The sequence below is a fragment of the Geotrypetes seraphini genome, chromosome 6 (assembly GCF_902459505.1).
Source record: "Geotrypetes seraphini chromosome 6, aGeoSer1.1, whole genome shotgun sequence".
Taxonomy (NCBI): Eukaryota; Metazoa; Chordata; class Amphibia; order Gymnophiona; family Dermophiidae; genus Geotrypetes; species Geotrypetes seraphini.
The window spans coordinates 43186242-43330420 of NC_047089.1; the positions used below are offsets into that span (position 1 = coordinate 43186242).

The window sequence follows — 144179 nt, forward strand, 5'->3', positions numbered from 1 at the left end:
GAGATGGCAGGACGTGGGATGAGGAGATCGGGTGGGGAGCTGGACCGTGCGATCCTTGCTGGCTTCACTGCGGTGATGAGACCATTCACCGCTCCACAGGGCGGTGAATGGCCTTGTCCCCGTCCCCGCAGCGACCACTAATTTTCTCTTCCCATTTTGGCGGGTTACCCGCGGCTACTCGCGACTAGCCGTGGGTAACAACCACCGTGTCATTCTCTAATGTGGAGCCATGAAACTTACAAGTTATTCCACACTTTTCTTGACACTTTTCATTTCATTTCTCCTGACTCATCAATTTGCGAAACAAGGACCCTTGTCGAGAAGAAACACAGGAGACTTCTTGATGCGGTTGTTTGGATTAAGTAGTGTGTGAACTATACTCGGGAGGGCACCATTGTGGATTGCAATTATTGACATATATGACACAACAAAGGAAAAAGTTTCACTTCTGACACTTCTGAAATGACGGGGGCTTGGATGAAGGTGAAGGAGGACAGACTCAGAAGTAACCTCTGAAAATACTTTTTCATGGAAAGGGTGGTGAATTTGTGGGACGGCCTTGCGGTGAAGGTGGTAGAGATGAAAACTATATTTGATTTTATAAAAAAGCTTATGAGAAGTGCATTGGATCTTGATGGGATAGTAGATGGCATAGTTAGGCAGACTAGATAGTCCATATGGTCTTTACCTGCCTTATTTTTCTCTGTTTTTTTGTCAACTACTTTAAAAGTTGCTAAGGTTCTACTTTAGCAATTGCAATGCACAAAGCATTAAAAAGCAGGCATAGTGCTCATTCTCTAAAAATGATAGCCTGTAATGGCAGCCAAAAGCAGAACCTTAACCAGATCCAGTCTCTGTCTGTCAGCTAGCCCTACCACTGTTAAGTCCACTTGCCAGCTACAGTAAATCTGACATGTCTGCTATCATGTCTCGGCGCGAGACGAGTAGCTTCTTTATCTTGATAAGTGCTGCCAAAATGAGAGTGACATTTTCCTCAAAATTAATACTTTGCTTTGCATTTCCTCGACTTTGTCCACTAATGAGTATTTTCTTGTTTTCAGAGGTTTTTCAGACTGACTTAGATCTGCAAACTGTCTGGTCCTAATCAGTCAGATTCAAGCATTCTGCTGCCTGCTGTGGGAAGCAGAATCTGAGGAGGTAAAACTGCTCACTGAGGCAATCTTTCCTCTCTAAGTTGTCTAGGAGTCCATCGCCTGCCAATGGGGCTGGTGCTTCAGTATTGTGTTTTCAATTGCAAGGGGCAAACAGGTCCTTGACTACTCCCAGACGATTTACATGCCCCTTGCAGATGAAAACACAATAATGAAGTACCATCTTCACTGGTAGCGTGGGTGGAGGTCTTCCATGCAGTATAGTGTGAATGTTGTACTGAAACCCCTCTGAGACTTAGAAGATAAGCTATGGATGATTGAGATTCAGCCAATGAATATTTCTTTGTACAGATCTGTGGCTGTCCATCATGGAGCCAAGTACATATATGCAAAATGTCTTTTCAAGTAGTCTCTGTTCTTTTTGGCATGCTGGTGTGACATCCTTCGGACTAACTTCTCTAGAATGCCTGGGACCACCTTGTGGTGTGTGTATGCTGAGAGGCCAGAAAAACATGGCAAACACAGTTATATCATGTGGCTGGCATATAGCAACTGGGGATTTGAGAATGGAGGTTAATAACAGGTCTCTGGTGATGGAATTCAAAGACTAGCTGAAAAGCTGACTTATGAAGCTCTAGGAAGAGATAACTCAGTTTAAGAGAGACTTGCTGAACATTGTTTCTGAGTTCTGAAATTATATTCTCTTCCAGTCCCTGCATATTCCATTGTGCTCTCTCCATCCATTCATTACATACGGTCAGAGAACTACTACTACTACTTTTTATCATTTCTATAGCACTGAAAGGGGTATGCAGTGCTGTTCATTTAACATTTAATAGAATGACCCTGCTCTAATTCGGACAGACAGGACATCTCAGGGTTAGGGAGATTCTGATAGAAGGAATGATAGAATAGGTATGGTGAGCAGTTTCCTTTTCCGTGACTTCAGAAAAGGAGGGAGAGGTGGTAGGGGTTGTTGATGGGAGCTGGTAGGGGTGGTGGGGGAGGGGACATGGTTGAGATTTCAAGGTAGATCTTGTGAATCTTGTCTTGGAAGAATGCCATTGTCTGGGAGGAAAGTGAGGAGGGGATAGGAGGTGGGGGTACTTTGAGTAGAGAGTTGAGTGTGGCACAGAGACGGCAAGGGTTGGCACTCATGCAACATGTTATTTCTGAAGTGCAGAAAGATCAACCTACAAAATGCATTCAAAGCTATTTTATTGTTAGCTGGGCCAAATTCTATATATGGCACCAAAAAACTGGTGCTGAAAAAATGGCTGCTAAATGATATTCTATAAATGATGCTCTGAGTTTGGCGCTGTTTATAGAATAGCTCTTAGCGCTGGTATCTACATCTAATTTTTAGGTGCGAGCATTTGCACCAGTTGAAAACCCCTTGCCTAAAGAAGATGTTTCTCTTTTATGAAGTGGGTGAGGGGTTAAAAAGTGGACCAATGAGGCTGCAAGGGTGTCAGGAAATGAAATGAAAAGTGTGGAACTACTTGTAAGTTTCATGGCTCCATATCATTCTCTTCTTGGTTGGGCTGAGAACTTTTCAGTGGCCCCTCGAACACTTAGGGCTCCTTTTAAGAAGCCACGTTAGCGGTTTTAGCGCACGCAGCTTTTTAGCACGCACTACACGGCTCAATGCTGGCGTTAGTGTCTAGCGCGGCTGGCAGTTTAGCGCGCGCTATTACGCGCATTAAACCGCCAACGCGGCTTCGTAAAAGGAGCCCTTAGGTTAGATTTCCTTAGTCAGAGTGTATTTTGCACCTTCTCTAAATTTCTACATAATAAGTTTTGCTTTAACTCTACAACATTTTGTAGAAGTATGTTTCGTTGAAACCTATAAATAAAAAAATAAATGGGAAGAATGTGAAGTATTTTATAACAGAAATTACTATGTATTAATGTTCCTGTTCTTAAAAATGCATCTGCTGTTAAGCTATTAAAAAGATGTAAGCTGGATGTACTTTTGATTTCTAAAGAACTATTGTCACCTTTTTAAATAGTCTTATTTTTACTACTGGTAGTAACTAGATCAAGAACATCAAGAGCAATAGAAAATGAAAATAAGGCTCAGAAAATGAAGAAATAATGTTTGGGCAAGATGACCTTCATTTTTAGCTGTATGCTGGAAGCAGATAGCAATCGGGTCCATACATTGATCCTGCAGTTCTGTGAAGCTCATCCTGTTTCTCTGATCTCTGAGTAAGGCTCCCGAAGGTGAGAATAATATGGATTCAGTAGTACTGGATTTAGTCCTTTCAAAAAGCAATTTTCAAAATTGAGGCAAAGATGGCACATACTTTTTACTCACAAATCTTCTAATAGTTCTGAGGTTGAGGGGTGGTAGATTCAAAGGTAATGTTAGGAAATTCTACTTTACAGAGAGGGTAGTGGATGCCTGGAATGCGGTCCCGAGAGAGGTGGTGGAGAGTAAAACTGTGACTGAGTTCAAAGAAGTGTGGGATGAACACAGAGGATCTAGAATCAGAAAATAATATTAAATATTGAACTAAGGCCAGTACTGGGCAGACTTGCACGGTCAGTGTCTGTGTCTGGCCGTTTGGTGGGGGATGGGCTGGGGAGGGCTTCAGTGGCTGGGAGGGTGTAGATGGGCTGGAGTAGGTTTTAACGGAGATTTCGGCAGTTGGAACCCAAGCACAGTACCGGGTAGAGCTTTGGATTCTTGCCCAGAAATAGCTAAGAAAAAAAATTAAAAAATTTAAATTGAATCAGGTTGAGCAGACTGGATGGACCATTTGGGTCTTTATCTGCTGTCATCTACTATGTTACTATGAAAGCAAAAATTTGTGTATACTTTGGTTCTGAAAATTGCTGTGGGTATAACGTATGCATGGTCACTTGTGCCTCCTATTTCTGAATATGAACACTTGGGGCTCCTTTTATGAAGGTGTGCTAGCGTTTTTAGTGCACGCACTGGATTAGTGCGCGCTAGCCGAAAAACTACCACCTGCTCAAGAGGAGGCGGTAGCGGCTAGTGCACGTGGCATTTTAGCACGCGCTATTCCGCGCTTTAAGGCCCTAACGCACCTTCGTAAAAGGAGCCCTTGAATATGCAGTCTACAAGAATGTTTTGTTACTCCAGCACAAACTTATCTCTGGGAACACCTTATTTCAATGTGACTAAAAGTGTACATGCACAAAGGATGGGGAAATCGGAACCATTTGCCACATTTAAATATGTTTTCATCCCAAGAAAGCTATTTTTATTGTATTTCATCCTCAGTTAAGTTCTTAAGACAGTTTTCAAATGGGTACTGAAACAAATCCTAAGGAAACAAAATAAATTGATTTATTTCAATTCTTAATCACCTCTACGGAAAGCTAAACAACACCAAAAATACAAGGGGCTGCTGAAAAATTCTCAGCCCAACCAACAACGTTGGGGCAGTCTTCATCAAGGGCTATACACGTGGAGGGGCATAAGCGAAAGGAACGTTTAAGTCCGTTTTCGTCCAAGTCGCAAGTCATCCAAAGTAAAAAAACAGCTTAGGACACATTTTCGAAAAATACGTCCAAATTATTTTCCATTTTGAAAATCGTCTAACTATATGTCCTGCCGATCTGATCGTCCAAGCTGCTAAATTGTCCATTTTATACCACATTTTTGTCCAACTTTTCATCCAAGTCAAAAACACCTAGAAACAGACCTTTTGGATGTCTACAAAGTGATGGACTAGACAACTGGACATGGCACCTAAATAGTGGGGTACCTTACAGGGCACTGCTGTGAACTTCACAAAAAGGGTGCCATGTCTTCATCTCACTATAGCTCCCTTATAGATAATGGTGAGCCCCCAAAATCACCTCCAAAATCCCCTAGACCCACCTATCTACCATCCCCAATAGCCCTTATGGCTGCAGAAGCCACTTATAGGGCAGTCCAAAAGGGTTTGGGGTTTTTTTATAGGGGAGTGCACATGTTTAACCAGCAATGCAGTGATTACAGTGGCTTATGGGCATGGGTCCCTAACCCATCCCCAAGATAACTTAAGCTGCCTCTGTGCAGGTCGACTAGGCTTTCCTATGCCAGGCTGGCAGGTGATGATGGTCTGTGGGCTGAATTTTAAAGGTGCGATTATGATTTTTATGGGGTTGTGGGGGGGGGTCGGTGATCACTGGGATAGTGTGTGTGGGTCTGTAGTTTGTGTCTGCAGTGCTTATCTGATGATTTTAGGTGGGGTTTTGTGACTTAGACCATGTTTCTAAATGGTCTAAGTCACAACGTCCAAGTTCCGTCTCTGCTATGCTGTATAACTTTCGGATATACATGCAGTACGACTAAGTCTAAGCCTGCCCATGTCCTGCCCAAATCCCGCCCTTCGACACTCCTCCTGAAACGCCCCATTTAACTATGGTCGTTCAGCATCCCTGTGAAGGCCTAGGTTGTTTTTAAATACGTCCAAAACCCAGTTTTATTATCGGCACTTTGACGTTTTTGACAGATGATCGTCCAAGTGCCGATTTAGGCCGGTTTTTGGACGTTTTTCTCTCTCGATTATGAGCCACTTAGTCCTGTGATTTCCCACTTTTTTAATTCCATTGGAAAAATACAGAATGAAAAAAAGGAAAATCGCTGGACTAAATCTATAGCCCTTGATGGAGACTGGCCCATCTTTCTTGGTTGGGCTGAGAACTTTTCAGCAGCCCTTCGTATATCCCAACAACTCCTTACCCATAATAAACAGCCAAATTTACAACACTCAAATATCAAATTCTGAATGAAATCTAATAGATGTTATGTTCTTATCTAATACATCAAACATTCTTTCCCATTGAGTGTGTCCTTCAGCCTTTGGCAAATACTGCCTTCCTAGCCCAGACTCTCTACCTTTTTGCAGAAAGGCAAGTAATTCTTTTCTTGTGGCATTACCTGAAGAACATAAGCACTACCATACTGGGATTGACGCAATATCCTGTGGCCAATAGTGGCCAATCCAAGTCACACATACCTGGCAAGATCCCAAAGGAGTAAAGCAGATTTTTATGCTACTTATCTTAGAAAAAGACAGTGGATTTTCCCAAGTCCATCTTTATAATAGCTTATGAACTTTTCTTTTAGGAAATTCTCCAAACATTTTTTAAACCCTGCTAAGTTAACTGCTTTTACTATATTCTCTGGCAACAAATTCCAAAGTTTTGCTACATGTTGAGTGAAGAAATACTTTCTCTAGTTTGTTTTAAATGTACTACTTAGTAGTTTCTTTGTATGACCCCCTAACCCTAGTATTTTTGGAAAGGATAAACAAGCGATTCCCATTCCCATAACCCTAATCCATTCCACTCCACTCCATATTTTGTAGACCTCTATCATATCTTTCCTCAACCATTTCTTATCCAAGCTGAAGAGTCCTTGCCATTTTAGCCTTTTCTCAAGGGGAGGTCCTCAAGGGGCAGTTGTCCCATTCCCTTTATCATTTTCTTTACCCTTCTCTGTACTTTTTCTAATTATACTATATATTATAACATTATCATTTTTATTTTTTTTATTCCTTTCATAATAAGCCCTAATATTCTATTTGTTTTCTTTGCTGCCACTGCCCACTGAACAGAGGGTTTCAATGTATCATCAATGATGGCATCTAGATCCTTTTCCTGGGCAGTGACTCCTAATATGAAACTTTGCAACTTGCATGACAGGAGCAACAATCAAAACTGCTCATATCTTTGCAAATGACAAACTAATATCCTTGAACGAGAGTTCAACCAAAAGAACTCTTGGATGGGACTGCAAAGAATGAGATGGAAAATAAGAAACAAACAGACCCTCCAAATAATGGCAGGCCAAACTATTCCAAGGCTTGAACAGTACCATTTTAAATGTCCCTTGGTATACTACATCAAGTCTGCAATGCAGAAAGATCATGGAGGGAGCATGGAGGAAGCATCTGTCATCTCTTGCTCATTACAATGCCAGTTAACAATATCATGGTGAAATTTGACTGCTCTGAGAAAGCCTATTATCCTTCACTTAGCATTAAAGCTTTTAACCTTCCGAAGAAGTTATTATCAGTAATAATAATAATTTTATTTCTTATATACCATCCAACCAGAAGATCTGGGCGGTTCACAGCAAGAGAACTGAGGCATATCAGTGAAGATGCAAGATACAGTAGAAATCGGTAGGATTCAATGCTATACAATACAATAAAATACAACATGATACAATGTAGAGTGAAGGAAAGCGAAGTCATTGCATAAATTTACCAAACAGATAGGTTTTCAGTGATTTTCTAAACTCAAAGTAGGATTGGGAGTGGGCAATCAGAGAACACATCCAAGAGTTCATTCTCCCCGCTTGAAAGGCTAGAGTTTTGTCTAAAAATGAACTTACCTCATTTAACTTGATCTAATTCTGAGACCCTGGTTCCCTCTGCTGGTGATTTAGTCAGCTTCTTTAATTGCAAGATACATGGCCTACACGCAATCTCTGCCTCCTTCTTTAGAGCTTTCCTCTGATCACGAATCATCTCTGGATCCTGCCCATTCCTGGTCCTCATTTAATTTAGCAAACAAATAGAGAGTACTTGCCTTGTGAAAGACAAACAAACCAAAACAAAGAAAAAGGCAAGAGAGATGTCTTATTCAACCAGAATGCAACCTTTATTATAAATAAAGTCCCAACAAGGATTCAAGTTTCGGCATCAGAAATGCTTTCATCAGGGGACACTGTATAGTTGTGACACATGAAAATGTGATGTGCATAAAACCAGGTTTGGCAGCTAGAAACACCAGCAAAAGTTCCAGTTAAACTGAAAGTTTGATGCCGAAACTTGGATCCTTGTTGGGACTTTATTTATAATAAAGGTTGCATTCTTGATGAATAGGACATGCCTTGTTTAATTTAGCCACACTTCCTTCATACAATGTATTAATTGTATTAGGGCAACTACTTTCCAGCTTGATCCAATTCTCTCCTGTTGGTACAAAACCCTGCAATATGGCCTGATGCCTCTAGCCATGCTGCTTATTCATTCTAGTCTGAACTTCTTACACATTTCCTATACCTTGGAAACACATCATTGTATGGCAAATCTTGAAAAGAACAAGTGCTGACACTTCTGAAGTGAGCAATTATTGTCCAGTTTTCAATCTCTGCTTTATATCCAAGTTGACAGTAAGGCTGCTTTTCCACCAACTACTTCAACAAGCTGATAATCCCAATATCTTGCATCCATGTCAAGCCAGCTTCTGGCAGGGACACAGAGCAGAAACCATAATAGTTGCCCTCCTAAATGATTGGATTTTCTGGATGCAGAGCATTTGTACATATGAGTTAGATGAAAGATCCACAAGGTGCAGTGTTTCACATATGCGGGCATGGTCCTTTAGGTGTAACCCTATCCCCAAAAAAGTAGAGAACCCAAGATCTAGAGCTATGTGTCATTCAGGTATTAGCGTAATCTAAGAAGTGTTAGTGGCAACAAAACAGAAAGAAAAGCGCTGGGGTTTTTTAACAGTAGTTCTGGGAAACCTTCCATAAAAAAAGAAAAGAAATTAATAATAAAACAAAATATTCTCCTACACTTTGATTTCTCTGTTTTCATAATGATTCTGATTTAAACATCTTTCTGCATATGTTACCATGTATCCAGTATAGCTATCAGCCTGCCTTGAAAGTTACAATTCTCACAAGTATCTATGCAAATATTATGTACAACAGTAGAATTGTTATCCATCATCAAAAAAACCCTAGCAAACAACAAACAAACAAACAAACAAAAAAAAAAAAAATCAGCAGCCAAAATAAAGGATATGCCAAGGTAAGGAATCAATTAAGAGTTCTGACATGTAAGACATCTCATTATTCTCTTGGCTCTCAGCCCATTTCCTTCTGGTCCTCCCTCTCTCCAGTTGCCTTGTTAAATCTTACATGGGTGCTTGGAAATGTATTTGGTCTAATGGAGCTCTGTTCTTGCTGGCAGATGATGAGGTGGGTAAGTTTCCAGAGATGGACACTGCCACATCATGCTAAGGAAAGGTACACCATACCCATGTGGGTGGGGGTATCCCTTTATAGTTCTGTATTCAGCAAAGTTCTTGAAAAGATCTCAGATTTCAGTTCTCTTGTTCCACTCCTCCCTTCTTGGTCTTTTAAAAAACAATTTATGCCCTTTATAATTAGATCTTGAAAAGAGCTGTGATTTGAACCTTTTGAGGATTTACAATGTTAACTTTATTGAGACTCTTGAAAAGATGCAGGATCTGTGTCCTTATTGTGTCCCTCCCCTGTACAGGAGTAATATGCCTCAGTTTTAGGACACTAAATCAATATTTTTATTTTAACCATTTCCATAATACTACTGAAATGTGTAAAAGAATTAGGAATGAGGAAGGGGTAGAGGTGTAAGGCTCAGATGTCTTAAAACTCTATAATAGGGGCACACTGATGCCATGCATTGAGCATCAATTCTGTAATGGCATTTGGGTATCAAGATGTCATTACAGAATACTAGAATACACCGAACTGGTGCTTCTAAATGTAGGTATGATTATTTATGTCAGGTCAATGGCAGGCATAGATGGGCACACATAAGAATTACACTGGCTACCTATAGAAGGGAGAATACTTTATAAATTCTATTGTATATTATTTAAAACTAGTTTTTTAGCCTGTTACATTAACGGGTACTAGAACAGATGTGTAGACTTAGGCATTTCTTTCTTTCTGTCTATCTGTCTTTCTTTCTCTCTCCCTGCCCGCTGTCTGTCTTTCTTTCTTTTTGTCTCTCCCCCTGTCCAGTAGCACCCCTTCGCTGCTCCCCCTGTCCAGCAGTAACCCTTCTCCCTTCCTTTTACCTCCCTCCTGTCCAGCAGCACCTCTTCTCCCTTCCTTTTAACTCCCCCTGTACAGCAGCACCCCTTCCCTGCACCCCCTGTCCAGTAGTAGCCCTTCTCCCTTCCTTTTACTTCCCCCCTGTCCAGCAGCACCCCTTCCCTGCTCCCCCTGTCCAGCAGTAGCCTTTCTCTCTTTCTTTTACCTCCCCGTCCAGCAGCACCCCTTCATGCTCATCCTGTCCAGCAGTAGCCCTTCTCCCTTCCTTTTACCTTCCCCCATCCAGCAGTACCCCTTCACTGCTCCCCCTGTCCAGCAGTAGCCCTTCTCCCTTACTTTTACCTCCCCCTTTCTAGTGGTACCCCCTTCTCCCTTCCCTACTCCTCCTGTCCAGCATCTGCTAAGCTGGGCAGCCTTGGGGCTTTTGCTAGGCCAACTCAGATCGCATTATCTAAGTGGGCCGGCCTAGCAAATGCCCTGTGGCTGTTGTTGTTGAAACCGTGGCTGCTGGTCTGGGGGTGAGAAGAAAAGGCGTCCCCGCAGCGGCAGCTAGTCATAAGGCAGGAAGTGAACTGGCGTCGGAGATCAGGGCAGGAAATCAGCTGAGGCCGGCATCAGAGATCGGGGCAGGAAATCAGCTAGGGCAGGCACTGTGCATGCATGGGCATGGGCAACGGATTAAGGACCCACCACGTTTGAATTGCGCATGCGCGCTAAGGGTTTTATTATAGCGGATATGTTTTGGTGAAACTCCTGGATATATTTATTTATTTATTTATTTTGATTTCTATCCTACTTCACACAGAGAGTGGTTGACATCTGGAATACTCTCCCAGGGGAGATTATTGCAGAATCGACAGTCCTAGGCTTCAAGGGCAAACTAGATGCATATCTCCTTGAGAGAGGCATATAGAGATATGGTTGGCTATAGGGTAAGCCAGGTGTATACCTGGCAGGGCCTCCGCGTGTGCGGATCACCGGACTAGATGGACCGAAGGTCTGATCCGGAGATGGCGCTTCTTATGTTCTTATGTTCTTATCCTGTTCTCCCAGAAGCTCAGAACGGGTTACAAATAGACATTCACAATCGTTTGAAAACAGACTAGTCATGACAACCAATAGGTTACAGTAGACAATAACAGAGCTTATTCTAGAGACCAGACCGGTCATAGCGAAGAGTACTAGGAGAAATATATTGAGGAGGCAGTTTTAATGGCCCGATTGGCGGAAGAGGAAGGTCTTTACTGCTCTGCGGAAGGTGATTAGCGAGTCTAGCGACCTGATCTGTGTGATCTATGCCCCAGCTCTTTAATTTTTCTAATAAACCATCTTTGAACCTAAGAAATAATGACACTTTTCGGTATCCAGTCATTAAGAGCATAAGATACAATAGAACTTTTAACTCCACATAGACATATCAAACAGCAAAACTTTGGAAAACATTACCAACTAATATTAACCAGCAATTTAATTTTAAGTATTTAAAAAAAGACCTAAAAACCTATCTATGTCAAGAATTTGTTATTATTAATTCCTAAATTTATAATACTACCTAATACTTTGTATCACCAAAATTATTTTTGTAAACCGCTGTGAACTTCATGGAGGTAACTTAGAAACATAGAAACATAGAAGATGACGGCAGAAAAGGGCTACAGCCCATCAAATCTGCCCACTCTGTTTACCCACCCCCTGTCTATGCCCTAATGACCCAGTTTTCTTATCTTGACCCTCGTAGGGATCCCACAGGTACTGGCGGTATATAAATAAAGATTGTATTGCATTGTGACTAGTAGTCTATAAATTGTGTGCATATGTTAGAGACACACTCACAACCTGTGTGTACACCTCCTTGCAGTTAAATGCCATGTCATTTATGAGCTATCTTATAGATTAATATGTAGTGTATATATGTGCAGAAGTAGCACTGTTCTGTGCACTTACATGTGCATGGCACAAGTAACTGCATGTACCCAGTTATAGAATCCTTCGTGTGATCATGCTGTCCTTTTGGTTATTAACATGCACCTACTTAACCTCACCTACTCAAACACACTGCAATCAGTCATTCACCGCCCAGGCAGGCTCACCATTGTTGCAAAGGTACTTTCATATATCCGTATGCAAGTTCAATACTGTTATTTTTAATCTATTTGTTGATAAATAAAAGCATTTACTTCCATACAGATATGTATAATTCTGAATTTTTGATGCACAGTTTTAAAATTTTTGGTGCATAATTCCCTGGGGATGTAGAAGATCAAGATTTGTTTATAAATGCTCCTTTTACTAAGCTGTGGTAAGTGCTAGTGCATGCTTACCATATCTTAAACAGGCTTACAGTGGGATGTGCTTAGGCATCTTATGATAAGTTCTTAATCTGCACGCACAAACCGTGTAAAAATTATTTTTAATTTTTCTGCGAAGTCTGGGAGTGAAGAGAGAGCGTTTCTCTGCTAATTAGTTAGGGCAGCTACATTACTGCAAGCTAACGTTGGGTTTTACTAAACCGCGGAGGAGCTTCTTACTGCGGGCTGGCAAGGTAAATGAAATTGAATTGAATGAGTGTCGGAGCATTTGCCAGCCTGCGGTAAGAAGCTTTTCTGCGGTTTAGCAAAAGGAGCCCTAACTGATTGGTGCAGGATTAGCTCATGAGCCCTTACGCCTAAAAGATAGAAGTAAGTGCTTACGCACGATTTTCTTTAATGGCTGTGTGCTAATGTCAACAGCGCATGGCCAATAATAGGAAAAATGGAATATCAGTCAGTTTACTACAAAAATGGCCTTAGCATGTGGAAAACCCCCACACAAATGCGTGTTAAGGCTGTTTTCTACCACATCTTGTTAAAAGGACTCCAAAGAGACAAAAGCCCTGAAGGTAGGAGTGGAATTGAAACCGAGAAAATTGCAAACACATAATAACTTTAAAAAAAAGTATAAACGCTGGCTTTTTCAAAGCTGCAGTAGAGATCTCTATAGCAGGCCGGCGAGGTAAATGCTCCGAGGCTCATAAAATTCCTATGAGTGTTGAAGCATTTATCCCGCCAGCCTGTGGTAGAAACCTCTACCGTGGCTTTGTAAAAGGAGTCCCAAATCTTTACATTACAAATGCAAAAGAAAATGCATTATCATTTCTGAGACTACAGATAAAATCTCAAGAGAGAGCTGGAATTTCTTTATTTCTGCTTTTATGAAGCTGCATTAGGCTTTTTTTTTTATCGCCCGCGGTGGCAGTATTAGAGCTCTGACGCTCATAGGAATTCTATGAGCATCCAAGCTAATACTACCATGACCGGTGATTAAAAAAAAAAGCCCAACACAGCATGCGCAGATGCCCTCCCAATGTGGTCCTGAGCTGGAAGCTTTTCAAAACCCGGACAAAGTGCCGGGTTTTGAAAAGCCGTCTGGACGCCCAGACATGTCCTCTAAAAAGAGGACATGTCCAGGTAAATCCAGACATTTGGTAACCTTATCCACAGCCCCTAGGGCCACATTTGCTGTGCTTTCAACTAAAAATCTCAAAGATCACATGCTGAGCAGGAAATCAGTGAACCCAAAGACATACATTCATATCAACTCACTGTGTGCCAGCCCACTTGCTTAGTAGTCATAGGCTAAATGATTGGCTTGAGGAACTGAGTTAGCACTGATTCTAATGCTTTCTGCAAAACTGGAAACTGGCACTTCATTTGGTGGTAACAGTTTTGGCACAATGACCCCTCCTTTATTAGTGGTGATTCCAGAACAACACGCCTCTTCTCTTTGCTTTTACTAAACACCCCCTTCTGCCTCCTTCATTCTCTGTCCAGCAACATTATCCCCTCACTCCCCTCTTTCCCTGACCCACTTTATGGAGAAGGATGAGGGGGTGACATCCCACTATAGCAGTACTCCCTCATCCATGGTGCCCTGCACAAGAACACAGATCACATACCCCCAAACTAGCCTGAGTAGAGAGTGAGAATGGAAAGCCAGGACTTAGTAGCTCAGCCAAGAGGAAAACCAAACTATGGACCTTTAGCCCTCTTCCAAACTCCACCCATCTCTTCCTGCTGCTGTCAATTCTGCAATGTTATTTCTTTGGGACCAAACAGGATCATGGGTCCAATACCACTGTCTCCCAAGATGTAACAAGGAAATGTGAAAAATGGAAGATGGTGTTCTATTCCCCTTTCAATTTGAGACTCAATCATAGGTCTCTGCTTTTCATAGCTGCCAAAGAGAAGCAATTTTAAAAAGATTTTTATTTTTATTTTTTTTGCAAGACTATGACATTAAATACTGACACAATCCTCTCCTGCTCCCCCGTGTTTTGTTTATTAAAATTTGATATCCTGCAGAAGCTTACAACAATTCTCACCGGCTAACAATTAAAATCAACTCCATAAAATATAGGAAAGACCTATTCAATCACACAAAAAGAAAATAAAAAGGTGCCTTTGTGCCTCTATTTAGGAAATATCTTGTTAGTATATATGGTCATTTTGAGGAATGTCAGAACCGAAGGCGAAATGGAAAAAGAATGTTTTAACAGGGTCTTAAAAGTTTTAAAATTCAATTAAGAAGTATATAATTTGGAAGTTTATTCCAAAGACTAGGTGCTAAATTTTTTTTTTTTAAAGTTTTGGGTCAAGTAACTTCTCCGTTTGTTTTATTAGCTGCCAGTAGTACCAATCTATTGTCCTTCCAGTAAAATAACATATTAACGCTAGCAGCCTGGATAGGACATATGCCTCCCTCTTTTAGAAAGGTGCGCTACGCTTTTTAACATGGGCTAAATATTATTGCGTGTTAAACGCTAACACGTGCATGTTATCCTATGGACGCGTTAGCGGTTAGCGTACACATTGATTCAGCACGCACTAAATCCGCGCTAAAACACTTAGCGCGCCTTTGTAAAAGGCTTAATTTTCTCTGTTTCTAGGTATTATCAGATGGTAAGCCCTACAGAAACAGGAAAATACCTACTTGTAGGTGAACATGAGTTACAGTACATTCCTATAAGTGTCGGAGCATTTACCTCACCAGCCCTCCTGCAGCTTTGTAAAAGGAGCCCTAATTCTGGTGACTACCGGACTGGAGCTTACCCTTGATCCAGCCCAGTTGGCACAGAAATCTTTATTAAAAACTTAAAACAAATTTTCAACCTTTCTGTCTATAGTTTAAATTCAATCTTCTGTCTCTGATTCATCTTGGTTTTCTCTTCGTCCTCCTTTTAAGGATTTTCTTCCAGGCATCATCATTTTTTTCTACAGCTTCTCTCGTCTCATTTTCTTCTAGTCTTACTCCCTCCTCCACTTCTCACACTTTTTACACCACCTTGAGTCCCTCCCCCCCTTTCCCTCAGGCTTCTCTTTTCCCAGTCCCACACAGCCCCTCTCCATCTCTTTCTGTCTGCAGCTTGAGTTCCTTCTTCCTCTTTCACAGATCATGTCTCCATCTGCAATCAACCTTCCCCCACACAACCCATGCTGCCTTCCTGAATTCCTCTCACACCCTGTTTCTACTCCTCTCCCACAGTCCCTGTCCCCATCACCCAGCATTTCTTCCCTTTACAGCTCTTTTCTGCCTAGCAAAGCAGCACTGTCTCTCCTAACCAGTATCACCTTTCCATTCCTTTACCCCTTCCTTGCTCCCTTTATTCTTCTCCCAGTACTTCTCTTTCTTTAACTTAACAGCTATAGGTATTACTTTGGCAATATATGTAAAATTGTCATGCCCATAAAGTTACCTGAATCTGTCTAGTCCTTTTGTCAGTGTCAATCTGCTGCACTTGCTTTTCCCATTGGAAGCTGCTAGGCTACAACTCCTTTCTCCCCTGCAGTCTTTTGGACATCCAGAAGCTAACAGTCTGCAGGGAAGGCAGGAGCAGTAGCTAAGATACAGAAGTACTTTCTTCCTGTGGGTTGTTTTTGGGGTTTGTTTGTTTTTTTGTATCTCAGAAGCATGGAGCTTTCAGCCCCAGATCTGCAGACATGCAAGACAAATTATTGGGAGTGCTCAGGCACCCACAGAGTTGGCGTCAAACACTCTGTGCATTAAATATTGGTTTTCTTGTTCTTGAGGGAGCATGTCAAGAGAGGAGAGTGGGCATTCCTGTGTGCTAAATAGTGCATCTACAATAATTGGTTATAACATGGATAATGTGGGAACCCTTACCACCGACAAAATAGGTAACTGCTCTGCAGTAAGGGGTCCTTTTACTAAGGCATGCTAACTGATTTAACGCGTGCTAAATGCTAAGGCGCCCATGGAATATAATGGATGCCTTAGCATTTAGCGCGCGCTAAATCGGTTAGCGTGCCTTAGTAAAAGGACCCCTAATTTTAAAGAAAATGGCAGCACACTAGACGGCAACGTTAGTTCTAGAACACCAAACGCAAAAACAAGAACTGCAGAAGCGACGTACAAAGCGCGGGAATTTTATTGGAGTCAATAAAATCTTGATGTCCAAAAGAGGGTTCTCATTGATAAGAAGGCAGGACCCGACAAGGTCCGTGTTCCGAAAAACACTCCTTCCTCAGCAGCAGTAGCAGCAGCAGCAGTATAGGAGTTTTACGTTGCATGCTTCCTTCGACCGTTGTTCAACATTATATGGTTCTCCATAAGTGAGACATTGAGCATTCCGGACCCCTGAGGAAGGAGTGTTTTTCGAAACACGGACCGTGTCGGGCCTTGTCTTCTTATCAATGAGAACCATCTTTTTGGACATCAAGATTTTATTGACGTCAATAAAGTTCCTGCGCTTTGTACTTCTGCAGTTCTTGTTTTTGTGTTTGGCGTTCTTCTTGTACTGCAGACCAGCTGGATTCTTTCTTGTTTTATCATTAGTCCTAGGCCATTAATGTAAATAATAGAAAACCTGGGTTTTTGCAGCACTGGTAAAAATGGCATCAGAAAGGCACATTAAGACCACATTTTTACATGCAACTTAATAGGATTCCTTTATAATTTATTTTGGCCACAGAGGTTTACACTTGTGAGAAGCTTTCATGTTAAAAATTAGAGGTCTTTTGACTGCATTGCAGTACGTACCACATGTTCAACAGGCTTACTGTGGGATGGGCACTGCTGTCCTGTGGTAAACTTGCTTATCTGCACGCATAAACTGTGCGCTAAAATAATTTTTCTGATTTTTCTCTACGGGGGTGTGTTTGGGGTGGAGAATTGGCGTGACAATCAAGTAGAGAAGGCTTCATCGAAGGCAAGACAAATGATGGGTTGTATCCGTAGAAGTTTTGTCAGCCGGAAGCCCGAAGTCATAATGCCATTGTACAGATCCATGGTGAGACCCCATCTGGAATATTGTGTTCAATTCTGGAGACCACATTATCAAAAAGATGTGCTGAGAGTTGAGTCGGTGCAACGAATGGCCACCAGGATGGTATCGGGACTCAAAGATCTCCCGTATGAGGAAAGGCTGAATAAATTGCAGCTATACTCGCTCGAGGAACGTAGAGAGAGAGAGGTGACATGATAGAGACGTTTAAATATATCACGGGCCGTATCGAGGTGGAAGATGATATCTTCTTTCTTAAAGGGCCCTCGGCCACAAGAGGGCATCCACTGAAAATCAAGGGTGGGAAATTTAATGGCGACACCAGGAAGTATTTCTTCACCGAAAGGGTGGTTGATCATTGGAATGAACTTCCACTTCAGGTGATTGAGGCCAGCAGTGTGCCGGATTTTAAAAAGAAATGGGATACACACGTGGGTTCTCTAAAGAGGTAAAATCAAGGGGGGTGGGTCAGTAGAGTGGGCAGACTTGTTGGGCTATGGCCCTTTTCTGCCGTCATCTTCTATGTTTCTATGTTTCTATGACAGTTACTGCTTGAGGCTTTGCAACATGCTAATTGATTACATTAGCATGTGGGGCCCTTACTGCCTATAAAATAGACGTCCATAATTTTGTTTAATGGCCGTGCACCAATGGCGAAATTAGCGCGTGGCCATTAATTAGGAAAATGGGAAAGTCGGCCATTTTCCGGCCATGGTACAAGTGGCCATGGCTTTAATAAAAGGACAGCCTCTGTGTTTAGTTGCATCCTGTTATTTGGTTACGAGCCCTATGCCTGATTGCAGTATCTGCGATTGTACACTTTTTAAACAAAACTACAAAACTTGAATCTTACTACTAATCATTTCTACAGTGACACTAGACATACGCAGCGCTGTACATAAAAACATAGAAGAGACAGTCCCTGCTCAAAAGAGCTTATAATTGTAGTCAAGACACAAAAACTGGACAAAACAAATCTTACCTTACTGAGGTGTTTATACATTTCTGACCATTAAATCTACTTCATCTAAGTATAATTTTTTATTTTTTTCTCTAGTTGCTTAGGTTTTTTGGATTAATATTTCAATATAGAAACATAGAAACATAGAAACATAGAAAGATGACGGCAGAAAAGGGCTATAGCCCATCAAGTCTGCCCACTCTACTGACCCACCCCGATAAGTCTAGATGCTAGTGATTCGTCCTACGTAGGGATCCCACGTACATGTCCCATTTACTTTTAAAGTCAAGCACGCCGGTGGCCTCGACCACCTGCACCGGAAGCTTATTCCAGTGATCTACCACCCTTTCCGTGAAAAAATACTTCCTGGTGTCACTACTAAATTTCCCTCCTCTGAGCTTAAGCGGATGCCCTCTTGTGGCCGAGGGTCCTTTGGGGAAGAGGATGTCATCTTCCACCTCGACACGTCCTGTGATGTATTTAAATGTCTCAATCATGTCCCCTCTCTCCCTGCGTTCCTCTAGAGTGTAGAGCCACAGTCTGCTCAGTCTCTCTTCGTATGAGAGACCCTTGAACCCCAAGATCATCCTAGTGGCCATCCGCTGAACCGACTCGATTCTAATCACATCTTTACGGTAATGTGGCCTCCAGAACTGCACACAGTATTCCAGATGAGGTCTCACCATGGTTCTGTACAGCGGCATTATGACTTCTGGTTTCCGACTGACGAAACTTCTATTGATACATCCCATCATTTGCCTTGCCTTGGATGTGGCCTTCTCTACCTGCTTGGCAGCCTTCATGTCTGCACTGATGATTACTCCCAAATCTCGTTCTGCTGAGGTCGTGGCTAATGTTTCTCCATTTAGGGTGTAAGTTCTGTACGGTTTTCTGCTACCGAGGTGCATGACCTTACATTTCATAGCATTGAAGCCTAGCTGCCATGTCGAGGACCAGTTTTCCAGCGTACGAAGGTCCTGTGTCATACTATCCTGTAAAAAGCTTTCACTTACTATGTTGCACAGTTTTGCATCGTCGGCGAATAACGTTACTTTACCCTGTAGCCCTCGTGTCAAGTCCCTTATGAATATGTTAAAAAGGAGAGGACCCAGGACCGAGCCCTGCGGCACTCCACTGGTCACTTCTGATGTTTCAGAAAGGGTACCATTGACCATCACCCTCTGAAGTCTACCACTCAGCCAATCATTGACCCATGCAGTTATCGTCTCACCCAACCCCATTGATTTCATCTTATTTAGTAGCCTGCGGTGTGGGACGCTGTCAAAAGCTTTGCTGAAATCCAAGTATACTATGTCCAGAGACTCTCCTGAGTCCAACTTTCCTGTTACCCAATCAAAGAAGCTGATGAGGTTGGATTGACACGACCTACCCTTAGTGAATCCATGTTGACTAGGATCCCTAAGATTCCCCTCATCCAAGATCGTGTCCAACTTACGTTTAATTAGTGTTTCCATGATTTTACATACTATCGATGTGAGACTCACTGGTCGGTAATTCGCAGCCTCTGCCCTGCAACCCTTTTTATGCAGAGGAACAACATTCGCTGTTTTCCAATCCAGGGGGACTCTCCCCTTCTTTAGGGAGAGATTGAAGAGCATGGCTAATGGTTCCGCCAGGACCTCGCACAGCTCTCTGAGCACTCTTGGGTGCAATTCGTCTGGACCCATGGCTTTGCTCACCTGGAGTCTTGACAATTCGCTGTAGACATCAGCTGGTGTGAACTCAAAATTCTGAAATGGGTCTTCCGCGCTTGACATTGCTTCCAGATGTGGCCCTTTCCCTGGTGCCTTGCAGGTAAAAACCGAGCAGAAGTATTCATTCAGTAGTTTGGCTTTATCGGAATCTGTTTCCGCGTAATTCCCGTCCGGTGTTCTGAGGCGTGTTATCCCATTTGTGTTTTTTTTCCTGTCGCTAATGTACCTGAAGAAGGATTTGTCCCCTTTCTTAATGTTCTTTGCTAGAGTTTCTTCCACTGCAAGCTTGGCCTCCCTGACTGCTGTTTTGACTGCTGCAGACCTGGCCCTATATTCAATGTTAGCTTCACCTGTTCCTGTACGTTTGTATGAAAGAAATGCTCTTTTTTTCTCCTTGACGAGGTACGAGACCTCTTCAGTGAACCATTGGGGTTTTTTGTTTCTTTGTTGTTTATGTACCAATTTTATGTAGCGGATAGTTGCCTCGTGTAGGGTCAATTTCAGGTTTGACCACATGGCTTCCACATTATCAGTTGCTTCTTGATCCTGCAGCGTCTGCTGGACGAAATCTCCCATACGTGCGAAATCAGTGCCCCGGAAATTGAGTACCCTCGTTTTAGTTTGTGATTTAGGGAAACCTTTCCTGAGGTTGAACCATACCATGTTATGGTCACTGGTAGCTAGCGTTTCTCCCACTGAGACCTCCGAGACACTCTCGCCGTTTGTAAGTACGAGGTCTAGGATGGCCTCGGCCCTAGTGGGCTCTAGTACCATTTGTTTGAGCTGTACTCCCATCATGGACGTCAAAATCCTCCTGCTACCACAAGTTGTCGCTGAGAGTGTGTTCCAGTCTACATCGGGCATGTTGAAGTCCCCTAGCAGAACAGTGTCCCCCCCGTAGAGTAATATTTTCAATGTCTTCAATCAATTTGTTATCCTTGTCCTCTGTTTGTCTTGGAGGTCTGTATACCACACCAAGGTACAAGCACTTTTCTCCACCTCTGGCCAGGTTGACCCAGATGGATTCCCCGGTGTACTTAACATCTGTGATCCTGGTTATCTTGATGTTCTCTTTGATGTAAATTGCTACCCCTCCTCCTAGCTTACCCTTCCTATCTTGTCGAAGCAGGTTGTATCCTGATATAGTTGTATCCCACCCATGGGAGTCCGTGAACCATGTTTCTGATATTGCCACCACGTCTAGGTCGGCATTCACAATTTCTGTTTCCAGTTCTAGAAATTTATTCCCTAAACTATGTGCGTTGACATACATAGCTCTCCACTCTGTGCGTTTGTTAAACCCCTGTACAGAGATTCCTATCTGACTCAAAGTGTTTCCTAGTGAACCTTTAGCAGTGAGGGTACTTACCTCGGACTTAGAAGCGCAGTTTTGGATCACCACATCAGGATTGTTTCTTACTGCACTGGTATATAAGTGGGTACCCTCCTCCCGACTTACCTAGTTTAAAGCCCTCCGAAGTAAGCGGGCTAAACGGTGTCCGAAGACGTTCTTACCTCTGCTGGTCAGGTGAAGTCCGTCTGGTCCCTGGAGTCCCTGTAGTGCCTCTCCATGATTTAGGAATCCGAAGTTCAATTCTCGGCACCATCGTTGTAGCCATTCGTTTGTCTTCAGGATGCGTTCGTCTCTGTCCCTACCCTTGCCCCTAACAGGAAGAATAGAAGAGAATACTACCTGTGCTCCTATCTGCTTCAGCTTTTCTCCCAGAGCTCCGAAGTCTCTGGCTATGTCCTCCGGCACGTTCCTGGCAGTGTCATTAGTTCCGATGTGGATGAGCAGCATGGGAAAGTGGTCCTGGGGGCTGAGAAGTCTATCAAGTCTGGCGGTCACGTCCCGTATTCTGGCTCCTGGCAGGCATCAGACCTCCCTCGATTGCATATCCGGTCTGCATATTGGTCCCTCGGTGCCTCTCAGCATGGAATCCCCGATGACTATTACTCTGCGCTTCTTTTGGGGGGGTCGATCTGTTGTGGCCGTAGATGAGGTCATTTGTTGAACATCGGTAGGCTCTTCCTGCTTCACGTCGATAGTTCCTTCTTGCAAGACCTGGAATCTGTTCTTCAGGTTGAGTTGTGGAGTCGAAGTGGAGCTACCCTGGTAAGAGAAAGAATAAGAAGGTGAAGAAATTGTAGATGGGGGGGGGGGGGGGAGTGTTCTCCTACGTTTACCTGTGGAGGAGGTCACTAACTGCCAGGAGTCAGTGTCTCCAGCCATCTCCTGGATTCCGACAGTTGGACTCGGCGTCGACGGCCCTGGTGTCTCAGTGAGGGACCTGTCACGGGTCTTTTCGGTGATGTGGGACAGCTCCTGCACTAGTCCATCGATGTAGGCCTCGTCATCTCTAATGTCTCTCAGGCGTTTCACCTCCTCCCTGAGGCTCTGTAATTCCTGCATGATGACGTCTTCCTGTTGGACGACCTCCTCTGTTTGTGTAGAGGCCGTATTGAACTGCCGCGGGATGGCCTCTGTCTGCACGGAGACCTCCTTCCCCGGTGTTACGTTCTCCTCCGTCTGGTGTAGGCTGAGGTCACCTCCCAGATCACCTCTGTGTAGGGAATGCCAATCTTGCTTGTAGTCTTCACACTTCTTGTGCGCCCTGCCATACTTAGGTAATTTGTGTGATCTGCCTGCAAATGAGTAAATGAGAAAGATTGATTAATGTCAATGAGTATGTGAGAGAGAACAAGTGAAAGATAGTAGATGAGAGAGAGTAAGTGAGAGATAGAGATAGTATGTTAGGGTAGGGCGTCTGATGGATATAGTGAAATTTAGGATGTCAGAGAGGTCTAAGCAGTAGAGTGCTTAGGGTGAATGAGTTGGAGGAACGGTTATAGGGTAAAAGATGTGTGGTGTAAGATTGTGGTGCTTGTAGGATGTAAGATGTAAGATTGGGGTTAGGGTGCCTGGAGGACCGCTAATGTCCTATTGTCCTAGAAATATATGCATGATTTCGACCTCGTTTTCTTATGCTCATGGAGGTGCGAACAATGGCCGCTGTAACATTAGGTGGCAGCAGGACTAGCCCTGAAGCAGGGGTCTCAATCTCAAAGTCCCTCCTTGAGGGCCCCAATCCAGTCAGGTTTTCAGGATTTCCGCAATGAATATGCATGAGATCTATGTGCATGCACTGCTTTCAATGCATATTCATTGGGGAAATCCTGAAAACCCGACTGGATTGGGGCCCTCGAGGAGGGACTTTGAGATCCCTGCGAAGGTATTTGTTTTGGAACAGTAACTGTACCTTATATGCGGCGCAGCGGAAGACCGCACATCGGGTGCTGGGCCGGCGCTAGGACCCAGAGAGATCCCGGCAGCGACGCTCAGCACTACCTTAAACCCAGCCCAATAGCCTGCTCCTGCGCCACTCTGCGTGCTGGATGGAGAGCTTCAGTGAAGAGCCGCAGCTCGGGGCTAGAGTACAACATTTCACAGGGAACTCCGCGCGAGCAGCACCTGTCTCGAGCCAGCCAGGAGGACAAGCACTTTGCACGCTCTCCCCCTGCTTGTCGTTTGCCACTAGCCCTGACCCAATGGACGCCTACTGACTCTCCTAAGAAATCTGGATCATAGATTTGGACGTCAAAAGTTTTTTTTTTTTTTTCCTCTCTCTCTCTCTCTCTCCCCGGGATTTTCCTCAGCCAACAACGTGAGATCTTCTTCCCCCGTCCAAGGATTCATGCTGATGTGTGCAGTCTGTTATAGAGTAAAAACAGCGCATGCCTTTCTGGAGTCAGAATCCATAAATTCTGACGTAGCCTGTGCATCTTAAAACCAAATCTGTTACGCCTAGGTATTTTAAGTTGCTATGATCATTCTGATCTTAAACCAAATGGAGAAAAACCGGATTTTTTTACCTTATTATAGTTGGATGGGCTGAAGACCGTATTGCCTGCTGAGAGCTGGGGATAGATGTGTTTCTAAATATGTCAGTGTCTGAATATAAAGTGGTGGTTTCTTAGACTAACAGTGGTTTGACCTTGAACCTGTACCAGTCAAAACAGAATATTACTTTTATTTATCTATTTAATGGATTGAAATAAAAAGGACATTTTTTCCCCCTAACTACAGTAGGGAGGGAGAGGAAATATTTAATCAAATATCTCCTGGGTTTGACACCATCATATTGTTTTTTTTTTTTTTTTTTTGTTCTCTAAAAAGCAGAAATCAGCTGATGGCTCCCTTAGGTGAAGTTGGGAACTATTTCGGCGTGCAGGATGCAGTACCTTTTGGGAACGTGCCCGTTTTACCGGTGGACGCCCCGGTTTTGTTAAGTGAGCACCTTGGCCAGTCTGAAGCAGGGGGACTGCCCAGGGGGCCTGCAGTCACGGACTTGGATCATTTAAAAGGGATCCTCCGACGGAGGCAGCTCTACTGCAGGACTGGATTTCATTTAGAAATCTTCCCTAATCGTACTATCCAGGGAACAAGACAAGATCACAACAGATTTGGTAGGTATTTCATTAACCCTTCAGTACTCAAACGGTGAATTACCAACAAGTACTATAATAATCAAAAACATGAGGGGGGGGGGGAAATCTGTGCGGGGGAAGTGCATTTGGTGCGGTTAATCCTAAGGCTTGCAGGTAGTCTGTAACACACACAGCTGTAATACTTAAAATAGAAGCACTTACAATAGCCACACGAGATGTAATAAGGGAATTAGCTAGCCAGCAGTGTAAAGGTTAGCTGCGGGAAGGCTGGCTCAGGAAGTTTTCACCTGAATAGGCAGATTCGATGTTTTTAATCGTTAACTGTTAAAACACTTAAAAATGCATTCTTCTGCTCCTTGAAGGGGGACTAGGAATAACCACATCGTTCTAGGTCCAAATCTAGAAGCCTTTCTAATCACACGGGAGTGTAACCTGCAAACTGAGCTCATTGGTACCATGTGGTCTGTGAGTGAAATCGTGTCATTTTTGCTTACAGTTTTCCTATAACCTATTGATTTAGACTTGGGAGCTCAAATAGGTTTGGAGGCTAGATCTGCGGTGGGCAACACCTCTGGATCCCTTTGCTGAAAAGGTACCAAAGGGCCACATTCTGTTCCAAAATCTGGAACTTTCTGCTCTGAATGAATGTAAGAGCTGGCAGCTAATTTTAAAGCGCATTCCACCAATTTCCTTTCTATAGGACGCTATTTGTGACTCAGTACCGGGGAGCTGGAGATTGGAGGGTTTACGATTTCATGTGCGTCTAGTGGAGCTTCTTTAAAGTCGAATTGCATGGAGATGGGGGGGGGGGGAGAGGGGGGGATGCAGTCTTAAATACTAGGCATGGTATGTGAAAGCAACTGAGTCATGGTAAATGTGACAATATTTTGCTTTCAGATACTGCTAGTTTCAGGCAAGTCTCCAGCGAGGAGTTAACTTCTGACTGAACCCACCTGACACTGGATCGTAAAAACAAGTTGGGTGGGGATATTTTTTTTTTTTTTTTAATTTTATGCTAGATATCAGATGTTGAATACGAAGACCGATGCAATGTGTGATGGGTTTATTGTACTGGACCCAAGCCTGCACACTGAGGTACCAGATCTACTCTGATTTTTCATTATAATGAAACAAATCCTTCTGGACACGTTTTTTAACTTGAAAACCCCCCCCCCCCAAAAAAATAAAAAAACCCCAACCCAACCAAATCTATATTTTCCTTAAAGACCTAGAACTGTCATTTTCACTAGCACAAAAAATAAAGTAAGAATTAGAAAGAAATGTCACTTTAAGGAACACAAACCAATCTGAACAATACATATCTTATAAAGGGCAAAAAAACCCCGGAGATGCACGATCTGTTTGAATATACTGTAATGTGCTATATCTGGAGCGGTGTGCTGGGCAGAAAGTTGCAGGGTTTTTTTTTTTCTTTCTTCTTTTTCTTCTTCACGTTTTTTTGGGTCAAAGAATCTCTGGGTTCCAATTCACCATGGGGACAGGGGGAGGCAAGTCTTCCTAGCAGCAGAGAATCAGGGGTAAGCAGGGATCTCTTTCCAGGAGATGAAACGCCTCCCCCCACTCGCCCACGCCTCTTGGTTCACTCCTTCCGCAGGTAGCCGAGGCTCCGGCTACGGCGGCTGGGCTGCGCCACGCCGGTGTCGGGACGACGCCCGGGCATCTGCGCGGTCCTAGACCCTGCACGATCAGGAGGTGCTCCCGCCCCTGCACCTGCTCTGTTGTGGCCCAGAGCAGCCGCCCACGGGCTCAGAAGCACGGCTAAGCGGTTTGCCCAAACAAACTTGCATCCAGGCAAGAAGGCGAAAACGCCTTTATTGTGAGCTGCCAGTTCGGTCGTTTTCTACCGGTCTGCAGATAACATTAACTTTTTTATGGCGCTGCTGTAGCTTTGCCAATTATATGTTGGTTTGCACGTGTTAGATCATTTTTAAACTGGGGTGGTTTTTTTTACCCTTAAGCTGAATTATGTCTATATTTACCTGCATGAGTATCTGGGGCTTTGAGAGGGAGTTTACATCTTTTCATGTTGGTACTATAAATGGATTATTTTTGAGGCTGGTGAAGGTTGTATGGGCGTAGCCCCTATACATCAGACTTAGAAAGATGGCAGAAGGGGTGTGAGCAAAATGTGTCACAGATGTCAAAATCTATTGTAGGCTTTTCTAGCTCTATTCCGTGGAATACAGGAATATTACAATCCTACACATTCTGTCTTTTTGGCCCTTAGCTACCATAATAAAAAAAATTCTGAGTTCTTATATGCAGCTGTTTGTCAAAGCAAAAATTAAGTGGTTTAGTAATAATTTTTGGAGTGACAAAATGTGGGTACTTTATTCTTACTGTCTAGTCAAAGCTTTATTGTACAGTGGCTTTATTCATTTTTATATACAGCAATTTAACCTAGGGTATACTATTATAGGCAGTAGAGTTGTTGTAGCTTCAGTAACTGTTCACTGGAGGTGTGTCTCTTGCATCAGCAAAACTACTGCAGGCACAGCATTATAAAACACAGGAGCATGCAGAAAAAAAATCAGCCAAGGCAGGAGGTGACCTCTGCAGCCTGGAGAGATGGCAGGGAAAATGATGTATAATTTGCAGTCTCTTATTCAGATAGAATCAGAAAACAAGATTCTTAACTGATATATATATATATATTTTTTTTAGCAAAGTCACAAAGGCTTCATGCAGCTTTCACTTCAGGGACTGAATATACATTGGTGTTAATTTTCCAGAACACAAATTGGTGCAGTAGGCTGCATTTGTGAGTTCTGTAAGTGTATTGTGCCATGATTGAGCATCTTATCTCTCAAGTCTAGCAAAAGGCCTGGTTGCCTCTGCTAATTATGTTTCCAACCAGTTAGATGAATATTAAGTTGGGTTATAGGACTTCTGAGAGCTTTATCAAATAAATCTTAGTTATGTACAGTGGCCTAGTAAGGAAAGATGGTACCTGCCCCCCCCATCCAACTTCTCCTTTGTATTTCCCTGTCTTCCTCTGTGTCCTTATTTCCCATTCCCCTCCCCTGAGTGCCCTAGCATCTTTCATCTTTAGTCTTTATTTCTGAAATTTCCACCAATGCACCACTTCTGGCTCTCTTCCAAATCCTCCTGTCCCCTGCAGCAGATCCCTTCTTTTAAGTTCCCTACAGCCTCACCAGCCCTTTACCTGCTCCAACCACTGGATCATAGATACAGCAGTGATGGTAATCATGGGAAAGGGAATGGGACTTTTATACCACTTTTTTTGTGGTTACACATTCAAATGGTTCACATACATACAGGTACTTATTTTGTACCTAGGGCAAAGGAAGATTAATTGACTTGCCAGAAGGCAGTGGAACCTCCCAGCTGCATGCTGATGACTCTGCAGTGTCCTCCCGTCTTTCACAGAAACAGGAAGCTTGTGCCTTAGGGGGTGGCATACTGCAGAGTTGCCAGTGTGCAGTGGCTGGGAGGCCCTGCTCTGCCTTCCGATGCCTGCAGGTCCCTTAGAGGCTGGATGCATGCTGCAGCAGCAGTTGAGAGTGGAGGGAGCACACATTGCATCTACTGGTCATAATTAAAACTGGCACTTATAATGATAGCTGGTTTTCTATTCCGGGGGGAGGGGGACGGGGGGACGGGACGACGACTTAGGGAGCAGTACTGGAAGCAGCAGCACGCTGCCATACAAATCTCTTACTTGGCTTGGGGAAATGTCTGGTGTTGTCCAATCTGAACTGATCCTGTTAAGTCAGCATTTCTAGATACATAATTGTCTTTAAATCAGTGGTTCCCAAACCTGTCCTGGGGGACCCCCAGCCAGTCAGGTTTTCAAGATATCCCTAATGAATATGCATGAGAGAGATTTGCATATAATGGAAGTGACAGGTATGCAAATCTCTCTCATGCATATTCATTAGGGATATCTTGAAAACCTGACTGGCTGGGGGTCCCCCAGGACAGGTTTGGGAACCACTGCTTTAAATGAACACCTGTGCAATATGCTACCTCAGTTAGCAAGTGTCCATATGAACAATTTTGTTAACAGCAATTAGAGAGAAAACTAGTGGCTGTCTCTGAAATGTGAAAACAGTTAAAATTGGGTAGCTTGAATGTTTTGAGCAGAGGGAATATTTTTATACATTTGTAGAAATTATTAGGACCATTAGCTTAAATCTTGAGGTTTAATTGCAAGAAACATCAGGAATGGAAGGAAAATAACGTATTTGGGGTTAAAAAACCCCCTTCCTCCTCTGACCTCTGCAGAGATTAATCTTCTATCTAGAATCCCTACCCTTTTGTCTATGATTATGGCAGGCACTAGGGCCTTAGCAGACTGGGACTGTCATCACCTTTAGCCAAGGATGATGAGGTGAAAATCTATACTTCAGTCAAATAGACAGCTTGGTACTTTCTCTTTTGAAACTGATTTCTGCCTCAACAATGGAGTCATTTTCAGTGAAAATGTGAAACAGAGGATAATGAAACAAGGCAAAGAATTCATCTGTAGACTAGTAAGTGACTTGTTTAGCCATCTATTGATGATCATGTGAAAAAAAAATGAAAATGTGGTTTTCAGAAATAAGCTGTGTAAAGTTGCTTTCAGATGGGTTTTGTGGATACAGTTCAGATTCTCAGACAAATCCGCAATGTATGCTGCTTCAAAGAAGTGGCTTTCTTTATTCAAATGCTTACTAAATTAAGAATTGATCCCCTGATTATTTTTTTAGCATCGGTTTGCTCATATCTCCATTTGAATGTTAGAAGGCTTGAGCATTAGGTTTCATTGGTATTGGAATCACTCTGATTAGGAGATTTTTTAACCGAGTCTGAGCAAAGACTGTATTGAAATGGCAAGTAGAAAACATTCCACTAGCTTGATGCAGTTTGATCATATATTTTAGCAGCAGTGGGCAGCTGTACTTCATTCAGTTCACTTAAATGCATGACTGATCAGAGAATATATCTGCTAAAAAAAAGTACATGCACCCTGCATTAATGCCTATAGCCTGACTGCCCTGGGTAGGCCTACTCTTGCTATTGAAAGCTAAGCAGGGTCAGGCCTGGCTAATATCTGGATGGGGAACCACTGGAGAATGCCATGGTGCTGGAGGCCTTAGGGACCTTTGTTGGGCAGCTGGGAGAAGGCAATAGCAAACCACTCTTGTACTCTGCCTTGAAACATCACAGGGAGGATTCCTCACTGTGCTTGCAGCCATAGGTCAGTGGTTAACTCAAAGGCATGCACACATACCATGCATTAAACTGAAACATTGGAAGTGGTGCTGTATATTTTGACATCCTCTCAACTGACTAAGAAATTAGATTTGTTGGAAGCTTTCTGGTACCCCAGATGGTAAGAGTAATAGGAAACAATTTTATTTTAGTTATTGTACATATATATTTTGATGGCTGAGTGGTAGGAGGGGCCTGGAAATTTCTTCCTGCCATGAGATTTCATTTGTAGTGACTCGGGGGGGGGGGGGGGTGTCCACCCTCCACCCCCTCTAGCCCAGTCACTGCAGGACAAGTAACAGGAAAAGAATGGAGGGGCCAGGTTTAAGATTACATTTCTTTGTAATTACATGATTGTATTTAAAGGTATAACACATTTACTTTGATCCTAAACAAGTCATGGATTTTTTTTTTCTTCAAGAGATTAGGCCTAGTGACCCAGAATTAAATTGAGCTGTATTACTGGGCTGCAGGTCTTTTATGGATTTTTTTTTTCCTTTTTCTTTTCAATAATTACTTTTTGCCATATTCTATTTATCCAGTTTGGCCACTTCATTTATCTAACACACCTTTTTATATTTTATAGTCTAGCACAAATTGGGGGGTTGGAACCCAAAATGGGGTCATGACTTAGGTGGGCTCTCTAAGTGCATCATTTGTTCTGCATCTCCAGGATGTCACACAGTTTTATTTGGCTGCTATTGTGGGGATCACAGCCACAAAAGATTGACAGGCCCTGATCTAGTGTATGATTTGACTAGAGTTGGAACCCAAACTAGTATTCTCTTTTTTTTTTTTTTGCCCAAGTACAATTTAAGGTCATTTTCAACTTGTGCATCATCTTGTGTAATACATGTGATAATGTGCACCTGTAAGGTGTTGTTTGTAGGTAGGAGAAAAAGGACAGCATGAAGAAGGGTTACTGAACATCATAGCTGAATAAGAAATTTTTATGTTGAAACATCTAAAGTTGTTGTAATCTAATATAGAGTTTTGCTGGACATCATTGTATTATTTTTGAATAAAGTGATGTGGATTATTTGTAAAATCCTTACAGCCACAAAACTTAAATGTGGATCTTAATGTAGATATTCATTATGAAACTCTAAGTATGATCCTTTATTAACAATAATTAAGTTGATTGTGTCAATTCCTTTTGAAAGTTAAAAATTAGAAATGATTGGTTAGTAGTGACTGATTGACTAGCCATCAAAGATGGCATTAACTGCCAGCTGAATGAATTTTAAGTTAACTAGTCTTGACTGATTAATCAATGCATTTTGATAAACATTATTTAATAAGAGTTTTTAAAACCTCCAATTGAATTGTTTAGATGTGTAGCACTTTTTTTTTTTTTTTAGAGGGGGGGGGGGTTGAAGTTACGCTATCTGATTTGAAGATGAGACAATGGCAGATTAAGTAACTTGTCCAAAACTACAAAGAATATATGACAGAAGTAGGATTTGAATCCTGGCTTCCCTAATTTTCAGCCTGCAGCTCTAACCATATGTCTGCTCCTCCATTGATGTTGGTGCGGTGTTTTGAAGGGAATTGAAGTTGAACTTGTGATCTACTATTTAGAGAGAGAAAAAAGTAGGGTAGTCTCTTGATATTTTTATGTATAAGATACTCTTCTCCCCCACCTTTTATAAAGTTGTGTAATTGTGTGTACCTTAGGCCCTCTTCTATTCAACTGCGCTAGCAGTTTTTCATGCGGTGAGCTGTGTTGAATGTCCCGTGGTGCACCTGATGCTCATAGAGTTCCTATGAGTATCAGGAGCAGCGCGGGCCATTCTGCGTGTCTCTCTGCGCTAAAAACTGCTAGCGCAGTTTAATTGGAGAAAGGGGTTTAGTTTTCCCATACTTTGAATTAGACAATATGTAATTCTTGAAAGTTGTGAACCTATAGTATTTCCTGTAAGAATTAAAAACAAAACAAAAATCCTTTACTAGGCTTTTCAACCCCCCTCCCCACTGCTTTGTGTTTGGGGTTTGTTTGTTTTTTGTTGTGGGTTTTTTTTTTTTTGGGGGGGGGAATGGTTATAAGGCTTTTTCTCTATAACAAAACATCTTATGTGGACAGATAGTTCTGTCAGATATTTCAGTCATGAATTATATGGGGCTCTTTTTAGAGAGACCTTTGGTGGTATTGTATAATAAATGCACATTTTGCATTTCTCTGTTTTATAAATGTATTTTGTAATATAACGTCAAAATATATTTATTTCAGGAATCAAACTCAGCTTTCTCTGAAGAAGGCCGAGAGCCTGGTGTACTCTATGAAAGTATTATTATTATTTTGCATTCTTCAATCTGGAGCATGGTTTTGAGTTGAGCTGAAAAGTTTGACTTCTAACCTGTTGCCACAAACCTTAGTCAGTATCTGGGTGTCTTCCTGAGAAAGGGATGAAGGGAGTTTTATTTACTTTGCATCATTTAAGATGATAGTGTAGACAAATCATGACTGTTACTTGGAAAATAGGTAGGGTATGTAACTGCAGGGAATGCTACTGGCGTGTTTGAAAATTGATACTTTGAAGATAAAATCAGTTTAGGTAAATAATTTGTAAATGTTTTGAGTTTTGACTCGAGAAACAGCTTTTTATCACAAACCAAGAGGTCTTGTTACTAAGGCACGTAGCTGTTTTAGTGCTTGCTAAATGCTAATGCATCCATTAAAGTCTATGGATGCGTTAGCATTTAGCGCATGCTAAAACGGCTCGCGTGCCTTAGTAAAAGGACCCTCAAGTTATTTGAAAGAATAAACATTAAGAGAAACCACTGCAGTCTCAATGGAAGGGGTCTTAAACGCCAATCCTTGAGGACTGCAAACCAGTTGGACTTCCAGAATATTACTAAAGAATAATGTAAAGGAGAAATCTGCATATAGTGGAGACAGTGGGCATTTGTGCAAATTTGTCTCATATTTATTCATTAAGGCTTTTTGAGGGGGAGGGAGGGGGAATGCAACCTGAGGAGTAGAGTTTGAGACCCTTTTTTGCTCTGTACTATGCCCATCTGTTTAACTGGGCATTTGTTTCTTTTTATTAGGAACGTGGTATTCATTCCTGGTCCTGGAGGGCCACCAATGGGTCATGTTTTTAGTAACATAGTAAATGACAACAGATAAAGATCTGAATGGTCCATCTAGTCTGCCCATTAGTTACATACACTATATATTAATGATTAAATTAACTTGTCTTTTTTCTTTGATATTTCTGGGCCATAGCCCGTAAAGTTCACCCATTACTGTCCTTAGGTTCCAGATACTGGAGTTGCCATCGAAACTCACTTCAGCCTATCCAACCATCTTGTCGTTTGCGGGATACATACCGTAAAGTCTGCCCAATGTCCTCATGTTTCAAGTTACTGGAGCTCTCATCGATTCCCTCCCCTGCCCATCCTACACTGAATTGCCATGTACGGGACAGACTGTGCAAGTCTGCCCAGTACCAGCATTAGTTCTTCAATTTATACCATTCATATTTATTTATTTATTTCAATTTCTATCCCGTTCTCCTAGAAGCTCAGAACGGGTTACAAGTAGACATTCACAATTGTTTGAAAACAGACTAGTCATGACAAGAAATAGGTCACAGTAGACAATAACAGAGCTCCCTCAGGAAGGCATTCCAGACATCAACCATCCTCTCCATGAAAAAGAATTTCCTTTTTTTTTTATTACCAATGAAGGCAGTAGGTATGCAAGTCTTCATCATACATTTTCATTAAAAATATTCTGAAAACTTGTTGGCATCTCCAGAGGATTGAGAATGAATAGGAGATGTTTTTTCAGTTTGTTTACATTAGTAGTTCCAAACCCTGTTCTGGAGGACCACCAGGCCAGTTGGGTTTATGGGATAGCCCTAATGAATATGCATGAGAGAGATTTGCATATAATGGAGGTGACAGGCATGGAAATCTGCTCCATGCATATTCATTAGGGCTATCCTAAAAACCTGACTGGCCTGGTGATCCTCCAGGACATGGTTTGGAACCACTGGTTTACATGGTTAAAAAAAAAAGCATATTCAAAAAGTTGTCTGAAAATTGGCCTACCTCAATTCGTGTGTAGGTGTTCCTAGAAGAAGAGGAGGGAAATGCTTTTTAAGTATGCGACTAGATAGTGCTATAAAATCTGTGCCCATGCTTCTCTGGCAAAACACTATCTACAGGAAAAGCAGGTATAAGGGATGAGTCATACTTTGTACCTGCGTACTGGTGCATGGATAATTGGTACAAAGCCTGCAGGTATTTATTTATTTTAAAACCCATATAATCTGCTTAACATAAGGGGTCTTTTTATTAAGGCATGCTAACCGATAGCGCGCGCCAAATGCTAAGGCATCCATTCTATGGATATCTTAGCATTTAGTGTGCACTAATCTTTAGGGTTGACTCCAACACACTGGGATATTTTCCAAACTTTAACAATGGGTGGTCCCTGTACAGGGAGTGTATTTCTGTCAGAAGAGGCCAAAGCAGTCTAAGCCAGTGGTCTCAAACTTGCAGCCCTCAGTATGTTTATCACAATCACAAAAGTAAAATAAAACTGTTTCTTGATCATATGTCTCTTTAGCTATAAATTACAATATTATTATTAAGACTTAGCCAAAATGAAAGATTTATAAACTATTAAGAGTTTTACCTCATGCAAAATTGTCATTTCTTTAATAAGACATTAACTATTTTTTCGGAGGCCCTCCAAGTACCTACAAATCCAAAATGTGACCCTGCAAAGGGTTTGAGTTTGAGACTACTGGTCTAAGCTGACCAAACTATCTCCAGAAGAAAGCTTGTCTGCCCCTGTAGTGTCCAAATAATTCTGAACAGCTATTGCTCTTTTTAAAAAGTGTGTTCAGTGTCTTTTGTGGAACTCAGTAATGTTCTAATATAATGCATGACTTTAGTGAAAATCTTGATTTTAGAATTATATTTATTTTTTAATAATTTTTGCTTAGGATAAGCAGAAATGTTCTTGTCTCTGGGAAAAGGTAATTCAAATAGTGGATTCAAAATGTTGAGATTGGCTGATATATATATATATTTTTTTTAAATTATATCCAATCTGCAAAAGTTACACATTTGAAGTTTTGTAATGCTTTTATTATTTTCACCTAAAAATGGGGTTTGTATTGTGTTTACAAATTGTTTGCTCTAACACAGTGATGGCTAACCTTTTTGAGCCCGAGTGCCCAAACTGCCGCACAAAACCAAAGAATTTCCTCAAAGTGCCAGCACGTCAATTAAACCTTAATAACAAGATTTTAGTATCTAAAAACTCTTTATAAAGTTGCCTGAACTATGTAACATCATTTTTAAAGGTTGGAATCTTTGTATTGTCAGAGAATCAATTTGATTCACAATCCTTTGGTTTTCATTTCAATTTATTGGCAATTTATAATGTTTTAATGATTTCATTCAATTTAATGAATTTAGGAAGAATTTGATTCAGTTACACAATATATTTTAAATGTATTATTCACATAACATGTCAAATGTATCCTGAGTAAAAAAAAAGGTAAACTTCTTAAAACTGTTAACTGTGTAAGGACTCGGTGTGTATTCCCAAAGAGTCTATACATGTTTTTTTGTAAAATTTACAATCAAATTAGAAAATAGTTAAATCTAATAATATGATGTAAAGAAAACAAAAGAGCTTTCAATTAAACCAACCATTTTTATTGGAAATTCCAGATTGGAATACAACAGGGCCATGTAAAGTCCCTTTTTTAAATAACATCTTTAAATAATATTTAAATAACTTAGAAAGTGTCTTAACTGCAAACTGAAAACACTGCTTCATGTAAACATATGCATTGGGCATGCTCTGAAAAAAATTAATGTGATTTTTGTTGTTGCATGCATGCTGATAACTTGTCAATCCTTGGCTCATAGTGCGTTAATTTCAGAGCAACACATGCAGCACTCATGTCATCCGTTAATCTGTTTCTAGCATCAGATTTTATATGATTCAAAGCCGAAAACAGCTGATCACAAGCATAGGATGACCCAAACAAAGTAAGAAGAGCAATCCCAAGTGCTTTCATGGACTTAAAATTGTCTGGCAGAGAATTCCACGCTTTTAGGATTTCATTTTCAGAACTGCTAGCAGTGATTTCATTTGTCACCCTTTCACACTCAATACGTTCAGGAGCCGTACGCAGGTCATTGAATTTACTTTTCCAGAAAGAGCTTTCTTGAAATTCCAGTAGCTCCATTTCCAAATTTTGAATATCCAACCACTGTAAGCAGGAAAGATCAAGATCTTCAAATGTGGACTTTTCTGGGGAAGTTATAAATGAAAGGGTTGTCTCCATCTTACAGAACTGAGAAAATCTTTTACTAAAATTCTCTTTTGCTTCGGCTACAATGGTGGAATATGCTTTGTGGATTTCCTGGTGTTTTTTATGACTGTCCACAAATGTTGTAGAATTATCCAAATGTATTTTTAGGTTGGGAAAATATTTTAGCTGTCCACTCTCAAGGTCTTTTTCAAAAACATGCAATTTTCTCTCAAAAGCTTTGATGTCACTAAACATGCTTTCTGCTGTTTTTCCCATGCCTTGTAATTTTTTGTTTAGTACATTAAAGTGGTTAGTAAAATCTGTAAAGAACATGAGGTTGGTAAGCCAGGCCATGTTGGTGAGTTGAGGATAGTCTTCCCCCTTTTCGTTCATAAATAGCCTAACTTCTTCCAAGCAGGCCACAAATCTCTCTAACACTCGTCCTCTGCTCAGCCACCGGACATTATTGTATATCAGTAAAGTGTTATATTGTGCCTGAACCTCATCAAGAAGGGCTTGAAATTGTCAAAAATTAAGAGCACGCGCCATGATGAAGTTCACCATTTTTGTTACATCTTTGAGGACATTGTCAAGTTTTTTGCTGCTTTCTTTGGCGCAGAGAGCCTCTTGATGTATTATGCAGTGAAATTGAATCAGTGATGTTTTGCTTCCTTAGCAAAGAAATGAATGAATCCTGATGTTGTCCCCACCATGCTAGGTGCTCCATCGCTAGTAACTGAAACTACTTTTTCTGGACTTATGTCTAGTGATGAAAAAGCCTCCATCACAGCATTGTGGATATCTATCCCTTGTGTTCTTCCAGGCAAAGACAGCAGTTTTACCAGCTCTTCTCTCATGTCACCAGTAGCATAACGCAAAATGAGCGCTAGTCTTGCATGGTTAGTAATATCTGTACTTTCATCCAAGCACATGGAGTAGAAGGGTGCTTTTTGTAAGTCGCAAGTACTAACATCAGCAGCCATTCGCAGAACCCTATCTTTTGCAGTATTTCTGCTTAGCGGCATGTCAGAGATGCGCTGCACAATTTTATCCTTGTTTTGGAAATCATGGAAGAGTGAATTACTCCCAGCCAAAATTGCCTTTTTGATAAAATCTCCATCAGAGAGGGGCTTACCATGTTTTGCCATGCACAGTGAAATTTGAAAGCTGGCAACTGTAAGATGATTAGTTTTTGAAAGATAGTTGCTAAAACTAAGAGACTGGGAGTGATATTTCTTTAATTTTCCTACAAAGAACTCTTTTCTTTGAGCTAAACCAAGTTCAGCAACACTGTTATGGTTGGTCTCAAAGTGACATTTGACACTTGATGTGCGAGACACAACACTTTCATTACACATATTACACAATGCTTTCCCACTGCGTTCAATCACTCCATATGTACTCTGTCCAGGCCTCTTGGAATGGTCTTCCACTATCTGTTTTTGCTTTTTTTGCTGTACTCATTTTCTTTGTTCAAGACTTAAAGTCTACAAAAAGATAAAATTTGTATAATAAAAAAAATCTAATGAAGTGCTGTATACAAATCCGTCCCCATAAAAAAATATGTGATTGGGGAATTTTACTAATTGTAGACATCCGTTTTGGTCAAAAAATATACTGTCCGGGTGAAAACCGGACTTGTGCAACCTGAGTGTATGGGAAAAGGACTTTTATTTTTCATTATTGGAGCCTTTGTTATTTTATTATGATGTTTACAAAAGCACTGTGAAGGGCCACATATACACTTTACTGTTTTTTGCTATATTGAGTTTTCCATAAGGTACAGCGCAGAGGATTAGTGTGTTGGTTGTTCACAGAGAGCCCAGCCCTCCTCTCAGCTTACTGAATTTCTCTATGCAATCATCATAAGCAGCTTTTTTATTTCCTCTAATTTAGCATGTCCCCCATGGAAGATACAGAGGTTTTTACAGAGGAGCACATTATTAGACACATTAACTTCCCCCCATATCCTCACCTCTCTAGCATGGGAGCACTAGGAACTGTTCCTGATTACAGATGTCACATGTGGAGTCACACTACAGCCTCACTGAGTTCCTGTGACAGACTCAGTGTGAAGTTTCTCTTCCTCCCCCCACTTCCCCCTCACACACTGCCTGGCTCATAGGATACTAAGGGGAAGACAGGCAGGCTAAACATCCACTCACAGGACTGCAGCCAGCACAGGAGGATGGGCCGCAGCCCACCGGGACAATGCCCGGTCCTCCCAATGGCCAGTCCGGCCCTGTTGCCAGGTGAGCTGCAAAGCAGACACCGGCACACTTGCCTCCCGCCGCGCCGCATATCTTAATTGCGGACTAGAGAGTTGCGCGGGGACAGAAATCCCACCCGTCCCCGTCAAAGTCTCACCCGTCCCCGTGAGGAATCCCACCCGTCCCCGTGAGGAATCCCTCCGTCCCCACCCGTCCCCGCGAGGAATGTCCTCCGTCCCCGCCCGTCCCCATAAACTTCAGAAATAGTTATTTCATTTAATTATGCTACTGAATTAAAGGCTCTGGTAGAAACCCGTTTACAAATAAGCAAAAAGACTTTATTAATTTGGAAATATTAATTGGGAAGAATACACACTTTGTAAACGGGTTTCTACCAGAGCCTCTTTTGTTTATAAATTTTTATCAACACAACTAATATACTACTTTATCCTGAAGCAAAAAAAAAAGAAAAAAAGAAATAGAATTCTTTTCCTACCTTTGTTGCCTGGTTTCTGCTTTCCTCATGTTCTCATTCAGTTCCTTCCATCCACTGTCTCTCCATTCCTTCTGCGTCTTCCATTTGCTGTTACTGTGCCTCTCCCTTTCTCCCCCCTTCCAAATTGGTCTGGCACCCATCTTCTTCCCTCCGCTCCCCCCATAGTCTGGCATCTCTGTCTTCTTCCCTGCCAGCGTCTTCTCCCCACTCTCTCTTCCCCATTTCCTTTCAGCATCCTTCTCCCCCCCCATCTTCCCCATGTCCTGTCAGCGTCCTTCTCCCCCCTCTGTCTTCCCCATGGCCCTTCAGCATCCTTCTCCACCCCCCCCCGTCTTCCCCATGGCCTTTCAGCGTCCTTCTCCACCCCACCCCCCATCTTCCCCATGTGCTTTCAGCGTCCTTCTCCACCCCTTTGTCTTCCCCATGTGCTTTCAGCGTCCTTCTCCCCCCCCATCGTCCCCATGTCCTGTCAGCGTCCTTCTTCCCCTTCTGTCTTCCACAAATGTTTTCAGTGTCCTTCCCCCCCCACCCCGTCTTCCCCATGGCCTTTCAGCGTCCTTCTTCACCCCTTTGTCTTCCCCATGTGCTTTCAGCGTCCTTCTCCCCCCCCCGTCTTCCCCATGTCCTGTCAGTGTCCTTCTCCCCCTTCTGTCTTCCACAAATGCTTTCAATGTCCTTCCCCTCCCCACCCCGTCTTCCCCATGGCCTTTCAGCGTCCTTCTTCACCCCTTTGTCTTCCCCAGTGCTTTCAGCGTCCTTCTCCCCCCTCTTTCTCTCCCGCCCCGGGTGCAGCACAGCCGGCCAGGTCCCCTTACTTTTGTGGCGCTTCCACGACCGACAGACCGACAACAGCCCCGGTCTGACAAACCTCCCTGCCCTTAACCGCGAATCTTAATTTCCTTCTTACAGCTGCTGTAAGAAGGTAATTTAGATTCGCGGTTAAGGGCAGGGAGGTTTGTCGGACCAGGGCTGTTGTCGGTCGGTCGGGTTAGCGCCACAAAAATAAGGGGACCTGGCCGGCTGTGCTGCACACGGGGCGGGGCGGACCGCCCCCTCCCTTGGTAGCCACTCGAGCCGCGAGGCTACTCCTCCTTACCTACCCTGCCTGCAGTACAGAGCCGAACGGAAGTCTTCCCAACGTCAGCGCAGACGTCGGAGGGAGGGAGGGCTTTGTTTACCGACGTCAGCGCTGACGTCAGGAAGACTTCCGTTCGGCTCTGTGCTGCAAGCAGAGCAGGTAGGGAGAAAAGCCGCCGACTTAGTACATCCAGCCCTGCAGGAACCCCGCGACCCTCGGAGGTGTCCCCACGGGATCCCTGCGACCCGTGCAGCTCTCTATTGCGGACCTTCCCGCATGCCAGCTGCAAGGCCTTCGCGTGCCACAGCTGGCACGCGTGCCATAGGTTCGCCATCGCTGCTCTAACAGATCTAATTTTTTTGTTTCTGGTGGTCACAAATGCTAAAATAATTCCTTTTCTAGTGTTCTCAATGCATTTTACGTAGATGTTTAAACATTTCTGTCATATCTTTTCCACCTTTTCTTCCAAAGTATATATGTTGAGATCTTTAAGTCTGTCCCAATATGCTTTATGATGAAGACGACTGACTATTTTAGTAGCCATCTTCTGGACCGATTCCTTCTTGTTATAAATCTTTTTGAAGGTGTATTCTCCAGAATTGTACACAATATTCTAAATGAGTTTTCACCAGAGTCTTATACAGGGGATTTCTTCTCCCTATGCACCCGAACATCCTTCTAGCTTTTGTCTTCACCTTTTCTACCTGTGTTTGGACACCTTACGATCATCACCTACAATCATTCCCAAGTCATTCTCCTCTTTCATGCACAAACGTTCTTCTCTCCTAAACTGTACCATTCCCTCAGGCTTTTGAAGCCCAAATGCATGACCCTGCATTTTTTTTTAGCATTAAATCTTATTTGCCAAATTTGTTCAAGCTTTGCTAGGTTCTTCCTCATATTATCTGCACCATCAGGGGTGTCTTCTTTATTACAAATTTTGGTATCATTCTCAAGAGGCAAACATTACCAGATTGCCCTTCAGTAATGTTGCTTACAAAAATGTTAAAAGAATTGGCCCAAGAACTAAACCCTGAAGCACGCCTCTGTTAACATCCTTTTCCTCATCTTGCGATCCATTTTATTTCTACGCTAGTTCTTAACCCAGTCAGTCACTTTAAGGCCAGTACCAATGATTCTCAGTTTATTTATTAGTTGTCTATAAAGAACTGTGTTAAAGTCTTGGCAAGAATCTATATACACCACATTTAGTGTTCTCCTTCGATCCAACTCTCTAGTCAGTGGTGTAGTAAAACGGGGTGTGGGTTAGAAGTGGACTGTCCTGGACACCATCTTTGCAGGGGGCACCTTTCCTCCTCTCTGCCCCCTCATGTACTTCTTTAAATGTTCACTGGTACGAGCAGTATCTTCCACTTGCTGTTCGTGCCGGCCTTGGCTCCCTTCTGATGTCACTTCCTGGTCACGGGACCAGGACGTGACATCAGAAGGGAGCCAAGGCTGGCATGAGCAGCAGGTGAAAGATCTCAAGAGGTATGTGGGGGGCGCTCAAGTGGCAGGGAAGAGCGGGGGGGGGGGGGTCTCATGGTGTGGTGATGCCGGGTGTCACTGCCCTGGACACCAACCTCTCTTGCTATGCCTCTGTCTCTTATCATCTAGTCAAAGAAATCAATCAGATTTGTCTGACAAGACCTTCTTCTGGTGAAGCCATGTTGGCTTTGAGTCCTGTAATCTATTGGATTCCAAAAACTGTATTACCCTGTTTTAAGTGTTTTTATTAATTTATCAAAATTCTAATTCTCATTTTGCACAAATTGTGCCATGTAGAGGATAACTTTGATTGTTTCTGAGTAACTAAGCAGTTGATCGGGTAAAATTGTTGGCGGCAAATGTCGTCCTCCACTGTGATTAAAAAAAGACCAGTGCTGTGAAACGAGTGAGGCCAGCAATGTGAGAAGATTTAATTTTGAAATCTCCACACTTGCTTTACAGTACCAATTTTGCACTTGTTGAAAAACAGGTGCAGGTTGGCCCTGATTTTTAAAATGCTAATTCCTGGAGAATGTCCTTTAAAAAAAGCCTGTGGGTACAAAATACATATTTTTAAAATTGCTTCTGTAGGCTTCAGGCTATGTGATGAAAGCTTCTTGAAATTTACTTTGGTCCTGGAACAAGAGAAATATTCTTCATTCTTTCAGCCTTTGAGGTCTTCACCAGCTATCCTTCTGCCAGGACAGCTTGTATCAGCAACTTTACCCTTTCTTCTTTCAAGGTGCTTTGCAAACCATCCTCATCAATGTGTGCAGAGTCGTCTGAAAAATATAATATACCTATGTGACATACAAAGTACTTATTCAAAACTTGCCAACACAGAATGCCAATCTGTCTTTCTGCACCAAAGTAACCAATGACTTTAAAGACAAAACATCCCATTCAAGACATCATTGGCAACTAGACATAAGGTTGTCCATATCAGACAAAAAGACTTCGGTATCTAGACACCAGGAAAAGCATTTAGGTATCCAGGTCAGTGTAGCTTTTCAATACACACAATGCACAGTGATGCACAGTGTCACCTACTAGCAAAGCGTTCAGGGCAAACTATGAATGGAGGGCACACACTAAGGCAGAGAGCCTACTGTTTTTATCTAGGCAAAGGGTAAAGAACAGGGAGGTAAAATGTTTGCTTATGAAAACATAAGAGTAAGAGCCACTGAAGCTGGTATCCTATTGACAGCAGCTGGACTAGGTCACAACGTTCTTGTAGATCCCCAAAAGTAGATTACTCATTTCAAATGATAATGGCTTCCCTAAGTTTACTTGGCTAATAATTTTCAATGAACTTTCCCTCCAAGAATGTGTTTGAACCTTGCTTAGGCATAGGCAACACAGGCAGTTTGCCTTAGGACCCTAGATTTTGAAGGTACCAAATACCTGGGATAAATAGGAGTCTGATTCCATTTGTTTTAGCAGTCTGCTCTATGATTATTTGAGAAGAGGATTCACTTCTGCTCTCCAGCCCTTCTTACAGGCACCAACATTTTATATTCAAGCCTAACCTTGCTGTTTCAGTAGCCTTAATCAAATCTGGTAACAGAATCTCCAGCTTAATTAAACACAGCTTGAGAAAATAGTTTTTATGATTTATTTATGAACAAGGAAAGTGATGTTCTATTGGTGCTACTGGACCTCAGCGCAGCCTTCAACACCATTGATCATCCTCTCCTCCTCACCCGACTCGTGGAAATCAGCATCCAAGATACAACACTACTCTGGTTCACATCCTTCCTAAAAAATAGATTCCAATGCATGCTGCTCGATACTACCCTATCAAAACCAAAGCCAATCAAGTACGGGGTACCATAAGGAGCACTACTATCTCCTCTGCTGTTTATTTTCTAGGAGACTTAGAGGGGATATGATAGAGACTTACAAGATCATGAAGGACATAGAGAGAGTAGAGAGGGACAGATTCTTCAAACTTTCAAAAAATAAAAGAACAAGAGGGCATTCGGAAAAGTTGACAGGGGACAGATTCAAAACGAATGCTAGGAAGTTCTTCTTTACCCAACGTGTGGTGGACACCTGGAATGCGCTTCCAGAGGACGTAATATGGCAGAGTACGGTACTGGGGTTCAAGAAAGGATTGGACAATTTCCTGCTGGAAAAGGGAATAGAGGGGTATAGATAGAGGATTACTGCACAGGGCCTGGACCTGTTGGGCCGCCGCGTGAGCGGACTGCTGGGCAAGATGGACCTCAGGTCTGACCCAGCGGAGGCATTGCTTATGTTCTTATCCTGGATATAGCCTATAAACACCAAATCAAGATTCACTCCTTTGTCAATGACATCCAACTATATCTTCCACTAGGAGAGAACTGCAACTCCCAGTTTGCAAAACTCCAAAAACTGTCTCTCAGAAATCAAAATCTGGCTGTTCCCAATTGCCTCAAAAACTGAACTCCTTTGGATCCACAAGGAACACTGCACCTACAACAGTCCCTCTGGGAATCATCTACCATAACCTCCAGAGACCAAGTTCGCATCCTAGGGGTACTTCTCAACTCTAACTCTTACCAACCATATCTCTCAAGTGGTCTCCTCTTCATTCTACTAACTCTGACAGCTCTGGAAAATAAGAAACTATTTCTCCAAACCAGACTTTACCCAACTTCTCTATGCTTTCGTCCTCTCCTGCATAGACTACTGCAACACATTGTTCAACAGACTGACAGCAAAAATTCTTAAGCATCTCCAACTTGTTCAAAACGCAGCAATTAGATTACTGAAGAACCTTTGCACCTACAATTCCATCAGCCCACTGGCTACCCATAGCCAAATGCTTCATATTCAAAGGCCTAGTACTTGCTTTCAAGTCCTTACACAACATGGTGCTCAGCTACATATCAACCAAACTCCCACCTTACATCCCAAACAAACCCCTCCACTCCCAGGAGGAAACATGTCTCCAACTAACCCCTGGTTGGAGCCTCCAACTAGAAAGTGCCAGATGAAGGTCATATTCACTTCTTACCAAAGTACTGGAATCAACTACCTCCAGACATCAAATCCCTTGATGGGCTTCTGAGCTTTAGAAAAACAATAAAAACCTGCCTCTTCATCTGAGTCTTCAGGATAAGCTAGCACATAGACTGTAACTCCGAAACCACTGTATTCCTCACATATGTTCTATAGACTCTCTCCCTGTGCATGCTGTATGCGTCTGCTAATCCAGAACAATCAAGCTAGACACATTTCACTGTAGCCGTATTGTCTTAGTCTTCTGTACCTTGTTGTTAATTATTATGTGTATAACCCGTTTTGAGCTCTCTGTGGAGAATGGGATATAAATTGAAACATTTATTTATTTATTTCTAACAGCTCAGTTCATGGAGCGTATCCTCTGATTTAGGCTCTCTTTTACTAAACCATAGCGCAAAATGCTCAGATGCTGCTCCGATGCTCATATGAATTCTATGAACGTCGGAGCTGTGTCAGATCATTTAATGCTCCGGGCCAAGGTAGAAAACTCTATTGCAGCTTAGTAAAAAAGTGTGTGTGTGTTTGGGGGGGGGGGGTGGAGTGTTTGACAGCATGAAGGGGAAGAAACTATGGTCATGTGAGGGTCTGCTGCCATGTCTTCTTATGAGCTATTCTAGAAACTTTGGCTGTCAAGAGTTGGTTGTCCATGAGCATGGATGGAACATGTATACCTAGGAGGAGAGCAGATGCTGAAGGGCTGTGTCCATTGTTTGGGAATACCCTTATTGTGGCTGTCACCAAGAGGAGGGCATGGAAAACATGTTTCCCTTTTCAGTCAGTGGATGAGTCTGCAAATATCTCAACACACCCTTCTATTTTGAGTTTACAGTATTGCCCTGGTTGTCATTTTGTCCAGAGACTGTCTTGCTCTACCATGACCATGACAAAAAGATCTGAAAGAATGGCTTTTCCCTTTTTTTTTTTTATAATACTTTTTATTAGCTCTGGGTTATCTTAATTGCTTAGAGATAACAATAAGTAACCAATAGTGTAAATTACATGACCTTTCAATACCTTTTTGGGATTTGGTTACTCACAAAGTATCATTTTAGACCTTGTTTTTCATTTTCTCATAATACTGGGATAAAAGAGAGCTCTTTTTCCTCCAGTATAAAAAGTATAGATAAAGCCAATGCTACTTTTACGTTGGCTATAAACTGATGTTATTTAGCATCAGCAGCAGATGAATCCAGAGATGAGTGGGTCATGTCCATCTACCAGCAGATGGAGATAAAGAGTACCAAGATGAACTCACTCAGCCTTATTGAAAAAGGCCCTTTTTATTTGATTTTAGTTTGTATTTGTATTTTAATTGGTATGAACATCCTCCTGGACATTTTAATGATGTGTCCACAGACTTGGATCCCTGAGGAAGGCTCATTTGAGCCGAAACATGGACCATGTCAGGTCCGGTGCTACCAACTTCTAACACAGTGGATGTTATTGCTTTTGAACTTTGATATTTTTTTTTCATTTTGAAATAAACAAGTCAAGAACATTATATTCCACAGTCTTCGTTTTGTTTTTTTGGCATTCCTTCTACTGTGAAATTGTTTTGGCTTTTGTTGATTGCTTGTATCAAGGAGAACCACACAGACTGTGGAAAGGGATATGCCTCTTGCAGTCACGCAGAGACTTGCTTAATTGTAGCATCTTCAGTCACTCCGAGATAGCAAACTCACTTTTCCACTGTCGGGGATAGCCTCCCTCTTAGGCTCAGTGGAGCGATGGAAAAGTAGCCAAGGTTGAGGCAGTGGCCTGAGGTTGGGGGTGGGGGTGGGGGGGGTCTAAGTGTTGAAATCCAGCACAGCTCCTTGGTTTGCTGGACAAGGCATTTCACCTTCAATTGCTCCAGATACAAATCAGTACCTGGATTTTATAGGCTGGCTACTTGGAGGGTAATCTCTCATGAGATGTATAGCATTTGCTAACGGGCACCTCTTGAGGCCACCTTCCCTTTGTGATATTAGTAGCGGCCTCCTTATTGTCCTCTGGAAATGTAGGATTTCCCTTTTGGACTATCCAGTTCCAGCTTCCCTTTTATTCTTCATAGGGACAGCTTCAGTTACACTGCATGATTTCAGTTGGCTCCTCTGCTCCATCAAAGCAGCATTCTCTATTGCTGCATGGTGTTGGAATTTTTTATGCTGCATAGCAGCAATGTTCTAGTCGGCGGCATAATACTGTCATCCTTATGCTGCAGAGTATCACCACCTTAATGAATGGGAACATGGGTAAAGACCTGTCAGTGGGTCAGTTTAGCTCCCTGGTTCCTTTCTGTTTCATTTTTGACAGCCTTTTTTGGACTGCATAGTGATGGTGTTCTCTGTGCTGCATGGTACTGTCACTCTCCTATGCTATGCACTGTTGATAGTCAGGGTAGTCTCAGTAACCTCCTAGGCTTTATAGTGGCGGGAGGAAAATCAAGATGGTGATCTAGGCAGATGTGCTGAAATGGGCTCCAAAGTCTCCTGTTTTTCCTACTTAAATAGTATCAGATATTTACTGCTTATAGATGGGCAAGAGAAAGGTGAAGATTAAGACTTGCCCCCTCGGAATCTTCTCCTCTTCTCGTTTCATCCATTGAGAGATTCATTGTCTGGTCAGCTATACCCTCTAGAGCAGATGCTGGCATTAAGACAGACTTACCTGACCTAGATGTGACGCTTAGCCTGGAGGAGAGACTTCCACCCTCAGATCCATGCATGGGGAAGCACTGGGAGCTATCGATGAAGCTGTGGGAAGCAGGATTTGTGCAAAAACACATTCAGAATCTTACCATACTTTAACAGCACCAACTCCCAAAGATCAACAGCTTATGCATGAAAAGGCAGCACTGTAAATATTACACTCTGACCTAAAAAATTAATATACCAATTAGAGAAAAAAATAGAAAATAAACATGATTGCAACAAGATCTCTTCAGAGGCACTACATACTAGTAGAATAATACACACCACAGTTACACATGCAAAACCCAGCCAATCCCTCAAAAAATATGAAACAAGGGACTACACATCAGTAGTAGATATGAAGGCAAGAAAGTGAACTGGAAACCTCAGGAAGGTCAGACTCTGCAACAATAATTCAGCATCTCTTTTGAGTCCCTATCTCAACTTGTCCTGTTTTTCCTTCCTGAATCCATATCCTTTCCCTTGTGATCAGCATCCCTCCTTGTGACCCCAGCCCCTCATGTCCAACATTTTCAGTATGTCCTGTATTGCTCTTTTGTGACTCGGTCCATATGCTTAAATCCCTTCTTTGTTTCCTTGTCTCTCCTTTCTCTCCTTCCTTCCAAACCCTGTACTCCTTCTTTCTTCTTTCCTGCCCCCCAGCCCAGTATCTCTCCCACCTCGGTCCAGTGTCTTTCCCTTTCTCTTCCTCTCCCTCTCCTCAGTCTACCTCTGCTTCATGCTCCCTCCTTCAATCCAGCATCCTTTCCTCTCCATCTCCATCCAACTCCTGGGTTCAGCACCTCTTCCTGTTTGTCCCCCGCTCACCAGGTCCAGCATAGCATCACCTCCTGCATCTCTTTCCCCCTCCATCCCACAGGTCCAGCATATTTTTCCTTCCTCCTAGTTCCAGCAGCAGTTCCTCTTCCTCCCTCCCCATGATCCTTCATTCATTTCTAACTTGTCTCAGTCACCACTGGTAGGACATAGCATCAACTAAATCAGCCCGATTCAGGGCTTTGGCCTTCCCGGTGATATTTTCTACCCTTGTGGAGGCAGAACATTTGAGTAGTGGGGGTGTGAGGGATGGGGGAGTGGTGGAATCCATTATAGGGAAGGACGAAGCCCTGAGGCTGGATAATTTAGTTGATGCAGTGCTGTTTTCTGCAGTAGTTGAGAAGTTAGAAGGACCATGTGGAGGGATGGAGAGGGATAGCTTTAGAACTGGGGGTGGGGAAGGAGAGAGGCTGCACCTGTGAGATGGAGGAGGAAAGAGGGTGTGATGCAGGCACCTAGAACTCCCATGACCTTGACATACTAACAACTTGGTGCTTGGATTGAGAGTCGGGGGGGGGTTTGCAGTTGGGGAGGCTTAGCCCCCCTAAGCCTCTTATACTTTAGGGCGCTTTTATTGGCGTCCGCCTATAAAATGGCTGCCGATCAAGTGCCAATCATGCAATGGCACCATTTACAGATTTGCAGCTTTCATAAAAGGTGGGTGCCGGAAATGTAGGCTAGGGTTTTAAAGGCCTACATTTCCAGTGCCTACCTTTGACGAGAATTGCATTTACGTAGGTGCCTTAGAATGCGTAAGGTCATTTCTGCCGTTAACCACAGCTAAGACTTCTCCCAGGACTCTGATAATGTCATATTGCATGTCCACAATGTAGTCTATGCCTGCCAGTACAAGCTGAGGCAGAGGCTCAGAGTCTGTCAGGGACTGAACTCTTAGCCTAGAGCAGTGTATTGCAAACTGTGTGCCACAGCACAGTAGTGTGCCATGGTGAAATTTCGGGTGTGCTGAGAGAGATGCATCCAATAGGCAGGTCAGCCGGTGCCTCTCCTCCTACTCCGCACCTCTCTACCGGTGTAGTAATTTCAGGGTTAACAAGCTTAGGGCCTTACCTAGAGGGTGTTATAAGGTGCCTCTGTAGATTCAACGAAGGTGTAATTTTTCTAGGCACTGATAGGCTCCTACATTTTTTTAAACAATGTTTAAAACCTTTTTAAATGGTTTTACCAATTACGTTAGGCGCTGGTAGGACGCCCACCAGTGCCTAACTTAAGGCATTGTTTTTAGAATATGGGCCTTAGTGGCTTGGTATTTGCTGTCAATGGGTTAGGTTTTTAGAATGTGTCTAATGAATATACATGAGAGAGATTTACATACAATTGACAGGCATGCAGATTTCTCTCATGCATATTCATTAGGGAAATTCTGAAAACCTGACCTACCAGCAGCCTTCAATTTTTGGCATTTACTCCCTGTTTTCTAATGTATAGAGACATATGGGCCAATATAAAAAAACAACAACAACCCCAAACAGCTCTTAAACTTGTATCCTATTCTCAGCTCAAAACTCATTTTAATTTAGGAGCTCAAAATTTTACTTATAAATTTTGGCTCTTCATTCATTTCTAACGTTTATGAGCCTAGAGCAGGGGTCCCCAAAGTCCCTCCTTGAGGGCCGAATCCAGTCGGGTTTTCAGGATATCCCCAATGAATATGCATTGAAAACAGTGCATGCACATAGATCTCATGCATATTCATTGGGGAAATCCTGAAAACCCGACTGGATTCGGCCCTCAAGGAAGGACTTTGTGGACCCCTGGCCTAGAGCATCTATTCAATGCCTATTCTATAAAGCAATATCTCTCAAACTGTGTGCCACGCACATTGGTGTGCCCCGATTCCAGAATTTTACTTTATTTTTTTAAATTCCCTTCATAAGTATACACTAGCATAGATGACACGTACTTTACATATGCAAGAGTGTCAATGTTATGAGCATCTCTGCACATAAGGATCCAACTGCCCATTCTTTGATGTGATTGGTCCTTGAAAACTAATGGCAAGTAATTTTATTTTTATTTTTTAAGCAGTAATTATCCTAACATGAGCAACAAAGCAATCAAGGCTTTGTTACCATTTAGATCTTCTTACTTTTGTAAACTTGGATTTTCAGCTCCAAAAAAAATTAAGTCAAAAAAAGGAGAACGGATGCAGATGATGGGTAATGAAATGCGTGCTTGCATGTTGACTATCGAGCCATGTTTTGAGTTAATTTGCACTCGAAAACAAGCACATCCATTGCATTGATTTGCAATTTTGTTCTATCTACTTTAGTTTTACCATTGTAAAATTTAATATTTTGTTGGTTATACAATTTTATAATTTCAGTTATAGTGTGCCGTGAAAAACATTTGCTCCATTTAGTGTGCCGGAGCTAAAAAAGTTTGAGAGACACTGCTATATAGGCATACAAGTGTCTTTTTTTTTATAGAATGCTAGTGTAACTGGATATGTGAACAGTATAGGGCTCATAATAATAATAAAAAAAAGAAGACATCTAAAAACCGGCCTAAATTGGCACTTGGACGATCAGTAAGACAAGTCATCCAAATGTCGATAATCAAACCGGGTTTTAGATGTCTCTAAAAACAACTTAGGCCTTTTCAATGCTGCTGTACGACCAGAGCTAAAAGGGGCATTTTAGGAAGAGCGGTGAGGGCGGGATTTGGGTGGGACGTGGGCTGATCTAAACTTAATCGTACTGCAAGTATAACCAAAACTTAAATGAGGCTACCTGAATGGAAGTTGTACGTTCTGACTTAGGCCATGTAAAACTAGGTCTAAGTGGCAAAAAGGTATCCAAAGTGACCAGATAAGCACTGCAGACACAAAGTACAGACCCCCACACACTGCCCCAGTGATCACTGACCCCCCCTCACAACACCATAAAAATCAGAATGAAAACCTGCCTCCAGAACATCAATACTGGCATAGCAAAGCCTAATAGAGCAGCACAGAGGTGGTTTAAGTAGTGTGTGGGGGGTGGGCTAGTGAACCATAGAGAGGAGGACCCAGGCCCATAAGCCACTCTAACCACTGCATTTATGGTAGAACATGTGCACACCCTAAAACCCCACCAAATCGTACTGTACTGCCATATAGGTGCCACCTGCAGCTGTGAGGCCTATTGGGGTTTGTAGACAGGTGGGTCTAGTAGGTTTTGGGGGCTCACCATGACCTATAAGGGAGTTATGGTGAGATGTTTATGTGGCACCCTTTTTGTGAAGTTTACAGCAGTGCCCTGTAAGGTGCCCCACTACTGTGCTGCCATGTCTGGATGTCCAGTTCATTACTTTGCTGGCCCCTTCCACGTCCAAAAGGTCCTTTTCTAGGCGTTTGTGACTTGGACAACTTTTTGGATGAGAATGAGGTATAAAGGTAGACGACTTAGCGGTCGGGGCGATCAAACAGCTGGACGTACAGCTAGACTTAAAAAAAAAAAATAATATATATATATATTTTGGACGTCTATTTCGAGAATGGACTTTTTGCTCTACCGACTTTGGGCGACTAGCGACATAGGCCCAAAACGGACTTAGACGTTTCTCCACGTGTTTTCCTTGGAGCTTGTGTAAATGCTTGTGACTAGACTGGGGAGATACAGTCTATACATAGTTCCAGTATACTAAAAGTTACATGCAATAGGCCCAGACCCACCCATGTAAACACCTGCTTGCAGAAAATGGGCTGCCAAAGATATGCACTTCTTCATAGCATAACATTTTAATTAATTAAATTCATTGGCCCCAAAGAGCTCAGAATAGCTTACAGGTTAAACATACATATATTATTATATAGTTAAACAGGTTACAATTTTACATAATTACAGTACAAGTTTGCAATACAAGGTTGTATCCTAACATGATAGAAAATTAGGCGGATATACATGTAATTGGATTGGTTATGCACAGAAATAATCAGAATATGCGCCCACATCTATGCGACCCCTTATAGCATTATCTCTCTAGTACAGGGGTGGGCAAACTTTTTAACTTGTGGGCCACAATGGGTTCTTAAATTTGACAGAGGGGCCGGACCAAGAGCATCTATCTATTCTCCATCCCTATTCATTTATTTTTAATTATTTATATACCACTTATATCCTCATGTGGTTTACATTCAGGTACTTTATCATATTTCCCTATCTGTCCTAGTGGGCTCAAACGCTATCTAGTGTACCTGGGGCAATGAGGGGATTAACTGACTTAATTGCCAATTTTATATTTTCCGAGAAATATTTGATATGCTTATGTACATAATTCACTGTTTGTACAGCCCTTTCTTGTTGTAAACCGCCTTAAACTAATGGTGTGGCGGTATATAAGAATAAAAATTATTACTATTATTATTTATTATTAAGTGACTTGCCCAGGGTCACAAGGAGCAGTGAGGGATTTGAACCCACAACCTCAGGGTGCTAAGGCTGTAGCTCTAACCACTGCACCACACATTACCCTCCCATCCCATCCTCCTGTACAGCAGAACCCTTGCTCAGCTTCTATCCTTCCCTCCCTCCCTCCCATCCCTCATTCTGCAGAACCCTTGCCCAGCTTCCATCCTTCCCTCCCATCCCTTGTACAGCAGAACCCTTGATCACCCGCCCCTGCCATGCAGCCGAACCCCCGCTGACCCTCCATCCTTCCCTTCCATCCGAATCCCACTGCCCACAAGCCCTACATATCTCCCTCCAGAGCAGCGTCGGGCCGGCAGAAATCTTAATAGGCTGCTTCGCGGCCTTTTCTCGTCAGGGCTTTCTGTGTACCGTGTTACTGATGTCATTATCAGTGATGTGGCAGAGGGAATTCCCCGATGAGAGAAGGCTGCAAAGCAGCCTGTTTAAAGTGCTGCCGGCCCAATGCTGCTCTGGAGGGAGGTATGTAGGGCTTGCAGTCAGATATGGCGCAGTGGCCATAGTTTGCCCATGTCTGCCCTAGTACCAAAAATCTCTTCCAAGCTCCTTATTTTTCCCACTTTAAATTTGCCCCTGTTGCCACCCACTTTTTGCTGAATTTAGGAGTTTAGTGAAATTTTGATTATAAGTAAACTTTCACGGAGGACAGTCTAGGACAGGGGTGGTCAACTCCGGTCCTTGAGGGCTGGAATCCAATTGGGTTTTCAGGATTTCCCCAATGAATATGCATGAGATCTATTTGCAGGAACTGCTACGGTGGAGTTATTTAAGCAGCTGTTTTTTTACGCACAGGCTAAGTTTTAGTTTGCGGTTCTATCTGATACCATATAAACCTGGGACCCCTGAAGAAGGCATGTTTATTGAAACACAGACCATGTCGGGTCCTTTGGTTTGGTTCAAGGTGGTAACATTACCTGCATTCATAAATTTTGTTTCAATAAATTTAACTTACATCCTTGTACATTTGTCTGCAGTTCTCTTTGGTTTGGTTTGTGCTTTACTCACTGCAGACCGTGTTGGTTCTCTCCTCTTGTTTTCTATTAGAAAACCTTTCACTTTCCCGGACATCAACAGGGGAGGCCCAGGAGAGCCTCAGTGCAGTGCAGGCACACATAGAGTAGGGCATGGCTCTCATTTTGGACCGGCTCTGACCCACTCCCGCCTCCTTCCTGCCTCCCCGACCTTATCTAGTGGTCTAGCGGTGACGCGGGGCAGGAATGATCTTCCTACGCTCCTGTCCCGTGCAGAGCCATGCTGTGAGTTCCCGTGGTCTCACGAGACTACAATGGGAGTTTCCGTTGTAATCTTGTAAGACCATGGGAACTCACAGCACAGGTGCACAGTACGTCTCTGCATGGGGCAGGGGCGTAGAAAGATCGCACCTGCCCTGTGTTGCTGCTAGACCACCAGGTAAGGTCAGGGAGGTGGGAGTAGGTCAAAGCCGGCCCAAAAAATTATTTGCAATTTTCCCTATTTGCGGTCCGGTTCTGCCCCTAACCCCTGCAAATATTGAGGGTCTGCTGTAGTTCCAAGCCTGGAAGCTGAAGCTCTACTTCAAGAGGAACAGATGGAGATTTTTGAGCAGGTATTTCCAGAACCTGAAGCTATGGAAGTAGGTGTTACCTGTAAGGCCTACTGACTTTAAAACTGTGTGTGTGTGTGTGTGTGTGGGGGGGGGTTCTTTTTCTTTTTGTTGCATGAACCTCCAGCACTGCTTTAGCCTCATGCAGGGCGGGGGCAGGGCATCTTTTTGTGCTACCTAAGTTTCTGTGGCTTGGGCTCTCACAGTTTTGATTGCAAATGTTTGCATGGTGGAATTACAAATTTGAATGCAGAAATTCACAGGAACAGAGAATTGTGTGTGGGGAGAAGTTTGTCAAGACCTTGAGTGGGATTATATGAATGCTTTGTAAGTTGTGAGGACAAACTTGACAATTCTCCTGCCTCAGCCCAGAAAAAGAGCTGAAGGCTTCCTGGGCATTTTCTTTTGTGTTTTGGAAAACCAAGTAGTGAATGATTATGGCTTGACTTGTGCTCCATTCTGAGCAGTGAGGGCCAGAGTAAGGCGAGGCCTAGTTTCTGTAGGCTATGCTGGATTGCTAAGGCACAGTGACTGCTGACCAGGATTTTTTATATAAGTTTTTGTATTTTTTTTGCCATTCTGTTTTGAACTCGTGCAATAAACCATCCTGAATAAGAATACTGCAAGGATTGAAAATACAGAATTTAATTTATTTAAAACATGTTAAATAATTAAATAGTTAAATAGAATCGTTTTTAACTTTTTAATCAAATATACTTTTAGTAAATTAGTACTTAGCTTAATTCATGTGGTCTAAATCGGGGACATATAATTCACCAACATGTTTCGCTGATAAGCTTTTTCAAGGTGAAGTCCCTCAGATTCCATTTGCCAGATTCATAGATCACTTTATCCACAGTCTAATTATAACATTAATTTTCATGCCCTCCCAGTAGCACAGAAATCTACAGGTCAGTATTCAGTAGCAATTATCCAGTTAGCAGTATTGTGTGACTGGTTTCATGATCCCTTTTTAATTTTGTTTGCTTAATACCTTTCCTGTAGGGCTGGTCTCCCTATTGATCAGTTATCTTGTGGCCCACTAGGGGCGCTATCAGCATATCCAGGGTCCGGTGGCCACAGCACCTGGCATAGGAAAGCCTAGTACAGCTGCACAGAGGTGGTTTAAGTAGTCTAGGGGATGGACTAGTGAACCATAGAGAGGAGGACCCAGGCCCATAAACCACTCTAACCACTGCATTCATGGTGAAAAGTGTGAGTCCATCACCCCCCCCCAAAAAAAAACCTATTGTAGTGCCATAAGAGCTATTGAGGTTGTAAACAGGTGGGTATAGTAGGTTTTGGGGGGGTTCACCATGACCTGCAAGGGAGTTGTGGTGCGAAATTTATATGGCACCCTGTTTGTGAATAGCTCTGTAAAGTGCCCCACTACTCAGTTGCCATGTCTGGGTGGCCAGTCCATCACTTTGCTGGCCCCTCCCACATCCAAAAGGTCTTGTTCAAGGCGTTTGGGACTTGGATGATTTTTGGGACGAGAATGTAGTATAAAGATAGATGTACTAGTGGTCTGGACAATCAAATGCCTGGATGTAGAAGTAGACGATTTTTTGGGAAAAAAAAATTTTGGACGTATTTTTTGAGAATGGACTTTGGATGCTGCTGACTTTGGGCGACTAGCAACATAGGCTCAAAACGGACTTAGACGTTTGTTTTGATTATGCCCCTCTATACTTAGATAGATGTGCACATAAATTGTAATTAGTGCCAAGAATTGCTTGTTAATTGACTTATTAAATAAGTTGAGTGCACTGATTTGCATGTGGAACTTTGGACACATTATATAGAATTGGGGGGGAGGGGAGGGGAAGGTCTCTGTTTCTGCATAATGGAGATGGAGTTACAATATGTATGTGTATAAAATACCTATGTATGTGTAGAATGCCTATAGATACTTTATACCATCTTGAGAACAGGTGTAAATTTATTTCTGTTGTAGCTGGTTCTTGGTGCCTATTTTATAAAGGCCCATCAGCACTTATACTGCCCTGATAAGCAAAAACACTGCATCTGTAGCACATCACATTTTATGAAACGTGAATTTTTGTAAGCATTCTTTTGTCAACCTGACAGCAATGTTCTCTCTAATTTTTCTTAGGCTGTGTGCGCAAAAAATTTCATCTGTGTGCATTTTAAAGAAAACCTAATTTTGTGTGCGCTATAAAAATGATTGCCAGGGGGCCCAGAGTTCAGTTATGGGCATTTATGGGCAGGTCTTTGAGTTTAGTCTGAATTAACGAAAACACAATGTAATTTTAGTTACACTTTATGTAACATAAAGTCTCATTTCAATAAACATAAATTATGTTTCATTGAAATGTTTCATTGAGCGCTACCTATAAATAAGGTATCATTGTACTTTATACTTAAAATTTAGAAAATAACAGCAATTTAGTTTTCAAAGTTTTTCCCTGCGATCTTTCATATTTATCCAGTCCAAATAAATTCTGTCAAGATCTGTTGAACCTCCATCTTGAAGGTGACTCTTAACACGCATCAACATTTCCAAATGCTCTAAATGTAAACGATTCCTTTGTTTAGTCTTCAAATTGTTCATTAGACTAAAACCACGCTCACAATCTGAACTAGATGCTAAGAATGTGGCACCAGTGTCCATCAATTTTGCTAAATCTGCAAATTGATCATTCTGAAATGCAAATTTCATCATATCTGGAAAGCTGTTTATCAGATTGCTTTTGATTTTTTCTGCAACAAGTAATTTAAAGTCATTGTTTTGCTGAATAATAACACTTTCCTCCGGAAGAAATTGTTTATACTTTAAACAAAGAGATCTGATATGTCCATTTCCGAAGTCAAAGTCGCATTGCTGTACAGTCAAAAGTAGACCATTCCTCAACTTCATTTTCAGGAAATCTTTCACCCAGATGCAAACAAAGGATGTTGATGAAGGTTAATATGGAATTAGTATCCACTGAAACTTTTTCTCCAGACCTCATCCTGTTGTCAAGAAGACTGTTGACTTTATCACTCCACTTAACCTTGTCGCCTAAGTATTGCATTCGAAGTTTGTTCAATTTACCCTGTGCAAGATGATAAGCTTCCAATGGTGTCAAACCACGTTTTTGAAATGCCGTGGTTAAGGAAGCCAGTTCTAATAAGACATCATTCAAAACTTCAAGTGTAATATGAAATTGTTCACTGTTCAGCTTCTTATAGCAGTACTTTGCAATAGGATCATTATCTCTGTCTTCTTCAAAATATTTTAACAGGGGATCATAATTTTGAATAATTGCTTTAAGTGCAAAGTGTCTAGATAACCAGCACACTTCATTCAGAGGTCTGAAAGCAATTGATTCACATTCAGATGCATCTGCTATTTCTTGAAATTTGCATCGTTTAGTAGAAGACCGACAGAATACCATATACACAGTTCTCATTACAGTTTCTACTTCTTTCATCAATTTTACTTCTTTCCATGAATCAGAAAGTCCCAAATTTTCCCGATGTGCAACACAATGTTGCTGCACTAAATGTGGAATGTCTTTTCTCAGCTGTGCTGCAACACCATCTATTTTGCCCAACATAACAGAGGCAGCATCAGAGATGAACATAACAATTTTATTCAGGTCAAGTTCATGTTTCCTATAGAATTCCCTAATTGCTGTTTCTATTAATGTAGCATCACATGCTTCCAACTGTAGCATCCCACCAAATGATGTCCTATACTCATTTGAATTGACTGGCCGATACTTAAAGTAGAGTATTAAGTAGTTGTTGACAGAAATGTCTGTGCTTTCGTCAACAGTTAACGTATGATACGTTGCTAATTTAATGTCTGCCATACAATCATGTTGCACAATGTTATTGATAATTCCAAGAAATTCAAACGCATAGTTTTTGCTTCTCCAGTTATCAGGTATACTAACATACTTCGCCATGTGCTCATTGATATCTTGAACAGAGAGCATTGAGATATTCATCTTAATGGCCAGCACAACACTGTCAACAAGAACCTTAATTTCATCAGGACTGGAACGCTTCCGTTCATTACTAATTTGCCTGTTTTCTTTTTTGGTTGAGCTTTCAAGCAACATGTTAACCAGTCCCCCTCTTAAATTCAGATTTTTACTTCTGAGTTTCCTAATACTGTTGGTATGAGATTTAGTTGATAGATGGCGTTTCAGAAAGTCCAGTTTCCAAACATCATCCCATATTTTTGCAGTAGAGAATTTTCCAGTTGCTTTGGCATCTTGACAATAACAACACACAACTCCATCATCTTCGTCCTAGTTAAATATTTCACACAGTCGAACACGCATTGTATTTCGAGATTCCAGTGTCTCCGTTTCAACAATTTCTTCAAGCCATTCAGACCTAAAAACTGTTGCAGCTCTCTTGCGTTTTACACTTTTCACCATTGACGGTTTAGACATTTTAAGAGTTATATCTGGTTGCAATTTAATAAACGAATACAGTTATACAACTGCAGTACCACGCTGCACACTACAATTCCACGAAATAAACATTATGGCGGAACTTCAGGAAGTTAAAGAATCTGAAGTGTTTCATATCAATAGGGCCATAGGCTATGGCCCTATTGGGCACGTGACGTGTCAAGTTCAACTGCCAAAGATAACTGAATCACGTGAATGACTTAAAATTTATATTATAGCGCTTCAATGTGATAAATGGGAAATCGGAACAGCTGGTCTTCTGCAACATTTTGTTTTAGCAGTGAAAATTGTTTTAGGCAAAAATTTATTTTTTTGTGCGCAGGTTCGGCAAGTTGTGTGCGCGCGCACAAGCGCACAGCTTAGAGGGAACAGTGCCTGACAGTATGCTTTTTTTCCTCAAAGAATTTTATAACGGGACACCTGTGTGTGTTTATTTTATAAAAATATCTTCAAATGTGTCTTGCAAGATTACAATGACTTGGTAGCAGAAGCAGGATTTGTTCCCAGTCTATTAGGTTAACCAGTAGGCTAGCTACACAAAGATAGAAACATAGAAATAGACGGCAGATAAGGGCCCACGGCCCATCTAGTCTGCCCACCTTAATGTCCCTCCCCTACCTTTGCCCTGTGAATAGATCCCATGTGCCGATCCCATTTGGCCTTAAAATCAGGCACGCTGCTGGCCTCAATCACCTGTAGTGGAAGACTATTCCAGCGATCAACCACTCTTTCAGTGAAAAAGAATTTCCTGGTGTCACCTCGTAGTTTCCCGCCCCTGATTTTCAACGGATGCCCTCTTGTTGTCGTGGGACCCTTGAAAAAGAAGATATCTTCCTCCGCCTCGATGCGGCCCGTAAGATACTTGAACGTCTCGATCATGTCCCCCCTCTCTCTGCGCTCCTCGAGCGAGTATAGCTGTAATTTGTCAAGCGGTTTTTCGTATGGTAGATCCTTGAGTCCCGAGACCATCCGGGTGGCCATTCTTTGCACCGACTCCAGTCTCAGCACATCCTTGCGATAATGCGGCCTCCAGAATTGCACACAGTATTCCAGGTGGGGCCTCACCATGGATCTATACAATGGCATAATGACTTCCGCCTTACGACTGACGAAACCCCTTCATATGCAGCACATGATTTGTCTTGCCTTGGATGAAGCCTGCTCCACTTGATTGGCAGACTTCATGTCCTCACTGACGATTACCCCCAAGTCTCGTTCTGCTACCGTTGTTTTTAATGTTTAAAATGATGTTTTTAATACTTCAATTAGATACAAATGTTGTAATCTGAACCTGTTTCAAGTGTCACAGTCTAATTATCAGGAGATAGGGAGCATGAACTTCATCGACCTCTATGCAATAACACCCTTATAGTATTTCAATGATCCTCAGCAACACCACTTAGAGTTCAATTAGTTTCATTACTCTAAGCGTTATGTGTTAGATCATCATCGGATCATAAGCGTATTCATTTTAATATATTTAATTTATTTAAAACATGTTAAATAATTAAATAGTTAAATAGAATCGTTTTTAACTTTTTAATCAAATATACTTTTAGTAAATTAGTACTTAGCTTAATTCATGTGGTCTAAATCGGGGACATATAATTCACCAACATGTTTCGCTGATAAGCTTTTTCAAGGTGAAGTCCCTCGGATTCCATTTGCCAGATTCATAGATCACTTTATCCACAGTCTAATTATAACATTAATTTTCATGCCCTCCCAGTAGCACAGAAATCTACAGGTCAGTATTCAGTAGCAATTATCCAGTTAGCAGTATTTCTCCAGTTAGTACATATTAATTGATCTTTATATTCGGTGGCACTATATGGTCTTGGGTGCAGATAGGATGGAGGGATAATTGTCAGCGGTTTCACTACTCTATTGTCCATCAAAAGCCTTGATAACACAAATCTTGAGGCCCTCTTTAAATCTTCAATTGCAGGATTAACTGAAAGGTATCTGGGTATGGAGTTCAAGTATTGGGGTAAGGTAAGAAATGTAAAGAAGGCGGTATCTGGGACTTGGCTGAAAAGACAAAGGGTTAAGATGGTTTGACAGATGACCAGGGGACATGGTGTAAAAGACACTGTGAGCCAATTTTAAAGTTGATTTGATATACCACTTTACCTTTAACTTTAGATATGTTATATCTATATTTAAATTTTTAAAAAAGTTATTTTAAATTTCATTCTATTGTAAACCGTTTAGACCTATTTGATAAATGATATATCAAAAATAAAATAAATAAAACTTGAAGAGGTGAAATGTTATATTTTGAGGTGGAGTAAAGAAGTTTTACTACAATTCTTTGAATACTCTATTCTACAAGCACTTTTATGGTGCTAAGCGTAAGATCACAGTAAAGGAGATTGCTATAGTCAACTGACTAATGAGTAATGAATGCTCCAAGGTTCTGACTGCTTGTTGGTTGACATTAGATTGAGCAGTATGGACCTGCCACCAGGAGAAAAAAAATCTTTACTGCTGAAGAAACTTGTAATCTTAACTCTGGTCTGTATTTTGAGGAACAACCCGTCAATTTAATGGAATCCATTTGATAAATTGGTTGTTTCATCAGTTGAGGGGCATCAGCTAGCTTTTTGGACTAACTGTGATCTAAAGAGCCCTATATTTTAGCTGGACTCAACTTCAGCTTATGCTAATTGAACCAGCAATAGCTTAGGGGAGATATATCGAAGTCTGTAGGGTCAGTGTAGAAAGTTGGCTAAATGTCATTGATGTGATGGTAATTGTTTTTGTCATAGGCCTGGATTAGCATAGCTGGTAGACTGAGAAACAGGTTGAACGAGATGGGGGGTGAATAATGATCCCTGAGACACTTCACAAAGAGGGGCAAAGACTTGATTCTCCTATTTAAGTTCTCCTCAGATTATCCACGTTCCTTTCTATCATTGGTTGACTATGCTGTGCATAATGGATAGTACCATGGTGGTCCATTGGTAGAGCTAGGGCAAAGTTAGTGGCAGTTATTGAAACTACAGTTAAATGATCAGATAGCTAAGAATATAAAGTTAGGACAGCTAGAAGATTTTCCTATCTGGTTAAAGGCGCCAGGTGCTACTATATCTGAATATATAGTGCTGGCCACTTTCCAGATACCCACACTGAATATCTGGATTATAGTTAATTGCCATTGCTGGTGTTTAAAAATCACTTATCACAAATATGGACCAAGTAGATTTTGACAAGGTCCTTCTGGATGGCAAGGTTTGCTTCCTTTTGTAATATCACAGCTGTGTCTTCATTTCCTTACACTAAGGATCCTTTCTGCTTAATCCATTTAATCAAACTGGTAATCCTATTAAATCTGTCTCTTTCTTGTGAAATTATATCATATTTTACCTGTTTTAATGAAGCATGGTTTACTGAAAATCTCTCGAGCTACAGATTTGCAATTTTGAAAAAGGATTTTAAAAACATTTCGTGCAGAATGCTGATAGAGCAGAATTTCTCAACTTCTTCAAGCCAAGTACCCCCTAAGTCTAACAAATATCAACCGAGTACCCCCATTCAAGCTCCGCCCCAGACCCCACCCTCATAATAATAGAACTAATTGTAATGCAGTTTCTTCCATTCATTTTTCATATACACACACAATATAACCTTATTAATACATAATGGTAACCACAAAATAAAAAAAAACACAAAGCACACTATGCAGAGAAAATGTTAATTATCATTCTTTTTATTTTTATTTTTTCAAAGAGGTCAAGGCAGATGACTTTAAAATATGCAATGTCACCTCAGTAATAACTATAGAAAAATAGACAAATATAGTGCAAAATATAGAGAGCAGATATAAATTCTCAAAACTGACACTTTTCAATCACTAAATTGAAAATAAAATCATTTTTCCTACCTTTGTTGTCTGGTGATTTCAATGATCCAATGAGTCTCTGGTTGCACTTCCTTCTGACTGTATCCAATATTTCTTTCTTTCTGCCTCCTGCATGCTTCTTTTTCTCCGGACCTCATTCCTTTCCCCAACCAATATCTCTCTCTGTCCCTCCATGAGTCCAACTTTTCTTCCTCTCTCCTCCACCCCTATTGGCAACATTTTTCCTTCTTTCTCTCTCTCTCTCAATATCCATCTATCTTTCTTTCATTCCCTTCCTTGCTGCAAACGGAGTTGGAAAGGAGAGAGAGAGAGATCCAGGGTGCATCTCTCCCACCCACTCTACTGCCACATCCAACATTTCTCCCTCTCTTATCCCTTGGATCATGTGCAGTATTTTTTTCACCACTGCCCACCAGCCCCATGCCCAACATTTCTCCTTCTCCCTCTCTTATTCCCTGGATCATTTGCAGCATTTTTTCACCACTGCCCACCAGCCCCATGCCCAACATTTCTCCTTCTATCACCCCTCACCAGCACCATGCCATATCTCTCCCTCCATCACTATGTCCAACATTCCACCCCCTTCAATTTGTCCCTCTGTTCCCTCTCCACCACCATATCCAAAATTTCTCCCTCTCATTCTTCTCTTCCCCATGTATCTCTATCTCACTCCTCTCTCTCTCTCTCTTTATGCCCAACAGTTTTCCTCTTTCTTCCTTTTCCCTTGTGCACCATCTCTTTCCCTCTCACTCACACACTCATGCCCAACAATTGTCCTATTAGTGCTTCCTTCCTTCCTCCCTCCCTCCCTTGTGTATCCCATGTTCATACCCCCTCCCTTCCTTCTGTGTCCCGAGTTTGTGCCCCCCTGCCTTCCAGCCTTTGTCCCAAATCCCTCCTCCCTTTTTCCCTTTGTTTCATGATCATGTCCACCCTCTCCCTTGCTACAACGTGCTCACTCACTTCAGGACAATCAAGCTCGGCTGCTCCTTCCTGCCTTCAGCTGCACAGGGACACATTGTGGACAGTGGTTTTTGCACACTGCACGTGGCTGACCCACAAGCCTTCCCTCTGATGCATCCCTGTGTGGCTGAAGGGAGGTAACTGGGACCTTCTGCTGACTCGGAACACTTCCTTGGCTTCCTTCTGATGTCGGCTCTGACATCGGAGGGAAGCCTTTTCAGGTCGGCTTCGGTGGACAGGGGAATGCAGGAAGGAGGGCATGGGATCCCCGGTGTCGGCGCTTCGGCGGAGGGGTGTGGGCAGGAAGGAGGGCATGGGATCCCCAGTTGTGGCCAGTGATTAAGGAGGAAGTGGGTAGGAGAACCGTGCAGTGCAGTGTACCCCAAACAAGAGGCTCACGTATCTCTAAGGGTACGCATACCATATGTTGAGAAACTCAACTCTATAATAGAGGAAGGCATGGGATTAGTGGAGACTTTGTGTATGAAGAGCTGTATGATTGTGTCCTAGGAATGTTGTTTTTTTTTCTTCTGAAATGACATGAAAATGCAAAAACCAAGCTGCTTTATTTCACAGTGATTAAAAAATGAAAAGAAAAAAATAATCATCTACAAAACTTTCGCGCCCCCCCCCCTTTTTTTTTTTTTTTTTTTTACAAAGCCACGCTAGTGGCTGCTGCTGCAGTAATCGCTCTGACGTCCATAGGGGAATTATTGACCTTCAGAGTGTTTGCTGCATGGCTTTGTAAAAGAAGCCCTTGGTTTTGTTTTTTGTAAATAGTGTAAACTAAAACAGAAACGAAATTAAATTAAAATACAAAAGCAGTATTTGCACAGTTTTTTTTTTTAAAGTATAGATTTTTATATGCTGGGATATATCCTGACCTGTCATCAGCTGATAAGATAGTAATATTTGCACATACAGGATCATCAACATCAGCATTGTGGTTAGGGAATATGACATTACCTTGACTTATATTATTGCTCATATGATTATGTAAGATAATATTCAAATCAGATCTTGACATCAAATTGTGCAGTAGCAAATGGTGAAACATACCCATGGCAGGACAAAATTCTATTTATAGCTTTGGGAAGAACATAACCTTACTCTCCTGCCATCTTTGTAGGACTGGCCAAGTAACATATTAGCAAAGATCCTAGGGACAGACTCTGCTCCCTGGGCTGGCCAGGACTTTGGATGCTAGAGCAGACTTCACAGCTCCTAGGAAGTCTTTGCTGTTGCTATTCATTGACACCTACAGACTGCATTCAGAGCCCACAATTACACAGTTTTGAAGCAGTTGCTCTGCATGGACTCTGACCAAGGATTGTGGTTGTGATGATTTGGGTTGATACGTGGGAGGGAATATACAATATTTCTTATACATTTCCTATCAAGGCTCCTGGTGCCATAATTTAACATGGTGGCAGATTATGAATTGAAATCTGCCAAGCTAAATAACATTAATGAATTTGTGATATGAAAAGCTCAATAAAATAACTAATAGAGAAAAATATCTTAATATTAAAAATATGCATGTAACATACTGGGTTCTGTAGATTGATTGCATTTTCTTGAGTTCTGTGATCTGAAAAGAAACAAACTTTTTATCTACAAAAATAGTGAATAAGAAACCAAAAAATAGTCTTACAGAAATTTGGAGCATTGAGATAAAGCAATATATTTCTGCATCTCAATGGCCACGAATTTAGACTTGGAGGATGAGATGTACAGCATCAGCATCTATGAGACAAACATGATTTTTCTTGTTACATAGATTGTTTTGGACCCCGGTTAGGTTACAAAAGTTGGACTGTTCTAAATCTTAATAGATACTGGCACTGTCATCTAGACATTGGGACACTGGATCATCTGTTGTTCTATTGTTCTTAACTTTTGGAGGTCAATATGGGGTAAGATTAACAACATATTGGAATCATCAAATTCCACTGATGTATGAGGCGAAAATATGTGGAACATTATTACATGTTCGATATGGATCGATATAAATGCCGTCTTTTCCTAATCATGACCGAGATAGCCAAGCAGATGATAACCCGTAATTGGAAGAATTACGATCGCCTAAATTTTCCTTTCTGGTGGGCAAATCTGTGCTCCAGCTATAGGTATGAAAAAATGAATGCCGATAGTTTGGGGCACAGTAATTTATTTAAACTGGTTTGGGGCCCATTGACATCTTATATTACTTCACTATGGTAGGTCTTTATGTGTCAATTTTTGTTCATTTTCGTACACATCTGGGGAAGGGTGGGAGGGGGGGACTATCACTATCCTAATTTTGACCTTTGAGTATTTGGGTGGATGGGAGGAGGGTGGGAGGATAATATTAATCTGAATAGGGTAAGGTTATTGGAAAAGTCTATGTTTCTGTGTTTTATTGATTAAGCATTGGGTGGGTGGGGGGATAAAATGATTGGTTCTGTACATTTGTAAGTTGTGCTTTTATTGACATATGTTATATATTTGTGTCTTGCATTATTGATGTTTGAAAAATCAATAAAGAATTTAAAAAAACAAAACCCCCCAAAAATAGTGACCAAAAATGGCCTCAGATCTAATGCCACTGATTATGACCTTTTCTATGTCCTGAATTCCATTAGCCTCTACCTTTTCACATTTATATCATTTAACCAGTTTCTGATCTAATCGGCTACCCCTAGACAGCTCAGTTGTAATATTATCCTTGAGAGGTGCTTAATTACTTTCATACTGAATAGTGCAAATTAAAAAGTTGCTATTACATACACATTTCTGAATCCATATTTTCCTTTTCTTTTTATAAATGATCTTTCAGGTAAGTTGAAATGTGTTGTTCAGAACTTGGGTATTGCTTCCATTTATGGCCAAATTCTCTAATATCGCTGTTAAAATCCATCGGGCTGCTGTAGTGCTGGCAAATTGTCCAATTTTAAAAGGGCGATTGATGTTGAAACAATTTTGCACGCAAATGAGTTTTACGGAGATCTGCCATAATCCCATCCGATCAGTCACTGGAAAAGTAACTGACACGTGCGCAGAGCTGGCATTAAAAGCCCTAAAGCAGCCTCCTGCTGCTCAGCTGTTCAGGGTAGGAAGACTTTTATTTTTATTTTTTTTTTTTTAATGGGCACAAATGTTGTGCGTGTGTGCTAATTTTGTTGTTGTTGTTGTTTGGAGCCCTGGTGTGTGTGTGTATGTGGGGGGGGAGGGGGGACGGACAACTTTTTTTCTTTAATGGGGATAGATATTGTGTGCGTGCCCATTAAAAGGAAAAAGCTGGCTTTTATAACGCTACCGGCACCTTCAGACCTGTTGGAGATTTCAGAGTGTTATAAACCGTCACTTCATTTTGTTTCATATATGGGCATCAATTGGAGTACTCATTTTAATGGTGATGAGCTTGTTGTAATGTATTTTTATACGATTCTCAGAGGCTGCTATAAACCATGGAAAAGACCACGATTTGTCATTTTGTGCATTGACAGATTTAATACTTTGTCGCTAAACCTGTTAAAATTGGTTTAGCAATGATCGTTAAATGCACAGTGAGTTTTGTGCATCGGGTCTTTTAATCTCTTTATCATATAGAATTTTCCCCATTTATTTCCTATGGGTAAGGGCTGTGTAAATGTTTTTGTACTTGAGTGATGCTGAGGGACTTAAGTGTGGACAAGTGAGAGAACAAACTTAAAGGAGAAGTAAACTAGCATAGAAGACTGGAAAGATGGGAAGAATAGAAAGTCGGTTGGTTCTTTGTATTTAACATGCCACTAACCAGTAGTGCCACAAGGAGCCCCAAGTTTGTAACTGAAGCAATTGGGAGTAAGTGACTAGCTAAGGTCACAGAGAATGGCATTGGAATTTGAATCGGGCTTCTCTGGTTCTCCACTGCTCTAACCAATAGACTACTCAAATATTTGGGATGGCAATAAGGGAGCAAGCTAGCTATGGACAGTGACAAGCTAAAGCAGCATTTCTGCATGTCACAAACCCTTCTCCCCATATACACTTTTAAATGAACAATATAAGACACTATGGGGCTAATAATAATAATTAAAAAAAAAAGCCAGATCGTCCAAGTACCGATAATCAAAGCTGGTTTTAGATATATCTAAAACCAGCTTAGGCCTTTCCCCTGCCTCTAAACGCATAGAGCGACAAGAGGCATTTTTAGAGGAGGGGAAAGGGCAGGAGGTGGGCCGACCTAGACATAGTTGTACAACAGGCATAACCAAAAGTGTTAACAGGTTGCCTAGTCGGCACTTATAGTTTTGACTTAGACCAAGTCAAATAGGTATAAATGCTGAAAAAGGGGCCGCTGAGCTGATCGCGGCTGCTGTGATCAGCTCAGCGACCCCGGCAACCTGCCCACTCCCCACTGCAATGATCGTGGCAGGAGAGATGCCTCATCTCCCCTGCTGCAATCCTCCCCCCGAAGTGCTGCGGTTAGCGGCAGTTTGGGGGATTGCTATGCGGCAGGAGAGATAACTAATCTCTTCTGCTGAGACGCAACCCCCCCCCCACTAAAATATGGGCAGGAGGGAACCCAACCCCTCTTGCCTTGAAACAGGCCCCCCCAGTCGGATCCGGGCAGGAGGGAGCCCAACCCTTCCTGTCCTGACACAGCCCTCCCCTCCAACCGATCGGATCCATGCCGGAAGGAGCCGAACCCTTCCTGCCTCGATGCAGCCCCCTCCGAACCAATCTGGGCAGGAGGGAGCCCAAACTCTCCTGCCCTTGATGAACCTCGCTATGACTGCCTCCCCAAACCTCGCGACACCCCCTCACCTGGTGACAACCCCTTACCAAATCCATTGGCCAGACGGATGGGAGGGGCCAACCCAGCCCATGTGCCCAAGGCCCTGCCCACAGGAGGGGCCTAAGGCAATTTGGACCATTCCGGTTGGCCCAGGCGCCTAAGGCCCCTCCTGTGGGCAGGGTCTTAGGCGCCTGGCCCAATCAGGCCTTAAGGCTCGCCATTCGACGGATGATGGGCTGGGCAGATGGGCTTGGGACCTGTCCATCCATCCAATGGATTGTAGGTAAGGGGGGTGTTGAGGGGTGTCAGCAGGGGGGTGTTGTGGGGTTCGGGGGGGCCAATCAGGGGTTTGGGGAGGCGGTTGGGGGGTTTGTCATGGGCAGGAGGGGTAGGGATCCCTCCTGCCCGGATTGGTTCGGGGGAGGGATCACCGGAGCAGGAGGGGTTGGGCTCCTTCCTGCCTGGGTCCGATCGGAGGGGGGGGGGGGTCGTGTCTCGGCAGGAGAGATTGGCTATCTCTCCTGATGCAATAGCGATCCCCCGAACTGCCGACAACCGTGGCACTTCACGGGGAGGATCGTGACAGGGGAGATGCCTCATCTCTCCTGCCGTGATCCTAACCCCAAAGTGCCGTCGTTGGCGGCAGTTCAGGTGATCGTCATCGCGGCAGGGGAGATGAGCTATCTCTCTTGCCGCGATCGTTGCTGGAGGGGGGGGGGGTTGTGGATTCTGTAACCAGTGTTCTTTTTGACAGACACCGGATATAGAATCCAGCTTTTAAAAGGACTAGCCCCTCCTTCGCCTAAAAGTTCTTGTTTTGGGCATTTGGGACTTTGGCTGTTTTCTGGTTGGTAATGTGTTGTAAGTGTAGACATAGTGGTGGTCTGGGCGTCTAAACAGCTTAACGTAAAGGTAGGCTATTCTAAAAAACAAAACAAAACCCTAATTTTGGATGGGTTTTTTTTTTTTTTAATGACAATGGACATTTCCCCTGCTTCTACTTTCAGCGTTTAGGGCCTAGGCCAAAAGGGAACTTAGATGTTTGTTTGTTTTTTATTATGCCCCTCTATGTATATATATAAAGAAAAAAATCTTCCCTCCCAGCTGGTTTAAGCAACCAGGTAAAACTGTCATAATAATTGGTAGCAGCAAAAAGAGAGCCCAAGTAGGCCTCAACGACGAGACAATCAAGGTACAACAAAGGAGTTGTGAGGATGAGATGTCAATAATTCAGCCAAGGGTGTAAAGTTCAAAGTTCACTTTATTGATAGTAGCACTGTGAGGACTCGAAGACTTGACACTGATAGTGATTCAACATCTCTGCTTTTCTTAAGAGTCTAATAATTGGTAGCATCATTCAACAAATTGTGTGTGTGAGTGAAGCCTGGATTCTCTACAGGATTGGATAGAAATGCAGTATAGAACTGGAGGTGCAATCACAAATTCCATATTCCCCAATAGAGCTACCCCTCTTATAGCACATCATACAAAAATATTTACCGTAGATTAGATTATGATTATCACCTCAGGAACAACAAACATACTCCTTCCACTACCAGAAACTTTATTTAAAACAGATTTTTGTTTGTGTTGTGACTCCACAACAGTGCTTATCAATGTGGTCTTTGGCAGGATGTCGAGTCTCTCACAATCCTTCTAAAACCGTTGCCCGTTTGTTCACTGGTGATCTTTCTGCACCTTCCATCGCTCTGGTTTTAGGTGATTCACCTATTTCTCTCGTCTCTCACTTTAGGTATTTGGGAATTACTCTTGATCGAGAGCTCTCTTTTAACCATCACGTTTCTGTATTGGTAAAGTCTTGTTTTTACACGCTTAAGACAATTTAGAATTCTTCGTTCCCTTCTTGACTTGAATTCTTAAAAGGTTGCATTGTATGATCTACTGATATCCAAACTGGACTATTGTAACAGCATTCTTATAGATTCCTCCCTCATTACCAGCTTTGACGTTTGCAAATGATTCAGAACCGAACAATCCATTTCCTTTCCTGCACCTCTCAATTTGATAGAATCGCTCTTCTTTTTATACAGCATCATTGGCTTCCTCTCATACCACATATCCAGTTCAAGATTCTTACTCTTACTCATAAATCCCTTCATTCAACTTCTTTTTCTTTTCTTCCCTCGTTCACTCTTAACCACGCCCCTTTTCACTTCATTCAAGAAATGAGCAATGATTTTGGTTACTGTCTTCTCATTAAGCTCAACATGATTCAACAAGGAAAAGAGCTTTTTTTTTTCCTAAGGAATTAATTACCCCAACACATTAGATTGGAACAATCCTATCTCAAATTTAGATCTTTACTTAAAACATCTCTCTTTCAATAGACTTACAATATCCAACCCAATAACACTGATTTACTGACCATTTTTGATTTTTTATTACTGGGTCCTTTGCGAGTGCAGTCCTGAGGTGGACCTTCAATGTAACAGTCTTCTTTTCTCTTTCTGGACCTTTTGGGATTTTCCTTTCTGCCTAATTTCCTTCTTTTCTATTATAATTTGGCATTCTTTTCCTGTTTCCTGAGTTTACATATAATTATGAAGCGCTTTATCTCGGGGAAAAAGGTGATATATTAAACAAATCTAACTATAAACTATGCCTGCAGGAAGGGTTTCGTGAAAAAACAGATTCTGTGAAATTCCCTGCTTGCCGTGGAAATGTGACAGAAAATCAAGAGCTATAATGTAGCAATGGTGTTAGCAGCAAAGGCAGCAATCCTTTCTTCTTCCCCTACCCCATCCCAGGCTGATTTCCTGTTTCAGAGAAGGAATAATAGCAACAGTGCTTTTTTTCAGGTCATGTCTCTCTCTCTCTCTTTCTCTTTTTCTCTCTTTCGCTAGGCGTGGTAAATTTGGTCTTTTGCTCTCTACCATGCTGCTTTGCACTTGCTGGAGAAGACGACCGTGGCGCTTTTAGGCCTCATCCTCACTCTCTACCAGGCCCCATGGTCACAGTTTGAACTCTACAGGACTATAGTGCGACACTAAAGACATGAGCCTCGGAGGATGAGGAGTGTAGGATGCAGGACTATTAACTGTTCTCCAGGGAAAATAATAAAGAATGAAATGTAAGATAAAAACTTAGTGGCAATAGAATGTCAGAAATATTCCAAAGGCACCAAACAAAATGCTTCTGGCTAGGGTTTTAACAGGTACCCCAAGAAATTATCACATGACAGCTATATTAATTTCATTTCACTGGCTGTCAATAGAATATAGAATTATAAAAGTGATCTGTTTGGTGTTCAAGGCTCTTAATGGACTGTATCTCCTTATTTAGCATCTATGTTGAGAATATATTATTGGAAGTTTCTTCTTTTCATTTAGTATGTCTGGAAATGTATAGGAGGATCTTTGTTTAAAATTAGGGGGCCTAAATTACAGAATACTTTATTCCCTGAGGTTTCTACATTGTCCAATTTCATTACTTTAAAGAAAGAATTTTAAAAAGCCCCCATTTTATTTATGCATGCCTATGGTACCAAAACAAGAAGGCAGTCAGTCCACTTGATCCGCCATGTAGTAAAACAAAGAAGCAGACCAAACAAGATCCAAATGAAAGGTCTTTATTAAAAATACTCCCAAGAACACAGTGATTGTTGATCGCACTTTTGACCAGATATAAGAGCTTCTAAAGATGTATTTGTTTCCCCTGTTTTATTCCTTGTCTCCTTCTCGAGAGTATGTAACCACACCAGTCAGAATGTAGAGTAACTTTTTAATTAATTAATTTATTTATTTTACTTATAGCCCACTAGATCCATAGCTTTCCAAGGCTTACAACAAAACAAACAAGATATAAACATAAAAAAACAAGATATACAAAACATAATTAGGGGCATTTCCAAAACAGCAAAGCATCCCAAAAACCCAAATAAATTGGCATTTGGATGTTTTTCTCACTAAAAGTCCAAGTGCTGATTTACAAAACAAAAAAAGTTAAGTTTTGTGGGACATTTTCCCTCCAGAATGTCTAACTAGTAAAGGGGCGTGTTTTGGAAGGATTTGGGGCGGTTTAGAAGGATGTCTTGTGGCTATAAATTGAGTTTAGCAAGACATCCTGGATGGAACTTGAACATTTTAGGCTAGACCTGTTTTAGAAGCATCTAAGCACCAAGAAGGTACCCAAACTGACCAGATGACCACTGAAGGGATTAAGTAATGACCTCCCTCAGTGGTCATGGACCCCCTTCCAACTCCCCCAAACATCCAACTTAAACAGGATATACCTGTTTGTAGAATAGCAGCATCTGGTTTAGGGTGTCTTAAGTAGCCAAGTGGGTGAGCTTCTGAACCACAGAGAGGAGGGGCCAGGCCCATAAGCCACTCTAACCACTATATTTATGGTGGAAACAATGAACCCTCCAAAACCCTACTTCTATATACCACCCTATAGGTGCCACCTGCAGCAATACGTGCTAATGCAGTGGGAGACAGGTGGGGAGTTTGGGAGGGCTCACCATAAATTATAAGGAAGTTATGGTGAGATGTATATGTGGCACCCTTTCAATGAAGTTCACAGCCATGCCCTCTAAGGTACCCCCACTGCTCTATTGGCATGTCTACTTGGCCAGTCCATTACAATGCTGGATCCTCCCAAATCTAAATGGTGCTTATTTGCATATTTCTGACTTGGATGGTTTTGTGGTCAAAAATGGGATATAAAGTTAGACGTCATAGTGGTGTAGATGTCCTAGTGGCCTAGACATCCAAGTAGACAATTCCCCTCCCCCCAAAAAACAAAGGGGGGGGGAACATCCAGTTGATAAATGGCCTTTTTTTGGCCCTCAACTTTGGACATTTTGCCGGAAACATCCAAATCATACAGACGTTCTGTTCGAAAAAGGCCCTCATTAAGAGCATAATAAAATCAAATCTCGGATTAAAATATAATCTTAAGAACATCCAGCTTTAGAAGCTCTTATATCTGGTCAAAAGTGCAATCAACAATCACTGTGTTCTTGGGAGTATTTTTAATAAAGACCTTTCATTTGGATCATGTTTGGTCTGCTTCTTTGTTTTACTACATGGCGGATCAAGTGGACTGACTGCCTTCTTGTTTTGGTACCATAGGCATGCATAAATAAAATGGGGGCTTTTTTAATTCTTTCTTTAAAGTAATGAAATTGGACAATGTAGAAACCTCAGGGAATAAAGTATTCTGTAATTTAGGCCCCCTAATTTTAAACAAAGATTCTCCTATACATTTCCAGACATACTAAATGAAAAGAAGAAACTTCCAATAATATATTCTCAACATAGATGCTAAATAAGGAGATACAGTCCATTAAGAGCCTTGAACACCAAACAGATCACTTTTATAATTCTATATTCTATTGACAGCCAATGAAATGAAATTAATATAGCTGTCATGTGATAATTTCTTGCTCAAAGCCAGCAGAGGCAGGAAGAAGATCTTCAAGCGGCACCGGCACGTCCTGTGGGCTGCGTGCCGGTGCCAGACGGGGGGATGAGTTAAAGTTGGTCGGGCGGGAGGTGCCGGTTTGCGTGGGGGCAGTGTGCCAATTTGAGCAGGGGGGGTCTTTGCGAGCAGGGAGAGAGCGATGCCGGTTCTCGGGGTGGGTGCTCGCAAATCGAGTCAACACTCGGTTTGCGAGACAAGTTTTGCGAGAATGTTTTGCTCGTCTTGCAAAACACTCGCAAACCGGGTTACTCGCAAACCGAGGTTTGACTGTACTTTGATATACACATCAGTGACTAGAATTCTTAACTTACTCGTAAATTAAAAAAAAACAACAACTATCTAATTGATAGAGCTGATGCTGATCTCCTGTTCAGAATGTTAATATCAAAAGCTTTTTTTTTTTTTTTAAATGTGTATTAAATAACATTTTCAAAGCTTTTTTTTTTTTTTAATACAAGCCTTGTGATCCTACTATAGCAATAATTTTTTGGGACAGAATTTCTAAGTGGCCAGTGTAGGAAAGTGTGTCAATGCTATTGCTAGTATTAAAACAGCATTTTTAGCATGTATTAATTAGCCTACAAGATTTTTTAACTCGACAACCACTGAGGTAATGAGATGCAAAACAGCTCATTACTTTTTAACGCATAGAAAAATAACGTGTTAAAACTTGCAAAAATGAACTCGGATCTGTTGATACAAAAATGTACTGAAACTTCATGGGATTATAAATATATTCCCATATTACTCTCCTCACTACCTTTTTGTCCAGCCTCATGAAATATTCGTGCTCACATTTGTAATGACAGCAAGGACCCTGGTTTTTTGGGGGGTTTAATTTTTCCAGCTTTTTTGAACATGCCTGTCTTAATATCTCTTCAATGTTTTGCTTTCATTTAATTATGCTGTCTTAAAACTGGTAGCCAATTTGAATGAAAATGGGTAAAACTTCTCAGATAACAATTAAGACTGGTAGATATGTGGTGACTGGGTATCTTCAAGCAAGGTGGTAAATCAGGGACAGAGAAAAAAAGCATGACCAAGGGAAAATAAGTCTTGGAGTAGCCAGGCTGGTACAAACAGACTCAAATTTCTCAGAAATCAAACAAATTTGTATCAGTAGGCTGAGCCATGTACTGTCCAGCAAGGTTACTGGACTATGGTAACTAGATGTTTGGGCAACCTTCTACCTTTCACAGATTATTGTTCTCAGATTCAGTCTTCAAGGTCTACACCCAGCATGGTTTTCAGATTTCCACAATAAATATGTATGAAATCTATTTGCATTTACTGTTTCCATTTTATGCAAATGGATCTTATATATATATTCATTGTAAAATTTCTGAAAACCAGGTTGGGTTGAGGTTCTCCGTTAAGATATTGTTAGGGGGTGCTGGGAGGTTGCAGTTGTATTAGGTGTGGCAACTGGTATATCTACCTAAGATTGTAGGGAACCTATGAAGAATACGACAACACCTAACTGGAATAAGGAGTAATAGCCTACAGGTGGTCATTTTTTAGTTTATGGGTGACAGCTAAAATATGGATTTAGCAAAGTGGACAGGATAACTGGGCAAACTGGATGGATCTTTACTGCTCTCTCTCCACAGTCTATGTTGGAGAAATAATTTCCTCATAAGCTGGGTGGATCTGGCCATGTCTGAAAATAAATATATCTTGACCTTGTTGGAGTACAAAGGCAATATTGAAGTAGTAGAAATGTCATCGAGGTAATTCCAAAAGGAGGCTATATTCAGGTTATCTGCTGATACAATAGTGTCCAACCCATCCTCCTTAGCATCTTCCATGTGCCTCCTGGAGAAGATAGAACATTGTAGAGATGCCAATGTTTTCCACATCATATATTCTCCATGCCTCTTTCCAATCCAAATAACATTTTCCATAGTTCTTGGAAAAACAAAAACCTGGTTTGGGTAAAGTTTGAGCAGACTGAAGTTCTCATTCCTCAACCTGTTCTTTCAACAGTTCAGTTTTACTATGGAGAGCTAAGCTATCATTACATGCACTGAGGCTACCTGAATCCCCAGTAGCCTAGCTTCCCATCATGTTCTCTATCTTGGCAAACGTTCCTTTAGAGGGGGGGGGGGAAATCACCCTTTGAATAACTGATTCACATGAGGTCCTTTATGTTCTTACCACCAGCTCCTGGATACCTGTCTGTGACTCATTTTACTCATCCCTGGAGTTAAGAGATTACAGCACACCAGCATAAGGGATCTAGTATGAGGCAGAGAGGAAAGCCCCACCAGGCTAGTGACAGCAATACCCTTCTGAGGATTTCCCATGGCACTTGGAGCAACATTCTCAGCTACAAGATAATTCTGCCTATGATACCTCATCTGACTGGGCTTGCTGTTCCACTTCTGCTGGAGGCTGTTACTTGCCTCATCTGGGCATGGCTTCCATCCTGGATTGCTGACTGCATCAGGAGGGGAGAGGTTACTTTCTGTTAGAGATTATTTTTGCTCTTGACTCCTCCAAGGATCCCAATTCTCCTCTCATGGTGGCAACAGAGTGGTGCCCTGATGCCACTCTGTACACATTCATTGGCTATCAACTGGCGCTTCCTTAGTGAAGTATGTTTTTTTAAAATCTTGCATTTATTTTGCTCATAATTCCACCAGTAAGACGCAAGAAATGGAAAATTAGAATTTCCAACACACACATCTAATCATGATGCCATCTTAACATGCACCCCATCCCCAGCATTCTTATGATGCTGTCTTAAGAGGTTTATAAATGAAATGAACAAGCTGGTAGACTGGAAACTGGTTAAATCAGAATGCATTTCATCTATCATCATCCCTTATTGGTTGATTAGTAGAATTCCTCATGGATATGTTCATGAGCTAGTTCTGTACAGTGTCTTTGTGAATGATGTTGCAGAAAGGTTAAAGATTACTTTTTTTCCACAAATGACAATAAGATTTGTAACATAGTGGACTCTCCTCTCCCCCCCCCCCAAGGGACAGACTGATTGAGATATGGTCTGAGACAGTGTATTGCAATCTGTATGCTGTGGCACCCTAGTGTGCTGCAGCGAAGTTCCGGGTGTGCTGCGAGATGCCGCTTGACGCTGGCTGACTGCTTTCAGGATGTGCCTCTTGCAGCAAGAGGCATGACCTGTAGGCAGCTGGCGTTGGCCTATCTCCTCGCCGGCATCTCTCCTCCTCTCCACACCGTTCCTCCTCCAGCACCCCCCCCCCCATGATCTACCTTGAGCTCCTACTGAAAAGGTCTGAACTAACCCCCAAATCTTTTCCTTAAGAAAGCTCAAGGAGAGGGCGTGAGAATGGTAGTTAAAATTCAGTTCCAAATAGTGCAGCCTCATGTGTATAGGGAGCAGATTTTAAAGCTAAAAGAGAATTAGATGTCATTAGCTTTAGGCAGGGGTGTCCAACCTTTTGGCTTCCCTGGGCCACATTGGCTGAAGAAAATGTTTCTGGTGCCGCACAAATGTGTAAATGCTTCAGCAACTCTTCCTCCCTCTCTGATTATTCTAGTCCTCTAAATTTCCTCTTCATCCTTCCCTCCTCTGGAGTTCCTTTCTACCCTAACTCCTGTTAACCGTGTTGAGCTTTGCGAATGTAAAGATGATACGGTATACAAACCTAAGGTTTAGTTTAGTTTAGTTTAGGAGGGAGCCGGCAAGATGGTAAACATCTGGGAGCAGCAGAGGAAAACACTCCATCGCCCTCAACCAAGGCCACACAAAATACTTCATGGGGCCACAGGTTGGACATCCCTGCTTTAGAGGAAAGGATTCCTTACATAGTGGAGGGTGAGATACTGATGCATATTAACCAGGCAATAAACCTTGGAATGACTTGTTTTAATCTCAAGTAGCAAAAAAGTGTAATAAAGTAGAAGTCAGAACCAGGAGCATGTTAGGGTAGAAAGGGAGAGGCTTAACCAATAAGTGAGACCTCACCTAGAATATCGTGACCAATTTGAAAGTGATACTTCCTTAAGGAAAATAGACAAGATAAAGGTGATTGAAAGAGATTACTAAAATGGTGTACAGTCTACACCAAAGCCATATGTATAGCTGAAAGCAGTGGATAGATAGAGAAGATATTAGAGAGAGAATCATCTATATTAACATTATAATTGATACACAAGAAGAAAATATTGCTCAGGATAAAGAATGCTCTAGAATAGGAATATCAATCATTTTAATGTCAGACTGCAATAGAAGAGAACATGCATTAAAGTGAAGGTGTTGAGGGGTAGGGCATGTACATATTTAAATTGTTCTGTAAAATAAAAGCATCTGACGCAACGGGCTGCTGGCCACTCTGGTAGCGAGGCTGGACAGCCGCCTCTCCAACTTACTGGACTTGACACCCGGCTACAGAGCCTTCAAAAGAGAAATAAAGACCGTGCTCTTCAGGAAATTTTATCAAGACAGACCCATGATATAACCCACTGGTGTCGAGATTGGCTGTCGAGGGCTGCAGTCCAGTCGGGTTTTCGGGATTTCTCCTGGTGAATATGCATGAGATCTATTGGCATACAATGAAAGAAGTTCATGCAGGTAGATCTCATGCATGTTGGGGAGGACCTCAAGGCTCGACTGGATTGCGACCCTCGAGGACTGACTTTGACATCCCTGAATAACCAATTACCTCCTCCTATTCCCAGCACCTTTCTTCTCCACCCTGAGTCTCAATGCAGCTGATACTGCTGCTGCTGCTCCAGTGACCTCATTAGTATAATCCTGGGGTTTCGTTTTTCAAGCTGCCATTTGCTGCAACACAAACTTCCTGCTAGCCTAATCTTTATACTTGCAACACTAGCTTTTTAAAAACTTAAGGAAGCACTTCTGTGTGCTGATCTCTTGCACGACAAAATCAGCACACAGGAAGTGCTTCCTACAAGCCTTTACCAAGCTTGCATTACAGCAGTGTGTCTCAAACTTTTTTAGCTCCAGCACACCAAGCGTAGCAAATGTCTTTCTCGGCACATTATAATTGAAATTTATACAATTGCAAAACAAAAAGAAATTAAACTTGAGAGTTATTTATTTAAAGTTCTTTAAGCTATGCATATAATTGTAACAACGGTTAAACTATAGCAGATAGAATAGAATTGCTAATCAATGCGATGGATGAGCTTGTTTTTGAGTGTTTTAACTCAAAACACGACTCAATAGTTGACAAGCAAACGTGCATTTCATCATCCACCATTTGTAGTCGTTATCTCTCTCTCTTTTTTTTTTTCAACTTAGGGCTCCTTTTACAAAGGTACGTTAGGGCCTTAACGCGCGGAATAACGTGCGCTAAATTGCTGTGCGTGCTAGCCGCTACCGTCTCCTCTTGAGCAGGCAGTAGTTTTTCAGGTAGCATGTGCTATAGCGCACGTTAATCCAGTGCGCGCGCTAAAAACGCTAGCGCACCTTTGTAAAAGGAGCCCTTAATTTCTGTAAGAGCTGAAAACCTAAGTTCGCAAAGAGAAGATCTAAACGGTAACAAAAGCCTTTATTGCTTCGTTGGTCAAGTTAGGATACCTTCTGCATAAAAACTAAAACTGTTGTTAGTTTGAAGGACCAATTTTGCCAAAGAATGATGCTTGTCTGGGCGGTTGTATCCTTATGCACGCAGACGCTCATAACACTGACAGACTCTTGCGTTTGCGACATACATGTCATCTAGTGCATACTTAATGAAGGGAATTTTTAAAAATAAAGTAATATTCTGGAATCTTTTGTGGCACAAAGTTTGAGAGACACTGCATTACAGGTACAAAGCAGCAGGAGGGACAAGATCCAGTGCCTTTCCCCGCGGTAAGACACCTGCAGGCAAGACAGGCCTTCCCATAGTCAGTTCTCTGCTGGTTTAGTGTTGTCTGATCTCTTGTTTCCTTGTGTTTCATGTGTACTGTTTTATCCTTCCTCCTTCTCTCATCCTTCCTCCTCCTCTGACCTCGACTCTTCCCCAGACTCTTTACTGCCATATATAACACTTCTATTTGTAACACCACTGTATATAACTTATAGCAAATGTAACTACTCTGAATATATAACCTAGATGCAAAAATTAACTTCTCTATAAATTTATCGTCTAAAATGTAAATGTAACATGACTGAAAATGCATTGTCTAAAATGTAAATGTAACATTAACGAAATTGTAACTTCGCTGTAAATGTACAGTCTCTTCATCTGTTAACCGCATAGAACTTCCATGGTAATGCGGTATACAAGAATAAAGTTATTATTATTATATATACATTTTATTTTATTAGCTATCCTTTTGTGCCTTTGGTGTTATTTTCTTTATATGCTTTGTTGATTTTCCCTTGAATTTAAATTTTGTTTGTACACATTTTGTTGTGTCTGGCGAAGGGCAGTTAATCAAATCTTAGTAAATGTTAAACCTTAAGACCTATCAGGCTGTAACTGGCCTGTGAGCAATATGTTTAACATTCCTGCTGTAGAACAAGAAATCATAGAACCAGGTTCTGAGGTAGATTTGGAAGCAATATTAGAAAATATTCCCTCCTGGATAGGATGAAAGATTTATGGAATAGAGTCCCAGAGGAGACAAAGGCACGTGGGGTCCCTAGTTGTAAAGAAGTGAGGAGAAAGCTAAAATGAACTGAGATCTGTAGTATTTTATTAGGAATGAAACTGGGAAGACAAGATAGGCCTTGTGATATTTATCTGTGGCTACATTTCCATGTTTCTTCCTTCAATGACCTTCAGTCGCAATGATAGTTGCTTAATAGTGAGATGTGAAAGATGCAGATTCTATCAAAGAGTTACCATATATACTCATGTATACATCAAGGGCAGTTGTAGGATTAAAAATGACCAAAAAAAATGTTGTGACCCATGTATGTCAAGGTTTTCCTGCATCCCTCTGGTGGAGGGAGAGATGCAGGATTATGCTTGCTGCTAACTTGTTTGGGAATAAGGGTTCCTTTTATTAAGGTTCACTAACCGATTTAGTGCACGCTAAATGCTAAGGCATCCATTACATCCTATGGACATCTTGCATTTAGCGTGCACTGAATCGGTTAGCGCACCTTAATAAAAGGACCCCTAAATGTTTAAGCCACCTTGGGAGAAATGACCCATAGATTAGATGACCTGGCTTTTTCTCAAAGCAAGAAGGAGACAGAAGAATTTTGCATCAATAATATTTCAGAAACCCAGGAACAAGAGGCAAAAGAGATGTCAAAATATCAACCAAGGGAATATTTTATTAAGTCAATAAAAAGAATGTCATAAAAATAGACACAGTCTATAGTATAATGTCCATCTTGATATGATTATAACTTGAGTCTAGGTCATGCCTAGATTGTCCCAACTAGGATCCCCCAGTTTTGGCATCCTTAGATGCCTTCATCAGGGGATGAATGGACAAAGGAGATCCTGCTCAGGAAATTTCCTGGCAAGTGCAACATCTTTATCAGCAGCTACCAACTACAGTGATTTCCTGGAGAGTCCAGCAGAAGTTCTCGTTCAAGAAAACATTGTGTTTTCTGGCTAAGAAGACTGTCACAGACACCCCAAAAAATGAAGACTTCAGGAAAATCCAAAGCTTGAGAAACACACGCTAAGAGCAGTTATACTCATATCAAGATGGACATTATACTATAGACTGTGTCTATTTTTATGTAACTCTCACAACCATCCAAAGTGCACAAAATCTACAAATCAACAATTTAGTGATTCTTTAGTTATCACCTTAATTTAGTCCGATAGACAACAGCACCATGCTCCTCAGAGAGCCACACTAAACCAATCAAGTTGTTTAGGTATGCAGTGTGGTAGCCATCCTCATAGGGGCATATATATGGTGAAGTTATTTTACGTAGGACTTCTTATATTCTTATATTGTAATATTCATTTGCTTCATGAAAAATAAAGTGCTAGTGCTTAGTAATAAATACATCCTCATAAGTTTATGTAAATCTTAAAACATGACACTTAGCTTAGAACGGTTCTGTTATGATCCCCACCGCACACACACAGTAAAAAATTATTTTTTTTTTGTAAATCTTTATTGATTTTCAAATATTGACAGTGCAACTGAACATATAACAATCAAGAAAAGTACTTTGAACTTACAAATATTTAAAAGCAATTATTTCCCCCCACTTAATTAATCAAAATACAAATGCATATAATCTTCCAATAACCTAGTTTTAATTAAAATAGTAGTGTATTCCCAGTTCCCACCCTGGATGTGTAAGGAGATCAAAAATTAAAGAGAAATGACAACTATATAGAAGCAATAAAAGATGCCAATGGGCCCCACACCAAGTTAAATACATTACTTATGCTCCAAGATTTCAGCATTCATTTTTTCATATTTGTAGCTGGAGCACAAGTTCGCCCACCAGAAGGGAAAGTTAAGTCGATCATAGTTCTTCCAGTTGCGTGTTATCATCTGCATGACTATTCCTGCCATAATTAAGAAAAGCCGGCATTTATAACGATCCATTATTATTATTATTATGATTACCATGGAAGGAGCATGTCGAGGGGGTGGTGGTGGTAGAGAGTGGATATATTTGTGGTAATCAGTTGGTGCATCTACATTGCCACATATGATTAACGCATGAGCCTTTACTGCCTGCAAAATAGGTGATGGTAAGAGCTCACATGCTAATCTTTTTTTAAAGGCCATGCCCTATTGGTTAGCACGCGCGCACAAACCACAGCAGGGTTGATGGAAAGGCCAAACCAATGATGCTCCTTCAAAAAAAATTGCTCTGCCGTTAATACAAAAAGCTTAATATCACTGGTTTGGTCTTTTTCATTGACTCCATTGCGGTTTATGAGCATTAGAGCCTAGCCATTAATTTTAAAAAATGTTCAAAATTGGCTATTTTACTGCTAAAAAGGCCTTAGCGCACAAGAAAGACCTGTGTAAGTATGTGATAATTCCATTTTTTATCATTGCATTGCAAAAGGGCCCTTTTAATTATCATTCAGAATTCACCATAATAATTAAGGCAAACATCATATAAATTGAATAGCGACCAAGTGCCATTCTGTGGAGTATTTCTTCCCTGCTTGTTGCATCTTTGTTTACAAAAGAGCCCAGGAGATAAGGGCAGGTTGTTCATTCTCTCCAAGGTAGGGAGAACGAGAGGGCACCCTCTAAAATTGAAAGGGGATAGATTTCGTACGAACATAAAGAAGTTCTTCTTCACCCAGAGAGTGGTGGAAAACTGGAACGCTCTTCCGGAATCTGTCATGGGGAAAACACCCTCCAGGGATTCAAGACAAAGTTAGACAAGTTCCTGCTGAACCAGAACGTACGCAGGTAGGGCTAGTCTCAGTTAGGGCACTGGTCTTTGACTATAGGGCCGCCGTGTGAGCGGACTGCTGGGCAGTGGCAATTCTTATGTTCTTAAATCCTTTACAACTTCTATCTTTTTACTATTCTTATACCCTTCTCCTCTACTGCCAATTCCAGACTTCGTTCCTTTCATCTAGCTGACCCCTATGCCTGGAATAAATTGCCTGAGTTTGTCTGCCACACTCCGTCCCTTGTTTAAAAGCCTTCAGTCCACCAACCTAGCCAGCAAATTAACCGTTCCTCTTAACTGTATCCATGACATCCTATATGTCTGTCTTGCCTGTTTAGATTGTAAGCTCCTTCGAGCAGGGACTTTCGTCTTCGTGACTCTGTACAGTGCTGCATACATCTGGTAGCGCTATAGAAATAATTAATAGTGGTAGTATGCATTTACTAATTTTCCTAAATCTCCTCATGTCCTACCTTTTGGGATAGGTTGAAAAACTATATACGTTTGAAATATGCAACAGAAACATTTCCACCCCTTTATTAATGGATATTATTTTATCTTATTTTTCGGCATATAAAAGATTAACCCCTGGGACTAAGGGCCAAAGAGAAGTTAGATAATGGACAGGCTTGAATTGACTGCTGTTTTGGAGTCCTCTGCTGAGACCTTATGAGGGTTCTATCTGACCTAATGGTTCAGGAGAGCAAACTACAGCTGAGAATATTGTCTAGAACATAAGAATTGCCGCTGCTGGGTCAGACCCGTGGTCCATCCTACCTAGCAGTCAGCTCATGCAGCAGCCCTCAGGTCAGACCAGTGCTCTAAATGAGTCCAGCCTCACCTGTGTATGTTCCAGTTTAGCAGGAACTTGTCCAACTTTGTCTTGAAACCCTGGAGGGTATTTTCCCCTATAACAGACTGGAAGAATTTTCCAGTTTCCCACCACTCTCTGGGTGAAGAAGAATTTCCTTACGTTTGTACAGAATCTATCCCCTTTCAACTTTAGAGAGTGCCCTCAACTCTCCTGGTGGCATACCCAGCAAGTTAGATTTTCAGGATTATGCATCAGAGAAATGTGCACATTCTGCTTCCATTATATGGATTCTAACTCCATGGATATTTAGGATAGTAATCCTAAAAACCTGACTGAGTAGGTGTATACTGGTCTAGAAGCTCTTCACTAACTAGAGTATCTTTATTGAATGCTGCATTGGTTTACTGAAGTGATTTGTTTATACTGGGGTTGTTGTTAGGTGCCATCCACTTGTGTTCGAGTCCTAGTGACTTGATGAATATCATCAAGTTTTCGTGGCAGAATACAGAAGTAGATTGCTGGGCCTTCTGCCTAGTATTCGATGTTGCATCAAACGCGATCCTCTGCCTCCAACACTGCCTATCTGCTGCTGCCCAGATGAGTGGAGCATCATTAGTCTGACATCTCCACTGAAACCTGTCCACCTTGGAAGGCCCTGCTGGTAGTGAAACTACTGACGGCATAGCTTTCAGCTTCTCTGATGCACGCAAGCTCCAGTGGCAAGACAAGCTCATGTACCGAGACTGGTATCCTATCCTATATAATAAAACCCTAAGCGCGCATGCACACTTAGGGTTTCGTGTTCACTGCCGCCACATTTTCTGATCCCTGGCCAGATTCTATTTTAGAACGTGGTGGCAGAGAACACTCTGGCCACTCCCCTCCTTCCGCCCTCACTCACCAACTCTTCCTGCCTGTGTCCTGGCCGCCCCGATTGCCCTATTCGGCGGCTTGATGCGGTGCAGAGCGGCGCTGGCGGCGGCTGCCGGGAGGAGGGCTTCGAGCCGCTGAAGACTCTCCCCAAAGCGCAGCAGAGGGTCGGGTGCTGTTTCCTTAAGGATCGCGGCCGGCTGTACCAAACTTCGCAGGCCGCACAGCACCTCAGTAGAACGTTTCCTCTAACGTACGTGATCGCATCAGAGGGAACGTGCTACCGAAGTGCAGAGCGGCCTGCGAGGTTCGCAAAAGCCGGCCGCGATGCTCACAAGGCTACATGCTGGACCGGGGGAGCAGGTAAGGGGTGCTGCTGACTGGGGGAGCAGAGAAGAGGGACCGGGGGAGCAGGGAAGAGGTGCTGCTGACCGGGGGAGCAGGGAAGAGGAACGGGGGGAGCAGGGAAGAGGTGCTGCTGACCGTGGGAGCAAGGAAGAGGGACCGGGGGAGCAGGGAAGAGGTGCTGCTGACCTGGGAAGCAGAGAAGAGGAACTGGGGGAGCAGGGAAGAGGTGCTGCTGACCGGGGGAGCAGGGAAGAGGTGCTGCTGACCGGGGGAGCAGGGAAGAGGTGCTGTTGGACCGTAAGGGGGGGGGGGGGGTAAAATGGGTTTGCAGCTGGGGCTGAAAATAGGGGACATGTGAGGGAAGGAGGCTTTACCAGTACCCGTTAATGTAACAGACTTAAACACTAGTTCTTAATATAAATCCAAACTAATTTTTCCTACACACGATGGTATCATAAACGAAAATGGTAAACATATTTCAAAAGCAAAGGTAACTTGGAGAATCTTCTTAATTACGGGAGACATAGAGGTTTTTAGTAATAATCTAGATAAAAGGAAAAAGTAATTTGGTGGTATTTGTAGATGATATCAAAACTGTGTTGCATTGTAAATACACACTGATTTCAGAGAGGGATATAGATAGCCAGGCAAGTGGGTGGAGAAGTAGCAGATGCAATTTAATGTTGACAAGTGTAGAGTAATCATCTGAGGCACAAGAATAGACAGGTGCAATATATTCTGAAGGGGTAATACTTGCTAACACTAATCAAAGCAAAGGCTTTGGTATGTTAGCTGATAATAGTCAGGAATGAGAATGCAAAGCCAAGCAGTAGCAACAGAGCTGTTGGTGTGTGTTAAATGGAGTGGGAAGTAAAGTGCAAAGGTGCAATCATCCTATTCTAAAAGAGCTTCACCATCTCAAATTTGGAGAAGTGATTTCAGGTCTGAGTGCTCATTTTCACTGTATTAAATAACCTATTTATTAATTTATCAATTTTTATTTTATTTTTCTTCATTTATCAGATATTACAAGCTACAAACACTTGTTACAGAAATCTAGAGCCATTTCAAAAAGAAAAATTTCAACCAAAGGAAGACAATAATAACATTAGAAAATATAATATTGGATTTGGTCTCTTCTTTAGACCACTATATAAGTAGGGGGAAGGAGATAGATTATTGGGAAACATCATATCATATATATACTGTACAATTCAAAGATATGAGGAATAAATGGCTAAATCTCGGTCTTCATTTTTAACTTTATCCTGTTCCATTGGTTAACATTTTGAGGTCCTAAAAGGATCTTAGATAGTCAGGGAGGAAAAACACACATCTCAGTCCCAAATATGTAACCACGCATTTACTAAAACTAAACTAAACTAAACCTTAGGTTTGTATACTGCACCATCTCCACAAGCGTAGAGTTCGACACGATTTACAGGGTTAGGTTGAAAAGGAGCTACAATGAAGGGTTATAGGAAAGGAGCTAGGAAGATAAAGAGGGACAGAGTATCAAAGAGCGGGAGGTGTTAGATTTTTGAAAAGAGCCAAGTTTTCAGGTGTTTGCGAAAGGATTGGAGGGAGCTTGAAATTCTGAGTGGGGATGTGAGGTTGTTCCAGAGTTCTGTGGTTCTAAAGGGGTATGCTAACAAAAAGGTACCTCCTAATTTTCTTGTTTCTTCTTTCATTATAAGAAACTCTCTCTTTATCTCTCCTGGGTTAATTTTGACCAGAAAAAGGAGTTACACCTTTTTTTTTTTTTTAAGTAAATTCTCATAACAGAGGCGAGGTCTTGTTCAAACACAAAATTCACTATCAAAGTAGCTCGCTCCTTAACTTCAACAAGAGAATCTTCAACCTAATGGTTATTTATGTATTTTTGAAATTCCTATACTGTCTAGCCCTAGGCGGATTACATAAGATCAAACATATACTGTATAATAAAACAATACTAAAGGACAATCAGACATCAAGATTTAAATTGACAGTAAATCTTCATTCAAAGTGGCTTCTCATGATCCTGGGCAAGGCACTCAGACTCAAATTCTGTAACCAGTGCCTAAAGATAAGCACCTATTTTGGAGGCACCCAACTAGATAGGCGCCTATCTAAAATTGAATAACAAGCTCAATTAAGCTTTTTAATCAGCACTGATCGAAACATAGGCGCCTATCAAGAAAGCGCGATTCTGTAACAAGGCGCCTCTAAAAATTTAGGTGGCCTTCCAAAAAAATAGGCGCTATGCATGTTAGGTGTGGGCGTGGCTACATCTTAGGCGCCTTGTTGCAGAATCACTGCTCTTAAGCGTGCTTAAGCGCTCAGCTAGGCGCCTAACTTTTAGTTGTGCCTAGAGCTGGCCTATTTCTTGGGCGCCTCCAAAATAAGTTCTGCTCAGCGTGATTCATTAAACAGCACCCAATTTTACTTGAATCGTGTTGAACAGTGCCTAATTAGGCGCCTACCTTTTGGGCGCTTCTGATAGAATTTGCCCTTCAACCCTCCATTGCCTCAGGTTCAAAAACCTAACCTTGTGATCCCACTAGCGACAGAGAAGGTACCTGTATATAATAAATATAAACTACTTTGGTTGTACCACAGAGAGGCGGTATATCAAATCCATAATGCTTTAACCCTCTGCCCTTCTTCAGGTTCTTGTACCCTCTGATGGAGAGGTAGGAGGCAGGAAGAATGTTCTGCTTCAGGACTCAAGTCACACTAGTGGTATATGAAATTGTGGTGTTTTGAAATACAGTGGTACCTCAGAATCCGAACACCCCAGAACTCGAATGTTTTGGAATCTGAACTTTTTTTTGTAGGAAATTTTGCCCCAGAATCCGAACTCTGCTTTGGAATCCAAACACCCTGCACATTGTATGTGTGTGTTTGTGTCCCAGAATCTGAATGCTGCTTTGGAATATTTGTTAATCCAGAGTATTTCCTGTTAAAATTTGAGTTTGTGGGACCCAGGAACGAATTAATTCAGTTTGTATTATTTTCAACAGGAAAAATTATCTCGGAACTCGAATGCTTTGGAACTCGAACGGGGTTCTGGAACGGATTAAGTTCGGATTCCAAGGCATCACTGTAAAAGTATTTTTGGGTTGTGGAGTTTCCATTATTTCTTATGGGGAAATTCGCTTTGATATACGAGTGTTTTGGATTACAAGCATATTTTCGGAACGAATCATGCTCGCAAACCAAGGTTATACTGTAATTAGAATCAGGCTGGGACAGGAGGCGGGAGGTATCCCTCCTGTCCTGGCTACCGCTGGATCACCAGGGATTCTTAAGGTATGCGGAGGAGGTGGGAGGGAGATAAAAAATCATTAGAGTTGGCCTGGGACAGGAGGCAGGAGGGATTCCTATCCTGGCCACCGCTGAACCACCAGGTCTCATGGCAGGCCTGGCAGGTAGCAGGTTCATGAGGGAGGCAGGTCAACGCTGACCTGAATATAAACCGAGATCCCCATTTTTGGGCCATTTTTTTGGCCCCAAAATCTCGGTTTATATTCGAGTATATATGGCACCATTACATATTACTAAAATTTATAATGGTTTTTGTTCTAATTAACTAAATTCTCAACTTAAATTTGGTTTGAATTTTTGACCTTGTAGTTCCTGGAATGACTGTATCCAGTGTCTTACTTTGTAAACTACTTTGAACTATAACCAATATGAATGGTATTTAAATATTAGATAATGTAATATTGATATATGGAATTCAACTATCCGCTTGAGTCATTCCTTTTGCAAACAGCATATCTCTGTTTTCCATAACAGACATGTTATTGTCCACTGAACCTCTCGTATGGTAATGCTGATAAATCTATAAAGCACTATACTGAGCTACCTAGCACAGGAAGAGCAAGTGAATAGAAAAATACATGACCATTCATGAATGCATACATGTACACGCAGGGCTGGATTAAAGGCTAGGCAAAGTAGGCAGGTGTAGGGAGAGCCTGGTGTTCTGCTCCGATGTTACATGGTGTCAAAATGTTGCAGCAATGCGATCTTTACAATCTGCAGCTTGCTTGCTCTCTACTTCCCTACCCCCCACCCCCCTGTACAGGTCCAGCGTCTCTCTCCAACATCTCCCACCTCCCTGGGTTTCCCTGCTCCTCCCCTCAGTCCTCTACCAGCACATGCACTGGCCAGTCCTGCCTGGGGTTTTCTGTTTCCTCTTACCGCATCCTTCACAGGAAGTTTCATAATAGGAGGCGGGAGTTAACGCAAGGAGCCAGGAGGTAGCATGTATGAAAAAAATAAAGAGATTTAAAACTTGGAGCAAACGCAGAAGCTGGAGGGTAGCTTGATTTGTTGGGGTATGTGTAAATCTTGGAAAGTTAGGAAAGAGAAAGAATTTGAGCTTGGGAGGCAGGCAGGAGTGATCTTCAGGAGGTACTAAGCAGGGCAGACAATGATCTGAGGGGAGACTTTAGTTTATGTATGAAATGGATTTAGAGTTAAGATCCTGGGCAAGTAGGTGGTGGGGGTGTTCAGAGATATTTTGTGTTGCCTTATTGTATGGAAAAAAACCTACACTTTTACTGGTATGGTGATCTTTGTTTTGAATTCTAAAATAAAGAGAAAAAAAAAAAGAAATCAAGTGGAAGTGAACAAATAAGTAAATAAGCAAGGAAGCAGGTAGATAAATAAAAGGAGATGTGGGCGGGACCAGGGGCAGGGAAGTGGTAGGGTGGAGGCAGGGACAGGGAGGGGCATGTCAAGGGGGCCCAGTGTACTTGTGTGCTTAGGGCCCACTGAAGAATTAATCCTGCCTTGTGTACATGTATTTTTAATTACACTTAGACAATTAGGAGGAATATGATATGCTACCATCTGTACTTCTTTTAGTGACAGTCATTCTTTCTAGCCAGTTTGACCTGGTGACCACAAAACTAAATGAAGAGAGATTCTTTCTGGAAGGCCGTTATCGTTGTCACTTTTCTTCTACTCTCATGGCGAACTCCCAAGGCTACAAAACACAACTAATATATTTTTGCATAATTTTATTGATCATTGTGTGGGCTGCAGCATCTGCAATCAAATCCTTCCCCCATTTCCTCCAGCTTGACTGTTCATGACAGTACCATGATTTGGAATGGGGTCCCTTGGCAGCCTTGCCTACCCATCCATACCTGTAAGTAGCATCTTTCTATCACTTCCATGTATTCATAAGATTTTACATGATGACAATAGTTTGCAAATAGTTGATCTGCCCTTTCTTGAAAAATGGGGGAATGCCAGCCTCAACACGAGACTGTTCACTTCACCTCTGTCTGTATAAAAAGTGAAAAGAAAAAAATAGTCTCGCCTCTTTTATGACATGACTATGTAATAAACTGTGAATAATCCAGTAGTTATACCAGTGGTTCCCAAACCTGCCCTTGGGAAACCACAGCCAGTCAGGTTTTCAGGATATCCATAATGAATATTCATGAGTTAAATCAGATTCTCAACAAATAGAGAATAAGTAACTAAAAATTAAAAATACAAATATGCAGACAAAACCTGAACCCCCAGGAAGACAAAACTTCTATGCGGTAGAACACTGGAAAAAAAGAAAACAGAAATGCATTTTCTCTGTACTGTGTAAAATATGAGAAGAAATGCACATTCCCACAGGTTATAAATTCCAATTACACTCCAGAAAAATAAAAATAAAATAGGCTTTGTATCTATTTCTCTTGTTTGAACATTATTTATACATTGTTTTCCAAATTCAATATGACTATCAGTAATATATCTAGTACGGTATATTTGACACCCGGTGCTTAGTATATTTGAAACCCTCCATTGAGAGGTGCCCGGGGCGGTGGTGCCCCTCTCCTCTTCTCTACCCCCCATCTCCACATGCTCCTTCCCTGCTCCCTCCTGCCATGTGTGTGCTGCTTTCTGTCCTTTCCCCGTCCTTTTGTAATGTTCCTGGCATGAGCAGAAACCCCCCAAACTGCTGTCGCATCAGTGTTGGCTCTTCCTCCGATGTCACTTCCTAGGTGTGGGTCCAGGAAGTGACATCAGAGTAAGAGCTGAACAAGGCATGACAGGTTGGGTGTTGCTGCTCATGCCAGGAACGTTAGAGGTATGGGGGAAGGGGAGCGGTGTGCATAATCGGCAGTGGGAGGGAGGGGGAGATCGGGGGGCAGAGAGGAGGACAGTGGACCGCCCCCCCTCTTACTACACCTCTAGTTCCATCTCTTTCTTTATATGATTCATTCCACTATGCTATTGAGTGCATCTAGAATAACTTGTTCCGGTGTCAAAAACATGGCCAAATGAAAATGATTGAAAAGAATGTTCCTAGACATGACATAGGAAACAAGATACAAAAATGTTCTAGTTGCCTATCCCCACTATAGAACGGTGCCTATTTTAAGTAAACAGATTATCCCCCAAATTCAATATATGTTGCCTAAGGTTGTGTGCATAGCCGATTTGTGTACACAACTTAATTGATTAATTGGTCCTATTGGCACTGATAATTAACAATTTACAATTTGTAATGGATGATAAATGGCAGAGATTAAAAGTTATCTGCACAACTCGGAACATGCGATTCTATAAAACGTATGTAGCAGTTGCAGTGCGTGAATTTGAAAAGTGGCAGATCAGGGGTTTCCTAAAAGTCATGTTTAATAAACGATGCACATTGTTACTGAATATCCCAATCCAGGTAAAATTTAGGAACTGGCATTTAGGCCTGTTTTTAGCTGCCTTAAATGGGTGCGCCTAAGTTAACTCAAATGCCATCAAAATATAACTTAAACAGTCTCCAATCCTATCAAATGCTCTGAGCATAACCGAACTGTACCACATACAAAAATTCAAATGTTATTCCCAGTAAACTTATTTATGCTACCCACCAGAACCCAAATGCTGACCATCATCCATGTACTCTCCTGCAATGTAAAAGATGTATTACCTTTATGTTATGTTCTGTCAGTACCGTGAATACACTTCTCCCTCCGTATTCGCGGTGGATGTGTTCCGGATATAGGCGTGAATATGGAAAAACCACGAATAACTTTTCGATATGTTATTCGTGGTTTTCTGTAAAAGTCAGCGTTTTTACCATTAAAACTGCGAATGCAGTAGTGTACTATGGGGATTTAAAAGAGCTCCTGAGCAGGGGGAAAGTACACACTGAGTGCATGGCGGTCGGCACCAACGATTGCCTCCCTGCCCTTTGCTTACCTTGGACACGATTAGTGGCTCCCTGTGCTCCAGGCCCCTTCCATCTGCACCTCTCACTCGCCCCCCCCTTCCGTGTATGTGTATGCGCCGCTTTTTGTTCCCCTTTCATTGGGTGTCACAGTTTCCTCTGCAGCCAATGGCAGGGTGTGTAGAGACCTGCCTGCAGGGTGTCCTCAGCCCCAAGAAGCGCTGCCACTTGCGATATGCGGCTGTCTCTCTCCTCCTCCTCCTCCCCGGCCTTTTTTCCCAGCACAGAGCCTTCAGCCCCGGCTGAGCAGCTGAGTATTCAAAGCCCTCCTCTCCACCAGCTGCAGCGAGCTCTTGATTTCCAACGTGAGGGGGGGGGGGATTGTTTTTTTTTTTGTCTCTCCCCTGGGAAAGAAGATGGGGATTGTTGCTTCTTTTTTTGTTTTTTTAAAGCACTGGCTTCGACGCTGTCGGGGAAGCGAAGATTTTGGGTAAGTGGGAAGTTTCTCTCTGCCTTTCGGTTCTGGTGCAAGTGGGATCCCAAGACAAAGTGAACCTCATGAGGTGCCTAAGGCATGACAAGAGGCTACACGGTCAGGCCAAGTGAAAGGCTGCTCTTATGGATAAGGAAACCTCAGGACCTTAGCAAAAGTGATTTGAAACCGAGGGATTGCTCGCATAGAAGGCGGGAGGGTGGGAAGGAGTTTTCAGAGTGATGTAATTTTGGGGGGCGGAGTCAGCCGACGAAAAATCGCGAATAAGCAAAACCGTGGGTATGGAAACCGCGAATACGGAGGGAGAAGTTAACAAAATTAACAAAGCTATTCATGTTATGTTGTATCTATTCTGTGAAAGCTGCAGTATCAACTAAGCTATGTTTGCTAAGTATGTACTTTTCACTCAAGTTCGTCTTGTCTTATACTGTGAATGTACTTTTGTAACCCGTTCTGGGCTCCTTTGGGAGGATGGGCTAAATAACTGAATAAATAAATGTGACATGAACAAGATATTGAGCGCAACTCTATAAAAGATACATGCACCTAGTAGAGTCACACTAAGTGCCATTTACTGCATTTTAACCTTGGTTCAATAAACTCTTGCCTGCATCTTGTACATTGTCTGCAGTTTTTGTTTGATTTTTTTAAGGTGTTGGAGCTTTGGTCCTCGACCTGGAAGCTGGGCTTCAACACTAAGAAATGCAAGATCATGCACCTCGGCAGCAGAAATCCGTGCAGAACTTACATCTTGAATGGTGAGACCTTAGCTAGAACTTCAACAGAACGAGACTTGGGAGTGATCATCAGCGCAGACATGAAAACTGCTGATCATGTGGAGAAGGCTTCATCTAAAGCAAGACAGTTGTTAGGTTGCATCCGCAGGAGTTTCGTCAGCCGGAAGCCTGAAGTCATAATGCCATTATACAGAACCATGGTGAGACCTCATTTGGAATACTGTGTGCAATTCTGGAGGCCACACTACCGAAAAGATGTGCTGAAAGTAGAGTCGGTGCAACGGATGACCACCAGGATGGTCTTGGGGCTCATGGATCTATCGTACGGAGGAAAGGCTGAAAAATTTGCGGCTGTACTCACTCGAGGAACGTAGGGAGAGAGGAGACATGATCGAGACGTTTAAGTATATTACCGGCTGTATCGAGATGGAAGAAGAGATTCTCTTTCTCAAAGGACCCTCAGCCACAAGAGGGCATCCGCTCAAATTCAGGGGCGGGAAATTTCATGGCGACACCTGGAGATATTTCTTCACCGAGAGAGTGGTTGATCCTTGGAACTAGCTCCCGGTGCAGGTGATCGAGGCAAACAGCGTGCAAGAATTTAAGAGCAAATGGGATGCCCATGTGGGATCCCTTAGAGGGTTAAGCCAAGGGAACCTGTCACCAGGAGTGGGATCCCTAGGATAGTAGACTTGGGGGTGGGTCAGTAGAGTGGGCAAACCTGATGGGCTATGGCCCTTATCTGCCGTCATCTTCTATGTTTCTATGTTTCTATATAGAATCAGGCCCTAAAGACACAAATTTAATACCTATATAAAAGCACCATAAGCAACTTGCACAGCCTGTTCCCTAATGAGCTTAATTATTTTATGACTAGAAATGTGGAACTATTTCAGATATATACAAATAAAATTATCTCTCCCTCCTGCCTCCAGACCTTTTTTTGAATTCTATTCAGATTCAAACAAATGCGCATGTAAATACTAAGGCCAAAACCATTTGGTCATAGATGGGATTGTGGGCTCCTTTATTTCTCTTGTTGCTTCTGAATAATATATAACATTATGATCAATATTCCCTTGCAAAGGACATGTTTTCTCTTTACATCATTTTGGTCACTCATTCCTCTAAAGCTTCAACCAGTGCTGAGATTTATGTGCCTTATAAATGTTATTGATTGGGAGACAGTCAATTTTTTTCAGGAGATACAAAATTAATTGTTCAAAAATCTGAGTGCTCTTTTATTAGTCAAATGAGACCGTAGTATTATAGTCAACATAGGGTAAGTGTTTAAAAACATGTCCCTAGTATAAAGATTAGATAATGAATTATATGCTTATCTGATATCCAATAGTCCTATTCATTTGTGTAAGATCACTGAATATGTGATCCAAAATTTAAATTCATAATGGATATATTTCTCTGGTTAGTGCCTGAATATTCCTGCTATCGGCATAAATTTTGACTTTGTCCTGAAATATCACAACCCCTCCTAAATTTAAATGAGTAAATTTTGGACAGACATTAAGGGCTCCTTTTACAAAGGTGCGCTAGCGTTTTTGGCGCACGCACCGGATTAACGCGTGCTATCTGAAAAACTATCATCTGCTCAAGAGGAGGCGGTAGTGGCTAGCACGCGTGCTAAAACCACTTGTGCACCTTTGTAAAAGGAGCCCTAAGTTGTCTGTTCAAAATTTATCATTAGCCAGCAATGGACTTTTCTTGAAATGCAACCTATGCTTAAAAGCATAAGAGCTTTTGAATATGAATCTGAAAATTTCTAATAATGAGCTTGTTTTGCACAATTTTACAGATTGTCACTTTACCATGTAGCTCTTGTTCAACTGCCAATCCAAAGGCTAAATATAGTAGTGTATTCTATATTAATGTTCTCATTGAGCGATTGTTGGATCAAAATAGCTTCACACTATTGCTTTTTTTTTTTTTTTAAAGAATCTGGTTTGCTTCATTAAAATTCCAAGTTTGTGCCAGGCAGGCGTGTGTGTTATCTTCATTGATGAGCTAAGCAATTTTTGCAGAGGAGAGAAATACTCCCCAGAGCCAGATAACTTTGAGCTGTTTTATGCAGATGTTCAGGATAGAGTACCATTCACGTTTCTTACTGTACACTTTTTACAAATAGGGCATTTTTCTACAGAGCTCTCTGCAAACTATTGATGTTTTTCTAAGGTTTAAAGGAAATGAGGAAAGCAAATAAAACATTTATAGAGGAGGAATTACTAAAATCAGAAACAAGGTATTGATATGGCAGGAGGCAAAATGACTCTTAGGGAATTCTTGTCAGTTTAGATGTGATTGTGAAGGGATCACACCTCAGGTATCTTTCCCAGAGAATGTCAGCAGATGTGAGCTTATGAGAAGGACATTTCTTGTGGATCTGGGACAGATGCTTGCTATAGGAAGTCAATAAATGTGCTTACTCTCTTTTGTGGTTTCATTATTTCAGTCATTATGGTATGTATGTGCTTTAAATATACTCTATGCTATACAATTAAAAAATAGTAATTTCATATTTACATTTTCTTATAGTCTTTTTTTCCCCCCTCTATAACAGTTACAGGGATTTGTTTAGAAAAATCTTGAAAGATACAGAATACATTAATCTCTTGGGCTGTAACATCCTTATATTATCTGGACTGCATCATTTTAGCAGTCACACAGAAGTTAACTCTCTCGTGGACAGAATCTGTTCATGGATTTCCTACCAGCTGGAGACAGCATCTGAAAAAAAAATGTTCCAATGGTTTCCATGTTATCATTCTGACAATTGTTAAACATTAATTACTGAGTGAATTGCTGTTGACTTAAACAGTCTACAAATTGTTGCTTGTTCTTTGTGTTTTGTAGGCATACTGGAATTTATCAGTATAGCAGTGGGACTGGTCAGCATTCGAGGTGTAGACAGTGGACTGTACCTTGGAATGAATGAAAAGGGGGAGCTCTATGGATCGGTATGTTTATGCTGCTTTTTGAATATCTCAATGTCTCTGATTCATATCCTTTTCATCCATCCAAAGAGGGCCTCACTTTTTTTTTTTTAATATAGTCTAGTAATTTAGAAACCAAGTATGCAGGCACCTCAATGGTAAGTGCCCTGGCGTTGTTTTCCTTGTACTGCGATTGCCCAAAGTTTTTGGGCAGACATGGGGAAGGCAACACCCCCTAAATCAGTGGTTCCCAACCCTGTACTGGGGGACCCCCAGCCAGTCGGGTTTTCAAGATATCCAACGACTTGTCTGTTGGGCCTTAGGCCCGCCCCAGTACATCATGTGATGCACAGGGAGGAGCCTAAGGCCCTGATTTGCTCAGGTGCCTTGGGTTCCTCCCCCCTTGGGAGGGGCCTGAGGCACCTGAGCCAATCAGGGACTTCCTTAGAGCTGAGCCTAAGGTAGTCCCTGATTGGCTCAGGCGCCTCAAACTCCTCCCAAGGGGAGAAGAACCCGAGGCGCCTCAGCCAATCAAGGCCTTAAGCACTTTCCCGCGCATCAGATGATGCCCTGGGGCATGGCTTTAGGCCATGAGAGAGATTTGCATATTCATTAGGGATATCTTGAAAACCCGACGGGCTGGGGGTCCCCCCCCAGGACAGGGTTGGGAACCACTACCCTAAATGTTTCAGATTCTGATGCTGAATTTGTCCTTCTGCTAGCAATATGACTTTCTTACTGTTTTGCTGCTTTCCTCCCCTCCTCCCCCCTCCATGTAAGCAGGCAATCTACACCTATAACCAAAATCACTGACTGTAGAAGAGAGAATTAGAATTTGTACAGAAATAGGTTTATGTATATCAAGTTTTGGACCAGTGCTTTCCTCGCTGAAAATAATGGACTCTTGCTGCCAAAAATTAATACAACTGTGTCTTCCCTGACAAAGCATCATTTTATAAAATTGTTCTCTAGCACTTGAATTTCCTGAAATACTATGGTAATGATTAATTAGATTGCTCCCATGCCACTTGCAATTTGCTGTGCCTGCATTTACATTAAACAATGTGGTTTGGTTTGCTTTCTGCTCTACGGGCTTAGACCCAGATTTTATACTGTGCAACCTAAGCTGCGCATGGAAGTTGTTTAACAAGCTAATTTAGGGCTAGATTCACTAAGCAAACCGATCGCTTTGCGAGCCCTTTGCGACCAAATTTCCCTCCAACCCCATTCACTAAAACCTATAGTGAACCGATCCCGACCCTCCCATGCAAATTAGCAAAACCCCAAGCGATTAATTCACTAACGATTGCTTGGCTATTTCGAATCGGGTTTTACTATTGGCAAACCCAACTGCTGCAGACCTGTCAGTAACTGAGTTATCGACAGGTCTGCAGGTTTTCTGACAGGCCTGCCTGTCTTTTTTATTCATTTTTTTCCATGGCACAGATATTTGCCCCATAAAAAAAAATGAATAAAAGACAGGCAGGCCTGTCAAAAAAATGTGCTCCCCCCACACAAACGCGCCCCCACCCCCAAAGAAAAAAGCAGGAGGGATGCCAACTCCCTCCTGACATCGGCAATTTAAAAAAAACCAAACATTCCTGATGCTGTCCCCCGTCCCGTGCGAATATGGCATGGCCCTTGCCCCCCTTTCCCCCGACCGGCACGGCCCCAGAAAGTTGGGAGAGGGGGTGTGCTCAGTCCCTCCTATTCCATAGGCCTCCCACCCCACCCGCTACCCAGCCCGGCTCACCCGCGGCCCGGCCTGGTCCCCCAGTCCCTCCTCCTCCGGATCCAGTGACTTGTCTGTTGTGTCTTAGGCCCCGCCTCAGTACATCATGTGATGCACAGGGAGGAGCCTAAGGCCCTGATTTGCTCAGGTGCCTTGGGTTCCTCCCCCCTTGGGAGGGGCCTGAGGCACCTGAGCCAATCAGGGATTTCTTTAGGGCTGAGCCTAAGGTAGTTCCTGATTGGCTCAGGCGCCTCAAGCCCCTCCTAAGGGGGGAAGAACCCGAGGCGCCTCAGCTAATCAAAGCCTTAGGCACTTCCCCGTGCATCAGATGATGCCCTGGGGCATGGCTTTAGGCCACTATTGCACAGCGGCCGGCGGGGTTGCAGGAGGACTTCGTGCTTTCTCCTGCTCCTGAAGATTGAGGCCCTGCCGTAAGGAGCAGGAGGGACCGGGCACCCCTCTTGCTCCCAACAATTTAAAAGTTACGCGGGGCGGGTGGGCCGGTCGTGAGTGAGGCAGTGGGGCTGGTCGGGGTTGATTCAGGGGGGTGTTGGGCCAGGCTGGGGTGTCGGACTACTGCAGACTCTCCTGCTCTCTGCCACCATTCCCCGCAGTGCAGGCCCACTTTAAAACCATGGGCTTGCACTGCAGGGAATGGCAGCAGAGAGCAGGAGAGTCCGGCGAGCAGGCAAGAGCGATCGGTGCAGAGCAGGGTAGGCAGGAGAGATCAGGGCAGAGCCCTGACAGCAGTGACAGGAGGCTGTTCCTCCGATCGCCCCCATTTGAGCACAACTGATTGGTGAATCAGTTAGACCTGCCCGAATCTGAAACGGATTGTTCTGATTTTAGCAGGTTAGTGAATCTAGCCCTTAATGCTGCTAATTGGCAATTAACACCTAATTGATGCTGTGCAGCACCAATTAGATATTACGCACATAACTTTCTAATTACATCAATAAAGTAGTGCATGCAAATAGTAGTATGTGAATCTCAAAAGGAGGTGTGGTCAGAGGAGTTCATGAAAGTTAGGTGTACTGTTACAGAATACGTCTGATCTATGTACAACTTAGGTGCAGGTATTTAGGCCTGGATTTTATTTTCCTAAATGGCTGCACCTAAAAGTTAGCCACACATATGGGCTTTAAGCGTGATTCTATATATGGCAAGTGCCTTTTATAGAACTGCGCCAAGCGCCATTCTGATCAGTGCTGATCTTTAGGTGCCATATATAGAATTTGGCAGTCGGTCCATTTCTGCCTTTATAAAACAGGCTGAAAATAGGTAGGATTAACAGATTTTCCTGAAGGAAAATCTGGACCCATGGCCAAGTCCCCAGGCCTGCCCTGTTCCGCCTGGGTCGCACCCTATCCCAGCCTCGCCCCCAGATGGCATCCGCACATGCGTGGATGCGACACAGTGACGTGTGATGTCGCCACGTGGCGGCCGCACATGCGTGGGTGCACTTTCCGGGCGCGATTTTGCCAGGAATCTTTTCAAAACCCGGACAAAGTGTTGGGTTTTGAAAAGCCGTCTGGACCCCCCCCGGACATGTCCTCGAGAAGGAGGACATGTCCGAGAAATAGGGCCGATGACCTTCACACATTGATGACCTGTTATGTACATAATGTTATCCTCTACCGGTCTGCATGCGCTAATGCTGTAGTTTTTATGTGCACTGTCCTAAGCCCATACTGCAGAAGAGGCTGTGTGCCTTTATAAAATACTAGGGGCAAAGCATCCGGAGCAGCTACACCTAGACTGAGGTCACAGACAAACATTTTACACATGCTCAGTAAAAGACATAAATATTCGGGTGTTAATGATATATGCGTATTTTATGTTCAGTGTGCATAGTTATGACTCCACCCATGCCCGGCCCAAACTCCTCCCCTGAAAGCTTGTACACATGAGTTGAATAAAAGGATGCACAAAAAAGTCCTTTAGGCTCACTCATTTAGGCCAATGAAAACCAGACCTAACTTTTAGCAACGCTCACAACCTCCCCATGTTCCTCCACTGGCCACGCCCCCTGTTGAGATCCACATACTAGAATTTACGCACGGCACTTTATAGAATATGCTTAGAAAGTTGTGCACTTATATTCTAATTAGTGCCAAGTATTACTTCCTAATTGCCAATTATAAGCACTAATTGACTTGTTAAACAATTAGGTTCTGTGTGCAAACTGGTAATGCACAAGTTGCAGTCACAAGAAGAGGCACTGGAGATGTCAAATCCAACTGAATGGTCAGAAATCCTTTATTTGCAGTTTGTATCAAAGTTTTTTAAAACAAGCAGAGTTCCAAAAGACAAAGTCCCGACTGGGATCCGAGTATCGGCGATACCATGGCCTTCCTCAGGGGATTGCTGCTGAGGACAGCACTCCTTAGCCTCTATCTCCTGCACCAGCTCAAATTGGGTAGCGTCCCATACATGTCCTTCTGCACCTTAAAACCTGCAAAGGGCGTGTATGGGACACTACCCAAGTTTGCGCTGGTGCAGGAGGTAGAGGCTAAGGAGTGCTGTCCTCAGCTGCAATCCAAAAAAAGTTCACAACTGTTTTTTTAGGACTCACCATTGTTCTATGGTATAAACTGTTAATTAAAGACATTGTGACCACAAGTTGGTTTTGACATCTCCAGTGCCTCTTTTTGTTGTTTGCTTTGTGGTTAGATAGGCAATCAGTTTATTCAAAGCTGTGGGTAAATCTAGTTCAGTGGGTATGAGTAATTGCAAACTGATATTCTATAAAGAAAAGCACGTGATCTTTTCTTCATAGAATAGGCCACATGGAGGCATCCCATTAGAGAATGGAGAATTGCCCTGAAAATGTTATTACAGATCATACAAAAGCAGATATTGGGATATAACTAACATGCCCTTACATGTAAATAAAATATAAATGTTTGCATAAAACCAAAATGTGTTTGCATCCTTTGTATTCATGCTGAACAAAAAAATAGCTCAATCTTTCTAATTACTGATGCTTTTCTGAAACAATTTGGAAAGTCACAGGAACAAAGAAACTTGACAACAACTCACCTTTGTTATGCTTTTGTATTTAATTAAATACATTTAGGATGTGATTATATGTAGTGAATAAATAGATCTTTGAAGCTGTCAGTTTGTGGAGCCTTGCCACCTGTAGTTCCATATGTTATAATAGATAATACACATGGAATATTTTGCAATTTGACTGGATGAGAGCAGGCAGATCCCACAACATAGAGATGATGGTGCATGTACTGTGTTCATTTATATTATCAAAACACCTGGGAGTCGATCTTCAGTGACGAGAAATCCAGTTAAAACCAACTACACAATGTCTCCAGTTTACTCAAAGTGGGGTTTTCAATCAACTTATTTGCTTAAGTCAAACCAGTCCATATGTAATCCTGAACATAAATGGATGCGTTTTCTGGTTTAGTTAAATGGTGGGTGGCCGTGTTAGTCCACTTGTCAAGGTAATAAATAGAAATAAAAAAGCCCCAAAGGAAATAAAGTAATACCTTTTTCATTAGACTAACTCAGTGCATTTTATGATGAGCTTTTGAAGGTAATCCTTCCTCAGATCACTTTGCTTAACCATCTTAAGTGGATATCCTCTGTTTAAACATTTATTAACAAGTTTCCCTGCGGATTTTCTTATATTGGTCATCTAAATCGTATATCCGATGATACCTCAAAAACTGGGAGAAACGCAAATGATTCTTAATATGAAATGAGTGCATATTCTCAAAATTAAGCAATGTACAGTGTTCCCCTGGTCATTCACGGTTCGCTGTTCATAGTCCTGGCCATTCGCGGATTTAATGACCATGAATGACCGGGCAGGAGAGAGCAGCCGGAGCACCGTCGAGTGAAGGAAATCGCTTGCGGTATGCTCCGACCGCCTCTTCCTGCACTAAAGTCGGGCCTCACTAATCAGGAGCTGCGTGTCAAAGCAGCTCCTGATTGGTTAGGCCTGACTTTAGTGCAGGAAGAGGCGGTCGGAGCATACCGCGAGTGATTTCCTTCACTCGCTGGCGCTCCGGCTGCCCTCTCCTGTCTTTCCGGCTGCCCTCTCCTATCTCCCCTGCTAAAAACCGTATTCGCGGTTTTTCAGCATTTGCAGGGGTTCCAGGAACGGAACCCCCGCGAATATCGGGGGAGTACTGTATTCCTATTATGGGTTTTTAACATGTACATTAGTTTTAAATTGTACAGTCTCTACTTATTGATTATCTATCAAATTATATAGTAAGATGATGACCATTACGTTTTTTGACAAATTCTTCAGGTTCACCTTGGGTTCCTTTCCAGATTAAAAATATATTGTCTGTATACCGGTGCCAACATGAGAGTAGCATCTTTGATTGAAACTGTTGCTCAAATTTTGATATAAATTTACAATAGAGGGAGCAAAAGACACGCCCATCGCTACACCTGACTGCTGTAAATAGATCTTATCATAAATAAAATGATTATTAAATAGAGCTACTGTATTTGAGTAAACTCCACTGAAAATTAGAAGGCACTTGCCAGAGACGTGAAAGTGAATTTAGATACTGTTCAACCACCTCTAGAGCTTATTGCAATAGTATAGAGGTATGTAAAGATTGAACATCCAATATCTAGCAATATGCTGTTCAATGGTATCTGAATATGCTCCAATTAATGTATAGTATCTCTAAGATAAGACAGTATTTGGAAAACCAAGGGATACAAAACACATATTAAAAGATTTTCTCTAATAGTGAGTCTCTAGAACAATAGGTCCGCTAGAAGGATCATGCAAGTGATTATGGATTTTAGCTTAGAATATAAAAAATTGGAGTCTTGGGGGTCCTTTTATGAAGGCGCGTTAGGGCCTTAACGCGCAGAATAGTGCGCGCTAAAATGTTGCACACCCTAGCCACTACCCCGCCTCCTCTTGAGCTGGTGGTAGTCTTTCGACTAGCGTGCGCTAATCCGGTGCGTGCATTAAAAACGCTAGTGTACCTTCGTAAAAGGAGCCCTTGGTGTTTCTATAATTAAGAAATTTCCATTCTTTATATGACAATAAGCCAGCTGCCAAAGGTAGCCATTCTATTTGTTTCAGCAATTCTAAGAATGGATCCTGAGCAAGCACCTTATATGTGCTTCTATCTAATAGTTGACCATAATAATAATCATTTATTCTTATATACCGCCATACCGAAAAGGTTCTAGGCGGTTCACAACAAGTAAAGCTAATACCGTATTTTCACGCATATAACGCGCGCGTTATACGCGTTTTTACCTACCGCGCATACCCCTCGCGCGTTATATGCGTGAGCGCGGTATACAAAATTTTTTTTACATAGTTCCCACCCCGCCCGACGCCCGATTCACCCCCCCCCAGCAGGACCGCTCGCACCCCCACCCCCAATGACCGCTCGCACGCGCTCCCACCCGCACCCGCATCCACGATCGGAGCAAGAGGGAGCCCAAGCCCTCTTGCCCGGCCGACTCCCCAACTCCCCGACAATATCGGGCCAGGAGGGAGCCTAAACCCTCCTGGCCACGGTGACCCCCTACCCCCACCCCGCACTACATTACGGGCAGGAGGGATCCCAGGCCCTCCTGCCCTCGACGCAAACCCCCCTCCCTCCAACGACCGCCCCCCCCCAAGAACCTCCGACCGCCCCCCCAGCCAACCCGCGACCCCCCTGGCCGACCCCCACGACACCCCCACCCCCCTTCCCCGTACCTTTGGTAGTTGGCCGGACAGACGGGAGCCAAACCCGCCTGTCCGGCAGGCAGCCAACGACGGAATGAGGCCGGATTGGCCCATCCGTCCCAAAGCTCCGCCTACTGGTGGGGCCTAAGGCGCGTGGGCAATCAGAATAGGCCCTGGAGCCTTAGGTCCCACCTGGGGGCGCGGCCTGAGGCACATGGGCCCACGGAGAGTCGGGGCAGTGCACGGAAAGTCAGGGAGGGTGAACGGAGAGTCGGGACAGCGCACGGAGAGGCGGGGCAGTGCACGGAAAGTCAGGGAGGGTGAACGGATAGTCGGGACAGCGCATGGAGAGTCGGGGAGGGCGAAAGGAGAGTCGGGGTGGCCAGAGGAGAGTCGGGGCGGGCGAAAGGACAGTCGGGCTGCATGCGCGGTATACCCGTGAGCGCGGTATACAAAAGTTTTTGTACATAAAATCGTGGTTTCTGCGCGCTATACCCGTGTGCGCGTTTTACACGGGTGCGCGTTATCTGCGTTAAAATACGGTACATACAATGCAGATAAAATACATCGAATTATAAATAAAAAGTTATTTATTAAAAGTTAGAACAGGATGCATTAAGATACCAACCTATCAAATAGTTGTGTCTTTTTAACAGTTTTCTAAAATCAAAATAAGAAGAAACCTCTAACATAATTTTTCCAAGCCTTACATTCGATTTAGCGGCCTGAAACGAGAGGGTTCTCTCAAGGAACTTCTTGTAACGACCAGATTTTATGGAGGGATATGTAAACAAATGCACTCTGCGTGTACTCTTATTAGAGTGGCTCAAAGAGAAGTGAGGAACAAGATAGCCTGGTGGCATGCCAAAAAGTGATTTGTAACAAATGCATGAAAATTTAAACAGAATTCTAGACTATCGGCAGCTAGTGGAGTTTCTGATAAAAAGGAGCAATAAGCTCCCATTTTTTTAAACCAAAAATGAGGCGGACAGCAGTTTTCTGAACCATTCTCAATTTTTTGAGAATTTTCTTGTAAGCACCTAAATATATAATGTTACAGTAATCAAGAATGCTTAAGATAGAGAACTGTACCAGCAAACGAAAAGAGGCTTCATCAAAATATTTCTTAATGGTGCGAAGCTTCCAAAGCATCAAGATACATTTCTTAAATAATAAATCAGTATGTTGTTCCAATGTAAGATGTTTATCCATAAGACTTCCTTCATGTAATTTGATTTATTGAACACCAACCATCATCATTAGCCTAATTGTAAGCTACATGTGGGCAACTTATTTGTCCTAGGTGATATGTAGCCAGTATGTATCCCATTTTTTCCTTCCTATCACGCTTCTTCTGTAATGTTGTCTTGCTGAGGTTTGGTATATATTTTATACAATGGGCGTCGTCATGTGAAGACTCTGAAGAAAAGATTATACCCACCCCTGCAAAGATACAAAGAAATTCTCCAACTTTGCTAATGTTTTGGTGCTCTCTATATGTAAATTTACATAAATAACTATAAATTAAATTAGGATCTTCTCTGCTTAAGACACTATTATATAATATATAACATTGTATCATAATTTCATTTGCATTAAGAATGATAAAATTGTTCAGATTAACACATCATCTCACCTACTAACTTCACACTGGTCCTGGACCAAATTTAACTCATATCCTTGCAGTCTGATCTGTATGGAGATTTGTAGTAGAATATTTCCAATGATGCTATTGTCATAGGAGGTTTATACTTCATGTTGCATTTCTTTAATGCTCTAATGTTTTACTTCATTCATTTATTATGGGTTTTATTTTGTTCTAATTCACCTTGAGAATATTTCATGAAAAGATGGCTATGTCTGTGTTGATTCTGTAACCAGCCACTTTGGTGATCTTTCTTAAACTGCTGTGTAGGTATTAGAAGTAGTTGAATTTAGTCATATGTATGTTTTTTGTAGTCTGCTTAGGGTTTAAGAATATAAGCTTTTAAAATAAATCCGACAGAGCAAATTCATGGTCTGTTATAATTTTTGATTCCCTTTTGGCAAGGTGCATCAGGTCAGGGCAGGATTTCTCTTACTTGGATCACAGCTGACCATAATTTGGTACAGGCAGTCCCCGGTTTAAGAACACCTGACTTACGTCAGACTCGTACTTATGAATCAGGGTCCTGTCTCTCCCTTCCTGTGCCAACGTGCCCCCTCTTCCTATCCAAACACAACCCTCTCTCCTCCCTTCCATGTCCCAACGTGCCCCTTGTTGTCCTTCTCTCCGTTCTATGTCCCAAATTCGTGCCTCTCTCCCTCCTGCAGGTTTTTTACCTCCGGTGGCTGCCTGCCTCCTCCCAGCTGCCTTCTCTTCACAGCTCCTGCACTTGTCTCGTGGCTGTCCTGGAAGCCTTCCCTTTGATGTCACAAGGAAGGCTTCCGGGTCAGTTGCAGGCCTCATGTGGGAACCGCGGCTGCAGTTTTGCGAAGAGAAGTGCAGCTGGGAGAAGGGGGCTGGCTTGAGTATCTGAATAATTGGTAATCCGCATAGAATTGTAGAATATGCGGAATATAAATTATTTTTTTAAAACCCCACACGCGGGAGGGAGGCACAGATTTGGGACGTGGCTGTCCTGGAAGCCTTCCCTTTGATGTCACAAGGAAGGCTTCCGGGTCAGTTGCAGGCCACATATGGGAACCGCGGCTGCAGTTTTGCAAAGAGAAGTGCAGCTGGGAGAAGGGAGCCGGCTTGAGTATCTGAATAATTGGTAATCCGCATAGAATTGTAGGATATGCAGAATATAAATTATTTTTTAAAAAAACCACACGCAGGAGAAAGGCACAGATTTGGGACGTGGAACAATGGGAGGAAAGGACAACGAGGGTTGTGTTGGCACAGGAAGGGAGAAGCAGGGTTGCATTGGGACACAGAAGGAAGGGAGGAGGCATGAACTTGGGACACAAAATGGAGGAAAGGAGGGGGAGCATGAACTTAGGACATAGGATGAAAGAATAGAGGGAGTGAGGGAAAGAGATGCTGAGGTGGGGAGGGAATAGAAAGGGAGAATTGTTGGGCATGGGTGTCTGAGTGAGAGGGAAAGAGAGATGCTGCACAAGGGGAAATGAGGAAAGAGGTGAATTGGGCACAGGGAGGGAGAGAGAAATATTGGACATGGTGATGGGAAAGGCGTAAGATACAGATGCATGGGGAAGAGAGAGATGATAGGGAAAAATGTTGGATGTGGTGGTGGAGAGGGAATAGTGGGACAGATGAAGAACAAAAGTAAGTGTAAATCTCCTATCTTTTCTTTCTATTTAAACTGCAGTACTTTATTTTGAGGAGTGTTTTCTTTAATGTTCTTATAGACTGTATACTGCAGGGGTAGGGAACTCCGGTCCTCGAGAGCCGTATTCCAGTCGGGTTTTCAGGATTTCCCCAATGAATATGCATTGAAAGCAGTGCATGCAAATAGATCTCATGCATATTCATTGGGGAAATCCTGAAAACCCGACTGGAGTTCCCTACCTCTGGTGTACTGTATAGGATCCGAGTTACATACAAAGTCAACGTAAGAATGGTTTAAAAAAACAGAACTCGTTCTTAACCCAGGGACTGCCTATACTATACACGTTTTTATAATATTCAAATGGTTTTTGCTCAACTCACATTACAAATGTTCTGTATGCCATCACATTTAGACTAAAGGGCTAATGTTGAGTAGGTCACTTTGAACGAAGATTAGCTCTAAATAGACATATGCGTGTAAGTGGGTATTCAGGCTGAACAGCATACTGTTAGATACAGTACATGTGCTGGGGGACTTATCCAGATCCTAAGTAAAATTCTTTTTTTTTTTTCCCCATGCCATTGTCTTTAATTTAGTGAAATGTAATATGAAACTGATGGAAGCCGCTCTGTTTTCAGGAAAATGTTAAATATATTCCAGTACGTAGGGGAAAGTTACTTTAAGCAGTATATGCATCTCTGCTAAAACAGGAGATGGAAATTAGGTATGGACAGCAGGTATTTTATGAGAAAATATTACCCTGTATGGAAAACACAGTATGTATTCCATTGCCATGTTATTGACCAAGGTTCGGTCTTCAGTTTCCCCCATTTCTTGCAAATGCTTGGATATGTAGTTGGCAAGCTTCTCTGTAAAATGTGGTATACAGGATGTTTGAAGGAATGTAGGGAAGCACAGGAATAAGAAAGATCAAATAAGATCTGCAGTAGGTACTGACTTGTTGAAGCTTGTAGGTTTATCTGAAGTCTCATTCTATGTTTCTATGTAAAAGCATAGATAGAATGAAACCCAGGAAAGGGAATATTGTGTTCACTTCAGAGAAGTATGGGTTATAGAACTAGAAATAGGCTGAACTATTAATCTTAGGCCATTAAGATGTGATCATTGCAAAGGTTTACTGCGGCTTACTGAAAAGGATCCTATATACCTTTATAAGCTACTGGGGCTGATACTGGATGCCTATTTTATAAATTCCCACGTAAAAATGTAGATGCTTTTTTTAAAAAAAAAGTATACATATGAGCATACATCCTACATGTGTACGTGCACAATTTACAAAATACGTATGGACATCACAATCCCACTTCTGCTTCATCCAAATTAGACTCCTGGGAACACCTTTGCACAGAACCTACTTTTGATGTGTGCATGTAGTTACACAGTTTTATAAAAGCCTCTTTTGGCATGTAAAATGGATTTTACACACAGAAAAAGCTTTTAAAATTAATAATAATATAATCATAAAATTAAGAAAAAAGCTTTATATCCCGTCATACCTTTTCATTTCAAGATGGTGCACAACAAGAGGTGCTGTAAGGACATCGAGGTAACATCAGTTAGATTTGGGAAGGGGTAGTTATACAGTTATGTGACCGGGCAATATAGGGTAGGAAGAAAAAACGTGTGAGAGGAGGTAGGTGTTGAGCAGAATTGAAGGATCAGATAAATTTGTCGAATGAGTGGGTTTTTAGTGATTTTCTGAATGAATGGTATGTTAGTGAGTTCAGGATTAGGTCACTTAAGGTGTTGTTCCAGATCCCTGCTTGAAAGGAGAGTGTCCTATTGAGGAATCTTTTGAATTTGCATCCTTTGGGAAAAGGAAATGTCTCTCTGGAAGAGGAAATATGTGAATCTTAAGAATTGCCATACTGCATCAGATCAAAGGTTCATCTTGCTTAGTATCCTGCTTCTGGCAACGGCTAATTCAGAAGTACCTGGGAGAGTCCCAAAGAATAGAAACATTCTGTGCTATTGAATGTGCCCTTGCCAACACATTCAGCCTTCTCCTTGTCTACCTTAATAGCAGTTTATGGGACTTTTCCACCAGGAACCTGGCCAAATCTTTTTAAAACTCAGATATACTAACTGCTTTTACCACATCCTCTTTTTGAACTGGACTCTTAGGGTTCACTCTACAGTGAATTTACTTGTAAACACCTGATGACCCTATCCGAAGGAGAGTCAAACGCAAGCTACTTTGTGTGTTTTTAAAAAATTATTTCGTATAACCATTTGCTGTAAACCAGCAGCATAACATCTATGGTTGGAAACAAGATAATTGGCTTGATGGATCTTTGGTCTGTCTTAGCATGGCAATGCTTGTGTAACAGGATTTCAGAACCTTTCATCTTTAGTTCAGTGGTTCAAATACAGCTCATGTCTGTAGGGACTCAAAGCGGTGGTCTATGAGAAATGGTATAGGTGGTCTCTGTGCAGTGCTTAGTAGAAAAGCAACCATATGGCTAAAGTATGACGTATGAGACTGGAAGACCTTAATATGTATACCCTAGGAAAGAAGAGGCACAGGGAAGATATGATACAGACATTTAAAAACTTGAAAGGTATGAATATAGAAACAAATCTTTTGCCAGAGAAGGGAAAATGGTAAAACTAGAGGACGTGTATTGAGGTTGCAGGGTGGTAGACTTAGGAGTAATGTCGGGAAATTCTTTTTCATGGAGAGGTTGGTTGATGTCTGGAATGCCCTCCCAAGGGAGAGGGTGGAGACAAAAATGGGGCTGGAATTCAAAAAGGCGTGGGATGAACACAGAGGATCTCTAATTAGAAACTGAATGGTATAAAAAAAAACAAATCTTAAATGGTTGCATGTGTGCTTTTGATGTGTCAAGTGGTGCTTAGAGGGTGACTCTGGCTGGGAAGAACTAAGGCCAGGGCTGGGCAGATTTATATGGTCCGAGTTCCGTATATGGCAATCTGGTTTAGAAGGGGCTGGAGAGGGCTTCAATGTAAACTCTAGTAATTGGAACATGAGGATGGTGCCGGGCAGACTTTTATGATCTATAGCCCACAAATTACAGGATGGATTCAGATAGGCTGGAGCGGGCTTCAACAGCAGCTCCAGTAGCTGAACATAAAGACAGTGCTGGGTGGACTTCTATGGTCTATGTTCCAGAAATGCCAAAAAGACAATGCTCAAGTATTTTAGATCTCATTCAATGTTGGTTTAATCTTGAACTGATAATAAGTGTGTCTACTGAGCAGACTGGATGGATCGTTCAGGTCTTTATCTGCCATCATTTATTAGGGGCCCTGAGAAGTGAGACCACATCCTAAGTTCAGTAGACTTTGCCTTTCCCAAATTCCCAGCAGAAAGTCATTCTTATAGAAGAGCCATCAAATTACTATCGTTTTTATGGCTCTTGCATTGTGCCTTCAACCAAATTACTCTGCAGACAAAATTCACAAATGTGATCATGATATGGTCTCAGAAAATTAATCTGAAAATACAATGATATTAATTTGCTTCAGAGATCTTAGCTTCAGCTCAGTACCTGTATGGATCAAACACCGTCATAGAGCCACACCTTATGAATGAATTGCTTCACAGGGATCTGCTTTGTAAGAATGAGCACTCATTGCCTTATTTTAATGATTCTGCTATTTTCTATCCCTTTAAACTGGACCACAATCAGGTGCTGGTCTTGATTACAGGCTCTGGACTTTATTTCCACGTTTTGCAGATTTTAAAAATAAGTTTGCATTAGTTATTGTATAAACTACCAGGTTACAAAAAAAATACATTTTAAGATCTGGTTGCATTTTCTAATCTGTTTCTTCATGTGAAACATTTGGAGGTAATTCCATAAGGAGCCACCTAGATATAGGCAAAGGTACATATACAATTGTGTGTGTTCTAGTTATTTTTATAGATATATAAATGAGCAGTGTCCAGCTATGTGCTATCCTGTAGTACACAGCACCATTCAGTGGCACATACTTTACAGGAGGGAGTTCACCTAGACAGAGTTTGGACGAACATAGGCAGTTCGCACATTTACATGCATAGATTCTAAAATGAATATTTTATAATCTAAGTATTCATATAGTCATGAAGCATCTAATATTATGTAAATCAATCCTCATTTATTAAATATAAATTCTGACATAAATATCATTAAAATACAATCTATATATTTAGTATTAAAACCCCAGGACTACCCTCCCCAAAGAACTCTTACTCTGTTCACGATCTCAATTTTTAAGCCAGATTTGGATTCCCATCCAGTGGCATACCGCATCCCCCCCCTTTTACAAAACCGTAGTGCGATTTTTAGCACCAGTCACGGTGGTAACAGCTCCGACGCTCGTTGGCAAACAATCATATTCAGATAGCGAAAAGGAGGCCATCCACTGCAAAACTGACTGCATGTCCTTTCAAATGGAGAGTCTGGTGTAGTGGTTAGAGCTATAACCTCAGCACCCTATGCTGCTCCCTATGACCTTGGGCAAGTCACTTAATCCTCCACTGCCCCAGGTACATTAGATGGATTGTACAGATAGGGAAAATGCTTGGGGAGTGTGTGGTGCAGTGGTTAAAGCTACAGCCTCAGCACCATGAGGTTGTGGGTTCAAACCCACGCTACTCCTTGTGACCCTGGGCAAGTCACTTAATCCCCCCATTGCCCCAGGTACATTAGGTAGATTTTGAGCCCGCTGGGACAGACAAGGAAAAATGTTTGAGTACCTGAATAAATTAATGTAAACCATTCTGAGCTCCCTTGGGAGAACGGTATAGAAAACTGAATAAATAAATAAAATGTATTTGTATGTAAACTGCTTTGAGTGTGGTTGTATAACTACAAAAAGGCACTATGCAAGTCCCAATCCCTTTCCCCTTGCTGAAATGAAAGAGACTCGGCTCATGCACATTTATACCTTGTAGAGGTATTTAAACATCTCTAGAGAAAAAACAGGGGAAAAAACCAAAACCACAGCTACCAATGTGCATAAACCAAAGTGGAATTGTCCAGAAAAGAATGATGTGCACTAAAAAAGTGTCCTCCAATCCGTCTGGTAATTTGAAGATCTTTATTGTCAAACAACAAAAAAAAACATTCATCGACTCAATGACTCGACATGTACATGTTTCGGCCATCAGGCCTGCCTCAGGAGTCTTAGAAATCGCGAATGATGATCTAAGAAGTATGCTGGCACTCAAATAGATTTGACCAAAAGCCAATCAAAGTAGAATGTTATCCCGCGTATGATACGAGTACTGTCAACTGACACCGTGCGTATGATTGTCACAACCATACTCGCAGAACATGACTAGCCCCCTCTTCTACGAAACTAAGCTAGCAGTTTCTAGCGCGGGGAGCCGCGCTGAATGGCCTGCGGTGCTCCCGACGCTCATAGAGTTCCTATGAGCATTGGGAGCAGCACGGGCCATTTAGCATGGCGCTCTGCGCTAGAAATTGCTAGTGCAGTTTCGTAGAAGAGGGGGGATAGACAACACTAAACGTGATTCTCCAAAAACTTAGATGCCTGAAATGTAGGCCTTTAAAACCTTTGCCTAAACTTCAGGTGCCTAAATTTTTACATAGGCACTGCTAGCCACAAATCTGTAAATGGTGCCCGAGTTTGACATGTGGCAGGCACCATTTGTTTAGGCGCTGTTTATAGAATTAGCCCCATCGTGGGTATTTTTAGTGTTTAGTACATGCTAATCTGGTTAGCACCTGTTGATAAATTTCCCCCCTTAATCGGCTAAATTCTACTGAAATCTAAAACCATGTTTTAAATTCACAGATCCAGTGTAACATTGCATCTTTACTTGGAGGCCCTTTTTCTAAAGTGTGATAAACCCCAATATAGGCTTAGCATGTGAAAAATGGTTTACACTTCCCCCTCCCCATTCGCGGTTTCGACATTCGCGATTTCACATATTTGCGATTTTTTGGGGGGGAGGGGGAAAACAAACCCCTCCCATAGTTTAGCACGTTCCCGCCTCCAGCCTTCCTCCCGGCATCCCGGCCTTACCTGGTGGTCTAGCAGGCTTTCGGGCAGGAGCGATCTTCCTACGCTCCTGCCCCGTGTAGATCGCCAATAGGAAATGGCTGTCGTGAGCTCCCGTCGTAGTCTCGAGAGACTACGGGAAGTCACAGCAGTCATTTCCTATTGGCGATCTGCACGGGGCAGGAGCGTAGGAAGATCGCTCCTGCCCCAAAAGCCTTCTAGACCACCAGGTAAGGCCGGGTTGCCGGGGGTAAGGCGGGAGGGAAGTGGGGGTTGGTCAGAGCCGGACGAGAAGATATTCGCGGTTTTTCTCAATTTGCGGTCCAGCTCTGCTCCTATCCCCCATGAATACCGAGGGAGAAGTGTACTGCAAAACTTGCTAAATTGTTTTGCGGTAACTTGTCTGTCATTGCACTTTTTTGGGCTATGTTTTAGGAGGAGGCATGTCATGGGTGGGGAATAGGCATGGAAGCTTGCCCAGCTAGCTTGCTTGCACTAGCACACACTAACTGGATAACACAAATAACGCGGGAACACTTAGCACCTCCTAAATAGGAGGCAATAAGTACTCCTGCATTAATATTATTGTGAGTGTCACATGCTTATAGTGCTGGACCTGCATAAATATATTTTAAAAGCCCCATTTTAGGGATGCATTAGGAATAGGCTTAGGGCTCCTTTTACTAAGCTGCGTTAGGGCTTTAACGCGCGGAATAGCGTGCGCTACAATGCCCCGTGTGCTAGACGCTAATGCCAGCATTGAGCTGGTGTTCTAGCCGCGTAGCGTGGGGTTAGCACGCGCTAATCTGCTGCGTGTGCTAAAAACGCTAGCGCACCTTCGTAAAAGGAGCCCTTAGTGCGCAGGAGTTTCGCATTAAAATGTGCTAAGCCCATTTCTTAACACATCTTAGTAAAAGGGCCCCTTGATTAGGAGATAATTTTCAAAGCCATTTCTATATTTCCAGTGTTTTGTAACTGCAGAAATTATCAAAAATTTCCCATTCTTTTCTTATATAATATTGCATGCCAGAGCATTATATAAACTCCTCGTTAATCACCGTATAACCTATAAAATCCTGCTTCTAGTGTTTAAAACAATGTCCACAAACGAACCTCAATTTATAAACCGGATGCTCATTCCATATAATACGTCACGCTCTCTTCGTTCTACAGCTCAAAAGCTGTTAGCGGTCCCTTCTTTAAAAGTTATTGGTACTAGACGCCATGACCTATATTCAGTAATGGCCCCTCAGACCTGGAATACCCTACCACAACATATAAGAGAAGAAAAAGATCTTAATAGATTTAAAAACAACCTGAAAACTTTCCTTTTTAGAGACGCTTTTTATCTTTAAATGACTTATATCCAACGTACCAAACACCATTTATATATAAAAAAAATTTTTTTTTACCTTTCCTCATGTACCTTCCATTCATGGCTTCTTCTTTTCTTTTTAAAAAATGAAAAACATTAACTTTGTAACTTTCTCCCTTATCTTTTCAAGTTTGTCTATATGTCTGTCCATCTAACCCATTTTAAGTTGTACATTAAATTGTATGTTTATTTTATATTTTATTGTAACTCGCTTAGTAAATTATATAAGCGATTATCAAATTTAAATAAAACTTGAACTGCCATATACGCTCTATTTTAACTAAGATTTTATCATTTGTATGTGGTTAGAGTAATATCTTTTTCTATTTCTGTTTGTCTTCCAGGACAAGTTAACCCAAGAATGTGTATTCAGAGAACAATTTGAAGAAAACTGGTATAATACCTACTCATCAAATATATACAAACATATGGACACAGGAAGGCGATATTACGTTGCGTTAAATAAAGACGGGACGCCAAGAGATGGGACTAGGACTAAGCGGCATCAAAAATTTACACATTTTTTACCTAGACCAGTGGACCCTGACAAAGTACCAGAACTATATAAGGATATTCTAAGCCAAAGTTGACAAAGACAATTCTTTCACCTGAGCCCTTAAAAAGTAACCACTATAAAAGGTTTCACGCGGCGGGTTCTTATTGATTAGCTGTGTCATCACATCGGCTCCAGTATTGCCAAACTTTGTCGCATGCATAATGAATGATGGAGGCTTGGATGAGGACATGCTGATTATATTCTGCACTTAAGGGTCTGTCCTCCTGCAGGGGAGTCTGTGCCCACGCGCTTGATTTATAACAAAAGAAGAGGAAAGATCAAAAAGGAGCGAGAAACAAGGAGGAAAGAGGCCTGATGCATGCAGGGAAATAGACACGCTTTTAAAAATTTTGATCAGTTGTATTTCATCACTATATCAGCATAGCTGCCATACTTCGATTCATCAGGATTATTGGCTGGTGGCCTGCTCCAATATACACTGCATTTACAAAGGCATGGAGAGTGCAGTCTTACTTAAACGAGAGACTTTTCAGTTAATCTGCTCACTGGGTAGCAGCCCACTGAGCTTAAAGCAAAGCAAAGACCTCTTAGTAAAATAAAAGGTTAAAATTTATTTATAGAAATTCCAAAGGCAACATTATATTTATTTTATATATTTATTTATTATATAGAGTTTATTTTTAATGAAATATGTACAGGCCAGATAGGCATTTTGGAAGCTTTAGGCTCTGTAAGCATTAAATGGCAAATGCCGCTATGAACCTGTGGTAAGTTCATGCAAATAACTATAAAGATGCATGGATCCAATGAAATTCTAGTGACCCTATTGTACAAAAGGTGGCAATCTATCTTGTGCCCATATTATTGTAAAAGTATGCACACCAATCATGACACTGAGTATTCACTCTTCTGACTGCTTGTCTCATAGCTTACCCCAGAGGATTAAAGATAAAGTTGGGTCTTCAATTTTTATTCTGTGTCGTTAATATTTTCTTTTAAATAAATGACTTGCAGTATTCTACTGATATATACACATCAAAAACTTAAATGCTCAATGTACTGGTTAGCAGATATCGAAGAAATGACTATGCAGTGGTGGCAGCCATATTAGAAGCTCTGTGCTTCAGATCAGGTAGAGGGTTACCCTATGGCTCCAGAAAAAGGAGGATGGATTGAGACATCCATCCGTCTCTCTTTCATTGCTTTCAATGGAAGTAAAACCTGGATATCTCAATCTATCCTCTTTTTTTTCTGGAGCCATATGGTTTGTCCTTTCCATAACAGTTTACCGTATTTTCACTCATATACCGCGCACCCGTGTAAAACGCGCACATGGGTATTGCGCGCGGGGAACAGAAATTTATGTAATAAAATTTTAATATAGCGCGCACACGCGTATACCGCACATGCTAAAACCTCCTCCCGCCTACTCCGAACCGCCATCCTCCCCCCCCCGCTCGCATCACCCCCCTCCCCCGCGATCCTACATACCCCCCAGCACCGCAAAGACAACTCTTACCCGATTGGGCACCGGCACCAGCACCAATGCACAGGATGTGCCAGTGCCCGAAGATCCTCCCTCGTTGGGTTGGGCTGGGCTGGGCGGTGCGAGAGAGATCCTCCTTCTTCCTGTGCCGGGCTGGACTAGGCTTTGAGCATTTGCGCATGCTCAAAGCCTTTTGGTCTCGCTCTCTCCGAGATTATCTCGGAGAGAGCGAGACCAGAAGGCTTTGAGCATGCGCAAATGCTCAAAGCCTAGTCCAGCCCGGCACAGGAAGAAGGAGGATCTCTCTCGCACCGCCCAGCCCAACCCAACGAGGGAGGATCTTCGGGCACTGGCACTGGCACATCCTGTGTATTGGTGCTGGTGCCGGTGCCGGTACCCAATCGGGTAAGAGTTGTCTTTGCGGTGCTGGGGGGTATGTAGGATCGCAGGGGAGGGGGTGACGCGAGCGGGGGGGGGGGGGGCCAGGATGCCGGTTCGCAGGGGGAATGCCAGATCAGAATGAAAAAAAAAATTTGTACAATGTGCTCACACACATAACGCGCATGGTTATGCACGGTTTGTAAAATCGTGTATAACGCGTGCGTTATATGCATGAAAATACGGTACTCCTTATTTCAAGTAGGAGACCACAAAAAGGAAGAAACGGGTGAAAAAGGAATGCAGAGTATATCCCAGCGACAGTGGTTCCCAAACCTGGTCCTGGAGGCACCCTAGCCAGTCAGGTGTTCAGGATATCCTCCACTGCATGCAAATATCTCTCAAGAATATCCATTGTGGATATCCTGATAACCGTGCCTGGCTGGGGTGCCTCCAGGATCAGGTGTGGAAACCACTGCCCTATGATTTTCCTAAAGAGCTTAAACAATGTGTGATGATGTTCTATGAGAAAAGTGCCAGGCCCACAGGAGCAGTCTTGTATGTAAAAAATTTTGGCAATCTAGGTTAAGAAATTGGCTAAGTGCTTTTTAATATGAGACGTAACTCATTTTGAACGTGTCTCTAAAAAGGGCTTTTTTTTTTTTTCTTTTTATGTTAATTCTATACATGGCTCCTAAATTGGCCGGCACCTAGAAAAATGGCACCGTCCTCATGTCGATCACACTTAGGTGCCGTTTGCAGAATTGTGGCTAGTGGCGCCTATGTTAAAACTTAGGCACTTGAAATGTAGGCCGGGGGTTTTAAAAGCCTATGGGCTCCTTTTACTAAGCTGCGATAGCGTTTTTAGCGCACACAGAATTTTAGTGCGCGCTAAACCTGCGCTACGTGGCTAGAACTAACACCAGCTCAGTGCTGGCGTTAGCGTCTAATGCGCGCGGCAATTTGGTGCACGCTAAGTGCGCGCTAAAACTGCCATCACAGCTTAGTAAAAGGATTTTAGGTGCTTACGTTTTTGGAGAATGCTTAGCAGCACTTAAATCAGTGGTTCCCAACCCTGTCCTGGAGGAACACCAGGCCAATTGGGTTTTCAGGCTAGCCCTAATGAATATGCATGAAGCAAATTTGCATGCCTATCACTTCCATCATATGCAAATCTCTCTCATGCATATTCATTAGGGCTAGCCTGAAAACCTGATTGGCCTGGTGTTCCTCCAGGACAGGGTTGGGAATCACTGACTTAAATCACGCTCTGCCCATAGAAATGCCCACTTATGCGTTAGGCGCCGCTAAGCGCCATGCAATAGGTGCTTATCACCCAATTATTATTATTATTTTTACCAATCATTGAGGCTATTTTGCCAATCAGGCACCCTTTATAGATCAGCCCCTTAGTGTGCAAGACCTGCATAAAGTCTGTGTTATCTAGTTTACGCAGGGATTTCAAAGTCCCTCCTTGAGGGCCGCAATCCAGTCGGGTTTTCAGGATTTCCCCAATGAATATGCATTGAAAGCAGTGCATGCGCATAGATCTCGTGCATATTCATTGGGGAAATCTTGAAAACCCAACTGGATTGCGGCCCTCAAGGAGGGACTTTGAGACCCCTGAGTTTACGTGTGCTAAAGTGAACATACTAGCTGGATAAGGATTCTACATTCCCTGCCCATGACATGCATTATTATTATTATTATTTTTTTTTTTTTTTTTAAGTTCAAAAAAGTTTTATTTATTTTCAATCATAAAAATAAACAACAAGTAAGAATCAGCTCCGATCCCCATAGGGAGGAGCGGTGACAAATCGGCCGAAGCCGTTGCCACTAGCAGGGGGGGGGGCGGAGGAAAGGGGGGGGTAGATAAAAGAGGAGTGGGAAGGGGGATGCACCCTTTTTCGGCGACGCAAGAGCTAGGAGAAGGAGGCAGCATCCCTCCCACCCACCCTCGACTATCGTCGCAGAAGGAGGCAGCATTGTCAGCCACAAAACAATATAATAACCAAAAAAAAAAGAAATAAATAAATATATATCAACAAAACTAACCTTCTGCATCGCCAGGTAAGAATCTTCTGCATATAGCGGCCACGCGGCAGCGGGCCTCATCCTCCCTCCCGATACACGCGGCTGCAGGCCCATGGGTGCCGATGCAGGCCCGATGTTAGGCGGCAGCCCTGCGAACCAGCAGGAGTTCTCTCCGTTGTATCTACTATGCCCTTCCGTTCGTGGCGGGGGGCCCCTCCGTCTGACGACCGCTGCGGGAGGGGAGGGAGGGCTCGTCGGCGGGGTCGGCTGGCCTTGCTCTTGTCCGCCGTTCTCTTCATCCCCTCCGCGAGCTGGACTTCAAGCCACCGCCCTGGCGAGGGGGGGGGGGCCGCCCGCCCCACACTCGCGTTGCTCCAGCTGGTGAGGAGTGGCGGCGTCGGCCGCGCCAGCTTTCAGTGCCGCCGACTCCCTCATCCCTGGCCGCATGTTGCCGTTCGGGGACGGCTAATCCCTCTGCCCAGGCCGCGGGCCGCGTGGGAGCTAGCGGTTCGCGGCATCGGGGTGTGGCGAAAATGGGGCGGGCCGCCCCAAACAGTCACGCTGGTCCGTCTCACCAATGGCCGACCGCACCAGAACGGCGCTCCCCTCCTCCCAGGCATTTTATTTATTTTCAATCATAAAAATAAACAACAAGTAATGGTCATGTCACAACAGAGCATCCATAAAACAATATTAAAAGTTTGTACACAAGGCAGCTCAAGGGCTATACATCAATATGTGATAAACAAGCTGTAAACCAGGGGTGTCCAACCTTTTGGCTTCCCTGGGCCGCATTGGCCGAAAAAATTTTTCTGGGGCTGCACAAATGCGTAAATGCTGCAGCAAGACAGAGGAGGGAGCCGGCAAGACGGTAAACACCCGGGGGTAGCAGAGGAAAACACTGCATCGCCCTTGACTGGGGCCTCACAAAATACTTCACGGGGCTGCATGCGGCCCTTGGGCCGCAGGTTGGACACCCCTGCTGTAAACTATTAGCGAGGAGTAATGACTCTGTCACTACTCTAAACACATAAGAAAGTATACATAAGTTATAAGACTTAGCACATAAAGCGGATCAAGGCTATGCATTGAAATCCGTGTTACAGTAAAGGCAACCAAATATGATAATAAGAATTGTACGAGTTACGTCTTTCAGCATTGATTTTTTTCATATTTAGCTGTTAAGCATACAGAGTTCCACTCTACAGGAATCCCTTTCTTTACTGTCCTTCATGCACAAACTCTCTCGAGGAACGTAGGGAGAGGGGAGATATGATAGAGACATTTAAGTACATCACTGGTCGCATAGAGGTGGAAGACGACGTTTTCCTTCTAAAAGGACCCTCGTCCACAAGGGGACATCTGTTGAAAATCAGGGGGGGGGGGGGAATTTCATGGGGATACCAGGAAGTACTTCTTCACTGAAAGAGTGGTGGACCATTAGAATGAGCTCCCGGAGCAGGTGATCGTAGCCAGCAGCATACAAGATTTTAAGAATAAATGGGATGCCCACGTCGGATCCCTACGAGGGTAGCATAGAGGAGGGCAGCTTGGGGACGAGTGATAGAGTATAGATTAGGGGAGGGTTGTTGGAGTGGGCAGACTTGATGGGCTATGGCCCTTTTCTGCCGTCATTTTCTATGTTTCTAAACTCTAGTATACACCACACTCCTCCTGGTATAAACTCATACAAATGAAGAAATTTGTGATCCAATCCATGACATGCATTATTATTATTTGGAATGGATGCATTTTGAATGTATCCTTATGAATGATGAGACTATGACGTTATACTATGAAGTTCTTTTCAGTTTTTACTATTGTATTTTGTATGTAATCCACTTAGAACTTTTGTAAGATTTGGCAGAATATGAAATTTTAATAAACATAAACATTCTCACCCTCCCCCCCAAAATAACAAAAAAATAAAAAGAGCATAGTTAGTGCAGGCTGACAGGCAACTTACTGCAGAATGCTTTAATGCATTTTGGGGTAATCCTTTTGTCCCACATTAGCGCATGTTTAGTAAAAGGGTCCCTGAATGAGGGAAGATTAGGGCAGTTTACACTGCAAAGCAATGCGTGATACAAACACCCATAATGGAGTATATGATAAAACTATCTGTGATAAGAAAAATCACACAGCTTTTATTTAGGAGATATGCCATGATAATGAAAACAATGTGGGCAGTTTTGCTTTGATTATCGCCTTTCTGTGTGAGTACTTTTATAAGGGAAATAAAGAAAAAGTACATGCATCATTTTGATTATTCAAAAGTATTCATATATTTGCCTCTCTTCCCACCCCAGGAATGCATCTTCAACCCCTGGGTAAAAATAATCCTATTGTACTACAGTATAATGCACTTACTTATACTTACATACAGGGTGAGGGGTGATATAGCCTTTTATCAGTAGACAGGGCTTTGTTTATTGACTTCCACATTTGTAAAATGACACAAATAGCATGTGTATGAATAATAGCTGGGTAAAGGTTAATGTGGAATTGGTAAATGCAAAATGCACTCCTCTCTCCCCACCCCCACAAAAAGCTATTGTCATGAAAGCATATTTAAGGGCTATAGATTCTGGACCTTGACATTATATCTGGAGCATGTAAGAAAACCCACCACAGAAGCTTCATTCATGCTCATCACTGCATCTAGAGATGGATTCGGAAGCACCTACTTGCTCTAGAATTGCGGACTGACTGAATTTTCTTTTCTGTGGGCAGGCTACATAGCTCTTCTTTTAGCGTACTGCCAAAGGTGTCAAAGTCCGACCCCCAGAGGGCCATAAATCAGTCTGGTTTTCAGCATATCCCTAATAAATATGCATGAAAAATATTTGTATACAGTGCAGAGATTGCATGCAAATCTCTTATATATTTATAAATTTTATTTTTATTTAAAAATGTCTAATCTACCAAAGGGCTTTGTGAAATACAGTAAAGCAAGTCACAAACTCCCTAAATCAACATTAGAAACATCGCAGACAGAGCTACATAATCCCTGAGAGAACGTTTCCCTCTAAATATATAAACACACATTAATCCAGCCCTCTTTCTAATTATCTTCTTTGGTGTTGATTCAAAGGCCCTGAAGCAAATCACTTTGAAACTGGAAGATGTGATAGAGCAAATTTTCGCTTGGTCTGCTTTTCATCCTTCACTAATGTTAAGTATAAAAAAATTCCATGATTATATTGTTTCCGTATCAGGCAGTTACAGCTTGGTGTTCTTTGCCAATTGAGTTGCAAACTATCTGTCTTTTTTTTTATCATTCTGAAAGGCTTTGAAAGCTTGTTTAAAAAAGATTTTCTTTAAAATTTCTTTTTTTTAATGTATATTGCAACCATATGTTATCTGCTTTGAACCTGGTATCAGGGAGTTGGTGGAATATAAGCATCATTACCAAATTGACAAACTAAAGTATAACAAATCACCAGGACCAAAGAGTATTCACCTCATGGCTCTGAAAGAACTTAAATGTAAAATTATAGAACTGATAGTAATCGGTATTATCAATAAAACTGTCCATCATTCCTGAAGACTGGAAGGTTGCCAATATAATGCCAAGTTTTGAAAAGGGCTCATAGAAGAGATTGGAGATACAATGTACAGTGGTTAGAGCTACAGCCTCAGCACCCTGAGTTTGTGGGTTCAAATCCCATGATGCTCCTTGTGCCCCTGCGCAAGTCACTTAAGGGTAAATTCCATAAGAAGCGGCCAAAAGTTAGGCGCCGATATAGGCACTGTTCAGCGCGATTCAAGTAAAATTGAGTGCTGTTTAGTGAATCATGCTGAGTGGCACTTATTTTGGAGGCGCCTGAAAGTTAGGTGCCTATGTGAGCGCTTAAGCACGCTTAAGAGCACTGATTCTGTAAGAAAGCGCCTAACACGAAGCCACGCCCATGCATAACATGCATAGCGCTTATTTTTTTGAAGGCCGCCTAAATTTTTAGAGGCACCTTGTTACAGAATCATGCTTTCTTGATAGGCGCCTATGTTTCAATCAGTGCTGATTAAAAAGCTTAATTGAGCTTGTTCTTCAATTTAGATAGGCGCCTATCTAGGTGGGCGCCTCCGAAATAGGTGCCTAACTTTAGCCGTTGGTTCCAGAATTTAGGCCTTAATCCCCTATTGCCCTCAGGTACATTAGATAAGAGTGTGAACCCACCAAGACAGATGGGGAACATGCTTTAGTACCTGAATGTAAACCACTTAGGCTATCTACTCAAAAATAAGTCGATCCGAATATGTCAAGACCCCCATTTTTTCCCCCAAAAGGAGGAAAAATGGTTGACTCAAATATAAATTGTGCGGCTTAATATTCAAGTGCCCTGCCCTACCAGGATCTGCACCCAGCGCCCCCTCCTTCCCCTGTCAGGCTCTGCACCCAGCCCCCTTTCCTCCAGCTCCTGTCAGGCTCTGCACCCAGCCCCCTCCCTGCCAGGCACTGCACTCAGACCCCTTCCCTCCATCCCTTGTCAGGCTCTGCACCCAGCCCCCTCCCTGCCAGGCACTGCACTCGGACCCCTTCCCTCCATCCCTTGTCAGGCTCTGCACCCAGCCCCCTCCCTGCCAGGCACTGCACTCGGACCCCTTCCCTCCATCCCTTGTCAGGCTCTGCACCCAGCCCCCTCCCTGCCAGGAACTGCACTCAGATCCCTTCTCTCTATCCCTTGTCAGGCTCTGCACCCGCCCCCTCCCTGCCAGGCACTGCACTCAGACCCCTTCCCTCCATCCCTTGTCAGGCTCTGCATCCAGCCCCCTCCCTGCCAGGCACTGCACTCAGACCCCTTCCCTCCATCCCTTGTCAGGCTCTACACCCAGCCCCCTCCCTGCCAGGCACTGCACTCAGACCCCTTCCCTCCATCCCTTGTCAGGCTCTGCACCCGCCCCCTCCCTGCCAGGCACTGCACTCAGACCCCTTCCCTCCATCCCTTGTCAGGCTCTGCACCCAGCCCCCTCCCTGCCAGGCACTGCACTCAGACCCCTTCCCTCCATCCCTTGTCAGGCTCTGCACCCGCCCCCTCCCTGCCAGGCACTGCACTCAGACCCCTTCCCTCCATCCCTTGTCAGGCTCTGCACCCAGCCCCCTCCCTGCCAGACACTGCACACAGCCCCCTTACCTCCCTCCCTCCTCTGTCAGGCTAAAAGCTACTGAAATCCATCACAGTCTTCAGTGTCCAGTTTCCTAAATAAGAAGAAAACAACTGCAAAAACCATACCTTGAATACATTGAAAAACATAAGCATGCTGTAATGTACGAATACTACTACTATTAATTATTTCTATAGCACTACCAGACACAGGCAGCGCTGTACAGAGTCACAAAGAAATGTGGAGGCAATATCCAAATGAATCAAAAACCTATCCGTAGCATGGCATAGTAAATCAATTAAAGACACAAGCAAAGCTATGTTTACAGAAAAAGCCACATTGAAAATCATCCAGTATTTGATGCACCTCCATCTTCATGTATATATATTTTAAATATATGTTTGTGACGGGGTGTATGTTCCATCTCAGGAAGCAAAGCATGCCAGGAAGAATAACCGTAGGGGAAAACCATATACAAAGATAACCTGGGTCTGAGGCTAGGTCTGGATAGGTCCTGTTTATTATCAGGGTGAGGAATTCAATGCTGTGCCAGCGAGTGGAAGTAGCTAGTCAGGGGAAGTTACATGGGAGGTAGCAGGAGCATCCCTCCTGCAATATTGACCTGAATTAAATTCCCTGAGACCTAGAATTGACTGCTGAATAAAGAAGACCTATTTTCAATACTGATTTGCATATTTTTCCATTGAGGGACTTGCTGATGGGAAGGCTGTTTTGGGCCACTTGGGAGGGGGGGGGGGGCGTTTCGGGTCTTGGACAATTGATCAATTCTGATGTAGCCCTTAGGAGCTGATAATGAAGACCAAAATGGGAATTTCCTCACCCTGATGGGAAGAGGGCATTTGAGGAAGGACCTCTTACTGGTTTTGGTATTTTTATTAGAGAATAATTTATTAAGAATTCTGGTTCCTGGAGGTAACTCGCAAGGGGATGATTGACTGCTGGCCTAACCCTCAGTAAGTCTGAGACAGAGACTGGAGTGAAACAGATGGCTCACACCACAATGTTCTTTATCCGCATTTAGATGTTATTTGAGTAAATGCTAATTTGTCAGGGATACTTTTATCCAGAGTATGGTCATGGTCTACCTTTTGACTACATGAAGTAATTTTGTAAATATTTCATGTATTTATGCTAATATACACATACAAAGTAGACTCAGTAAATGGTGCTGAAAAAAAATGGCACCTATAAAATCTTTGCAGAACAGCACTTAAAGCCATATTTCATGCCACATGTTGATCTTGAGGATTTACAGTAACCGAAGCCTGGTGTAAATTTGGTTGTGTTGGATGCAGATCTCTGGTATTCAGTAATACTGTTCACATCTTTAGTAAATACCATGGACCTGCCCATGCCCTTACTATGGCCACACCTCCTTTTGAGTTGCATGCTATAAAATTATTGGTGCTAATTATCTCATTAGCTAATTTAATTGCACATGCATCTCAGGATAATGGACAATTTTGCACACTAAAATCTACATACCTTTTATAGAATCTGGAGGAAAATGCCTCTTATAAAATTACCCCCTACATACAGCCCTTCAAGGCTGAAAAAGCGAACAAGTAAGCACTACGGCCCTGATTCTACATAGTGCGTCCCGATTTTAGGCAGCTGTAGGCGTCCTACAGCTGTCTAATCAGCCAATCGGGATGCACGTTTAAAAAAAAAAATGCTCCCCCGGCAGGCTTTCTATATTGAAGGCGAGGCCCGCAAGACACCAAAGCTCGCCTAAGGGCCTTAGGCGAACCTAGGCGGTCCTACGCGTCTCCCTAGTAGAGGAAGAGACGCTTACAATGTAGGCCAACAAAATGCTGGTCTACATTGTAAGTAGACGCGGCCGCTATACTTATTGGGGCAAGGGATCTCTCTGCTGTTATAAGTATACCGACCGTCCCCCCTCCCGACACTACCGATCACTGGCAGGAGGGTGCCCAATCCCTCCTGCCAAAAGATGCCCCCCCCCAACACTACCGACCGCCCCCCCCCCCCCCGACACTACCGATCGCTCTAAGGCTCTAAGGTGCCTGGACCAATCAGGCCTTAGACTTAGTGGGGATGGGCGGACCCGCTATGCCTAAGGCCTGATTGGTCCAGGCTTCTAGAGCCTGGGCCAATCAGGCCTTAGGCTTCGGAAGGATGGGCCGGGAAGGGGCGGGCCCGCCTCATTTCGACAAGACGGGCCTGCCGGCTGCACGGGCAAGTCCCGTCTGGCCAACAAGGAAAGGTTAGTTTGGTTGGGGGGAGGTTTGAGGGCTGTTAGCGCGGGGAGGGGTGCGGAGGGGGTGCGTCTTCCGGCAGGAGGGATTGGGCACCCTCCTGCCAGCGATCGGTAGTGTCGGGGGGGGAGCGGTCGGTAGTGTCGGGGGGGGCATCTTCTGGCAGGAGGGATTTGGCACCCTCCTGCCAGCGATTGGTGGTGTCGGGGGGGGGGGGACGGCCAGTATACTTATAGCAGGAGGGATTGGGCACCCTAGGTTCGCCTAAGGCCCGCCTAAGGCCCGCCTAAGGCCCTTAGGCGAGCTTAGGTGTCTTGCGGGCCTCGCCTTCAATATAGAAAGCCTGCCTGGGGAGCATTTTTTTAAAAAAAACATGCATCCCGATTGGCTGATTAGACAGGTGTAGGATGCCTACAGCTGCCTAAAATCGGGACGCACTATGTAGAATCAGGGCCTACGTGTACAAGTTGTGGCTGGAAATTCGAAGTGATGAGACAGATTGGGGATGAACCAGTTATGGTTTTGAAGCAAAGGCAAGCTTGGTGGGCTCAACCTAATACCTCCAATCCTATAAAAAACAAGAGGGATTTGGTGGCCCCAACATCATTCCCATCCTCAGTGGAGATAGTGACCCACAAGAAAACACCACCAGTATCACGTCCCAATCCTCTTTTCCCTTGTGAACAGTACCCAACAGCTTTTCCTCTCCCTAAAGATAAGATAGATAACACTAAAAGTTGAAATTAATAAAAAGATTGAGATTATAATAAGGTAAGAATATATAACAAGGTAAGAATTATCTCAACTAACAGGATCATTTGTTCTCAATAGAACACCATTCATCATGAAAACTTTTGTCATCCCTAAGCATTTGTGGTTCTTTGGCAATATGCAAACCTCTAAGTATACATGGTACTCTGCAGTAATGCAATAAAATTGCATATTGATGAATTATATCTTTCCTGAAATCAATCATCGAAAACTGGAGGTTCTTGGAGTAGGTGAGTGTAACTAAGCATCTTGGCACATCAGGAAAAGGCCATCCCTCAGAGAAAGCAGAGCAGACCAGAGGGAAACAACAATACAGACCAAATGAAGAACAATAATAGTATAGTGGGCCACAGATGGAACAACGAAATGAAGCCAATGATTGGAGGAAGATTTTATGTGACCCCTAAATTGAAACTTACATATATTTCTACTAGGAACTCTTGGTTCAGCCCACTGATATATGTTATCATTCTTATAAAAGTGCCCTCAGCTTTAAGCTGGGGATAGATAACATTGGCAGAGCCCACAGATGAGCTCATAGTGAGGGGGAGGGGATGGTGAGGGTTAGTGAGTTGGTGATGTGGATGAGAGACTGCAAACTGGCTGGATGAGGAGATGTTAACAGTTGCTAAGGGACTGGCTGGATGCAGTGGCGTACCAAGGGGGGGGGGCGGTCCGCCCCGGGTACCAAGCCCTGAGGGGGTGCTCCCGGTCCGGTCCAGTTACCCCCCCCTGCGCCTGGTGTCGCGTCTGGAAACAGCCTGCAGCAAGATCGCGATGCCAGAGATCTTTGCCTGCTTCGACTGTTTCCTCCGCCACGGTCCTGCCCCTCCTCTGATGTCAGAGGAGGGGCGGGACCGCAGCGGAGGAAACAGCCGAAGCAGGCAAAGATCTCTGGCATCGCGCGATCTTGTTGCAGGCTGTTTCCCCAGGGCAGTAGCGTACCAAGGGGGGCGAGGGGGAGGTCCATCCCGGGTGCCGCCTTAGGGGGGGGGTGCACAGCTGGCCCGGTCCCTATCGCGCTCCTACCCTCCCAGCGAAAGCAGCATCGGCGCCATTATCGAAAAAGGTAATGGCGCCAGGCCTTGGAGCACCAAGGCAGACCGCTTCTCCCCCCTCCCAGCCGAAACCCCGCTGACCATCCTATCTCTCTCCCCCCCCAAGTGAACCTTTCTGACCCTCCCAGCGAAAGCAGCAAACCTCCCTCCAGTAGCGTCGGCTTTATCCTCCCTCTGCCGCATCACTGATGACGTCATCAGTAACGCGGCAGAGGGAGGAGAAAGCCGCGAAGGAGGTTTGCTGCTCTCGCTGGGAAGGTCGGAAAGGTTCACGGGGGGGGGGAGATAGGAGGGTCAGCGGGGGTTCGGCTGGGAGGGGGGAGAAGCGGACTGCCTCGGTGCTCCATTACCTTCTTCGGGCAGCAGCAGCGTTTACAATTCGCTGCTGTTGCCGGCTTCAGGCCTTGTTCTCTGCCGGGTCCTGCCTACTTCCAGTTTTCATGAAGACAGGACCCGACAGAGAGGAAGGCCTGAAGCGGGCAACATCAGTGAATTGTGAATGCTGCTGCTGCCCGATGAAGTTCAGGACATCAGGACATCGGGGAAGGAGCAGGGAGAAATCGGCTGCTGGCTTGGGGGTGAGGGTAGGGAAAGAATCGTGGAAGTGGAGAAATCGGCACGATGGCTTTGTGCAGGCTAGGGGGAGAGAGAAAGAAAGGAAAAAATAAAGAGGGGGGGCCAGGGGGAGAGAGAAAGAAAGGCAGAAAGAAAGAGGGGGACCAAGGGGAGAGAAAGAAAGGCAGAAATAAAGAGGGGGACCAAGGGGAGAGAAAGAAAGGCAGAAATAAAGAGGGGGTCAAGGGGGAGAGAAAGAAAGGCAGAAAGAAAGAGGAGGGCCAGGGGGAGAGAGAAAGAAAGGCAGAAAGAAAGAGGGGGACCAAGGGGAGAGAAAGAAAGGCAGAAATAAAGAGGGGGGTCAAGGGGGAGAGAAAGAAAGGCAGAAAGAAAGAGGGGGGCCAGGAGGAGAGAGAAAGAAAGGCAGAAATAAAGAGGGGAGCCAGGGGGAGAGAGAAAGAAGAAGGATCAGAAGAAGGACCAGAGACTCATGAAATCACCAGACAAAAAAGTAGGAAAAATGATTTTATTTTCAACTTAGTGATCAAAATGTGTCCGTTTTGAAAATTTATATCTGCTGTCTATATTTTGCACTATGGCCCCCTTTTACTAAACCGCAATAGAGTTTTTTAGCGCAGGGAGCCTATGAGCGTCGAGAGCAGCGTGGGGCATTCAGCGCAGCTCCCTACGCTAAAAACCGCTATCGCAGTTTAGTAAAAAGGGAGGGGGAATATTTGTCTATTTTTGCATAGTTGTTACTGAGGTGACATTGCATAAAGTCATCTGCCTTGACCTCTTTGAAAACCCGCGGAATATAAATGATAATTAACATTTTCTCTGCGTACAGCGTGCTTTGTGTTTTTAAAATTTTATTGTTGGTAGATCATTTTGACTTGGCCACAAAGGTAAGGGGGAGGGAGGGAGGGGAACTGCTGAAAGACATCTAATAATCCTTGCAGGCTTGACTGCAGGGAATTATTTTTGTAAAATCATGTTTTGTTATGTGACTGGCATTATCTAGACTTTAATTTCTATGAATGAATAGAATGAAAATGATATAAAATTACTTGCTTGTTTTTATGTGCGTGCGCTGAAGGAAAGTGGAGAGAGAGTGGGCTGAGGATGCTGAAGGGAAATGGGGAAGAGAGTGGGGAGAAGACGCTGATTTATAAATTGACAATTGTACAGAATATTGTTTCTTTTTATACTTTAATATAAACAATTCAAGGCTTGTGTGGATGGAATCAGGTGGTTTGCGGGGATGGGGACCGAGCTTACGGGGATTAGTCCAATAAAATTGTATTTTTTTATATCTCATTATTTGTTTTATTTTTATTTGTTAATTTATAAAGTGGTGATTGTTATGTATCAGTTTTTTCAAATTTACATCTACTGTCTTTATATTTTGCACTGTATTAGAGGACATGTGTTACTGTTTTTTGTGGTGTTGCATTGTATCCAGGGTCTGGTTTCTTGGCGGATCAGTTTAACTTTTGTCTACATATTTCTATTTTTAGTTTGTGATTATTCCATTTTGGGCGAGGGTGTATCTCTGTTCTGTGTGTATGAAAAAGACATAGTTTTCAGTTGGCATTGACTACAGGACCAATTGACTGTGCGGGATCTGGCTTGTTTAGTTTTACAATGTATGTGTTGGTGTTCTAGTGCTCACTGCAGTGTTTAAGATGCAGCCTTTTCCTAGGTACACTCTTGTGGTGCGTTATGTAGATTGGTACTAAAAATCATATTTTTCATATAGATGGGGGGGTGTCAAAAAATGATGGGCCCTGGGTGCCACATACCCTAAGTACGCCACTGCCTGCAACTACTCCATATGTACTTCTAATGTCATGACAATTTAGACATAATTTATGTTTTGTTATGTTTGGAATAATGGTTACATATATGAGGTTCAATAAAAGAAAATTTTCACTGCCTGTTTCTATTCTGACCATTTATTCCATTTCATGGTTATTGCAAAAAAAAAAAAAAAAAAAATTTTTACATGGGGGGGGGGGGGGGGTGTCAAAAAATGATGGGCCCCGGGTGCCACATACCCTAGGTATGCCACTGGCTGGATGGCTGCTGTTGTATATAGTTTAGGATTGAAGGAGGAGGAGTTGAGGGATGTTTACTGTGTGCTTCTATACCACTACTGATGACTGGGGAGTCAGTTCAGAATGGTCTACATGAGCTTCTGTAAAGGTGTTATGATACATGAGCTTCTGTAGAGATGTTACCATATTGAGTTGAATAGAGCTTCTGAGAGGTATTATAATGTATTCATTTATTAATTTTTTTATATAAATATTTATTGCATTTTCAAACAATGGCTATGCATTACAGATAATATAACATTAAAAATTTGAATAAAATGCATCTTAATATACAAATAAAAAAGAAAATAACCATTTCCCCCCCCCTTTTTCTCTTATTATAACATATTTATTTAAAAGATTTATCAACCGCCTATTCCTAGGTGGCATTAAAGAAGTAACATAAACAAAATAAAACAGATGAAACTTATACAGACATCTTGAATTACATAGGAATAATTGCATTTTGGGGAGCCGTAATTAAACACATCCTTACAGTACCATTCATCCTGAAGCCAATATTAAACAGCACATCATTTATTGAAAAGCTCTATACTGAAATACACGGAGCTCTATGGTGGTGTTCCAATACAGTTATTAGTACTGGCATGATTATTCCATAATCCATCATCCTGCACTATACGTTTTCCACCAAGAGGTCTCAGTAAGCTTTATTCCCATAGACATCAAGCCTTATGCAGTTGATAACCCGCAATTGGAAGAATTGTGATCAGCTCAACTTTCCGTTTTGGTGGGCCAGTTTATGTTTAGGGTACAAATACAAAAAGATGACTTCAGATATGTTGGGAACAAACAAACCAAAAAACTGCAGGTGAATGTACACGATGAAGGCAGTCTTTATTGTGACAAACAGATCTTTTGAGTAAAAACCTTTTACCAGGTAAGGGACCCTTACCTGGTAAAAGGTTTTTACTCAAAAGATCTATTTGTCACAATAAAGACTGCCTTCATCGTGTACATTCACCCGCAGTTTTTTGGTTTGTTTGTTCTGGATTGTCTTTCACTGCAGAGAGTTGGACCCTGGTTTTTTCCTTTTTTTTTGGTTTGTTGCTTCAGATATGTTGGGGCATAGCAAAGTATTTAATCTGGTTTGGGGCCCGTTGACATCCTTTGTTAATTCAACATAGTTTCTTGGTTTAAAAATCTTTTGTTTATTTTTATACATGTCCAGGACGGGATGGGTGGGTGGGGGGGGGGATATATTTCTGGTTTATTTCTTGATCAAATTGTTGGATGGGAGGGGAGGGATATTTATTATCTTCATTGTTATTGATGGAATTTAAATGCTTATTTTGTTATTAATGTATATATAATTTATGGCACTTTGTATCAGTTTTGAAAATTAAAAAGATTAAAAAAAAAAGAAATCAAGCCTTATGTGTTTCTCCAGTATAAGAAAGTACATGGATTTCAACTGTAAAAAGAATGCTTGAAACTAGATAAGAAAAATGAAAAATCTGAGTCATCTCTCAATGAAAAGAATATGCCTTATCTGGTACTGAGACTGTAACAATACTTAATCAGTCATTTGGAATCAAGACATTGCAGCGGCAGAATCATTAAGTTTTCTGAAATTAAACATTTATTCTGAAATCACCATCACAATATTACATCAGTGCCAACAAAATATTAATACTGATGTAAATTAAATGCAAAGATCAACAAGCAAGATGGATCACTCGATTATTACATATAATGTAATTTTAAAACAGAGGAGAAAAGACCTCAAAAAACCCCTGGAATATGATCAAACAGACCATAGCCAATTGGGGTTGGTTTTCATTACCGGTCAAAAACCTCTGTAAAATTTTTTATGTGATTTTAATTCTTCATCAAATATGTGTTATATATTTTTTTTAAATTTTTTTAATATTTGGATTACCAAAAATGGTTCTATCAGAATCTCTCTTGATTATGATTGAGCATAATGAACCAGCAGCTCTAAATAAGTTTCAATATTAATAAAACATATGGTTTTTAAATGTCAAGCACTTATCTTAGTGACCCGACGGAGGTCCCATCCGTTTCGCTCCAACGGGCTTCTTCGGGGGTAACAATAGAGCTTGTATAGTGCCGGTGTGCAATAATTTATCAAATTGCTCACATATTCCGTGAGATCGCTAAATGCTCATGATTCACCATCACAATATTACAGCAGTGCCAACAAAATATTAATACTGATGTAAATTAAATGCAGCCATGCTTACCAAGGGTCCAAGTTGGTCAAGATGTGCAGGATGAATACCTTAAAACCTTGAATAAAATCTGTCTCATCTGTCATACTTAGTACTGGTCCAATAAAACAGCAAGGCAGATGATTTGCAAGATCCAATATAGCTAGTAAAGAAGAGACTATATATACTGTAATTCTAGACTTTATTCACTACTTAAGCTCCTAGATTTTACTGGTGGTCAAATCTTACTGTTTTTGTAATGTTTAATGCTAAACCAGTTCTAACCAGTTTAGCATGCAAGCATTGTAGCTTGTTTTTTTTTTTAAGTCTTTATTCATTTTTAAAACTTTCAACAAGTATAACATAATATTCAATCATTTTATACTTTAACATCACTTAATATACCATCAGTTAACTCACGTCAAATATCCCTCCCCCCTTATACCCAACAATTGTACTTAAGCATAATAAATCATAAAATATTCCCTCCCCCCTCCCCACCCTGGACGTGTATGAACAAAGTTAAAAAAATATTCATTTTGTACAATATTTTGTTAATGGCTCCCAAACATCCTTAAATTTCTTAAAATGCCCCTGCTGTTTGGCTATTACCCGTTCCATTTTAAAGATTTGGCATAATGAATTCCACCAAAAATTATAATTCAGCCGATCCCAATTTTTCCAGTTTTTCATAATTTGCTGTATGACAACCCCTGTCATAATGAGCAAAAGTTTATTATTATTAGACGAGATTTGACTCTTGGCTCTCATGCACAAAATAAGAGCAATGAGACCAATAATCCACCTAGCCCAGTATCCCATCTTCATGGAGGCCAATCCAAGTCACAAGTACCTTGCAAAAACTCAAATAGTAGCAGCATTCCATGCCACCGATCCAGGGCAAGCAGTGGCTTGTCCCATGTCTGTTTCAAAAGCAGTGTTTGGACCTTTCCTCCAGAAACCTGTCCAAACTTTTTTTTAAACCGCTCTTACTACATCCTCTGAGAATGCATTCCAGAGCTTAACTGTTCTCCGAGTGAAAAAAATATTTCCTCCTTTTGGTTTTAAAAGTATTACTCTGTAACTTCATTGCATGTCCCCTACTCTTTCTAAATCTTGATGCAGTAAAAAAACATCAATCCACTTGTACCTGATATGTTAGTGATAGGAGGAAGGTGAGACTCAAAGGTGAAGGGGAGGAATATGTAGAAGTTGATAAAGGTAAGGCTGAATTGCTTATCAAATAGTTCTGTTTTGTGTTCACCACTGAAGTGCCTGAAGCAAGACTGCAGAAAGCTGGTGGCATAGCTAGACAGCCAAATTTGGTTGGGTCTGTGCCTAGAGTGGGTGAGTACAACGTTTTCTGTGCAGCAGCCTCTCTCTTTCCCTCCCTTCCCTCCCTCCAGCCTGTGCAGCCTCTCTCTTTCCCCTCCCCCCAGCCCGTGCAGCATTTCTTCTTATACATTTTTCTCCAGGTTGCTGGCAGTGGTTTCCTGAGATGACCAGGGGTGACACTGGCAACATCAGTTGCTTAGGGCCTAATATAGAAACTACCACACTTGTGGTAGCCCATCATAAGCCAGTCCCAGTTTGGTGGGTGTGCACAGAGGACTGAGAGAGAAAGAGAAATGATAGGTGGGATCATTTTCAAAGAGAGAGAACAAGAATACTGTTTAGGACAACTATGCCCAAACCTGCACACTCATTTAGGTACCTTGCTATAAAGTTATCTTTTACACCTCTTCCATGCATGCTTGAATTCTGCTGCTGTTATGGCTCCATTGGTTGAGGCAGGAATAAGTCACCGATTATATCAGTTACAGAATGCTTTGATGAAAAGCAAATATATACAAAATTAAATAGATATAGCTTCCACATCTATAAAAGGAGAAAATGTGTAAGATCTAACATGAAAGTAAAGGGGAGCTATTTAGATCAGTGGTTCTCAACCCTGTCCTGAAGGACCACCAGGCCAGTCGGGTTTTTAGGATTGCCCTAATGAATATGCATGAGAGAGATTTGCATGCCTGGCACCTCTGTTATATGCAGATCTCTCTCATGCATATTCATTAGGGTTATCCTGAAAACCCGACTGGCCTAGTGGTCCTCCAAGTCAGGGTTGGGAATCATTGATTTAGACCATTTTGAGAGCAGCAACCAAAGCAAGATATCAATTAAGACAGAGACAAGAGAAGAAAAGAGAAAGTGAAAAACAAGCTAACACATTTTAAAAGATCAACATTTAGATAGATATAAAAGTATCATAATGACTGGGATAGCCATGCAAATGGTTACTAAGAACTGGAAAAACTGGGATAGACTTAGGGCTCCTTTTACAAAGGTGTGCTAGCATTTTTAGCACATGCACAAGATTAGCGTGCGCTAGCCGAAAAATTACCACCTGCTTAAAAGGAGGTGGTAGTGGCTAGTGCGCATGGCATTTTAGCACGCGCTAAGCGCTCGCTAAAACTGCTAGCACACCTTTGTAAAAGAAGCCCTTCATTTCTCCTTTTGGTGGGATTCTTTATGTTTACGCTATAAATATGAAATAAAAGAATGCAGAAATTTTGTGTAATAGTGATATTTAAATTAATGTGGGGTCAATTGACAAATTTTGTTAACACTGATTAGCTGGATTATCCCCTTATTTCTTATTTGATTTGAACATCCAGGGAGGGGGGGTATTATATTTTGTTGTACTAATTGACCAACTGAAAGAGTTTGTGTTCTTGAGTTAGGGGGAGGAGGATGTTTTGGTAGTATTTCTTTGATTGATTGCAAGTGCTGTCTTGAAGTCAATTGTATGTATAATTTAATGCACTGTTTTCGTATGGAAAATTAATAAAGATTTTTTTTTTTTACCCCAATTCTAAACAATATAGTAAAATTTGAAGAGTGCATCAAAAATCCAGGAAAGATGCATCCACACCCATAAAGGTGCAGCCAGGACAATTTTGAATGGTGGCTTCTGGATACCTGGAGCAATTCTTCATATGGCTGCCTCAGCTTGTTATTTCCTCAAAGGACTACATACAAGATGCTCCTATCATGTGACTCTAAGAACCAATCGAATTGTGGAGGGATATTTGGCCAGATAGTGGAGAGCACAAAGATATCAAATCCGTGCAGATTTCTGAGTTCAGTTATAGACAGGAAAATAACTAGGCACAGAAGTGTGACCTGCAAGTCTGCCCAGTTAGACCTGCTGTTGTCCTGCAGGTATCCCACAGGGAATATCCCACCTAGGCTGGGAAGTGGGAGAGAAGTTGATGGCTTGAGATAAGACTTGCTGTTTGGGGTAACTGTCCAAAGAACACAGTAGGAGGTAACTTAGAAAACAGGTAAGGAACTGGTAGAAAAGGAGCATCAACTTTGCTCAGAGTAAATTTAGGGAGAGAACTTGAATTCAAAGAACATCCTGTGTGCTTGAACAATGAATCTGAAAATGTATCGCTGAGGAACAGAAAAAATGATGATTACACATTACAAAGAGGAGTTGTGTCCTTTGTGGTCAGATCAAAGAGATTGCAAGCACACTAATGGATGAGTCAGGATATATTATAAAAATAGGTACTTACTTTGACCTCTGAAGGAAAATGAAAAAGAATATAAAGGACATTCATAACATTTTAATTACCTGGCTGTATGTGTAGGGATGTGTACAGAACAAATGTGTTGCAGTCTTCATTCTGTAACCCCCTTCTTAAGGGCATTGTCTAAAGACGGCAAGAGGTCACTTTTGAATGCAGCAAAGTACTTAACAATTGCTGCAACTTTGGAATAAAGATGTTCCAGTGCTACAAGGCTCAAAAGGATCAGTTCTCAGTATCTAAAAAAAAAAAAAAAGTCCACACACAAAAGATGTTACCCCCCAAAATTAGATTTTCACTGAAGACAAAAGTAGAGTTCAGTGATAACGGAAACAAAAATAATTTACAAAGTTTCATTGCACACTGGGAATAATAATCTAAATCACAGTTACCTGATACTAGGGTCCACTTTAGGAGTCTGCACCCCAAAAAAGATCTAGGTGTCATTGTAAACAGTATGCTGAAATCTTCAGCCCAATGTGGGGTGGTGGCCATTAAAAGCAAATAGGATACTAGGAATTATTATGAAAGGGATGGTAAATAAGTCCCCAAATATTATACCTTTGTATCACTCCATGGTGAGACTTTACCTTGAGTATTCCATTCATTTCTGGCCACCATATCTCAAAAAATATATAGCAGAATTAGAAAAGGTGTAAAAAAGAGCAACCAAAATGATAAAGGAGGTGGAACTCCTCTATGAGGAAAGGCTGAAAATGTTATGGCTCTTCAGCTTGGTAAAGAGATGGTTGAGGGGGAGGAGGGGGGGAATACGATTGAGGTCTATAAAATCCTGAGTGGTGTAGAATGTACAAAGACAATGGGACATTCAATGACATTACGTGGTAATACTTTTAAAACAAACAGAAGGAATTTTTTTTCACTCAAAAATAGTTAAGCTCTGGAACTCATTGCTGGAGGATGTGGTAACAGCAGTTAGGGTATCTGAATTTTAAAAAAGGTTTGGACAAGTTCCAGGAGAAAGAAGTCTGTAGTCTGCTATTGAGATAGACATGGGGGAAGCCATTGCTTATCGTGGATCAGTAGCATGGAATGTTGTTACTATTTGGGTTTCTGCCAGGTACTTGTGACCTGGATTGCCACTGGTGGAAGCAGGATACTGGGCTAGATGGACTATTGGTCTGACCCAGTATGGCTATTCTTATGTTCTTATGACAGTCCAGAAAATAAAAACAATGCAGTGTATCAGGCCATTTGAGTACTGTATTTTCACGCATATAACGCGCGCATTATACAAGATTTTACAAACCGAGTATAACCATGCGCGTTATATGTGTGAGCGTGTTATACAAATTTTTTTTTTCTCATTGCAATCCAGCATCCCCCCTGCAAACCAGCATCCTCCCCTCCCCCGCGATCCTACATCCACCCGCACCGCAAAGACATCGCTTACCCGATTGGGCACCGGCAACAGCACCAATGCACAGGACGTGCCAGTGCCAGTGCCCGAAGATCCTCCCTCGCCTGGGCTGGGCGGTGCGAGGGAGATCCTCCCTTTTCCCTGTGCTGGGCTGGTCTGGTCTTTGAGCATTTGCGCATGCTCAAAGCCTTCTGGTCTCGCTCTCTCCGAGATTCTGAATCTGAGAATTTCGGAGAGAGCGAGACCAGAAGGCTTTGAGCATGCGCAAATGCTCAAAGCCCAGACCAGCCCAGCACAGGGAAGAGGGAGGATCTCCCTCGCACCGCCCAGCCCAGCCCAGCCCAGGCGAGGGAGGATCTTCGGGCACTGGCACTGGCACGTCCTGTGCATTGGTGCTGTTGCCGGTGCCCAATCGGGTAAGCGATGTCTTTGCGGTGCTGGGGGGATGTAGGATCGCGGGGGTGATGCAAGCGGGGGGGGGGGGAGGATGCCGGTTCGCAGGCCAGAAGAGAGAGTAAGCGGGGTGGCGGGAGGAAGTTATAGCAGTGTGCGCGGTATACGCGTGTGCGTGCTATATAGATTTTTTTTACAGCAATGCTTTGTTCCCATGCGCTATACGCGTATGCGTGTTATATGCGTGAAAATACGGTACTGTATATTAGTAAAAAAATTTTGGACTTTGTTCTCCATTGTGGATCCTTCTGTTGAGCAGGAATAGAAATACAGCACCTTAAAACTGCCTTCAGAATGAGCTCCTTTATCTCCAATACTTTTGAATACCACTTTTTACCAAAATCTGTCTTGGAACCCATTTCAGCTAGCTTGAGAGAAGTAAAAGCCCTCTTCCAGAGAAAAGGAAAGGCACACTTTCCTTTTTACTCTTGGTGCATAGAGAGTCACAGCCAACTACTGGCTCACTTCTCAATGACTCCTCCTAGTGTTTAGGGTCATTCTGACCTTCTGCTTTACCTAGTAGCACCTAAGTGTAGGCGCTGGTTTTAGAATTTCCCCCTATGTGACACATCTAGTCTGCTCAATAAGGTCGTTAGAGTTGTATCTGCTTCTCAATGAAGGTTACACACTTCTATGCCGTGTCTCTCAAACTGTGTGCCATGGCACAGTGGTGTGCCCTGAAGAGATTCCGGGTGTGCCACGAAGAGATTCCAGAATTCTACTTTATTTTTAAAACTTCCCTTCATAAGTATACACTAGAATAGATGGCATATACATCGCATACACAAGAGTTAGTCCATATTATGAGCGTTTGTATGCGTAAGGATACAATCGCCCAGACAAGCATCATTCTTTGATGTGATTGGTCCTTGAAAACTAACGGCAAGTAATTTTATTGTTGTTTTTTATGTGGTAGTTATCCTAACTTAAGCAACTTAATCAAAACTTTTCTTACTTTTTGGATCTTCTTATCTTTGCGAACTTGGATTTTCAGCTCTGAAAGAAATTAAATCGAAAAAAAAAAGAACGACTGCAGATGATGGATGATGAAATGCGTGTTTGCCATTATCATTTTATAACTGTTGATTGATTTTGTAAAAATAGCTTATACAAAGTGCAACAATTTACATAAACAATAATACCATCAAAAGGCACTTATATACTATGCATGAAAACATGAAATAACCCTCCCCATCAACCCTTCCCTCTCTCCCATTTGTCTATCTATTTTAGTTTCATCATGCATAGCTTAAATAACTTGAAATAAATAATTCTCAAATTTAATTTTTTGTTGGTTTTAAAATTTTATAATTTTAATTAAAATGTGCTGCAAAAAACTATTTGCTTCATTTAGTATGACGGAGCTAAAAAAGTTTGAGTGACACTGCTGTAGATTATGGTTGTACCTATTTATTTATTTTATATCTTCCATTTGTGCATCACACATACCTATACAAGTTCTAGGTGACATTATAGAGGAAGGGTTAGAAGAGGGTAGGGAGGACTTTGGAGGGCAGGAAGGAGTGGAGAGGAGAGAAGCATGTAGAATATTTCATAGAAATTCCTAACTTTACAAATAGGAGCACCATCTGTGTAAATGATATCGAAATTAATTAAAGTAATATGTAAAAAGGAATAGAAGGGAGCAACCGCTAAACAATAGAATTCAGAGAAATTCAATTAATAAAATTACACCCCTCTGGGCCTTATTTATTTATTATTATTTATTTATAAATTTCATAATTAAGATACAAGAATCCTCTTGTTTCAGAAAAACAGAACAAATAAGTATAGATATTGCATAAGTCCTTGTAAATAAATTAAAGTTAACATAATTTTTTAGGAAATAAAACTTACTATGCAAAATAAAAAGAATTTAATAGACCTTCTTTCTTAGACCTCAATATTTGTAGAGAGGCAAGAATACAACGAGAAAAGGAATTCTCAAACAATATATCTATATCAAAATTAGAAAAAGGCTTAACGTGATTCAATCCAGTTCAAAATTCCTCTGGGCCTTATTTAAGTGTGAAGGTCGTTTAAGTTTTGCTTTGATTTCTTCCTCTTTCTATATAGGGATTCTTTGTGTTTATGTCACAGTATGTTCGGAGCTCCCTAGGGAGAATGGTATAGAAAATTGAATAAATAAATAAAATATTTTGAATGCTGACACTGGTTTTGTTCTCCCCATCTCCTTCGGGAGAGTATTCCAGGCATTCACCACCCTCTCCATTAAAAAAATATTTTCCAGTGCTACTCCTTAAGTTTGCTTCCCTGCAACCTCAATTGTATCTCAGCACATAGCAGCTCCTTTCTTCTGCTGGCCATGCATCTTTCTATGAGGTGTAGTATTGTGGATCTGGCTAAACTCATCAGTTTTTTCACATCCTTGAGATCCTCAGGCATTGTCACCAAAGGTCCCTCTCATCCCTTATTGCACATGGCCTCCTTTTGCAGTTTTACTCCCCAAGTGTGTTACTCTGCATTTCTTCACATTACATTTTAACAGCCCAAACTCATGATTGTTCTAGCATGGACTTATGCCAGCCTTCAGTAGAGGTAGATATCCGGGGATCTGAGGGCTACTGAAAGTCAATAGAAGGCATGCAAGTTGGATGTTTATAAACATGTTTGAGGGTGGTGTCATGGACTTTAAAGGACTCCTTGTGGTAGAATTTTATCTTGCAGATGAGATATTTTTTTATTTATTCCACAACACCATTACAAATAAAGATATTCATCGTGCCCCAAAACTAGGGGCTCCTTTTACTAAGGCGCACTAACTTATTTAACACACGCTAACTGATTTAGCATGTACTAAATCAGTTAGCGCGCCTTAGTAAAAGGAGCCCCTAGTTTTGGGGCACGATGAATATCTTTATTTGTAATGGTGTTTTGGAATAAATAAAAAAAATATCTCATCTGAAAATATTTCTATGTTCTAGAACCTGAATAGTTCATGTTTGCCCTCCAGAGTCGCAAAAACTTTTAGGTGAATCAAGTTCTCTGTGATTTAACCTATGACACTGCAACAGCTGATGTGCAGTTATTTCTGGCAGGCCCTGGTGCTTGGCTAGTATGCTATTTTCAGTTCTTGTGACTGAGGCTGCAGTGAGTCAGCAAATAGCCTGGGCTGTGGCATATCATTAGCAGTACAATGTGTCAGTATGATGTTGCAAATGCACCACAGTACTCTTTAAAACCAACTGTTTGGCTTGTTCTATTTCTGCTCTAATACTAACAAGTGCTGCTAGCAGGTTGCAAATCCTAAGACTATTCATTATAAAAATGCCTTATTCTGCAAAAAATGACAGACAAATTTTCAGCTTTTCAAACCTTTCATGTTTTGCTAACACCAGACAAACAAAAGCCCCTTGTAACTCATGGATGTCTGACTGCATTCAGCATTTGCATCCTACTGCCGGCGATCTTTGGAGGGGGGCGGGTATTCCGGCAGGAGGGATTGGGCACCCTCCTGCCGGTGATCTTCAAGGGGGTAGGGGGGGTGTTCCAGGCAGGAGGGATTGGGCATCCCTCCTGCCGCATTCGTTCAGGGAGGGGGGACTGGCGGCCACTAAACTTATCGCGGCAGGGAGATGCCTTGTCGCGATAAGCTTAGCAGTCACATCTACACTAACCCGATTCTCTAACCGGCGTCTGTAACATGGACGTCGGTTAGAGAATCGGGTTTACCTTAGGTGGCCTTAGGCCCAATTCTATATAGTACGCCTGTTGGCTTCTGAGACCGGGCATCCTATACAGAATCCGGGCCTTATACTGTATATATGTACATAATAATATGGCACTCATTTTCAAAAGAGAAAGCTTAAGCTATCTCAAATGTGACATAAAGAGGCAGAGGGACATTTCCCCCAGCAAAACATCTAAATCACTGTTTTTCAAAAGGCAAAATTGTTTATTCTCGGAGAGCATTACAATCAAACAGCAGTTCAGAATGGATTTGGGAAGCCAGTGTGCACGTGAATGTATTAGTATTCAGTAACAATTCTAATAGACTCCCTGTGCCAGAGAAAGATATGGAAAGGGGCTATAGCAGTGGTTCTTAACCTTGTTGGAGGTACTGAACCCCACCAGTTTCATATGCGTGTTCACCGAACCCTTCTTTATTCCCTTAGTTTTGCCTGAGCTAGCCTAGAATTACTCAACTTGGCATTGCAAATCATGCAATTAGGACGCTGACTCCCATCACGTTCCGTTATACATGTGAATCCATATTGTACATATTCATCCGACCACTTTCGTATTTTGCTCGACATAGTTAGTAAGGGATTAAAATATTAAGATAGGTATCACACGACGTACCATCACAACAGTTACAATTCGACTACTGTGCGCATCAAATCCCCTGCAGCACAGACAGGCCAAGCGATGTTGCGTGATCACCTGCAGCCAATTATGGACAAGCGGGGCGTATCATCACGAATCATAAGCGCTTCGGTCACGTTCAATCATCTATCAGTTAAATCACAAATTTTGATCAGGAATTGATTGATGTATATAAGGCGTTAGTTACAGATTGATAGATCAAGAAACCGAGTACACGATCAGTCTTGATCAAAATCACTGAATAACTGATAGATGACTGAACGTGACCGAAGCGCTATATGAGTCGGAGGTGTGTTTTGACCTCCGCCGAACCCGCGAGACTGACTCACCGAACCCCTGTGGTTCGGTCGAACCCAGGTTAAGAACCACTGGGCTATAGGAATATTGGAAAACATACCAAATAGTGACTATGGGCTCCTTTTACGAAGGCGCGTTAGGGCCCCAACGCACGGAATAGTGCGTGCTAAAATACCACGCACGCTAGCCGCTACCGCCTCCTCTTGCTAATCTGGTGCGTGCACTACAAACGCTAGCGCACCTTTGTAAAAGGAGCCCTAAATGTTCCCTTTTATGACAGCAGACATTGGTGAAAGCCTAATACATTGCCATTGCTCACCTTCTGGATGCCTATACCTCCAAGGATGACTCAATCCCCTGCTCCCAAATAGTTTCCTGTATAATTGCGCTTTAAAAATGCGTTCCTGACAACCTTTTACTGTAGTTTCCTGTGAAATCTTTGAGGTTAGACTCGGAACATTTTCTATTAGACTCAGGGCAGGATTAATGCAAAGGCAAACTAGGCATGTGCCTAGGGCCCAAACGTATAGGAGGGGACCCTCTCAACTGCTACAAAGTCCTGTTAAGATAGTTGCAGGCAGAATGAATGGCTGGCTGGGGGAAGGCCAGAATAGCGTACTCTTCCCATCTTCTGACATCATTCTCCAGGCAGCAGGGGAGTCAGCAAGCAGAATTTCTTCCCTGTTGTGCCATCCTTTGCTGGTTTTCCTCTGCAGTGAAAACCAAGGGGACCCCATTTTGAAACTTTTAAAATGCATTATATTATTATGGGGGAGGGGGTAATGGGCTTCTTTGCCTAGGGCCTACCAAAGGATTAAGCCTGCCTGATTAGACCCACAGAAAAGACTTTATAAAACATAAGCTTTTGGACTTACTACAGCTATATGATAGACTACTGTCAGGGACTATGAGGTGATTTTCTCCCTGCACGTAATGCTTTAATGGAAACTTGGTTGAGACTTAGAAGACTGTTGGTCATATAGAGTTGCTTTTGAAGGCAAAGGAGGAAAATAATTCCTTTCCATAATTTTTATATTTTTCTCATCTTCACCTCTTCAGTGATCTGAGCTGAGATCTACCTCACTTAGATAGCACTGAGTTCTTGCGGCCTAAGCCCCGGGGCCAGACATGGAGGAAAATAACTTTAGCAAGAGAAACATATGTAATGCAATAACAAACCTGCGAGATATAAGTACAAGAAAATATTTGGAAAGGCAAATGAAGTAAACAGATCTGTAATTCACAATCTTAACAGTATATAAACAGAATATCTCAAATGAGCGTAACAGTGTCTTAGAAAAAGGAAATAAATATCAATCATAGAACAATGGTCTTGGATTCCATGATATAAACAAAAGAAGAGAAGGAAATAAAGAAAGAAAGAAAGAAAGAAAGAAGAAAAAGGAAAGGAAAAATAGAAGAAAAAAGAAATCATATGTTGGAGCCCTGTAGGTAGAGTTTGAGAGTATTCCATTTACTCAAGAATTATGGGAATCTGTCACCTTTTTTGGCTAAGTAAGCCTCATACCTGTAAGTCAAATAAACAAGGTTCCACCATTGGGCCCTGGACACCTTTGAAAGATCCTTCCAGGAGCTGAGAAGGATTTTCAGGGCTAAAGATATGAGAACATCAAAAAGGTATGCATCATCTGGTGATAAGTAGGAAGGAAGAACAGAGGATTTAAGCAGCAGCATTTGATAAGAGAGGGTTATATTAATGTGGAATAGAGAACAGATAGTATTCCAGATTGATGACCAAAAAGTTTGTATAGAGGGACAGAGAAATAATAAATGTTTAAGGGAGCTAGTCTTTTTTTGCATGTTCAGCATTCTTTAAC

The 144179-nt window shown here is 42.3% G+C and overlaps 1 protein-coding gene across 3 annotated transcripts; it reads left to right on the forward strand.

Moving 5' to 3' along the window:
• The first annotated feature begins 23270 nt into the window (after window positions 1-23270).
• Window positions 23271-115333, forward strand: FGF9 (fibroblast growth factor 9). 3 transcript variants are annotated; one of them, XM_033949369.1, is made up of 4 exons: window positions 23271-23679; window positions 24048-24337; window positions 95702-95805; window positions 114185-115333. In XM_033949369.1, exons 2-4 carry the CDS (start codon window positions 24061-24063, stop codon window positions 114428-114430), a joined length of 627 nt encoding a protein of 208 aa, XP_033805260.1. In that variant the 5' UTR covers window positions 23271-23679; window positions 24048-24060; the 3' UTR covers window positions 114431-115333. The 3 variants fall into 3 exon arrangements, with proteins under 3 accessions (XP_033805260.1, XP_033805259.1, XP_033805261.1); XM_033949368.1 differs by having other exon boundaries at window positions 24051-24337; XM_033949370.1 differs by having other exon boundaries at window positions 23271-23535; window positions 24051-24337.
• Window positions 115334-144179: the final 28846 nt, after the last annotated feature.

What these genes read in the sequence shown, in the direction of transcription:
- FGF9 (XM_033949369.1), top strand. Translation starts at nt 24,061, where the DNA reads ATGGCTCCCTTAGGTGAAGTTGGGAACTATTTCGGCGTGCAGGATGCA. An exon ending in ACAAGATCACAACAGATTTG is followed by an intron (nt 24,338 to 95,701) that starts GTAGGTATTTCA and finishes TGTGTTTTGTAG; the next exon opens with GCATACTGGAATTTATCAGT. An exon ending in AGGGGGAGCTCTATGGATCG is followed by an intron (nt 95,806 to 114,184) that starts GTATGTTTATGC and finishes TTTGTCTTCCAG; the next exon opens with GACAAGTTAACCCAAGAATG.